Genomic DNA, 133,133 nt, shown 5'->3' on the forward strand with positions numbered 1-133,133 from the left:
TCTACAAAAATACAAAAATAGCTAGGTATGGTGGCACGCACCTGAGCCTGGGAGGTGGAGCCAACAGTGAGCTGAGATCGTGCCACTGTACTCCATCCTGGGAGACAGAATGAGACCATGTCTCAAAAAAAAAAAAAGTGGGTACAGGAGGAAGGAATGATGAAGTGTCCTGCGACTTGCAATCACAGGCAATGGTTTATCTTTTCTAATTTCATGTTTCTTCCATGTGATCTGGGACTCTTCTTTCCTCCAATACACAGGACCTTTTCAAATGGGGAGATATATTACGAGCATAAACTATCAACAATTAAGCTAAATCTCAAACACAATCTCAGTTTACTCAGCATTGCTTTGCTTTTTCATTTTTTGTTTTTATTTCTTGCTTGAGTGGTTAATATGCCTACATGGTTCAAAAATAGTATTTTTAGGCCGGGTGAGGTGGCTCACACCTGTAATCCCAGCACTTTGGGAGGCCAAGACAGGCAGATCACCTGAAGTCAGGAGTTCGAGATCAGCCTGGCCAACATAGCAAAACCCTGTCTCTGCTAAAAATACAAAAAGTAGCCAGGCGTGATGGTGTGTGCCTGCAATCCCAGCTACTCTTTAGGCTGGGGCAGGAGAATCAGTTGAACTCAGGAGGCGGAGGTTGCAGTGAGCCGAGATTATAGCACTGCACTCCAGCCTGGGCAACAGAGCAAGACTCCATCTCAAAAAAAAAAAAAGTATTTTAAAATATAACTAAATGTATTTTCATATATTATTTATATATTAATATATTACATGATTAATATTACTAATTTATTGTATTAATAATAAATAAAATATTTTTATTAATAATAAATGTTTTATTAGTAAATATAAGGTTTATAAAATAAGTACAATAAGTATAAAATATTAATAATTATATTTATGTGTATATATACATATACATACATAAAATAAGGTATACAGTCTCTATAGGTTGCTACTTGTATTAGTTCCTCATGGACCTTTCCTATGTTCATTCATGAATAAACCAATGCAAATGTGCTTACTTACTCCTCCCCCTCCCCGTTTTATAAATAAAATGTAGCGCTCTGTCTACAATACTCAGCACGTTGCTTTTGTTCATTTAACGGTATATCCTGGACAATGATAATATCCTCATTATTTTTTACTGCTGCATTATATTCCTTTTTGTGAATGGGCCATAGTTTATTTAACCAAACTCTGACGGATGAGCATTTGGGTTTTTTAGTTAAAAGTCTTTTGTTGTGTCAAGCTTGTAACCATAGCCTTTTGTATACGTGTTTGTGTATCTGAATGATTAGTACTCAGAAAAGGGGTTGCAGAGTCAAACATATTTTTAAGTTGGATTAAATACTGCATTGACAAAGTGTTCCCTATTGGGGTGGTAACATTTTACATTTTCATCAGCAACTTAGGAAAGCTCCTGTTTCTTCAATGTTTGGGTTTTTGCTGATACAATAGGTAGAAAGCAGTATTTCCGTCAAGTTTTAATGTGCCTACTTTTCTCTTACATGAGAGAGGTTGAGCATCCATTCATTGATTCCAGGGCCATTTGCATTTCTTGTCCTATAAACTGTGTCCGTTGCCCATTTTTCATTTGGATTAATCTTTTCTATTTCTAAGAACTCCTTATAAGTCAGAGAGGGCCGGACAGATTGGCTCACACCTGCAATCCCAGCACTTTGGGAGGCCAAGATGAGAGGATTGCTTGGGCCCAGGAGTTCGAGACCAGCCTGGGCAACATGGTGAAACCTTGTTTCTACAAAAAAATCTAAAAAAATAGAAATTAAAATAATAATAATAATAATAAGTTAGAATAGCCCCGTGTCTGTGGCATAGTTTCCAGTATCTTTTTCTGGTTTGTCGTTTGTTTGCTGCTTATAGGCAGGGTCTTGCTCTGTCATCCAGCAGGAGTGATGTGGCACAATCAGGGCTCATTGCACCCTTGAACTCCTGGGGTCAAGTGATCCCCTCTGCCTCAGCCTCCCAAGTAGCTGGGACTACAGGCATGCACCACGCCCAGCCATGTCATTTGTTTTTTAACTTTGCTTATGGTGATTGATTTTTATGAAGTGGGATTATTCGCTCTGTCGCCCAGAATGGAGTGTAGTAGCACGATCATAGCTCTCTGCAACCTGAAACTCCCAGGCTCACGTTATCCTCCCACCTCAGCCTTCTGAGTAGCTAGGACTACAGATGCGCATCACACCCAGTTAATTTTTTATTTTAGTAAAGACAGTTTTGCCATGTTAGCCAGGCTGGTCTCGAACTCCTGACCTTAAGTGATCCACCTGCCTCAGCATCCCAAAGTGCTGGGATAACAGGTGTGAGCCACCATGCTAGGCCAATGTCCCCACTTAAAAATGCAACATCTGTGCCTACCCAAACACTCCAAGCCCCTTACCCTGCTTTACCTTTTCCACAATGATCACTTCGTAATATAATCTTTTTTTTCTTTTTTTCTTTTCTTTTTTTTTGAGACAGAATCTCATTCTGTTGCCCAGGGTGAAGTGCAGTGGTATGATCTTGGCTCACTGCAACCTCTGCCTTTCAGATTCAAGTGATTCTCGTGCCTCAGCCTCCCAAGCAGGTGGGATTACAGGCATGCGCCACCACACCAGCTAGTTTTTAAATTTTTAATAGAGATTGGGTTTCACCATTTTGGCCAGGCTGGTCTCAAACTCCTGACTTCAACTGATCTGCCCACCTCAGCCTCCCAAAGTGCTGGGATTACAGGTATGAGCCACCATGCGTGGCCGCTTTGTAACATGATCTATTATTCACTTATTTATTTTCTTCTTTTTATTGCCTGTCTTCTTCATATGACTATAAACTTCACTGGGACAGAGTTTTTTTCTCGTTTGTTTACTGAACATCCGCAGAGCCTAAACAGAGCCTCAAATGCAGGAAGTATTCAATAAATATTTATCAAGTGGATGAATTCAATTTTTGTTTTCTTTTTCCATTGGAGTTGGAGGTTTTTTTCTTATGAATTCTTTACATATTAAAGATATTGGCCGGGCGCGGTGGCTCATGACTGTAATCCCAACACTTTAGGAGGCCAAGGCGGGCGGATTGCCTGAGGTCAGGAGTTCGAGACCAGTTTGGCTAACATGGTGAAACCCTGTCTCTATTAAATATACAAAAAAATTAGCTGGGCATGGTGGTGCCCATCTTTAATCCCAGCTACTTGGGAGGCTGAGGCAGGAGAATGGCATGAACCAAGGAAGTAGAGCTTGCAGTGAGCTGAAATCGCACCACTGCACTCCAGCCTGGGTGACAGAGCAAGACTGTTTCAAAAAAAAAGATATTAGCCCTTTTGTCAATATGTTATATTTTTCTTAGAATATGTGTCCAAAAAAAGAGAATATGTCTCCCACTTTTCCTATGCATTTTCTTACATTATGGATAATATTTTATGAGCTGTATTATAGATATTTTCCTATACTTAAAAAAAATTTGGCCTGGCACGGTGGCTCACGCCTGTAATCCCAGCACTTTGGGAGGCTGAGGCTCCCTCCTCAATCCCAGTAGGCACCATTCCCACCATTGTGTCTCTCCCAGTGGCCACCTGCATTCACAAAGCATTGCCTTTATTCCTGGCACACACAGATAATAATTGAGGTCACTGTGTGATCACTGCATGCTATGCCCCTCCAGGATCCCATTTCCACCAAGAGGAGCTTGCCACTGCCTTCCAACCCAACCACCTCAGACAGCCAACCCCAGAACCTCACTGCTTTGGCCTTAGGGTTTGTTCCCCGCCCCGCCCCCACAACCTCTGCCCCTCCCCCCTACTCCCCGTCCCCTGCCCCCTGCCAGATTCCTATGTTGAATAGTCCCCACTGTGTTGGTATTGAGAGTTGAGATCATTGGTAAATGATCAGGTCATGAGGATGGACCCCTCATGAATGTGATTAGTGTCCTTGTTTCTGTTACAGGCTGGAGTGTAGTGGTGTGATCTCTGCTCACTGCAACCTCTGCTTCCCAGGTTCAAGCGATTCTCCTGCCTTAGCCTCCCAAGTAGCTGGGATTACAAGCATGTGCCAACCACACCCAGCTAATTTCTGTATTTTTAGTAGAGATGGGGTTTCACCATGTTGGCCAGGATGGTCTCGATCTCCCGACCTCATGATCCACCCACCTTGGCCTCCCAAAGTGCTGGGATTACAGGTGTGTTGCCCAGGCTGGAATGCAATTGTGCGATCTCGGCTCACTGCAACCTCTGCCTCCTAGGTTCAAGTGATTCTTCTGCCTCAGCCTCCTGAGTAGCTGGGATTACAGGCATGTGCCACAACCCCCAGCTAATTTGTATTTTTAGTAGAGACGGGGTTCCTCCATGTTGGTCAGGCTGGTCTTGAACTCCCGACCTCAGGTGATCCGTCTGCCTCGACCTCCCAAAGTGCTGGGATTACAGGAGTGAGCCACTGCACCTGGCTCTCCCTCTGTCTCCCTCTGTCACCTGGCTGGAGTGCAGTGGCGTGATCTCAGATCACTGCAACCTCACCTCCCGGGTTGAAGCAATTCTCAGACCTCAGCCTCCCGAGTAGCTGGGATTACAGGCACCCACCACCATGCCTGGCTATTGTTTGCCCTTTTTTGCCCTTCTGCCATGTGAGGACACATAGAAGGTGCCATCTAAGAGGAACGGGCCCTCACCAGACACTGAATACCTGGCTCCTTGATCATGGACTTCCCCACCTCCAGAACTGTGAGCAAGACATTCTGTTGTATATAAATTACTCAGTCTAAGCTGTTTTGCTACAGCAGCCTGAACAGACTGAGACACCCACATTTGAGAGTTGTTTCCTGGGGCCACTTCTGGCACCAAACACGCAGTGTTCAATTGGAAAAACAAACCATTCTAGATATTTTAAGCAGAAAGGGATTTAAATTACGGAATCAGATACTGTAAAAACTGCTGGCAGGTCTAAAGGAGCAAAAATCCAGGGAAGTTTGTCAAAATAGCATGAAGAAAGATGCTAAGTAGCATGAAAAAATCCAGGAAAGTAAGGTGTTAGTTTCCAGGTTCATCATGGCAGCTGTGGGACGGGGACCTAGGAAATTGCTGCCCCCTGTTCCCTGGTCAGAAACCTCCATGATGCTCAAACGCCCATCAGGGAGGGGCAGCCTCGCAGCGGGTGCCTGGAGGTGGCTGCAAGGCCTCAGGTGTGCTGAGGTCCCCACATGCCCCCTGCTTGCGGCCTCAGCATCCCTTTGTCTTTCAAATAATGCAGGAGTACCTAAACTTGGTCCTTGGCAGAATGTAAATCCTGGAACCCTAGAGGCAAGAGGGTCTGGGAAATACAGTTCTAGGATTCCGAGGAAGGCAGTGGAGATAAACCGTGGCTGAAGATAAAAAGAGGGAGAGAAAGCTCCATAATGTCTGGCACACTCCATTAAAAACCTGGCCGGGCGCGGTGGCTCACGCCTGTAATCCCAGCACTTTGGGAGGCCGAGGCGGGAGGATCACGAGGTCAGGAGATCGAGACCACGGTGAAACCCCGTCTCTACTAAAAATACAAAAAAAAAAAAAGAAAGAAAGAAAGAAAAGAAAAATTAGCCGGGCATGGTGGCGGGCGCCTGTAGTCCCAGCTACTCGGGAGGCTGAGGCAGGAGAATGGCGTGAACCCGGGAGGCGGAGCTTGCAGTGAGCCGAGATTGCGCCACTGCACTCCAGCCTGGGCGACAGAGCAAGACTCCATCTCAAAAAAAAACAAAAACCAAACAACAACAACAATAAAAAACTTCTTTCTAATCAGGAATTCAGCTCTCTTCATTATACTCACTCTTTCTGTGAATCTCCTGACCCCCCCCCTCCCCCCTCCGACAGGCTGCTATTTCTCAGGGCCTGGTCCACAGGCTAGGTGTGCCCCATCCCAATCCTACTAAAATGTGCTCTCTGCAGGCAGCCTTTTTAGGACCACCCTTAAGTACGCTGACAACCAAAACTTTCCTTTTCTCCAAGCTGTGAAGCTAAGGTTTCTGGAGTTTCCAATGGTTGCAAAGCCCACAGAACTCGCTGAGCAACTGAGCTTGTGTCTGCTCCCCCTGTGCTGGCACTGCCCAGAGTGGCAGCTTGCGAAGTCAGGAGCAGGATGGGGCATCTGAGACGGCCCCGCCTCCTCAGTACGCTTCAGCACACTCCAGTGTGTGAGTACAAGGCAGGAAGCGCTGGCTGCTGTCATTCCCTTTGTCCTGAAGAATGACAAATAGTCCACTGTAGGGTCCCAGCGGCTTCCCTGCCATGCCCAACTCATACCCTCAGTATAAATTACAAATTTACAGTTACACACCCTACCCTCATACCTTAGCAGAGAAAAAAAATTAAGCTGAGTTACAAACTAGATGTTATTAAAAGCCTAAAGATTATGGTTACAAAGAAAAATATAACTATTACAAATTCTCAAGGCTTAATTATTTTTTCTTTGTAAAGACAGGCAGGCTGGACACAGTGGCTCATGCCTGTAATCCCAGCACTTTGAGAGGCCGAGGTGGGTGGATCACCTGAGGTCAGGAGTTCAAGACCATCCTAGACAACATGGTGAAACCCTGTCTCTACTAAAAATACAAAAATTAGCCAGGTGTGGTGGTGCGTGCCTGTAGTCCCAGCTACTCGGGAGGCTGAGTCAGGATAATCGCTTGAACCTGGGAGGCGGAGGTTGCAGTGAGCCAAGACTGAGCCACTGCACTCCAGCCTTGGCAACAAGAGCAAAACTCCGTCTCAAATAAATAAATAAAGGCAATTAAAATGTAAATTTGTAAAACAACAACAACAACAACAAAATAAAGGCTTGTGATACTACCCACCAGAATAGATCAAGCAAAAATTTGGATCCGGTAATTTTTTTTTTTTTTTTTTTTGAGATGGAGTCTTGCTCTGCCGCCCAGGCTGGAGTGCAGTGGCGCCATCTCAGCTCACTGCTAGCTCCGCCTCCCGGGTTCACACCATTCTCCTGCCTCAGCCTCCCGAGTAGCTGGGACTACAGGCGCCCGCCACCAGGCCTGGCTAATTTTTTGCATTTTTTAGTAGAGACGGGGTTTCACCATGTGAGCCAGGATGGTCTCGATCTCCTGACCTCGTGTGGATCTGGTAATTTTTAAGTCTTAAAAATTCTTTGAACTCAGAACTGTAAATAATGAAGAGATGTCCAAAGCATTGGCAGGCCTTGCACAGAAATTGCCTGGCTGCTTGAATTTCAAACCTCTCGCCTTCCCAAGTCAGTGAGCACCAAGCTTTGGGAATGATTCCCAACCCCAGGGAGCCCTCGAAACAGCTGAGGCCCTGGGCTTTCCCTGGAGATGTTGGTTTCCATTGTTTGTTGTTATTGTTGTTGTTGTTTTAAGATTCCCAGGTGCTTCTAATGTGCAGCCACAATTGAAAACCTCTGGTTTAAGGGTTAAATAAGGCGGACATCTCAACTGTTTTCATATTGATACTTCACTACTTCTACTACTCCCAGAAATAATCTAGTAACTATTTCCAGTCCCACAATGTAATGGTCTTGAACTGATGCCATTTAAAGTTGTGTTCACCTGGCCTGTAACAGCCACCTTGACTCCTTTCATAGCCTGGGGTTGTGGCTGACTTTTGTGACTTTCCCTGAGTGAAATGGTGTGTGCACTAGAGTTACTGTCTTCTGTCCTGGCTGGCCATTTTGAAACACCTTCCACATACAATACATGCCTACTTATTTGCTTTTTCTCCCTTTTCATTGATCAGGACTTAAGAGTTTTGAAAGTTGATTAAAATAAATATTCTTCAGAACTTGAATCTGGCTGTCAAGAATGTGAGTGAAGCCCCATACAGTGGCTCACACCTGTAGTCCCAGCAGTTTGGGAGGGCAAGGCAGGAGGATCACTTGAGCCCAGGAGTTCCAGACCAGCCTGGGCAACATAGTCACTCTGGTTGGGGCATGCCCTCTGCACCAGCTCTGGGAGGTGATTCTGCCTGTTTTGCTGACTGCCCAACCTCACAGAGTGGTTGTGTGTTTTTCTAAGCCTAATCGATCAGCCTTCTTGGTGGTTCTATGAGCTGCTTTTTCAGTCCATTCCTTTTCTTAAATTGGCCAGAGTCCTTCCATGTTTGCAAGAAGAATCCCAACTGCTATGACTCTTATTCTAATTAAAATAAAATTCAAACTCCTGTCATGGTCTCAGATAGGTGACCTGGCCCCTGCCCACATCTCTGGCCTTTCTGTCCTTTGTCCTCCCTGCTCCAGCCCCTGGCCTGGCTTCTTTTTTTTTTTTCTTCCTTTTTTAGACAAAGTCTCACTCTGTCCCCCAGGCTGGAGTGAAATGGCTCAATCTCGGCTCACTGCAACCTCTGCCTCTCGGGTTCAAGTGATTCTTCTGCCTCAGCCTCCTGAGTAGCTAGAATTACAGGTGCCTGCCACCACGCCTGGCTAATTTTTTTGATATTTTTAGTAGAGACAGGGTTTCACCATGTTGGCCAGGCTGGTCTCGAACTCCTGACCTCAGGTGATCTGCCCACCTCGGCCTCCCAATGTGCTGGGATTACAGGTGTGAGCCACTGCGCGTGGCTGGCCTGGCTTTCTTTCATTCTCCCTACATGCAGCCTGGGCCATCTCAGCCCCTTCCCAGAGCTCACCTTCTGCCTGCAAGCCCCATCTCTCAGATCTCCAGGCTGTCTCTTCTCATTTGGCATCACTTCAGAGCCCTGTGTGTTTCTCTTTCTCTCTCTCTTTTTTTTTTTTTTTTTTTTTTTTTTTTTTGAGACAGAGTCTTGTTCTGTCACATAGGCTGGAGCACAGTGGCACAATCATAGCTCACTGCAGCCTTGACCTCCTGGGCTCAAGTGATCCTCCTACATTAGCTTCCCAAGTAGCTGGGACCACAGGTGCACACTACCATACCCAGTTAATTTTAAAATTTTTTGTAGAGATAGGGTCTTACTATGTTGTCCAGGCTGATCTTGAAGTCCTGGGCTCAAACAATCCTTCTGACTCAGCCTCCCAAAGTGTTGGGGTTATAGGCACGAGTTTCCAGTTTATTTGGGTAAATACCAAGGAGCATGATTGCTGAATTGTGTGATAATAGTATGTTTAGTTCTGTAAGAAACTGCCAAACTATCTTTCAAAGTGGCTGTACCATTTTGCATTTCCACCAGCAATGAATGAAATTTCCTGTTGCTCTACATCCTCAGCATTTGGTATTGTCAATGTTTTTTATTTAGCTGCATAAACAATCATGTCACCTGCAAACTACAACAGTTCTTTTTTTTTTTTTTTTTTAAACTAGTTTATATAAATAGAGACAGGGTTTTGCTATGTTGCCCAGGCTAGTCTCAAACTACTGGGCTCAAGTGATCTGCCTGCCTCAGCCTCCCAAATTTCTGGGATTACAGGCATAAGCCACCATGCCCAGCCAGTACAACTGTTTTAATTCTTCCTCCCCAATCTGTCTACCTTTACTTTTCTTTTCTCGTCTTGCATTAGCTAGGACTTCTAATATAATATTAAAAAGCAGTAGTGAGACGGGACATCCTTTCCTTGTTCCTCATCTTAGGGGGAGGACTAATTTCTCACCATTAAGAATGATGTTAGCTGTAGGCTTTTTGTAGATATTCTTTATCTAGTGGAGGAAGTTCCTCTTTATTCCTAGTTTGCTGACAGTTTTTTATCATGAATGGGCGTTTGATTTTGTCAAATGCTTTTTTTTATATTATTGATATGATATTATTTTTCTTCTTTATTATCCTTATTATTTTTTTGAGATGGAGTCTTGCTCTGTTGCCCAGGCTGGAGTGCAGTGGCCCAATCTTGGCTCATTGCAACCTCCGCCTCCTGGGTTCAAGTGATTCTCCTGCCTCAGCCTCCTGAGTAGCTGGGATTACAGGCACCTGCCACCACACCCGGCTAATTTTTGTATTTTTAGTGGAGACGGGGTTTTTGTATTTTGTTTTGTATTTTTAGTAGAGACAGGGTTTCACCATGTTGGTCAGGCTGGTCTCGAACTCCGGACCTTGTGATCCGCCCACCTCGGCCTCCCAAAGTGCTGGGATTACAGGTGTGAGCCACCACGCCCGGCCACATCAGCTGATTTTTAAATATTGAGCCAGCCTTGCATACCTGGGATAAATCCCACTTGGTTATGGTTTTTTTATACAACATTGTTGGATACAATTTGCTTATATTTGTTGAGGATTTTTGCCTCTGTGTTCATGAGAGATACTGATCTTTTTTTTTTTTTTTTTTTTAAGCCAGGATCTCATCTTGTCACCCAAGCTGGAGTGCAGTGGTGCAATCCTGGCTCACAGCAGCTTCACTCTCCTAGACTTAAGTGATCCTCCCACCTAAGCCTCCCAAGGAGCGGGGACTATAGACATGCACCACCACGCCTGGCTACTTTTTCATATTTTTTATAGAGTTGGGGTTTTGCCATGTTGACCAGGCTGGTCTCGAACTCCTGACCTCAAGTGATCTGCCCACCTTGACCTCCCAAAGTGCTGGCATTACATGTGTGAGCCACTGCGTCTGGCCCTAAAATGTCTTTAACCATGTAACACATATTTTAATACCAGGTACACATTTATTTGGGAGCGGTGGCTCACTCGTGTAATCCCAGCACTTTAGGAGGCCTCTACAGCTTGCCTCTGGTAAATATGTTGCTGACACTCTGCAGACTCTTGAGGAAGTAGATGTCTGTTTGAAAACCATTTTCCATCTAATCATTCAAATGCTTAAATTAGGGATTAAAATGAGAGACATTTCAACTCTCTGAAAAGACAATGCCACCCCTTTTTCTGTTCCACTGGCTTAAAAGTAAGTGGGTTTCCAAAGCCTACACCTTAGGGTCTAATTGGTGGGAACAGCCTAGTAATTTATCCAACTGTTCATTGTTATAATTCAACAGGCATTAACTGAGCACTAGCTATGTGCTAGGTAGGCTCTGTGGACTGGGCTAGGAGCTGGGGATGCAGAGGTAAGACAGAGCCTCTGCCCTCAGGCAGTTTACATTCTATAAAGAGAGAGTGACGTAAGTCACATAAATCAGAAACGAGAGATGCTATGAGAAATAAACAAGCGATTGCTGATGGAGGAGGGAGGTAGAGAGAACTCTACATTACTAAAGCTGAGAAAGGCCTCTCTGAGATTACTTTGATAATAGAGTGAGTGAGGACTGAGGATGGGACAAGGGTGTGGGGGAAGATTGTCTCAGGCAGAGGAAGCAGCAAATGTTAACGTCCTGGTCTGGTAGGGAAGGCCCACAGGGCTGCAGAGCAGTGAATTAGGAGGATGGCGGGAGAGGAGGGCGGAGGAGTCATCAGTACCTTAGTATGGAAGTTAGCTTTTGTTCCAAAGTACAATGGATACTTTGAAGGTTTTTAATCAAGGGATTAGGACTTTTAAAACACTACCCCTCTGGCTATAGTGTGAAGAATGCCAGTAGGGGTGACACAGCAAGAACAGTTAGGAGGATCAGGCATTGCCTGTAGTGCTGATGCCAAACAAGCACTTGTGCTCATTTGTAAAAATACAGAGTTCTGGCCAGGCTGGTGGCTTATGCCTGTAATCCCAGTGAGAGGTGAAGCCAGCTGGACTTCCTGGGTGGAGTGGGGACTTGGAGAACTTTTCTGTCTTACAAGAGGATTGTAAAATGCACCAGTCAGCACTCTATAGCTAGGATTATAAAATGCACGAATTAGCGCTCTGTAGCTAGCTAGAGGTTTGTAAAATGCACCAATCAGCACTCTGTAAAAACGCACCAATGAGTGCTCTGTAGCTAGCTAGAGGTTTGTAAAATGGACCAATCAACACTCTGTAAAATGGACCAATCAGCGCTCTGGAAAATGGACCAATCAGCACTCTGGAAAATGGACCAATTGGCAGGACATGGGCAGGGACGAATAAAAGAATAAAAGCCGGCCATTTCTCCTCTTTACACCGCCCCCCGCTTCCGCCAGCAGTTGCAATCAGCTCCAGTCTCTTTCTGGGTTGTGGAGGTTTTGCTCTTTCCCTCTTCCCAATAAATTTTGCTGTTGCTCACTTTTCGAGTCCCTGCAGTCATTAAGAGCTGTAACACTCACTGTGTCATCTTTAAGAGCTGTAACACTCACTGCGAGGGTCCGTGGCTCCGTTCTTGAAGTCACGGAGACCACAAACCCACTGGACACCAGCACTTTGGGGACACCAGCACTTTGGGAACCCTTGGAGGCTGAGGCAGGTGGATCACCTGAGGTCAGGAGTTCTGAGACCAGCCTGACCAATTTGGTGACACTTTCTCTCTACTGAAAATACAAAAATTAGCTGGGTGTCGTGTTGTGAGCACATAATCCCAGCTATTTGGAAAGGGAGACAGAACAATTGCTTGAACCCAGGAGGCAGAGGGTGCAGTGAGTGGAGATCGTGCCATCGCACTCCAGTGTGGGAGACGGAGACTCCGTCCCCCCCCAAAAAATAGAGTTCTTTTTTTTTTTTGAGACGGAGTCTTGCTCTGTCACCCAGGCTGAAGTGCAGTGGCGCGATCTCAGCTCACTGCAACCTCCACCTCCTGGGTTCAAGCGATTCTCCTGCCACAGCCTCCCGAGTACCTGGGACTACAGGCGCCCGCCACCATGCCTGCCTAATTTTTTTTTTTGTATTTTTAGTAGAGACGGGGTTTCACTGTGTTAGCCAGGATGGTCTCGATCTCCTGACCTCGTGATCTGCCCGCCTCGGCCTCCCAAAGTGCTGGGATTACAGGCGTGAGCCACCAAAAAAGAGTTCTTAAGATAGCAAAAAGTAACCACCTGGGCTTGGTGGCTTATGCTTGTAATCCTAGCACTGTGAGAGGCAGAGGTAGGAGAATCACTTGAGGCCAAGAGCTCAAGACCATTCTGGGCAACCTAGCAAGACTCAATCTCTACAAAGTATTGAAAAATGAACTGGATGTGGTGGCTCATGCCTGTAGTACAAGCTGCTCATGAAGCTGAGGAGGGAGGATCCCTTGAGCCCAGGAGCTGGAGGCTGCAATGAGCTATGATCATGCCACTGCCCTCCAGCCTGGGAGACAAAGTGAGACACTTTCTTTCTTAAAATAAATAAATAAAAAGGCCAGGTGACATGGCTCACGCCTGTAATCCCAGCACATTGGGGGTGAAGGTGGCAGGATCACCTGAGGTCAGGAGTTTGAGACCAGCCTGGCCAACATGGTGAAACTCCGTCTCTACTAAAAATTATAAAAATTAGCCAGGTGTGGTGGCATGTGCCTGTAATGCCAGCTACTCGGGAGGCTGAGGCAGGAGAATCACTTGAAGTGTGGAGGCGAAGGTTGCAGTGAGCCAAGGTGGCCACTGCACTCCAGCCTGGGCAAGAGAGTGAGACTCTGTCTCAAAAACCGAAAGAGAGAAAAGAAATGGATAGTCTAAGTAGTAATTGTACTATCTGTAAGTTTAATTCTTCTAGGATTGTTATGGAAATTTATATATTTTTTCGACTCCTTTTTTGAGACAGGGTCTCACTCTGTTGTCTAAACAACAGAGTTGTACAGTTACACAATCACGGCTCACTGCAGCCTTGATCTCCTGGGCTCATACAAACCTCCCACCTCCAGCTTCCTGAGTACCTGGGACTACAGGCACGTGCCACCACAGCTAATTTTTTTTTTTTTTTAAGAGACAGGGGTCTTGATAATGTTGCTCAGGCTGGTCTTGAACTCCTGGACTGAAGCGATATTCCTGCCTCAGCCTCCCAAAGTGCTGGGATTACAGGTGTGAGCCTTTGTGCCCAGCCTTTACTCTTGGTAACAAGTAGATGCTTTACTGATACTGTTCACATACAACCCTTTGGGAAACAGAGCCCAGTAAATATTGTGCTTATAATTGCTGTATCCCGTGTCGCCTACAGATACACCTGAAGGAAAGAGTGTCATGAGAGGAATTTGAAAAGCATTAATAATCCCCTAGAGATTCAAATTTATAATCCACAACTTTTATAAACAACCAGAAAGTTCTATGAATAATACATTTCATTAAATCTTCTCCAGAAACACATTTTGTGTAGTGTTCACTTATTTCCCTGCCATTAAAAGGTCATTCTTCTTCATATTAACAGCAGAGAATGCCATGGAGTTGCAGTGATTGACCGAGGCATATTTTTTAGAACTCCTCATTACATATTTCTGATTTTAATTCGGAGAATCTGCCTTTTCCTAAATTCATAATGCTAGGACACACAAAAGAGAGAGAGTAGAAAAAGAAGAGTGGAGAGAGTCTGATGACTTATTTTTCACATACTTCAGATGTTCACTTTTTTTAATTTTTAAAATTATGATAAAATTTATGTAACATAAATGTTATTATTTTAACAATTTTTTGGTGTACAATTCAGTGACTTGAAGTATGTTCACTATGTTGTGCAACCATCCCCACCATCCATATCCAGAATTTTTTCATCATCTCATCTCAAAAAGAAACTCTGTACCCATTAAGCAATAACTTCCCAGTCCCCACGTATCCACCAGCCCCTGGCAGCCTCTCTTTTACTTTCTGCCTATGAATTTGCCTGTTCATTCTATGTGCCTCTTATAAATGAAATCACACAATGTTTGTTCTTTTGTGTCTGGCTTATTTCACTTAGCATAATGTTTTCTAGGTTCACCCACGTTGTAACGTGTCAGAATTTTATTCCTTTTGAAAGCTGAATATTCCATTCTATGTGTATCTTTCCATCTGTTGATGGACATTCAGATTGTTTCTACCTTTTGGCTACTGTGAATAATACTGCTATGAACACTAGTGCACAAATACCTGAGTCCCTGCTTTCAATTCCCTTGGGTGTATTACTTAGAAGTGTAATACTTGTCCACGTAAATTCTAAAAAGAAAGGAAAGATGCATACCCTTAAATATTACAATTTCAGGAGCAACTCAGAGCTGGTTTTACAAGTCCATGTAGGTAGAATGAGGGCTGCTGAAAAAGTATTCCAAGTATTCTAAAATATAGCTGCACTTCTACTGCCTCAAGATGTCGGAAAGTTTCATTTTGATGAGAGCTGGTTATTTGGAAAGGTCCCAAAATGAGAGCTTATATCTAAGAAATTAACCCTCCCCAGTATCACCAATAAAAGGTTGTGAAGTTCTTCATTTTCATAGTTTCAATGTTTTCCCTTTAATGGATTGATTAGAGTGCCCTCATGTGTCTGCATTATTATATTATGGAGGTTTTGAAAAAGATATAATACTAGAATCATCCTAGAATTCTTCTTTATTCAGAAAAATAAAATTTTTAAAAAAGATATACTAGAATCATAGAACTGGGGAGAAAATTTAAATATCTTTTTGAAAAAACAAACATTGCCTGCATGCAACTCTGCATGCATGCCTATTCTAGGCACAATGAAAAAATAAATTTTTTATGGCTGGGTGTGGTTAGTCACACTTGTAACCTCAGCACTTTGGGAGGCCAAGGCGGTGAATTGCTTGAGGCCAGGAATTTTTTTTTTTTTTTTTTTTTTTTTAGACCGAGTCCCACCTAAGCCTCCCGAGTAGCCGGGACTATAAGTGCCCACTATCACACCCAGCTAATTTTTTGTATTTTTAGTAGAGATGGGGTTTCACTGTGTTAGCCAAGATTGTCTCGATCTCCTGACCTCATGATCTGCCCGCCTCAGCCTCCCAAAATGCTGGGATTATAGGCGTGAGCCACCACACCCTGCCGAGCCCAGGAGTTTGAGACAAGTTAGGCAACATGGCAAAACCCCGTTTCTAGAAAACATTAGCCAGGCATGGTGGTGTGGCCTGTGGTCCCAGCCACATGGGAGGCTGAGGTGGGAGGATTGCTTGAGTCCAGGAGGCGGAGGCTGCAGTGAGCTGAGATTGAGATTATACCAATGCATTCCAGCCTGGGCAGCGGAGCCAGACCCTGTCTCAAAAGTAAGTAAGTAAATAACTGTTTTAAAAGAGTAATCTAAATCACACATACAAAAGAGTTTCTAAGATGTACAGCTACAATGTAAAGAATAAAAAACACACTCCTCCTAGTGAGAAAGAGTATATTACCAGTATCTTAGAAGCCGTGGATGCCCTTCATAAATTGCATCACCCAAGCTTACCCTCAGAGGTAACACTAAACTGAATTTAGTGTTTATTTCCCCCTGATTCTCTTTATAGTTTTACTACTCATGTTTGTTTCCCTAAACAGTATTTTTAGGTGAGGGGTTCCTATTTTCCCCCCAAATTGAATAAACTGCATAAATTGAACCCTATTGTATGTGTTCTGTGACTTGCTTCTTCTACTTTTTAAAAAAAGAAGGCTGGGCATGGTGGCTCACGCCTGTAATCCCAGCACTTTGGGGGGCTGAGGTGAGCGGATCACGAGGTCAGGAGACTGAGACCATCCTGGCCAACATGGTGACACGCCGTCTCTACTAAAGATACACAAATTAGCTGGGCATGTATCGGGGGAAAATTCAGCCAGATATCGGGCCGAAATTCACCCCCGATATTTCACGTAGGTTCTTTTCTATTTTCCCTAAGGGTTGGCTAGTCTGAGAAATAAAGGGACAGAGTACAAAACAGAGAAATTTTAAAGCTGGGCATCTGGGGGAGACATCACATGTCAGCAGCTTCCGTGATGCCCCCTGAGCCACAAAATCAGCAAGTTTTTATTAGTGATTTTCAAAAGGGGAGGGAGTGTACGAATAGGGTGTGGGTCACAGAGATCACATGCTTCCCAAGGTAATAAGATATCACAAGGCAAATGGAGGCAGGGCGAGATCACAGGACCACAGGACTGGGGCGAAATTAAACTTGCTAATGAAGTTTCAGGCACGCATTGTCATTGATAACATCTTATCAGGAGACAGGGTTTGAGAGCAGACAACCGGTCTGACCAAAATTTATTAGGTGAGAATTTCCTCCTCCTAATAAGCCTGGGAGCACTACGGGAGACTGGGGCTTATTTCATCCCTACAGCTCAACCATAAAAGACAGCCGCACCCCGAAGCAGCCATTTTAGAGGCCTACCCTCAGGGACGCATTCTCTTTCTCGGGATGTTCCTTGCTGAGAAAAAGAATTCAGTGATATTTCTCCCATTTGCTTTTGAAAGAAGAGAAATATGGCTCTGTTCCGCCCGGCTCACCTGCGGTCAGAGTTTAAGGTTATCTCTCTTGTTCCCTGAACATTGCTGTTATCCTGTTCTTTTTTCAAGGTGCCCAGATTTCATATTGTTCAAACACACATGCTCTACAAACAATTTGTGCAGTCAACGCAATCATCACAGGGTCCTCAGGTGACATACATCCTCCTCAGCTTACAAAGATGATGGGATTAAGAGATTAAAGACAGGCATAGGAAATCACAAGGGTATTGATTGGGGAAGTGATAAGTATCCATGAAATCTTCACAATTTATGTTCAGAGACTGCAGTAAAGACAGGTGTAAGAAATTATAAAAGTATTAATTTGGGGAACTAATAAATGTCCATGAAATCTTCACAATCCACGTTCTTCTGCCATGGCTTCAGCCGGTCCCTCCATTCGGGGTTCCTGACTTCCCACAACAGGCATGGTGGTGCGCGCCTGTAATCCCAGCTACTCAGGAGGCTGAGGCAGGAGAATTTCTTGAACCTGGAAGGCGGAGATTGCAGTGAGCTGAGATTGCACCACTGCACTCCAGCCTGGCGACAGAGCGAGACGCCATCTCAAAAAAATAAAAATAATAAAAAAATAAATAAAATTAAAAAAAAGAATACTGGTTCATTTATTTACTTTCAAGTCTTTATAGTATTTCATTTTATGAATATACTCTAGGTAGGCAGTTGAATTGTTTCTACTTATTATGACTAAACACATTATAATATTATTTAAACTGCTGCCTTGTGCTCATGGCCAACAGTTTTTCTGAGTTACACATAAGGCATAGAATAGCTGAGTCTTTTTTTTGTCTTGAGATGGAGTTTCGCTCTCATTGCCCAGGCTGGAGTGCAATGGTGCAATCTGGGCTCACTGCAACCTCCACCTCCCAGATTCAAGCGATTCTCCTGCCTCAGCCTCCCAAGTAGCTGGGATTACAGGCATGCACCATCATTCCTGGCTAATTTTGTATTTTTAGTAGAGATGGGGTTTCTCCATGTTGGTCAGGCTGGTCTTGAACTCCCAACCTCAGGTGATCCGCCCACCTCGGCTTCCCACAGTGTTGGGATTACAGGCGTGAGCCACCACGCCCAGCCAGAATAGCTGAGTCTTAAGGTGTACACATATTGAATCTTTCTAGGTGATGCCAATCAGTTTTCTAAAGTGGATGAGAGCAATCTGTAAGAATTCCCTTTTCTCCATATCCTTGTGAGTACTTAGTTGTCTGACTTTCACATTTTGTTTAATCTAGTAGAGTGAAATGTTATCTGTGTTTAACTTTGCATTTTTATGACTATTCTTGAGGTCGGGTATCTTCATATGTTTACCTTTATTTAATCTTCTATGAAATGTCCATTATTTTTTTGTTTCATTTTGTTTTGAGACGGTGTATAGCTCTGTTGCTAAGGCTCTCACTGCAACCTCCGCCTCCCAGGTTCAAGCGATTCTCCTGCCTCAGCCTCCAGAGTAGCTGGGATTACAGGCACCTGCCACCACGCCCAGCTAATTTTTGTATTTTTAGTAGAGAGGGTTTCGCCATGCTGGCCAGGCTGGTCTCGAACTCCTGACCTCAAGCTATCTACCCATCTCAGCCTCCCAAAGTGCTGAGATTACAGGCGTGAGCCACCGTGCCTGGCCCATCCATGTCTTTTGTCATTTTTTCTACTGAATTATGTATTTTTAAAATAGCAAGGTATAGCATTAGTACAAAGGGGTGCATAAAAAATAAATGGGGTTGAGTACAGTGGCTCGTGCCTATAATCCCAGCAGTTTGGGAGGCTGAGGAGGGTGGATAGCTTGAGGTCAGGAGTTCGAGACCAGCCTGGCCAAAATGGTGAAGTCCTATCTCTACAAAAATTAGCCCGTCATGGTGGCTTGCGCCTGTGTTCCCGGCTACACGGTCCCAGCTACCCAGGAGGCTGAGGTGGGAGGATCGCTGGAGCCGGGAAGTCAAGGCTGCAGTGAGTCATGATTGCATCACTGGACTCCAGCCTGGGTGACAGAGCAAGACCATCTCAATAATAATAACATAAATGTACTCTTTAAAGAGTAATTTTAATTCAGTCCGGGTGTGGTGGCTCATGCCTGTAATCCCAGCACTTTGGGAGGCTGAGGCGGGTGGATCACGAGGTCAGGAGTTCAATACCAGCCTGGCCAAGATGGTGAAACCCCGTCTCCACTAAAAATTCAAAAAAATTAGCTGGGCATGGTGGCGGGTGCCTGTAATCCCAGCTACTGGGGAGGCTGAGGCAGAGAACTGCTTGAACTCATGAGATGGAGGTTGCAGTGAGCCGAGATTGTGCCACTGCACTGCACTCCAGCCTGATGACAGAGCGAGACTCTGTCTCAAAAAAAAAAAGTAATTTTAATTAAAACAGCTATGTATCCACCACCTAGGTTAAAAAAAAATGGAATGCTGCCAACATTCTAGAAGTATTCCATTTGCCCCTCCCTTGTTACAATTCCCTTCTATACTCAGAGGTCATTACTACTCAGACTTTTCTGGTAATTATAATTACTTCTCCATTTTCTTTATAATTTTGTCACCTGGGAATTCTCTTGAACAATATATTTTAGTATTGCCTGCTTTTGAATGTTTTGAAAATGAATTCATACAGTAAATACAATTTTGTCTTTGGTTTCTTGTATTCACCATCATGTTTGTGAGATTCCCATTGTTTCATATGACTGTAGTTTGTAAATTTGTGTTGCTTTATAGTACTCACATTGTTTATTGGTAGTTTTATTGCTGTCTAGTACACCACAATTCACTGAACTGTCCTACTGTTGATGGACACTTGGGCTGTTTCCAGCTTTTTGTTCTCATGAACAATATAGCTAAGAACATTCTTGTAACGTCTCTGGATACACTTGAGCAATATTTTCTCTAGGGTAAGTACTACTTTCTAAAGCAGGTGTTCCAGTTTACATTCTTACCAGCAGTATATGAGAATTCTCAGTAGCCTACAAACACTTGCTACTGTCGGAGTTCCTAAATTTTTTGTTTGTTTTAAGACGGCATTTTGCAGTTTTGCTCTTGTTGCCCAGACTGGAGTACAATGGCGTGATCTTGGCTCACTGCAGCCTCCACCTCCGGGTTCAAGCGATTCTCCTGCCTCAGCCTCCCAAGTAGCTGGGATTACAGGCTTGTGACACCACGAGTGGCTAATTTTGCATTTTTAGTAGAGACGGGGCTTCACCATGTTGGTTAGGCTGGTCTCGGACTCCTGACTTCAAGTGATCCACCCGTCTTGACCTCCCAAAGTGCTGGGATTACTGGGGTAAGCCACTGTGACCGGCGGTATTTTTTTTTTTTTTTTTTTTTTTTTTTTTTTTTGAGACGGAGTCTCACTCTGTCATCTAGGTTGCTGGACTGCAGTGGCATGATCTCCACTCACTGGAACCTGTAACCTCCGCCTCCCGGATTCAGGCAATTCTCCTGCCTCTGCCTTCACAGTAGGTGGAATCACAGGCGCCTGCCACCACTCTCGGCTAATTTTTTTTTTGTATTTTTAGTGGAGACGGGGTCTCATCGTGTTGGCCAGGCTTGTCTCAAACTCCTGGCCTCAAGTCGGAAGTCAGGAGGTCAAATAATCCGCCTGCCTCCGCCTCCCAAAATGCTGAGATTACAGGCGTGAGCCACCACCACGCCCGGTCAGAGTTCCTAATTTTTGCCAATCTAGTGGGTGTGGTTTAAAAACCAATCAATTGAAACTAATCGTGGTTTTAATGTATTTCCCTGATTTGTAATGCGCTTGCGCACCTTACATGTTTGTTGACTATCTGGATTTTGTCATTGCCAAAGCACCTGTTCAGTAATTTTATCCATTTTTCGATTGGGTTGTCTGTTTAGATCCTATATATTCTGGATAATTGCCTTTGTCAATCATATGTGTAACAAATTTCTACTGTGTGGCTTCTCTCTTATGATGTATTTTTTTTCCCACTCTTCAGTCGTAAGATGGTATCACTTGTAAGTTCAGTCATATACTTGGCATTTTGGGTTCATCATGGAGTTATGTATTTTGGAGGTTATTTTTGTCGTAACCCAGTCAAATCAATTGCTTCAAGTTAGTTGTTTTTGTATCATATATTGCCACCCATAGGTCCTGAAGATATTCTAGAACGTTATTTCCTACAAGTTCTGGATTTGCTGTACTCGTTCAGGTCTCTAAGCCACCCGAACTGTGTGTGGCTGGAAGGATCGCTCCATGACCACCTACGCTGGCGGCCTGTCTTCCGGCTTACCTCAGGGGCGGGTATCGCGGGCCTGTTCTTTCATCAGAAAGATCTATATTTTGCTAATAAAGGAACGTTTTGTGTCCAATAAGGTTTTCGTCATTACGCATGAAAACGCCACCTTAAGCTTACGTCGCCTGTGAATACTCAAGGGAAAAAAACATCCTGACAACCAATTGCTAGGCGACGGACGCTAAGCACCTCCTCCCCGCGGACTCCAGCACCCGCCTTTTCCCGAAGTCGCAACACGCAGGCGCGCCCCGGCTCGCACACCACGCACGGAAGTGCGCCTGCGCCAGGAGACGCCCCGCCCAGCCCCTGGCCGACTATAAAGTGTCGAGCTTCTCCTCGCGACTTAGTGCTCATGCTCGCTGCAGGGGTCGGAGGTCAGGGCGAGCGTCTCGCAGGCCGTAGGAGGAAGATGGCGGTGGAGTCGCGCGTTACCCAGGAGGAAATTAAGAAGGAGCCAGAGAAACCGATCGACCGCGAGAAGGTGAAGGCCCCCTCCGCTTTGGGGTCCGGGAAGAGGTTGGGGATGAGCCCCGCAGGGTGCAGAGGCGCGGCCTGTGTGCGGGAGGAGATGGTGTTTTTGGTCTCGGGGCGGCTCGGAGGCCGCAACGCCTCGGGAAGAGAGATGAGCTCCGGGTTCGCAGCTGGTGTTTTTAACTTCTGCCCTTCCGTTTTCTCTCTCCCTCAGACATGCCCACTGTTGCTACGGGTCTTCACCACCAATAACGGCCGCCACCACCGAATGGACGAGTTCTCCCGGGGAAATGTACCGTCCAGCGAGTTGCAGATCTACACTTGGTGAGGAGGGCGGGGTGGCCTCAGGGACCCGGGCCGGGAACCTGGAACAACAGTTAATTGCCTTTGCCAGTGTAGAGTTACTCTCCTTGATTTCAATTTCATTTCTCCACTTGGGGCCTTCGGACTCAGCTTTCAGGAAGTTAGAAGTTTTTGTTGTTAGGTGAAAGGAGATTTGCCCGTATTGTAACGCTTTTGTGATTAATGTTGCAACTTTTGGGCGGTTAAGAATGGACAGACCCAAGATTGCTATCACTGTTATGGCTGCTAGGTACAAAAGTGATAGGTAGATAATTAAGTTGTTGTATCTACCCTAAAGGGACTCATAGTCAAATAAATTGCCCTAGGACAACATGGTAAGGGAGAGTGATGCTGTCGAGTGGTATTTGTTATTCTCAAAGAGCATTTCCACATAATATTAAGCCTTAGGTACCAAAGCACCAAAAGTGAAAAATAAACTACCAAAACCCGAGTTATTTCTTCTCTAAGGGTTAATGGAAAAGCTTTTGATATGTGTTTAGTGAAGATGGTTCCTGAATGTTTATCTCTTGGGTGTACCTCCCTACAAACTACTGCAGGCTTGTCTTTAGCGCTGCACGTAACTCCTTGGATTGACACCATAATGGCTTTTTAGTATAAGTAAAAGGTGTGTAATTGAAAAATATATGTATATACTCTCTCTATATATTTTTGAGACAGAGTCTTGCTCTGTTGCCCAGGCCGGAGTGCAGTGGTGCCATCTCGGCTCACTGCAACCTCCACCTCCTGGATTCAATTGATTCTTCTGACTCAGCCTCCCAAGTAGCTGGGATTACAGATGCCCACCACCACGCCTGGCTAATTTTTGTATTTTTAGTAGAGATGGGGTTTCACCGTATTGACCAGGCTGGTCTCGAACTCTTGACCTGAAGTGATCTGCTTGCCTCAGCCTCCCAAAGTGCTGGGATTAAGGTGTGAGCTACCGCGCCCAGCCTAAAATAAATTTTTTATTGTGATGAAAAGATATATAACAAGCCAGGCACGGTGGCTTATGCCTGTAATCCCAGCACTTTGGGAGGCTGAGGCTGGCGGATCACTTGAGGTCAGGAGTTCGAGACCAGTCTGGCCAGCGTGATGAAACCCTGTCTCTACTAAAAATGCAAAAATTAGCCAGGTGTGGTGGCGCAGAATTGTAATCCCAGCTAATTGGGAGACTGAGGCAGGAGGATCGCTTGAACCTGGGAAGTGGAAGTTGCAGTGAGCTGAGATTGAGCCACTGTACTCCAGCCTGGGCGACAGAGCGAGACTCCGTCTCAAAATATATATGTGTGTGCCTATATAACAAAATTTGCCGTGTTAACCATTTATTTTTATTTTTTGAGTCTCACTCTGTCACCCAGGCTGGAGTGCAGTGGCGCGATCTCAGCTCACTGCAACCTCTGCCTCCCGGGTTCAAGCGATTCTCACACCTCAGCCTCCTCAGTAGCTGGGATTACAGGTGCCTGCCACCACGCCTGGCTAATTTTTGTATTTTTAGTAGAGACAGGGTTTCACCATGTTGGCCAGGCTGGTCTCGAACTCCTGACCTCAAGTGATCCACCCACCTTGGCCTCCCAAAGTGGTAGGTTTACAGGCGTGAGCCACCGCACCTGGTCATTAACCATTTCTAAGTGTACAATTTGGTGGCATTAATAGCATTCAAATTGTTGTGCAACCACTGTTTCTATAAGTTTTTATCCCTCCCTCCAACAGAAACCCTGTACCCCATCCTGCCTTTTTTTAATTTTTAAAGAGACGGAGTCTTGCTCTGTTCCCCAAGCTGGATTTGAGCTCCTTGGCTCAAGCAGCTGGGACTACAGGCACACACCACCATGCCCAGTGTGCCGGTACCCTTTTAAGGACACTCTGTGCCTATTAATAATTTCCCATTCCTCCCCTGCCCCATCCCCTGGTAGCCTCTAATGTATTATCTGTCTGTATATGAATTTGCCTATTCTGCATATTTCATTTCAGTGAACTCATTACAGTATTCGTCATTTTGTGACTGGCTTATTTCATGGTGTTTTTAGGGTTAATGTTGTAGCATCCATTTAGCCTTGTCAAGGCTGAATCATATTTCATTGCATGTGTGCATCACATATGTACTCATGTATTGATGGACACTTGGGTTGTTTCACCTTTTTTGCCATTGTGAATAATGCTGCTGTGAACATTGGCATACAAATGTGTTTGTGTCGCTGCTTTCAGTTCTTTTGGGTATGTACCTAGGAGGGGATTACTGGGTCATATGTTAACTTTATTTAATTTTTGAGGAACCACCAAACTTTTTCACAGCAGCTGCACTATTTTATATTCCCCAAAAGATGTATAATTTTAAACTATTTAAGCCCTGTACACTAGAGCTAATCCCTTGAAGATTGGGACCTTACTTGTCTTATTTGGAGGTGCTTGTTAAATTTATGTAGTAGTATGATACCTGTACTTAAGCATCACTCAAGGGTAAGTGTTCTAGGAAGGTTGATTTAGCTTATATGGAAGAACTGTTGAATAATGGCTTGATGAAAATCTCTTCAGAAATTAAAGTGTATGTTTCTTCCAACAAGAGTTCCTATTTGCCAGGTGCTGTGTGTGCTTAGATCCTGAGGGTATAAAGTCAAGAAGGTACTGCTCCTCCCTGTAGTAAGTCCTTTTATCAGGGAAAGCGGATCAATAGAGTGATTTTTAGGGTTAAAATGGCAGGGTGAGGTTGTTCCACAGACCTTCCACTCTGAATCAAGAAAAAAAATTACCAAAAAAATCCTGTCCTAAATTATACCATCCATAAATTGCAACCAAACAAAGAAGGAACAACTTTAAGTTATATCTCAAAATGGTGGCCAAAGAAAAGATTCCGAAAGACTGGATGATTGGTATGGGGGTAACACAAAGGCCTGCCCTCACTCCCAGAAATAGTAATGAGGGAAAATTAGTTAACATATACTGGAAATTCTCAATTTGGAGAAGTAGACTGTGGGGTTAAATAGGCAGTCCCAAGATAAGTTATGGAAACAGGAATGGAAGTCCAGAAGAGCCCAGTAGAGGCAGGCTGTGTTCACCGAAGTCAATCAGGGCTCAGCCAGAAAAACAGAATTGGGAGAGATGTGTTAAGAGATTTATTTCTGCTGGGCGCGGTGGCTCACGCCTGTAATCCCAGCACTTTGGGAGGCCGAGGTGGGCAGGTCATGAGGTCAGGAGTTGGAGACCAGCCTGGCCAACATGGTGAAACCCCGTCTCTGCTAAAAATACAAAAATTAGCCAGGCATGGTGGCGGGTGCCTGTAATCCCAACTACTTGGGAGGCTGAGGCAGGAGAATTGCTTGAACCCAGGTGGCAGAGGTTGTAGTGAGCCGAGATCAGCACCACTGCACTCCAGCCTGGGCGACAGAGCGAGACTCCATCTCAAAAAAAAAAAAAAAAAAAAAAAAAAAAGGAGCTTTATTGCAAAGAATTTGGCTTACGTGATTGTGGGGGCTGTCTAGGCCCCTAACTGTCAAATCTGTAGGGCAGGTTCTCTGGAAGGAAAGGCTGCTCTTAGGGCCTTTCAACTAATAGAATCAGGCCTCCCCAGATTATATAGGATAGACCTCTGAATTTAAGGTCAATTGGTCGTTGACTTTAGTCACATCTATAAAATATCTCACAGCAATACCTAGGTTAGTGTTTGGTTGAATATCTGGGGACTGTAGCTTCGTCAAGCTGACACAAGTACTGAACCCCACCCTGTCCTCAAGCTTCTGACTAGTGATGAAAAAGCAACACTTGGCACTCCAATTGTTGGTCTGGAAAGACAGTCCTTAGAAGGTGGGAAGCTTGTGTAGGTTTCACACTGTCAGAACTGATAAAAGGTGTGATATAAATCCCCCAAATTAATTAAGAGCAAGACAATATTGAAAATATTTTTAGAAAGGAAAAAACTCTTTCTGGTATATATCATCATAAGTATGTACTGTGTATCAGAATATAGATTGAGCATCGCAAGTCCAAAATCTGAAATGCCACAAAATCTGAAACTTTGAGAGCTGACGTGACACCGGTGGAAAATTGCACACATAAGTTCTTGACACAAACTTCTTCCTTTTTTTTTTTTTTTTTTTTTTTGAGACAGAGTCTTGCTCTGTCATCCAGGCTGGAGTGCAGTGGCACGATCTCGGCTCACTGCAACCTCTGCCTCCCAGGTATAAGCGATTTTCCTGCCTCAGCCTCCTGAGTAGCTGGGATTACAGGCGTGCACCAAACTTCCTTTCATGCACAAAATTACTTAAAATGATGTATAAAATTATATTCCAGCTGTGTATAAGGTATGTTTGAAACATAAATGAGTTTCTTATTTAAACTTGGGTCACAACCCCAAGATATCTTACGTATATGCAAAAATTCTAAAATTTGAAAAAACCCAAAACACTTCTAGTCCCATGTATTTTGGGTAAGGGATACTAAACCTATAATTGATACAGAATAGTTAACATCAAAATATCAGGTTAAAAAAAGGTCACCTCTGAGACAGATAAACCAATGTGACCTCAGGTTTTTTTGTTTTTGAGACAGAGTCTCAGTCTGTCATCCAGGATGGAGCACAGTGGCACAGTCTTGGCTCACTGCAGCCTCCGCCTCCCAGGTCAAGCGATTCTCTTGTCTCAGCCTCTCGAGTAGCTGGGATTATAGGCTACAGATGTGTGCCACAACGCCTGGCTAATTTTTGGATTTTTAGTAGAAACGGGGTTTCACCATGTTGGCCAGGCTGCTCTCGAACTTGAGCTCCTGGCCTCAGGTGATCCACCCGCCTTGGCCTCCCAAAGTGCTGGGATTACAGGCATGAGCCACCGCACCTGGCAAAAAAATGTATACTAGGTTATTTCTAAGATGCTTACATTTTAAAATATTTTTTCAGATTGTTCTCTATTAGCTCAGGGGACTATATGAAAGTTGCATTCAAATCAATATTTGCAGGGTAAGAAACTATTGTGACAAGAGCCTGTGCTTCATCGTAAAAAAATTTTGTATATTTCATTGGCTCTAGGACTCTTATCTGTTGTAAAACTTAAGATTCTATCTAAGAAAGAAGAAACACATCTGGCTGGGCGCAGTGGCTCACGCTTGTAATCAATCCCAGCACTTTGGGAGGCTAAGATAGGTGGATCACTTGAAGTCAGGAGTTCGAGACCAGCATGGCCAACATGGTGAAACCCTGTCTCTACTAAAAATAGAAAAATTACCTGGGCGTGGTGGTGGGCGTCTGTAATCCCAGCTACTCAGGAGGCTGAGGCAGGAGAATTGCTTGAACCTGGGAGGTGGAGGTTGCAGTGAGCTGAGGTCATGCCACTGCACTCTAGCCTGGGCGACAGAGCGAGACCGTCTCAAAAACAAAACGTCAGTATGAAAATGCTTTCCTAGTACATTGATTCTAAGATACATTCCAATTTCAGAGATGCTAAAATGTGGAAGGGTACATGTCTTAGAACTAATGGGATACATCTATTTTGCATATTTGGATTTATTTGGACTAGTTACTCTTAGGTAAATCACTAGGCCATAAGGTGTTGTGTAGCAACAGAAGATAGCATATAGAATCTCTGAAGTCCCTTTTAGCACTAAGAGTCTAATTAATTGAAATTTCCAGCAGTAAGGCTGGTACATGGAGATTTTGGAGGCAAATAGTATTTTTAGCTGCTTTAAAATTAATCTCTAGTATATGACCCTGGCAGTTTCTAATGTAAATCACAACTCAGATATATGTAATTAACTCATTGTCAGTATCCCTTTTAATATTATTGCTGATTAAGCAAATGTAAATGTCTTTTTTAAAAAAAATCCAGGATGGATGCAACCTTGAAAGAACTGACAAGCTTAGTAAAAGAAGTCTACCCAGAAGCTAGAAAGAAGGGCACTCACTTCAATTTTGCAATCGTTTTTACAGATGTTAAAAGACCTGGCTATCGGTAGGTAACTTCTCATTTTTAAGTCCTGTAATCTCTTTGTTTTTAGTATGTTTTAACTCATACAGATAACTCCTTCAATGAATCTTGTTAGTGGGAGAATATGGGTTTATATTAATACGTGGTTTGGCTTAATAAAGTAGTTAAATTTTGGAACTGTGTTATAAAATGATGGAGAAAATCCAGTGCCATATTCACTTTGTAGTACATACTGGGTTTCATTGATGTGGATCCATTAACAGTTGATTTTCTGTCTTACAGAGTTAAGGAGATTGGCAGCACCATGTCTGGCAGAAAGGGGACTGATGATTCCATGACCCTGCAGTCGCAGAAGTTCCAGATAGGAGATTACTTGGACATAGCAATTACCCCTCCAAATCGGGCACCACCTCCTTCAGGGCGCATGAGACCATATTAAATTCTATTTACTATTTCTTGAATTTATTTTTCCGTCAGTTATGTAAAATAAACATACTCTTGTTCCTCCCCTGATTATTGCCATTAAGCCTTTAAATTCTAAACAAATTATAATGCATCATCTATTTAGGAATTAGATTTGGATGTGCTATTGTATGATTACTAATAGTCTGTATGTTTCAAGCCCTTCTGTAAAATATGAAGAAAAGTGCTCTTAGCATTCTGTGTAAAACTGTACTGTTAAATATATGTGTGTAATCAGCCTGAGTGTGAAAGTTAATGGAGGCCTGGGAACAGGGTTTATACTAAGTAGTGGAGGAGCGTATGGTTAAGCCCAAAGGGGCAGAACAAGAAAGCCACGGGATTGTATGAAATCAAACATGAGTTTGTGGTGTAGACTGCTGTATGCAGTTGGAAAGGACACATGAGAGTGAGCTCAAGTGGCAGCAGAGGCAGTTTGGAATCGTATAAGCTGCGGCAAGTTGAAGAAGCTGTGTTGGACGAGATTGCCCCGCCTTGATCAGGGTACCATGACATAAAAGGTTAAAGAACAGGCAACACAATGAGCACTTAAGTTTTTAACGTGGGGAATACGGCATTTTAAAGGCTGGAACCAGTTCAGAGGAAACAAGGGTTTCGGTAGAGGTAGAAAGGTTTAACCCTGGAGATCTGCAAATGGAGGGAGGGGTGAAGGAGGACTCTTAAGACCGAGGGAGAAGAGCCAAGGACAAGGTCAGGTTGAAGGAGTAGGAGGTGTTCACACATCCTCTTGTGTGCTAGGTAGTGGCGTGCATCTGATCTGAGAGGCAGTAAAGCAGTGATGAAGACTGCAGCAGAACATTGAAGTCCTGATTGCAGCAGTGACTGCAACCTTGGATAAATTATTTCAATCTTTATTTTGTAAAACGGAGATAACGGCCTATAGGATTGTTAAGACTGAATATTTTAAAAGAGCTTAGAATAGTGTCTGACAAATGAGAAACAATAAATACTGATCATTGGCCATAAAGTGGTATTAAAACGATCTCTTCCATGGCACTACTCTCATTTTGAAGTTTATGAACAGTATGACAGTGTATTGTAAATTCCCTTTAGTTTGTTACAGTAGCCAATTGAAAATGTATATCCCAAAATTAAAAAAAAAAAAAGTACTAGCAGCAATAAAATTGCACTAGTTTTATCTGGTACATACAAAAACAGTCATTTAAAATCTAATGATTCTGTGGAATTGGTGTCCCTGTTAGCAATGGCAGAGACCAGCCTGGAGCCTAGATCTGGTGCCTCTTCTGTGCTGTGGTTTACCCCAAACCTTTAGGTTGTTTATTCATTCAGATTAGATAGACTGGAGCCATAAAGTTAATTTGCACCTAGCTTTTTGGAGAATAGCCATGATTAACCTCTATTCGTGGTAGGGGTGGCGGGGAACCCTATGATTTACTATGCAGATGAAGAGGGTAGGAACTAAATAAAGGACTTTGTAAGCCAAAGTGGTTGGGCTGCTTTGTCAAATTCCACCCTTTGCTTGGTTCCAACATGGAATTTTTCCTTTAAAGATTTCAATATTCCACCAAAAGTACAGTTAGAGAATACCTAGTGAATTTATTGAATATAATGCTAAGAATCAAAAGACTTTTGTACTAGTTTACCTCTGGCTTTGGTAAGTGTGGCTTTGAGTAATAACTGAGCTGTTTCCCCACATATAAAATAGAAATAAGTAGTCATCATGACACCGTCTTGCTCAGTGCTTTAGTGTCTGCCCTGGTTGCCTTATTTGCTCCTAGGTATTTTGGAATTAACGTTTTCCCTTTGGGATATGTGTTACAGTACATGATATTGCCTATAATGTCTTTTTAGTTTTTCATGGTGTACAAAAACTGGGACAGTTATGCCCAGCTGATCACTGACTCAGGTAATGTTTTAGGTATCGGTTGTATGCATGTGAGGGGCAGGTGTGAATGTAGAAAGAAACATTATTAGGCTAGGTTTAAAATTCTCTAAAGTTGAACATAATAAGGAGCTGAACTTGATACACCTCTTTCTTGTTCAATTAAACACATTTCAGACTTGTTTTTGTGAAATAGAAGGCAACACTCTAAATCAAGTTTGTAACTATGATTTAAGTGTTTACTTGTGCCAAACACAGATGGTTCCCAAGTTAGTTATGATAGTTCAACTTTAGATTTTTCAGCTTTGCAGTGGCACATAAGCAATAAGCCATTCACTGCGGTCCTCAGCTTATTATGGGGCTACATCCCAATAAACCAGCTGCCAACTGAACATCTTATAAGTAGAAAGGGCACTTCTGACTTAGGATATTTTCAACTCATGATGAGTTTATCCAGACATGACCCCCTAAGTAAGGAACATTGATACTGTGCTGAGGAACAACTTTACCAGCATTACCTCATGTAACCACACTGAGATACAGTGACTACAGTTGCTATTTATAGGTGACAATGAGGCCCAGATTGAGGGGCTACTTTAACAGCTCAAAAATGGGGCATTGGACCTAGGTAGCCAAAAATAGAGGATTAGTTGAAACATTTCCAGAAATAATGTTCTTTCATACTCAGTTTCTTTTATCCTCAGTTTCTTATAGTCTGGCATCCACCCACACTACACTGACACACTATTCTTGTAGTGATGTTATTCCCTACAAGTAGCAATTTTTGCCTGGTTATCTAAAGTAGACCTCTTCAGTTTTTAAACTCAAAATGCCTCTCAAAAAAAAAAAAAAAATGACATGGTCATAGTTTCCACTTTGAATGTGTTAAGAGCAGCCAGATGTCTGCCTGTTCTGGTTTGTCTTCTATTACTTAAATATAGGTTGCTTTTGCAAATAACTAATTTCCTGGAGTCTGTAATGGCACAAGCTTGAAGGAAGTTATGTTTATTCTGTTAGAAAGGATTAATCATGACTAGGCAACTATTCTGTGAAGACAAAATCACGGATTCTCCCCCTTAAGAAATCCTTAGGGGAAATAAGCTAAACATAAAAGTAATTTTAATACTAAAGAGTAGTTGTAATAAGCAAAAGTCCTTAGCCTGGGAATGTTAATGCAGACTTTATTATAGGAAGGTGTAATGATATCCCTACCTCATAAAACTTGGGAGGAGTCAGTGAAATTAGGGGAGAGCCTGGTGGGCAGTGAATATTCTGTAAAGGTAAGCTATTTTAAAGAGAAAAAAGGTATTTCTAGCCTCTTCAATTTGTGCCTTCAGCTGTTTAGAATTTCCTGCCCTACCCACGGTACTATGTCAACCCAGTTACAACTAACTCATAAGAAAATTTAACCAGGATTTGGCCGGGTGCAGTGGCTCACACCTGTAATCTCAGCACTTTGGGAGGCTGAGGTTGGCAGCTGACCTGAGGAGTTCAAAACCAGCCTGGGCAACACAGTGAAACCCCATCTCTACTAAAAATACAAAAATTAGCCAGGCATGGTGGCACATGCCTGTAATCCCAGCTACTCGGGAGGCTGAGGTGGAAGAATTGCTTGAACCTGGGAGGCAGAAGTGCAGTGAGCAGAGATTGCACCACTGCACTCTAGCCTGGGCAACAGCGAGACACCGTCTCAAAAAAAAAAAAAAAAAAAAGGAAACGGAATTTGATGAAATTAGAGCAATTTAAGAATGAAGTGGGCTGGGCGCGGTGGCTCACACCTGTAATCCCAGCACTTGAGGAGGCCGAGGTGGGCAGATCACGAGGTCAGGAGTTCGAGACCAGCCTGACCAACATGGTGAAACCCCATCTCTACTAAAAATACAAAAACTAGCCAGATGTGGTGGCACGCACCTGTAATCCCAGCTACTCAGGAGGCTGAGGCAGGAGAATCGCTTGAACCTGGGAGGCAGAGGTTGCAGTGAGCCAAGATTTCACTATTGCACTCCAGCCTGGGCAACAGAGGGAGGCTCAAAAAACAAAACAAAACAGAACAAAACAAAGAATGAAGTGAACCTTCTGAGGGATATTCAAAAATCCTTGAAAATTTTAAATGAGTGCCTATTTTATGTACCAGATGCTATGAACCTGGCAATACAAAGATTTGACACAGATGCAGATCCTTCCTCAAAATCTTACAGTCTAGTAAGGAGGAAAAGGTGCAAATATTGATAAAAGGTGGACAGAAAAATGTCACAAGAAAGAACTGCTACTGAAACTGTGGTAGGATAATGAAAGGTTTTCTACAGATGGCATTTAAGCCTGTTCAACTCCTGAAAGTGGAGTGGGATCTACATTCCAATAAAGTGCACAGCATGAACAAAAGAGGAAACGATGAGCTCACAATCAGTAAAGCACTCACCTACTGACCTTTGGCAGGAGTTCCAGATAAAGAGGAGTATCAGATAATTCTAAAGAACTGTAATAATCTAGGTAAGAATCTGGGTAGTGGTAGAAAGATGTTAAAAGACGGAGCCTCTGTAGGGCTTGGCAACAAACAAGACTTGGGATGGGAAATCGGACATGGAAAGTTAATCATTAAAGCCTCAATTTCCCCATTTGAAAAATTGGATACCTACCTCAAAGAGTTAATTACACATGTTAATAAACGTATAGCATTTAGAACCATCCCTGGCATTGTAAGATCTCAACTCTTTGATGTAATCACTAATTCACACAATAAACCTTTTAAACTGCTAGGTGCTCGGGTAATGGACAAAGTAAGCAAACAAGGTCCTTGCCCTCACTGAACTTTTGTGGTCCAGTGGGGGAGACAAATATTAAATAAATGTATACCCAAATATTTTATTAAATAGAATTAAATTCTACCAAATACTATGAAGGATGAGAATAAGGTGCTGAGAAAGAACTAAGGGGGAAAGATGTCTTTTAAACCAGGAAGATAGGTAAAGTCTTTGATAAAATGATACTTAATCTGAGACATATTAGCCAGGGCTCAAAGTCTGAAGTAACAGAAAACTCCAGCTGGCTCAAGGGCAAGGAGTTTATGCATCATTTAACAGAAAAGTCCATGGTAGAGCTAGCTGACTTCAGGCCCAGCTGATCCTTGAGCTCCACCACCACCTCAACTCTGTTGCGAGGGCTCCTCCACAGGCCGGCCCTCCCTGTACCTCTCCATCGGCTCCAGCTGTACCTCTGCATCTCCAGAAGTGTGCTGCTCTTTCCCAGTACTTCCCCAGTCCCAGAATGGGCTTTCATTGACCTGACTTGACCAGTGTGGTCAAAAGTTGTGATGTTGCTTGGTTGAGCCTGGAGCTGGCCTGTAAGTTCTTATGGGCAGTAGTTGGGGGGCAGACAAAAACATCAAGTGTCCACCAATTAAGGATGAGGGAGTGTTAGCACAGTGGGTGGGAAAAAGTATTCCAGGATGAGAGCAGCCTGTGTGAGGCCCGGGGGCAGGAAGAACGGAGGAGTGGAAGAGGGTGGTGTGGCTGGAGCACAAGGGGCAGGAAGGAGAAGCAAGCTGGGGTCAAATCACGTAGGGCCATGTAAGCCAAAATAAGGATCTTGGATTTCATTTTAAGAGCAGTGGGAAGGCACACTTGAAAGATCCAAATATTTGAAGCTTGACAAGCTGGAAGCATCAGTTCTAAGAAACAGAAACTAGGATCATAGGAGGGAGGTGGTAAGGGTTAGGGAAATATGACTTGGACAAACTGAGGGGCCACCACTAAACTGGTGCTCCCTTGCAGATAATCAGAAATGCTTAACAGTCTTTATTGCCCATCGATGTGGTTTGGCTGTGTCCTCACCCAAATGTCACCTGAATTGTAGCCCCCATAATTCCCACATGTCGTGGGAGGGATGCAGTGGGAGGTAACCGAATCACGGGGTCGGGTCTTTCCTATGCTGTTCTCATAATAGTGAATAAGTCTCACGAGATCTGATGGTTTTATAAAGGGGAGTTCCCCTGCACATACCCTCTTGGCTGCCACCATGTAAGACGTGTCTTGCTTCCCCCTTTGCCTTCTGCCATGATTGTGAGGCCTCCCCAGCCATGTGGAACTGTGAGTCCATTAAACCTCTTTCCTTTATAAATTACCCAGTCTTGGGTATGTCTTTATTAGCAGCGTGAGAACAGACTAATACACTCATCTTTAAAAAACCTCTTCACTACATAACCTCTTCTAGCTACTACGCCTTCTCTCGCCTCCCTTCTTTAGCAAAGCTCCTCAAAAGAGCTGTCTAAAGCCACTGTTTTACCTCCTCAGCTGTTTTCTCTTCCATCCACTACAGACTTCTAGTACCAGCACTCCATCAAAATTAATCAATGTTGTCAATAACATCGACTTTGCCAAACCCAACAGTCAATTCTCAGTCCTCTTTTTATTTGAATTCTCAGCAATATTCACAGAATCATCACTCTCCTTGAAATACTTTCTTCCTACTTCACTGGCCTCTTCTCAGTCTCCTTTGCTAGATTACTCTGCCCCTTTCCATCCTCTAAAGTTGGGAGAACTCCAGGATTTGGTCCTTGGTACACTTTGAATATATTCCCTCCCTAAGCAGCTCATCCGGTTCTGTGGATTTATATACACACGGTACACAGTGAAAGGCTGGTATACATTTCAGAGTCAATGGCATACATAAGGCTGACTACAGCTTTACTTTGAAAAACAAAACTAAGTATCTTAACATTTTACATTATATTTAATAAAAATTATACTTACAACTACCCAGTAACTCCTAGAACAAGGACAAACTCAAGTTTTGTTTTGGTGACAGTTTTCTGACAAGATTAATAGAGCACAATGGACAGGTCCCCCATTTGACTTTCAAGGAACAATCATAAAACAGGGTAATCTTTACTGCATCAAATTCCGAAAACTACGCCTTTGAAGTAAGTTGACATAATACTTGTTGTTTCTTCTCAAATTTTTAATGGTTTTCCACAGTATGCTAGGTCCTTATTTTCTCATTGGCTGTAATTTGACAAGTTCTCCAAAAGCACTATCATGAACTTAATTAGATAATACTTTCCAGCTGTATTTAAATCAGAAGGCTCGTAGGCTTGATAAGCAGGTCAACCTGAAGCTACCAGGCAGCTCCGGAGGCTCCCGTGGCCATAGCTAACAGCGCACAGGAGGGCCCCTGGCCCAGGATGAGCCCTCAGAACCTTTTAGAGAGAGTGAAATTCAGGGTCTACTGGGTGTCCAAGCTGCAGAGTGGAGCGTGAGAGGTCAGCTGCCATGTGATAGAAAGAGCTGACATAAGAGAAAAGACCCCCACACAGTGAAAAGCTGGGAGAAAAGAGAAACAAAACTCACAACCTGACAGCAGAGTTCCTGGTTCCAACTGTTGAGACCTGTCTCCACCTCCAATGGTCACAGTATATAGTTACCCAGGCCTGGAAATCTCTCTCTTTTCCTAAGTAGTTTAACTGGTGTTCTTGTTTGCAAACAGCAACTGCATCTTCAGAAAGCACTGAGCAAGTAGAAGGTGTGGGACGGTCCTGAAAGGAGATGATGGGAAGGCAGAGCTGGCTGGCAGCAATGTCTCTCTGGCCAGAAGGTCAGGGGCGGCCTCATCTGAGTAGCAAACACCTTTATATTTTTAAAATCACTTGTCCTACTTCCTGGTACTACTTAAACCATTCTGTTGATTAAGCTGGGTAATTTAATATCAATGAAACACTAAAGAATGAATGACTGGGCTACATGTTAACAAGACTAAGGTTAAACCTTATTGAAACTTCATAAAAAGCATATTATGATGTTAATGTTCATGTTTGTCTTTAAAATGGGTCAACGTTTAAAGGGGGACAGAGGCAGGGCAATGTGAATGGTAAAATCGGTCCAGCTCGGCTTTCATCTCATTCTGTTCAGTTTCTGTATTGGATAGATCCACTGGAATTTCTGCAACAGATACAAACAACAAATATCAATTTAATAAAATTAAAAGCCATTAAGACAAATGACACAATACTGTGGCTATATATTTTACACTTATAAAATAATTGAGGATAGATTCCCACTGATATCATTAAACTGGATAATTCGGGAATCTGAGATTCAGGGATCACAAGTTCTATATCAAAAGATAGAGACAGGCTATTAACTTAAGCTGGCAAATGTCAATTAAAAACAAAATTTTTACTAATATTCAAATGTTAATTTTTTTTTTTTTTTTTTTGAGATGGAGTCTCGCTCTGTTGCCAGGCTGGAGTGCAGTGGCATGATCTCGGCTCACTGCAACCTCTACGTCCCAGATTCAAGCGATTCTCCTGCCTCAGCCTCCTGAGTAGCTGGGACTACAGGTGTGCACCACCACACCTGGCTAATTTTTGTATTTTTAGTAGAGACGAGGTTTCACCATGTTGGTCAGGATGGTCAAATGTTAATTTTTAAATGTCCTCCTCAAATAACACATGAACTTTCTTTACAAAGGTAACATACTCACCAGTTTTCTTTGTTGCTGACATCTCGGATGTTCTGTCCATGTTTAAGGAACCTTTTACTGGGTGGCACTGCTTTAATTGCTATTGGAGTAGCTAGGTTTGAGTTGTATTTTGATAAAAGCTAAAAAAAAAAAAAAGCAAATTCCTTTTTATCGAGCCATATGAATAACATAACCTAAATTTGGAAGAAGTTACAAAATGTTCAATAAAAGCTATGGGGCGGGCATGGTGGCTCACGCCTGTAGTCCCAGCACTTTGGGAGGCCAAGGCAGGTGGATCACTTGAGGTCAGGAGTTTGAGACCAGGCTGGACAACAGGTAAAACCTCGTCTCTACTAAACATACAAAAACTAGCTAGGAGTGGTGGCACACACCTGTAATCCCAGCTCCTCAGGAGGCTGAGGGTCAAGAATTACTTGAACCCCAGAGGCGGAGGTTGCAGTGAGCTGAGATCATGTCACTGCACTCCAGCCTAGGAGACAGAGCGAGACTTGGTCTAAAAAAAAAAAAAAAAAGACATGCTAACGGCAATGAAAAGATGGAGATATTAGAAATTTAACTTGGATGTGAAGGACTGATTTTTAAAGCTTAAAATGTATTCTGACTGAGGTTAGTGAAAACAAGTAGCAATATATCCCTGAGAGGAAATTAAGCCTTAACAAAGATGTTAGGGAAAATACACAAAGGAAAGATGTAAAACGAATGCTCAAAAGGAAGGTCATCAATTATAAAAATTATGAAAGGAGAACATGAAGTATCAGCTATAATTTTTTCATGCATAAAGGGGTGATATAGTAAATATAAGGCTTCCTTCCTTTTACAAAGAAATAAGGAGAGATGAAGCAACCATAGGGAAGTGGAAACTATATAATTTTCATAAAGACAGAAGATGCTCCTTCTTCATGCAATTTATTATATCTTCCAGAAAAGCAGAAAAGACAGAGAAAAAAGGATAACAAGTACTTTATTGATATCCTAGCATGAGTCAGTTCTAATGGCATCTGAGTATTTTCCTAAGTGATTTATCCTTCTCATGGGTCTCCATAAGTCAGGAAGATTTCTAGAATGGCTATTAAGAATTCCACACGTGTAAGTAATAATTGCCAAACACTGTAACTTCTATTAAGGAGGGGGACTGTCAAAGAATCAGACTGGTTATTTAGAATTGGCAGTTGTTATAAGTCATTAGTAGACTAATGGTAACTGCTGTTAAATACTACAGAATCAGATATAGTCAGGCATCACTTAACAATAGGGATACATTCTGAGAAATGCATTAGGTGATTTCATCGCTGTGTGAACATCACAGTACTTACACAAACCTAGATGGTATACCCTACCACACACCTAGGCTAAATGGTATAGCCTATTGCTCCTAGGCTACAAACCTGTACAGCATGTAACTGTCCTGAATAGTGCAGGCACTTGCTACACAGTGATAAGCACTTGTGTATCTAAACACAGAAAATGTACAGTAAAAATACAGTATCATAATCTTATGACTGCTGTGGCATATGCAGTCCATCATTGACCAAAATGTTATACAGCACATGACTATATTCTAATATACATCAATCAGTGTTTCTTAAACTGAGGTCCAAGAAGTCTCAAGTTCAAGAAACACTGGTATGTTATTCATGATACCCTGGCTCTGGGAAATTGTAGGGTAAATGACTTTTCTGACTTTGCCAGCAACACTTCTAATGGAACCATGATCGACATGGAAACCACAGTTGAACAAGTATTAGAAAATAAGGTCCTGACAGCTCAGAATTTAGAGTCTCTCATCACCAAAATTAGCACACTAGCCCAATGATAAATAAGACAGTTTATATGCAGTTTCAGGTCTTTAAATATTTCATATTGAAAAGAATATCAGCAAAAAAAAAAAAAAAAAAAAAAAAAAAAAAAATAGCCTGGAAAAATAACCTGGAGAATATCTTCTGGAATTTTAGTTACTTCTGGAGGTGTAGGTGTTCTGAGCAGATTCTCATAAGAAGAAATCGTAGGTGAAGAGGGATCTGTTAAATTCTCAAAGCATGTGTCTGAATTTAAGACCAACGAAGTACCATCTTCAACTTCCAAATCATTTGATGAACTATTTGTTTTTGATAATGGGTAATTTGTGGATACCTATTGAATAAAAATAGACCATTAGTCTAGATATGGTAATATAACATAATGTAGTAAATAAAAATAGTTAATCATTTGTTACTTCTATTGGGGTCTCTAATAGGCTCCCATATGCCCCATCTTCTCTGACCAAGTTCTAAACAAAATCAAGAACAAATGGCATACAGAGGACAAAATATCATCTTCATTACTCATAAAGGCTGAGTTAAAGCTTAATGTCAGCAAGGTGCGGTGGCTCATGCCTGTAATCCCAGCACTTTGGGAGGCCGAGGTGGGCCGATCATGAGGTCAGGAGTTTGAGACCAGCTTCGCCAACATGGTGAAACCCCGTCTCTACTAAAAATACAAAAAATTAGCCAGGTGTGGTGGCGCCTGCCTGTAATCCCAGCTACTCAGGAGACTGAGGCAGGAGAATTGCTTGAACCCAGAGGCAGAGGTTGCAGTGAGCCAAGATCGCGCCACTGCACTCCAGCCTGGGTGACAGAGACTCCGTCTCAAACAAAACAAAACAAAACAAAAACCAAAAAAACGCTTAATGTCATAACTATATAGAATGAACCAAAGATTTAGATGGATACTCCCACCCCATCTCAGGAAACAGTGAGTGTAGTCAGACGAAAATCACAGCATGAACAAATGTTACCACATGCACTCCCAAAAGGAAGAAAGCAGATCAGAGGTAAGTTTAGTATGCAGATTATTCATGCTAAATCAGCCAGTTGGGTAAGTCGCTTCATCTCTCTCAGGTCAGAGTTAACAGAGAGAGAGGATAGAGTGTCACCTCAGTAGGGTACCTTCCATGTGAACATAAGGAGTAGATTAATTGTAAATGGCAGGTACTAACAGGCAGATAACCTGATACTTCAACTGATAACACAGCCCTGTGTTCATCCACAGCTGCACTGTCCAATATAGTAGCCACAGCCACATGGGGCTCTTTAAATTAAATTTTAAGCTAATTAAAATTAAATAAAATTTAAAGAATTAAATATTAGTTCTGCAGATATACTAGCCACATTTTCAGTGCTCAATAACGTGATTAGAGGCTACCATACTGGACAGTGCAGACTACAAAACATTTCCATCATTATAGAAAATTCTATTGGATACCCTAATACAGTATTGGTTTTCTATAGCATTGGTTAAGTGACCATACTGACTAAAGAGGGATAAGGTTTTGATTTGATGAAATCTGATTAAATTTATTTGTTGGTAAAATTTAGGGAAAAAAAGCACAAAATCACCCATAATTTTATCACCCAGAGATAACTACACTTTGCTGTTTCTATCCACTCTTTTTCCTTAAAATATGTGTATATATATGTGTGTGTGTACATACACACACTACACACACATCATTTTCCATATGATTAATATTTCTTGAAAACATTCTTTTTATATGCTCTCATCTGTTTTTCAAAACATGATAGTATACGTAACACCTGATCTTATGGATATGCCTTGCTGTGTTTTAGTTCTTTGATATCATTCGATATTTATACTGTTTCCCATGTTTTCTGCTTATAAATAATGCTGTTCCTTACTCTATAACTTGTTTAAATCTTTGTCCCAATTTGCCTTAGAAAAAATTCTGAGATATGGTTTAAAGGTATGAAAAATATTTTTTAGAGCAATTGATTTATGCTGCCAAGCTACCCTCCAGAAATGCACTGTAAATACATTCCTAAAAGCTGGATTCATCCATGTCTTCTAAACAGACTCTTTGAGCCTGCAAGCAGTAGTGTATTTGAGTCTTTAGGAGAAAGATTGTGGCTTTCAATTTTATGGAAAGTTACCAAAGCTATGCTGTTCTTTGTAGATGGAATTTTCAAACCAGGAGTACAGAATGTAGGTACCAAAGGAGAGTTGGTATATTCGGCATCTAAAAGACACATAAAATGGTCATTAAAAAACTATAACTATAGTATGCTTAACTGGACAGGAAAAAAATCTCATATTTACATATGTAATTATCATTAGCACTACTAAAGTTCAGCAAGGATGCAAGAGTAATACACAATAACAAATAGTTGTGTTGTAATATATATTAAACATAAAAGCAACAAACTATTACACATATAATTTGAAAAAAGATACTTTTCACAGTAGCAAGAAAGACAAGATACCTACAAATATATCTATTAAAAATGGTGTAAAACCTTTATGAAGAAAATTATCAAACTTCTGACAAAGGAGGAGGAAGAGGGAGAACAGGTCACTTGTCTTCCAAGATGGCAGGACTTACTCCAAAGGTACAGTAGTTAAAAACAGTGTAACATTAACCAGGGATGGAAAAATTAAAGATAAGAACAAGAGAGACCCATGCATATAAAGACAAGAGAGACCCATGCATACATAGACAATTGCTATCTAGAACACATAGTATCATCGAGGCAACCTTAAAAAACAACAAAGAGAAAAGGTAAATATGTTAGAAAAACAATCTAACTGGCAAAATATCTTAAGTCTAAAAATCATCAAGTACTGGAAAAGACGGAGAAACAGGAACTCAATACCACTAGTGAGAAGATAAATCTTAACAGCTACTCTTAGCTGACTATTCAGCATTTTCTAGAATAAGTAAAAATGTGCATGCCCTTTGACCTGGCAATTCTACTCCTAGATATGAGAAACACACATATGCACAAGGGAAAATTTCCTTAAGGCACTGCCTATAATAATAAAAAATAAAAACACTACCTCCTAATCAGCAAATGAATATGGCTCATATATACAGTAGAATACTATTTATCAATTAAAAAGGATGAAGTGCTTTGGGAGGCCAAGGTGGGCAGATCGCTTGAGTCCAGGAGTTTGAGGCCAGCATTGGCAACATGGTGAAACCCCTCTACCAAAAAAATACAAAAATTAGCTGGGCATGGTGGTGTAAGCCTGTAGTCCCTGCTACGTGGGGGCTGAGGTGGGAGGACTGGTTGAGCCCAAGAGGCGGAGGTTGCAATGAGTTGTCTACAGTTGTGACCAGCCTGGGCAACATGGCGAAACCCCATCTATACAAAAAATACAAAAATTAGCTGGACGTCGTGGTGTGTGCCTATAGTCCCGGATACTTGAGAGGATTGCTTGAGCCTGGGAAGTTGAGGCTGCAGTGAGCCAAGATCGTGCCACTACACTCCAGTCTGGGCAACAGAGCGAGACCCTGTCTCAAAGAAAACAAAACAAAAAAATCATAAAACTCTAGGATTTATCTTGCTTTTTCATGAACACCAATGTTTTCATGTTTGCTGGGACAAATATGAAAACACTGTATGAAAATTTTCTTTAAGTTACTGAGCTATTTAAAAGAAACCAAAATTTAAATTGGCAGCTGATGTATTCCGTGCGTGGTTTATATAAGATAATGCACAACTCTAATCAATAGATTAAAAGAAAAAGTACTATGGCTCTACATCAAAAGATTGGTGAATATGTAAGTTTCAAATTAAAATGTTAATAACAAGCTGACAGATATTGAACATAATCAAGAGTATTAAAAAATACCAGAAAATTTTCTTTCTCTTGGACAAAATCATGCTGAATGAAATAGTACTTAATGTAATCCAATGTTAGGAATTAAACAGATGAAGAAAACTATTAGAATGTCTAAGATGATGAAATCAATTTTGTTCAAAGATAGTTTGGGAAAAATGTTCCTGAGAAGTAACTTGATTCTTATACTTACCACTTTTTTCCAACTGCTGGATAATGGGGCTGGGAGTGGCAAAAACATTATCATTGAGCCTGGATTCTGTATCTATGGCCTCCTCACTGGTGTGATTCATGGGGAAATTACAAGGTTAAAAAAGTTAACATTCAATCTCTGGGAAAAAAAATTTAACCTTACTAAATATCAAGTTTGGACAAACATTGAGTTATGCTTTATGGTATAGAAGTCCCACGAAACAAATTCTTTTCTTTTTTCTAATATATATCCATGGTACAAAAAGGTTAAGGACCATTAAGTTCAACTTATTAGTTCAAAAAGGGAACTATGTAACTCCTGGGGCTTCAAAATCCTAAAGTGGAATTTTATAACCAGTGTACACATATAGATTAAAAACTTGCCATTTTTTTAAGACTAAAATGACTGATCCTGTCATATGATTATCATTGTCCTAGCCAATTATACAGATGTCTGTAAAATAGTTATAAAGAGAATATCACTGAATACAAGATAGTTCAGGACTGATTTTCACTTACAAGTTTCCAGTTTTGAATTTAAACATAATGACCCATGCTGTCTTTAACATCTTGTGTAAACATTTTTTTTTTCTTTCTGAGACATGGTCTTGCTCTGCCGCCAGGCTGAAGTGCAGTGGTGCTATCTCGGCTCATTGCAACCTCCACCTCCCAGGTTCAAGTGATTCTCCCACCTAAGCCTCCCGAGTAGCTGGGACTACAGGCGTACACCACTGCGCCTGGCTAATGTTTATATTTTTTTGGTAGAGACAGGGTTTCACCATGTTGGCCAGGCTGGTCTCGAACTCCTGACCTCAGGTGATCCACCCACCTTGACCTCCCAAAGTGCTGGGATTACAGGTGTGGATTACAGGTGTGAGCCACTACGCCTGGTCATTGTGTAAAACATTTTTTAAAAAGTGTGTATACAGTATGGCACATATACAAAAGAATATATATGTTGTACAAAAGTTCTAAATATAAAAGGGCTGGGCATAGTGGCTTATGCCTGTTGCAGGGCCAAAGTGGGAGGATCTCTTCAGGCTATGAGTTGGAGATCAGGCTGTGCAACATAGCAAGACCCCATCTCTACAAAATATAAAAAAAATTAAAATTAGCTGGGAGTTGCGGCACATACCTGTAGCCTCAGCTACGCAGGAGGCTGAGGTGGAAGAACCACTCGAACCCAGTTCATAGCTGCAGTGAGCTATCATCCTGCCACTGCACTCTAGCCTGGGTGTTGGGAATGTTTCATGGAAAGAGTTGATTTGTAAATGTCTAAAACCTTTTACCCAGTCATTTTACCTCTAAGAAAACTCAACAAACATTTGGGCACAGTAGTATTTATCACAGCTTATTTATAATAGGGGGAAATTGGAAAGAACCAAAATATGACAGTGAGACCCTGTCTCTAAAAATAAAAAGAAAGAAAGAATACTACTAGTACCTGTGTAGTCCTCTATGGAAGCTTCCCAACTTGGTACCCATCTCTGCCCTACAGAGGGAAATTTCTGTCTAGATTTGCTTGGTACTTTAACTACTTGTGTACTCTTAATATAATTTTTGTGCTTTTGAACTTTTGAACTATAAATGAAATAATAGTGTTATATATATAACACTATATGCACACTTTGTTTTCCTTGAATTTGTTCATTTAAGTAAAATTTCATAAAGGCTTTTATATACACTGACAATTTTCCCTAAGAAAGATTCACCAGTGGCCACCAGCATTATAAAAGCATTTTCTTATGTCTTATCAACACTGAATATAACCTGTCTTTTTTGGTATTCTCTCTCTTAACATTAATAAGCCTAGTTAAAACTTGGAAATAAAAACATCTGGATATGTTTTAGCCAAATATGCATCTGGATAGTTGAAAAATGACATCTCATTTTTTTATTTGAATTTCCTTGATTACCTGCAAGGCTAAAAGTGTTCATATGCTTATTGGTCAATTGTATTTCTTCTGGGGTTTTTTGTTTTGAGATGGAGTCTCATTGTGTCACCTAAGCTGGAGTGCAGTGGCACGATCTCAGCTCACTGCAACCTCCATCTCCTGGGTTCAAACAATTCTTCTCTATGAGCCTAACGAGTAGCTGGGACTACAGGCGCCTGTCACCACGCCCGGCTTATTTGTGTATTTTTAGTAGAGCCAGGATTTCACCATGTTGGCTAGGCTGGTCTTGAACTCCTGACCTCAAGTGATCCACCCACCTTGGCCTCCCAAAGTGTTGGGATTACAGGCGTGAGCCACCGCGCCCGGCCTCTTCTTTTGTTAATTCATGTCTTTGCTTGTTTTAAAAATTGGGATGTCTGTCTTTCACTAATTACTGCATATGGGTTTTTAAAACATGTTATGTATCTATATAACATATATATGCACATATATTTATCATGTTATAACACTTTTCCTGCTTTGTCGTTGGTCAAATATTTTAAATTTTGTATGTGGTTTAAATTTTGTATGTGATTAAATCTATCCATATTCTTTAGTATGATTTCTAGCTTTGATATTATGCCATAATTTATCTACTTTCTACTGTTAGTTATTTTGGTTCTTTCCAATTCTCCCCATTTAAAATAAGGCTGTAATAAACACTACTGTGCCAAAATGTTTGTTAAGTTTTCGTAGAGGTAAAATAGTCATTTACCTAGGTAAAAGGTTTTAAACAGTTAAGAATCAACTCTTTCCATGACACATTCCTGACAATGATATATGAACACACGTTTCATTGTACTCTTCTAACAGTTAAAACAAATAGGCTTTGTACTATTTTGATAGACAAAACTGTTTTTAAAATATTTATTAGTCATATCTATTCCTGTCCATTGCCTAGGCTGCTTTTGGTGTTAGTGGTTTCTTGTTAGTATGTGTGTAATAGCCCTCAATGCAATTATTTTCTTGGTTTATTTTTTGCCCTTTATATGCTTCATGTTCCAGTCTATTTATTTTATTTTTATTTTTTTAGAGGCGGGATCTAGCTATGTTGCGCAGGCTGGTTTCAAACTCCTGGGTTCATGTGATTCTCCCAGCTCAGCCTCCCAAGCAGGTGGAACTAAGGCATGAATCACCATGCCTGACTCATGTTCCCTTCCATATTTCTGAATAGAATAAACAAATATCGTTAAGATGTCTAATCATGTCAATTAATTTACAAGTTTCTTGCAATTACAAACATATTGGTAATTGCAGTATACTCTTTCACTGTTTAAACAGATAACTTATCTATTTTTTTTATTTTTTAAATAATTTATCTAAATATTTAACTTTTTGATCTATCTATATTTTATGTTGACTTGAGGCAGAGATGACTTGATTTTTTTTCCAGTTAACTAATTGTTCCAGTATAATTTACTGAATCATCTTTACTTCAAAAATACCTTCAGGATCACTTGAGGCCAGGACTTAGAGACTAGCCTGGGCAACACAGTGAGACCCTGTCTTTACAGAAAGTTAAAAAAAAAAAAAAAATAGGCAGGCATGGTGGTCCACACCTGTAGTCCCACCTACTCCTTGGGAAGCTGAGGCAGGAGGACTGCTTGAGTCTAGGAAGTCGAAGCTGCAGTGAGCTATGATGATGCCTCTGCACTCCAGCCTGGGTGACAGACTAAGAACCTGTCTCTAAAAATAAATAAATAAATACATAAAGAAAGAAATAGTTGCCCTGTGTAACTATATAAAATATATATCTTCTATCAGCCTCTTACTTGAATTTTATTATTTCTATACGTTTTTCATGTGATTTTCTTGAGTTGCCTAGGTACAAAATGGCCTAGAAGTGCAACACAGAAATATTTCTTATTTCCTATCTCATTACACTGGCCAGAGCATCAAGAATGATGTTAGGCTGGGCGTGGTAGCTCACACCTGTAATCCCAGCACTCTGGGAGGCTGAGGCAGGTGGATTACTTGAGCCCAGGAGTTCAAGAGCAGTGTGGGCAACGTGGCAAAACCCCATCTCTACTAAAAATAGAAAAATTAGCCAGGTGTGGTGGCTCATGCCTGCAGTCCCAGCTACTCAGGTGGCTGAGGCTCCACAATCACTTAAACTGGAGGCGGAGGTTGCAGTGAGCTGAGATTGCCCCAGTGCACTCCAGCCTGGGAACAGAGCAAGACCTTGTCTCAAAACAGTAACAAGACATAACATAACATTAGAAAGGATTCATCCAGAACACCATCTATGCTCAGAGCTTTTTGGAGCTCGTTATCTAATAACTTTTTTTTTTTTGGAGAGTTTTGCTCTTGTTGTCTAGGCTGGAGTGCAGTGGCGTGATCTCAGCTTACTGCAACCTCTGCCTCCTGGGTTCAAGCAATTCTCCTGCTTCAGCCTTCCAAGTAGCTGGGATTATAGGCGTCCTCCACCAAACCCAGCTAATTTTTTATATTTTTAGTAGAGAGGGTTTCATCCTGTTGGCCAGGCTGGTCTTGAACTCCTAACGTCAAGCGATCCACTGTGCCTGGCCTGTTATCTGATAACTTTTCAGTTTTCTTCTCTGATTACTGGTCTACCCAGGTTTTCTACTTCAAGTCAATTTTTATCATTTTGTATTATTTTCCAAAACTTTAATTTATCTGAAATTTTCAAATTTCCCAATACTATACCCTACCATATTTTCTGACAGCTTAGAAAAATAAAAACATAGGCCAGGCACAGTGGCTCACGCCTGTAAACCCAGCACTTTGGGAGGCCGAGGCAGGTGGATGACTTGAGGCCAGGAGTTCAAGACCAGCCTGGCCAACATGGTGAAACCCTGTCTCTACTAAAAATACAAAAATTAGCCAAATGTAGTGGTGTGCGCCTGCAATTCCAGCTACTTAGGTGGCTGAGGCACGAGAATCACTTGAACCCAGTGGTGGAGGTTGCAGTGAGCTGAGATCGAGCCATTGCACTCCAGCCTGGGGGACAGAACAAGACCATCTGAAAAACAAAACAAAACAAACAAACAAAACACACAATATAGTGCTTAGTTCTTAATGCTCTTATTTGTATTTATGTTTAGATAAGGACCAGTTCTTAGGTTTATCAATTCTACTCTTTTAAAAATCTTTTGGATTAAAATTTTATATTTAGTGTTTTTATCCCCAGAGTTGTGGGGGTTTTTTCTTTGACATGAATGTTTATTTTCCTTCTTTAATAGTAACAGTTTTTAATGATAAGTATTTATCTATAGACATTGCTTGGCTACTTTGATAAGTGGTATTTTCATTGTAACTCTTACGGTTTTAATCACCATTTCCATGCTAATGACTCCCAAATCTAGTTTAGCACTGAATTCTTCACTGAGCTTTAAACTGCTATTAGAATGCCTAAGCATGAAGAGGCACTAACAATGTCAAAATCAACATGTAAACACATCACCTATCCTCCCATACTCCAGGTATTCTTTTCTTGTTCTAACATCATCCCAAGCAACAAAACAGAAACTTGGGGTTTATCCTAGATCATCCTCTTTTCCCATGTCTCCATAGCAAATCAATCACAAGTTCTTACTAATTTTACCCCTTTAATTTTATTCCCTCTTTTCTATCCCTACAAATATCTTTTTTTCAGGCCCTTATCACTTCTATAGTCTCTCACCTGAAGAAACTGACAGCTCACACTTTATTGATAGTATTGGTGATTCGAGAAGATCTGTAATACAAAGTATCTGAAAACCTTACCACTAAAGAACTTATTGGCCGGGCGCGGTGGCTAACGCCTGTAATCCCAGCACTTTGGGAGGCCCAGGCGGGCAGATCATGAGGTCAGGAGATCAAGACCATCCTGGCTAACATGGTGAAACCCCGTCTCTACTAAAAATACAAAAAAATTAGCCAGGCATGGTGGCTGGCGCCTGTATTCCCAGCTACTCGGGAGGCTGAGGCAGGAGAATGGCGTGAACCCAGAAGGCAGAGTTTGCAGTGAGCTGAGATCGCGCCACTGCACTCCAGCCTCGGTGACAGAGCAAGCCTCCATCTCAAAAAAAAAAAAAAAAAAAAAAAAAAGAACTTATTGATGTAACCAAACACCATCTGTTCCCCTAAAACCTATTGAAATAAAATAAATAAGTAAATATCTGAAAACTTTTTAAAGCAAAAATGTTGTCTGAAACATTATATTTCTTCTGGAAAAAAAATCAATAAATACAAAAGGTTTAGAAAGCTAGATAAAATATGCCTTTTAACAGAGCTGCTTACCTTTTATTATTCCTCACATTTTTAAGTCCCATTGTGTAATCTTCATTTAAACACATAGTATATTCAGAGATACCAAAGTGTTCTAATTTAGGAGTTACACACTCAAAATCATCCATTTTTAGTGCACATTTTGGAGTTTTTAGTACTTTTACTAGTGATTGTTTGGTAGGTGGGGTTACAATTACGGGCTCTTCCTTATAGTTGTTCACTGCCTGTGGAGGGTTTGGTAGAACTTGGGATACGATGTACCGCTCAAGTCCAAAATCTGAAAGTTGTGGACTACGTGGAGACTTCTCAGAAATACAACTGCTTGCAACAGGAGGATCAGACAGATCATCTTTCACATCAGTCTTCTGAAAATTTTCACAATTAGACAACTCTGGGTCAGAGTTAATGGCTTCTTGCTGGTGTACTAGGAGGAAAAATCAGAATATTCTGGTCAAACTCAAAATGGAAAATTTCACGTTTACGAAAACAACAGAAAACAGCTTATCTGAAATTTCCCGAATCAGCAAAAGTTCCGATTGTCTAAACATTTTATTTATTTAGTATTTATTGAGACAGGGTCTCGCTCTGCCACCCAGGCTGGAGTACAGAGGTGTGATCACAGCTCACCGCAGCCTCGACCTCCTGGGCTCAAGTGATCGTCCCATCTCAGACCCTGGGGTAGCTGGGACTACAGGTGTGCCACCATGCTCAGCTAATTTTTAAATTTTTTTTTTGTAGAGATGGGGTCTCATCATGTTGCCCAGGCTGGTGTCAAACTCCTGGGCTCAAATGATCCTCCTGCCTTGGCCCCCCAAGTGATGGGATTTCAGGCATGAGCCACCACACTCAGCTGAAATGTTATTTCAATTGTCCCTTTAATAAAGTTCTGACATGTATCTCTTGTGCACCCATATCCCATTGTGATTATACATTAGAGAAGGAAAGCAAGTTAAAGTGTTACAAGATGAAAAATTAATATTCACAAATAAAAGTCCAATTTTCTTACATCCTTCATGTGATTTACTAGTTTTTCGTAATATTTTTTCTTTCTTTTTTTTTTCTTTCTCAGACTTCAGTGAGCATCAGAATATATTTTCTGTAGCTTTGACTACTGCCCCAGGCTGGAGTGCAGTGGCACAATCACAGATAAGTAGCCAACAATGGGGGAAGGCCCCAGGTTGGGGAGAACAATGAACAACTGTTCTGAGAAAAGGCTAATCACAAACAACCTGCAGGCACAACAACTTTGTTTCTTTTTTTTTTTAATTTTTATTTTTTGAGTCAGGGTCTCACTTTGTCCCCCAGGCTGGAGTGCAGTGGCAATCTCGGCTCACTGCCGCCTCAACCTCCAAAGCTGGGACTATAGGCAAGCACCACCATGCCCAGCTAATTTTTTGTATTTTTGGTAGAGACAGGGTTTCACCATGTTGCCTAGACAGGTCTAGAACTCCTGAGCTCAAGTGATCTGCCCACCTCGGCCTCCCAACGTGCTGGGATTACCCATGTGAGCCACCATGCCTGGTCACAACAACCTTGTTCTGTACCTAGCCCGCCTCCAGCATGACCCTATAAAACTTCCCTTCAGCCTCTGCCTCTTTGCAGACAGCCCCTTCTCTGCTGTACTGCCCATTGCAACCTTGCAATGTATTTTCATACTTTCGCTAATAAATCTGCCTTTCTCTACTGTCTCGGTAAATTCCGTTACCACCTGAGACACTAGCCCCAGCTAGTCACACCCACAACACTGGGCTCAGGTGATTCTCCTACCTCAGCCTCCCAGGCAGCTGGTACTACAGACATGTGCCACCATGCTGATAATTTTTTGTACTTTTTGTAGAGATAGGGTTTCGCCATGTTGCCCAGGCTGGTCTTGAACTCCTGGGCTCAAGTGATCTGCCTGCCTCAGCCTCCCAAAGTGTTGGGATTACAGGCGTGAGCCACTGCACCTGGCCTGAAACTATATTTTAAAATTTCATGACAGTATGGAATCAACTGTGTTCCAGATTTAACACAGAGTATGATATTATTTTAGATTCGTAACTTCCAGATGCCTCAGCTAAATAGCAAAGACTGCTATATAAAGATAAGTTTGTATCCTTAGTCTGGAACACCTATATAAAACACCTAGTTGAGAAAAATAATAGGTGAGCATTTCAAAGATATACAGTTTCTCAACCATTAATAGGTTATATACTTTTTTTTTTTTTTGAGATGGAGTCTTGCTCTGTCACCCAGGCTAGAGTGTGGTGGTGCAATCTCAGCTCACGGCAACCTCCGCCTCCTGGGTTCAAACAATTCTCCTGTATGAGCCTAACGAGTAGCTGGGATCACAGGCACACGCCACCACACCCAGCTAATTTTCGTATTTTTAGTAGAGACAGGGTCTCACCATGTTGGCTAGGCTGGTCTCGAACTCCTGACCTCAGGTGATCTGCCCGCCTTGGCCTCCCAAAGTGCTGGGATTACAGGCATGAGCCACCGTGCCTGGCCGGTTATATACTTTCTTGTTTGTTTGTTTTGTTTTAAAAGCCTTGAGTTTAAATCTCTAAAGTTTTATATTTTGATTTCATAGTTTTTGTTCCTTTGAAGAGCTTCTGAGTCACTGAGTTGTTTTGGCATTATGCTTTCTGTTACTTTTGAGAACAGAAAGTTCTTGCTACAAGAGTTGCCAAAAACCTACTGATGTATTTATCACAGGGCTGTCATTTCAGAGATTAATAAATCATCATTATCACTACTCCATAGGAAGATATTATTATCCCCATCTTATAAGTGAGGAAAAAGCAACTTAGAGAAATTACCCAAGGTCACGCATGTAATAACTGGTGGAGCCCGTATTTGAATCTGTGGCTCTTTCACACCAAAGTCAACTGAATTCTATGATTCCACGTGGGGGGTGGTGGTGGTGGTATGGGTTGTTTGTATGTAGGTATGTATGTATGTATTTTATTTATTGAGACAGGGTCTTGCTCTGTCATGCAGGTTGGAATGCAGTGGCGTGATAGTAGCTCACTGCGGCCTTGAACTCGTGGGCTTAAGGGATCCCTTCTGCCTCAGCCTCCTGAATAGCTGGGACTCCAAGTGTGCACCACCATGCCCAGCTAATTTTGTAAAAGAATTTTTTGTAGAGACAGAGTCTCATTATGTAGCCCTGGCCTCAAGTGATCCTCCTACCTCAATCTCCCACACTGCTGGGATAACAGGCATGAGCCACTGTGCCCATCTCACATGGACTGTTTAACTTACCTGCCACACACATCTTCAATACATACTTGTTCAATTTAATAATAGAAATGAAGACACTGGGCCAGGCGCTGTGGCTCACGCCTGTAATCCCAGCACTTTGGGAGGCCGAGACAGGCAGATCACGAGGTCAGGAGATCGAGACCATTCTAGGTAACACAGTGAAACCCCGTCTCTAATAAAAATACAAAAAAATTAGCTGGGTGTGGTGGCGGGCCCCTGTAGTCCCAACTACTCAGGAGGCTGAGGCAGAATGGCTTGAACCCGGGAGGTGGAGCTTGCAGTGAGCCGAGATCGCGCCACTGCACGACTGAGCGAGACTCCATCTCAAAAAAAAAAAAAAGAAATGAAGACACTGAAGTTAGTCATTCAGAGGTATGGGCATAACAATAACAGTTAATAATTAATCTTGGGTGACTGACATGCTAGGAACTGCTGTAAGCAACTTTATCTTATTTAATCCTTATACAATCTCATGAGATAGATATACTAAACATTCCCACTTTACAAATGAGAAACTGAGGCACAAGGTTAAGTAACTTGACAAAGATAATAATACAGCTATTAAGTGGTGGAATACAGATTTGAACTCAGGCATTTTGGCTCCAAATTCTAAACCACTATGATAGACAGCCCTTCATTAAAATTTTAGAATCAAAAAAGGACTTCGTCAAATTTTATAGCCAATATCTCTTTCTATAGAAGAGAACACTGTGAACAAGAAAAGTGAAATAACATGCCTCGAGGTCTCTCAGCTTTTATTGGCAGGGCTACCTAGAAACCACCTATCCCAAGTTTTGAAGATTTATCTTGTAGTTTTTCATTTAAATAGGCCATCTAGCCTAAATGTGCTAAATCTAGCATTGTGCTAGCTTTCATTTGGCATTTTGGAAAGGAGAACAAGGACTGTCTTTATATTACACCCCTGATTAGCACTCCAAAAGCACACCACACAGTGAGAGTTGACTAAATATTTATCAAATAAGCGTCAGATAATGACAGAGCTAGAACTAAAAACCATAGCCAAGGCTACAGTTGTCTTAGTTAATCATGCTGCCTTGTTTCTTCAATACTAAAACAAATGCTATAAAATGAAGTTATTCAAACCTGAATTTTTCTTGACACGTGGACTATATCCATACTTCTGGAAATACTCTCTTATTTTCATAATATCCATTGAATTTTTTTCCATTAGTACTTTTGTTGCCTTTATGAAATCAATGCCTTCTTGATTTTCCAATCTTGCTTTATCAAGAAGAATATTAACATCATCCTTTTATGAATAAAGAAAGTACATTTTAATTTCTCTAACTTCTGACTAAATCTATTTAGGATAAAAAAATTACTCGCCACAGAAAAATAATAAATCAATATTGTAGGAGTGATACCTTTAGAGTCTGAACTTCTGAATGAAGGTCATATAAAATTCTCATTGGATAATCTTCAAAGTCTTCAATATGAATATTGAAAGAAAAAAAGTCCAATAAATGTAAGGAAAAGGAGGAAGAAAAAGAATAGTATACAATCATATAGCTTATAATGACATTTTGGTCAATGAAAGATCACATATGACAGTGGTACCATAAGATAATACCATATTTTTACTGTACCTTTTTTATGTTTAGATACACAAATACTTACCATAATGTTACAGTTGCTTACAGTATTCAATGCAGTCGCATGCTATACAGGTTTGTGGCCTAGGAGCGACAGGCTACACCATACAGCCTAGGTATGCAGTAGGTCATATCATCTACCTTTGTGTTACATATGCTCTATGATGTTCGCACAATAACAAAATTGCCTAACGTTGCTCAGAATGTATCCCCATTAAGTAACATGACTGTATAACATACATACTGAAAAGCATACAAATCCTAAGTATATAGTTTAATGAACTTTATAAAATGAGCATACCTGCACAACTGGCCCTCAGCTCAAGAAAAAGAAGGAGAAACAGAGCCTCAGTAGAACTCTAGAAGCCCTCTTATAGTCTCTCCCTTCCCCCCAAGGGTAAACTTTAGCCTGATTTCTTTTTCTTTTTTTGAGATGGAGTTTCGCTCTTGTTGCCCAGGCTGGAGTGCAATGGTGCGATCTTGGCTCACTGCAACCGTCACCTCCCGGATTCAAGCGATTCTCCTGTCTCAGTCTCCCAAGTAGCTGGGACTACAGGTGTGCGCCACTACATCTGGCTAGTTTTATATTTTTAATAGAGATGGGGGTTTCACCATGTTGGTGAGGCTGGTCTTGAACTCCTGACCTCAAGTGATCCACCCGCCTCGGCCTCTCAAAGTGTTGGGATTATAGGCGTGAGCCACCGCACCCAGCCACCTTACCCTGATTTCTAACGCCATGAAGTAGTTTTGTCACTTATGAACTTGATTTAATGGACTCAAATAATATGTATTCTTTTGCGACTGGCTTCTTTCACTCAACTGTTACATTCTTCCACGTTCATAATCTAATCCATGTTCATTATTGTGTAGCATTTCCACTGTGTGATACCAAATTTATTTATTCTATTGTTGAAACACTTTGGATTGTGCCTAGTTTGGAACTATTATGAATACTCTTGCTTTGAACTTCCTAGAACATGTCTTTGGTACCAATGTATTCATATTTCTGTATGTTAAGAGACTTAGAAAAAGTGCTGGATTATATGTTATGCACATGCTCAACTTCAGTAAATACTGCTAGTTTTCCAATATGATTTTTACAGTTCACACTCCCACCAGCAGTGCATAAGAAGTGCATTTGTTCCTGCTCATCATCACTGGCCATCAGAGAAATGCAAATCAAAACCACAATGAGATACCATCTCACACCAGTAGAATGGCGATCATTAAAAAGTCAGGAAACAACAGGTGCTGGAGAGGATGTGGAGAAATAGGAACACTTTTACACTGTTGGTAGGAGTGTAAACTAGTTCAACCATTGTGGAAGACAGTGTGGCGATTCCTCAAGGATCTAGAACTAAAAATACCATTTGACCCAGCCATCCCATCACTGGGTATATACCCAAAGGATTATAAATCACGCTGCTATAAAGACACATGCACACTTATGTTTATTGCCGCACTATTCACAATAGCAAAGACTTGGAACCAACCCAAATGTCCATCAATGATAGACTGGATTAAGAAAATGTGGCACATATACACCATGTGAGCCATAAAAAAGGATAAGTTCATGTCCTATGTAAGGGACATGGATGAATCTGGAAACCATCATTCTCAGCAAACTATTGCAAGGACAAAAAACCAAACACCGCATGTTCTCACTCATAGGTGGAAATTGAACAATGAGAACACTTGGACACAGGAAGGGGAACATCACACACTGGGGCCTGTCATGGGGTAGGGGAAGGGGGGAGGGCTAGCATTAGGAGATATACCTAATGTAAATGACGAGATAATGGGTGCAGCACACCAACATGGTGCATGTATACATATGTAAGAAACCTGCACGTTGTGCACATGTACCCTAGAACTTAAAAGTATAATAATAATTTTAAAAAAAGAAAAAAAAAGTGCGTACTGCTCCAACAACAACAACAACAAAAAGCGCATTTGTTTCACATCTTTCCAAACACTTGGTAATTTTCTCTTTTTCGTTTTAGCTATCCTGCTGGGTATGCAACTGTACTACACAATTTGCATTTCCTTGATGACTAATGAAATTTGCATTTCCTTGATGACTAATGAAATTGATGTCTTTTCACATTCCTAATGGCCATCTGAAGATAGTTTTTTCTTTCTTAGATGGAGTCTCACTCTGTCGCTCAGGCTGGAGTGCAGTGGCGGATCTCGGCTCACTGCAAGTTCCGCCTCCCGGGTTCACGCCATTCTCCTACCTCAGCCTCCCGAGTAGCTGGGACTACCGGCGCCCGCCACCACGCCCGGCTAATTTTTTGTATTTTTAGTAGAGACGGGGTTTCACCGTGTTAGCCAGGATGGTCTCGATCTCCTGACCTTGTGATCCGCCCGCCTCAGCCTCCCAAAGTGCTGGGATTACAGGCGTGAGCCACCGCGCCCGGCAGAAATAGGCATTTTCAAGTGACTGGAGATCATTCATTATATAATTAAAGTAAAAGTAGTCTGCAGGGTGTAATATTTTAAAGCACATTACAATTATGACATTTATGAAATAATTCCAAAATCTGAACTACTTTTTCAACAATTAAAAAAATCTCTAATAAAAAGGGGAATGGTGAATTTTGCTTTATTTATATACACATATTTTTTTAAACCCCAGCACTGTTGAGTACTAGTGTTTGTGTTGGCAACATGGTTTAGCGGGAAAAACACAGAGGTTTACTGCAACTGTGGACCACCTGAGTGAGAAAAAAGTCACTATATGTGTAAAGTATTGTGTAAAGAACGTTAAATAACTTGATTCTAAGAGAAAGTGTTTAGGTTTACATGGTATTTTACTGACAAGCACACATATTGTATGTGACGAAAGCATATCACGTATAAATTAGTATATGTATTATGAGCTCAATCTGTTAATTTAGGTTCTTATTCTTAAGTGCTGCTGTCTCTGTTTATAACGTAACAGTGCTACTTTCATTATCTCAAGAGAGCCTTGGGGTTGTACATGGGTCTAAAACGGACACGCGACAAGGGTTCCTAGGAATAAACCATAAACAGGCCCGGGAGCTACGCTAACGCCAAACGCCGAGCATTGAGACGCGCAGCACCCGCCCTGCGCCTCGGTGGCAGCCGTCCACGCCGTCAGTGCCTGGCGGTTCCCGTGGGACATACCGTCCACTCGCCACGCCCCTCCGCCCGCGGCGCACCCCACGCACCGTGCCCTGGCCGCCCGCCTCACGCACCGCTTTCCTCTCCGTCCAGCGCTCGCTGCAGCCGGGCCGTCTCGCAGTCCAGCGTGCTGGCCAGAGACCGCAGCTTCCCGCAGAAGCTCCGGATAGGGTCCATGCTGAGCACAGCGGGGAAGGACTCCAGGCGTACGCAGACCCCACCGCTCAGCTCACAGCCTCCCGCCACTAGTTTGAATCTCGGCGCCGGACGCGTCCTCGGCTCTGCGCAGGCGCAGTCCTCTCTCGCGAGAGCCGAAGTCTCTCGCCGAGGCCCCAGGAGACCCCGCGAGACGGGTGCGCTTACGCCACAGCGTCTGCCGGCGGCCGCGGAGACGCAGAGTCTTGAGCAGCGCGGCTGGTGAGTAGCTCTGCGAATTCGGTTCTCTAGGAAGCGCCTTCTTCGCCTGCTGGCCTTACCTGGGCTCCCCGCTTCTCTGGAGGGGAGGCGGTGGGGAGCTCCCGTAGGCGTGAGCTGGAGCGCGCGCCCGCTGCTCTCTCCAGGTCCGGCCGCGCCAGTTCGCCTCCTCAAAGCGCGTCCCTCTCTTCCGCAGGCACCATGTTCCTGACTGCGCTCCTCTGCCGCGGCCGCATTCCCGGCCGTCAGTGGATCGGGAAGCACCGGCGGCCGCGGTTCGTGTCGTTGCGCGCCAAGCAGAACATGATCCGCCGCCTGGAGATCGAGGCGGAGAACCATTACTGGCTGAGCATGCCCTACATGACCCGGGAGCAGGAGCGCGGCCACGCCGCGGTGCGCAGGAGGGAGGCCTTCGAGGCCATAAAGGCGGCCGCCACTTCCAAGTTCCCCCCGCATAGATTCATTGCGGACCAGCTCGACCATCTCAATGTCACCAAGAAATGGTCCTAATCCTGAGTCGTCACCCTTGGATTTTATGGATCACGGAGCTGCCCATCTTTACCTGGTCCTGGAACTGAAAAACTGTAGCTTCTGTGAAAATGAGCCTTTGGACCAGTCTTTATTAAAACAAACAAACATGAGTAGTCTGCATATAGAATATCTAGGGCTCTAAACCACCCAATACTTAAAAGTCTAATTGCTGTCCTGTGGTTTCATTAGTCTGATAGGAAGATAGGGATTTCCTCAGTCACAGATGATATTTTGAAGGAAAGCTGCAATAAAGCCACAATGATTTGAGGTCTTTGCTTAAGTATGAGATACTTGATGGGGGCTTTATCATGCAACATTAGTTTGCTTACCTTAAGAATTGCCCAAAAATGAAAGAAAATATGAGCTTTTCAGTTAAACATACTCCTAAAAACATTTTCCGGGATTTTACTACTAAAATTGGACATTTAAGCGAAGTAAAAGAGGCCGGGTGCGGTGGCTCACGCCTGTAATCCCAACACTTTGGGAGGCCAAGGCGGGCGGATCACTTGAGGTCAGGAGTTCAAGACCAGCCTGGCCAAGGTGATAAAACCCGTCTCTACTAATACAAAAAAAATTAGCTGGGTATGTTGGTGCAGGCTTGCAATCCCAGCTACTTGGGACGCTGAGGTGGGAGGATCGCCTGAACCTCAGAGGCAGAGGTTGCAATGAAGCGGAGGTTGCAGTGAGCCGAGAGCATGCCGCTGCACTCCAGCCTGGGAGACTGCATCTCAAAAAAGAAAAATAAACGAAGTAAAAGATATTTATCAGAACTGTTAAGGAAGGTGTATTTTTTAGCTATTTTGGCAGGGTGCTGTGGTGCTTGCATGTAGTCCCAGCTATTCAGGAATATTGCTTGAGTCCAGCTTGGGCAACATAGCGAGACCCTATCTAAAATAACAATAATATATGGCCAGGCGGGATGGCTCACGCCTGTAATCCCAGCACTTTGGGAGGCTGAGGCGGGCAGATCACTTGAGGCCAGGAGTTCAAGACCAGCCCAACCAACATGGTGAAACCCTGTCTCCACTGAAAATACATAAAATTAGCCGGGTGCAGTGGTGAGGCCTGTAATCCCAGCTACTCAGGAGGCTGAGGCAGGAGAATGGCTTGCACCCAGGAGGTGGAGGCTGCAGTAAGTCGAGATTGTGTCACTGCACTCCAGCCTGGGCGACAGAAAAAGAAAATTTAGGTGGGGAAAAAAATCAGAATTGTGTCTGTGGGAACAGGAATAAAGGAGAAACCAGGATTGACTGGGAAGACACACAAAGAACTTTGTCAAAGTTGTATGGCTGAGGCCCACACGGTGGCTCACTTCTGTAATCCCATCACTTTGGGAGGCTTAGGCAGAAGGATCACCTGAGATCAGGAGTTCCAGACCAGCCTGGCCAACATGGCGAAACTCCATCTCTACTAAAAATACAAAAATTAGCCGGGCGTGGTGGCTTACGCCTGTAATCCCAGCACTTTGGGAGGCCAAGGTGGGCGGATCACAAGGTCAGGAGTTCGAGACCAGCCTGGCCAATATGGTGAAACCCCATCTCTACTAAAAATATAAAAATTAGCAAAAAAAATTTAGCCAGGCTTGGTCATGCATGCCTGTAATCCTAGCTACTGGGAAGGCTGAGGAAGGAGAATTGCTTGAACCCAGGTGGTGGAGGTTGCAGTGAGCTGAGATCGTGCCACTGCTCTCCAGCCTGCATGGTGGGAGTGAGACACCATCTCAAAAAATACATATAATAATATAAATAAAAATATCTTTTTTGAAAATAATTTAATATACCATGTAATTTACCAGTTGAAGATGTTCGCTTTCAGAATATAATAAAAATAGTCAAAAACTTTGTGTTTCTAAATACATACTGTATATAGCAGTGTAATACAGTACCCTATACAATATGCATTTGGTGACACAGTATACAGCACTCTATACGGTTGGAACTATTTTATATTTGAGGAAACATTTAAGGAACTGTCCACAGTTACAGCCAGTGATGAGATGGACTTGAGATTGAATTGCTGTATAATACAGAAATCTTGGGTGAGTACGGTCAACAATAATTTATTGAACATTTAAAAATAGCTGAGGCCGGGTGTGGTGGCTCACGCCTGTAATCCCAGCACTTTGGGAGGTCTAGGCAGGCGGATCACGAGGTCAGGAGATCGGGACCATCCTGGCCAATATGGTGAAACCCCATCTCTACTAAAAAATAGAAAAATTAGCTGGGCATGGTGGCACATGCCTTTAATTCCAGCTACTCGGGAGGCTGAGGCAGGAGGAGAATCACTTGAACCAGGGAGTCAGAGATTGCAGTGAGCTGAGATTGTGCCACTGCACTCCAGCCTGGTGACAGAGCAAGACTCCATCTCAAAAAAATAAAAATAAATAGCTGAAAGATGGCCTGGCGCACTGGCTAACGCTTGCAATCCCAACACTTTGGGAAGCCTAAGAATTGGAGACCAGCTTGGCCAACATAGTGAGAACTCTTTACAAAAAATCAAAAAATTGGCCAGGCCCATGGTATGCACCTGTAGTCCTAGCTGCTTGGGAGACTGAGGCAGAAGGATGGCTTGAGCTGGGGAGGTTGAGGCTGCAGTGAGCTGTGGTTGTGCCACGACACTCCAGCCTGGGCCACAGAGTAAGACCCTGTCTCAAGAAAAAAATAGCTAAAATACTACAATTGGATTGTTTGTAACACAAAGAAAGGATAAATGCTTGCAGCGATGGATTAACCCCCGCCAAAAAAGAAATCTTGTTGACTGTTAAATATATAGAAAAAAAAATTCAATCCCATTATTCACTATTTCCCATTAATGAGATAATCTTCATTTTTTTTCTTTTAGTCTCCTTATACATACGCTTTTTGAAAATATATTGAGATATTGAGCCCAGGAGCTTGAGGCTGCAGTGAGCAATGATTGTGCCACTACATTCCTGGCTGGGGAACAGAACAATGTCTCAATTTTTTTTTTTGCTGTGTGTGGTGGCTCAGCCTGAAACCCCAGCACTTCGGGAGGCTGAGGTAGGAGGATTGCTTGATGCCAAGAGTGTGAGACCAGCCTGGGCAACATAGTGAGACCCTATCTCTAAAATGAAATGAATCAAAAATGTATTGAGATAGATAAATAGAATTTAGAGCTGAAAGCTGTAACTGTAACATTTAAATATTCTGATAACAAATGGCTTTCCAGAAAGGTAGTGCAAAATTTCAAGACTAATGTATGAGAGTGGGAGTCTTATTTGCCAGCATTAAATGTTTTTCCTCATTAACAAAAATTACTATATTTTGTTAGATGATTCACTTTTTTTTTTTTTTTTTTTTGAGACAGGGTCTTGCTCTGTTGCTCAGGCTGGATTGCAGTGGTGCCATCTTGCCTCACTGCAGCCTCAACCTCCATGCTCAATTGATTTTTGTATTTTTTTGTAGAGACAAGTTTTTGCCATGTTGCCCAGGCTGGTCCCCAATTCCTGGGCTCAAGCCATCTGCCTGCCTTGGCCTCCCAAAGTGCTGGGATTACAGGCATGAGCCACCATGCCCAGCTCCCATTCACATTTTAATATCTGCAATTTGTATAGGCTATGGTGAAGACACATTGTTTTTTTTTTTGAGATGGAGTCTCGCTGTGTCACCCAGGCTGGAGTGCAGTGGCGCCATCATGTGCCCAGCCGACACATTAGGTTTTTAAAAATGATTATTCATGCTGGGCACAATGGCTCACACCTGTTATCCCAGCACTTAGGGAAGCCGAACCAGGTGGATCACCTGAGGTCAGGCGTTCGAGACCAGCCTGGCCAACATGGCGAAACCCTGGCTCTACTAAAAATACAAAAATTAGCTGGGCATGGTGGCGTGCACCTCTAGTACTAGCTACTCTGGAGGCTGAGGCAGGAGAATTGCTTGAACCTGGGAGACGGAGGTTGCAGTGAGCAGAGATTGAGCCATTGCGCTGCAGCCTGGGTGACAGAGCAAGACTCAAAAAGAAAAAATTATTTGTTATCTTTTAACAAAGTGCCTGAAGTGTAATAAGTGTTTCACAGTTGCTTAACCAAGTTAACTATTTTATTAATGTGTCATATTCTTGTTAGTATATAAATACTTGTTGAATTCTTTTCATTGCTCACAGAAATGTCTGTGGTGCATATGGGCAATTTAATATCTCTGAACAGGCAAGGTGGCTCGCGCCTGTAAACCCAGCATTTTGAGAGACCAAGGCAGATGGATAACTTGAGGCCAGGAGTTCAAGTCCAACCTGACCAACATGGTGAAACCCCATCTCTACTAAAAGTAGAAAAGTTAGCCAGGTATAGTGGCGCACACCTGTAGTCCCAGCTACTCAGGAGGCTGAGGCAGGAGAATTGCTTGAACCCAGGAGGTGAAGGTTGCAGTGAGATAAGATTGTGCCATTGCACTCCAGCCTGGGTGACAGAGCAAGACACTGTTTCAAAAAATAAATAAATTAATAAATGATTATAATATTATCTCTGAACTTTTCATACCTGGAAATAGTGGCTGCTGATACTGTTGAGGAGAAAGGTGGAGAAAGATTGCCAGGGGGACCTGCTTAAGCATTGCTATTACTATTGCTCTAATCTATGTATGAGTCAGAAACCTTTGAATTTGGAATTTGTAAAACGGTTATGGTTAACTTGAATCTCAGAGGACATTTGAGAAGCAAAAGGATGCCAAAATAAAACTGTGAGTATGAAGAAATTGAAGGCAACAAATGAAAAGATAGGCATTGTAATGTACAATTATCTTTAAGTTTTAAAACTATCTTGTAAAATAGATATCCCCACACTACAGATGTGAAACTGAAGCTCAGAAATGTCGGCAACATTCCCATAAACAGTAAATGTATAATGTAGGACTAGGCTTACTAAAGACCATACTCATTTTAACACAGCACACTAGGTGCTACAAATAAAATACAGCCATTGGCCAAGGCAATGTTGTAGAAACATGTAACTTTTCTTTTTTTTCTTTTCTTTTCTTTTTTTTTGAGACAGAGTCTTGCTCTGTCACCCAGGCTGGAGTGCAGTGGCGTGGTCTCGGCTCACTGCAAGCTCCGCCTCTCGGATTCACACCATTCTCCTGCCTCAGCCTCCCAAGTAGCTGGAACTACAGGCACCCGCCACCACGCCTGGCTAATTTTTTGTATTTTTAGTAGAGACAGGGTTTCGCCATGTTAGCCAGGATGGTCTCGATCTCCTGACCTCGTGATCCGCCTGCCTCGGCCTCCCAAAGTGCTGGGATTATAGGCATGAGCCACCATGCCCGGCCTTGAAACATGTAACTTTTCTCTTTGAAAACCTATAACTGTTACCATCATAGTCATCATAGTTCTTGATCTTTTTTGTCAACAGAGGCTAATTGGCCACCCAGAGATGTTCATAATCACACATGTAACAAAACACATCATTGCCAACCTGGGCGTTATGCACAGTCCCTGTCTTATATCTGTAATAGATGTCCTGGGGCTCTGTTTTATCCAATTGTTGAGTGAGGGAAAGTGCCATTTCTCAACCTTGCCTGAGCGGTCAGGAAAAGCTTCATAAGAGGTGATCCTTAAGCAAATTCATAGTTTGCCTTGCCAGCAAGTGGGTGGCAGGAATTACAGGCAGAGGGAACGATCTTGTGATTGTTTAAGAAGTTGATAGTATTTTAGTATTGTTAGAGGATAGGATATTTGAGAATGGGGAAGAGAGAAAAGGCTGAAGAAGTAGGCAGGGACTAGAACACGAAAGATCTTGCACGACATTATAAGAAGTGTAGCTTTTATAAAACTGTATCAGTAATGGGGAGTCACTGAAAATTTTTAATTAGTGGAATAATGAAAAACACGATGAAGCCAAGCATAGTGGTGCACCTGTAATCCTGCCTACTTGGGAGGCCTAGGCAGGAGGATTGCTTGAGCCCAGGAGTTTGAAGCTGCAGTGAACTGTGACTGTACCATCGCACAACAGCCTGGGCAACAGAACAAGACCCCATCTCTTTAAAAAGGAAAGAAAGAAAAAAAAGAAATGCATTGGTAATGGTACCAAAACAGATGTATAGACCAATGGAACAGCACAGAGGCCTCAGAAATAACGTCACACATCTACAACCATCTGATCTTTTAACAAACCTGACAAAAGCAAACAATGGGGAAAGGATTCCCTATTTAATAAATGGCGTTGGGAAAACTGGCTAGCCATGTGCAGAAAACTGGACCCCTTCCTTACACCTTATACAAAAATTAACTCAAGATGGAGTAAAGGCCGGGCACGGTGGCTCACGCCTGTAATCCCAGCACTTTGGGAGGCCGAGGTGGGCGGATCACGAGGTCAGGAGATTGAGATCATCCTGGCTAACACAGTGAAACCCCGTCTCTACTAAAAATACAAAAACAAAATTAGCCGGGCGTGGTGGCAGGCGCCTGTAGTGCCAGCTACTCAGGAGGCTGAGGCGGGAAAATGGCATGAACTGGGAAGGCGGAGCTTGCAGCGAGCCAAGATCAAGCCACTACACTTTACACTCCAACTCCAGCCTGGGCGACAGAGTGAGACTCCGTCTCCAAAAAAAAAAAAAAAAGATGGATTAACGACTTAAATGTAAGACCTAAAACCATAAAAACCCTAGAAGAAAACCTAGGCAATACCATTCAGGACACAGGCATGGGCAAAGACTTTATGACTAAAACACCAAAAGCAATGGCAACAAAAGCCAAAATTGACAAATGGGATCCAATTAAACTAAAGAGCTTCTGCACAGCAAAAGAAACTACCATCAGAGTGAACAGGCAGCCTACAGAATGGGAGACAATTTTTGCAATCTATCCATCTGACAAAGGGCTAATATCCAGAATCTAGAAGGAACTTAAACAAATTTACAAGAAAAAATAACCCCATCAAAAAGTGAGTGAAGGATATAAACAGACACTTCTCAAAAGAAGACATTTATGCGGCTAACAAATATAAGAAAAAAAGCTATCATCACTGGTCATTAGAGAAATGCAAATCAAAACCACAATGAGATTCCATCTCAAGCCAGTTAGAATGGCGATCATTAAAAAGTCAGGAAACAACAGATGCTGGAGAGGATGTGGAGAAATAGGAACTCTTTCACACTGTGGGTGGGAGTGTAAACTAGTTCAACCATTGTGGAAGACAGTGTGGCGATTCCTCAAGGATCCAGAACCAGAAATACCATTTGACCCAGCAATCCCATTACTGGGTATATACTGAAAGAATTATAAATCATTCTACTATAAAGACACATATACACGTATGTTTATCACAGCACTATTCACAATAGCAAAGACTTGGAACCCACCCAGATGCCCATCAGTGATAGACTGGATAAAGGAGATGTGGCATATATACACCATGGAATACTATGCAACCATGTAAATGATGAGTTCATGTCCTTTGCAGGGACATGGATGAAGCTGGAAACTATCATTCTCAGCAAACTAACACAGGAGCAGAAAACCAAACACTGCATGTTCTCACCTATAAGTGGGAGTTGAACAGTGAGAACGCATGGACACAGGGAGGAGAACACACTGGGGCCTGTAGGGGCCTAGGGGAGGGATAGCATTGGGAGAAATACCTAATGTAGATAACAGGTTGATGGGTGCAGCAAACCACCATGGCACGTGTATACCTATGTAACAAACCTGCAGGTTCTGCACATGTATCCCAGAACTTTAAGTATAATAATAATAATAAAAAAGAGGGCCAGGTGCGGTGGCTCATGTCTGCAATCCTAGCACTTTGGGAGGCCGAGGCAGGCAGATCACCTGAGGTCGAGAGTTGGAGACCAGCCTGACCAACATGGAGAAACCCCATCTCTACTAAAAATACAAAAAAATTAGCCAGGCTTGGTGGCGCATGCCTGTAATCCCAGCTACTCAGGAGGCTGAGGCAGGAGAATTGCTTGAACCCGGGAGGCAGAGGTTGCGGTGAGCCGAGATCACACCATTGTACTCCAGCCTGGGCAACAAGAGCGAAACTCCGTTTCAAAAAAAAAAAAAAAAAATGCATGATGGAAGTGGCTTGGTGGAGGTAGAGATTGGGAATAGAACATACGGCTAGTGCGGTGATCCAGCTAAGTATTGAATTTGGATGGTAGAAGCATAAGGGGGTGAAAAGGTAGAATTAACATAAGTTGCGACCAATCAGATGACTTCTAATTTTCTGCCTTGGAGGGTGTTTTATGATTTATATGGGATAATGCAAATAGCTTCAGTGACTGTTTCTCCAATATATTCATTGGAAAGTTCCCTGGGATGAACTCTACCATTTGCTTTTCTTTGTTTGAAACCAAGCTTGCTGCTGGAAAAAAATCATATAAGTAGGGTTATTACTTTCTGTTAAAATTCATGATCACAATCACTCAGAACTCAACACTCCCTGGCAATCTTTATTTTTAAATTTTTTATTGAAGAAAAAAATTTTTTGAGACCAAGTCTCACTGTATTGCCCAGGCTGAAGTGCAGTGGCAATTTACAAACACAATAATAGCTTGCTATAATCTTGAACTCCTTGGCTCAAGCAATCCTCCTGCCTCAGCCTCCCAAGTAGCTGACACTACAGGCCCACCACCACGCCTGGCTAATTTTTTTAATTTTAATTTTTTTGTGGAGACAGGATCTAGTTATGTTGCCCAGGCTGGTCTCAAACTCCTGATCCTCCTGTCTTGGCCTCCCAAAGTGCTGAAAGTACCTGTGTGAACCACAGTGCCTAGCACCCCAGCAATTTTATCATGTGTATTACGTTGCTAGGGCTGTCATAACAATACCACAGTCTGGGTGGCTTAAACAACAGAAATTTATTCTTCCACAGTTCTGAAGGGTGGATTGGTTTTCTTGATCCTTTGGTAAGGATCTGTTACACACCTCTCTGCTTTCAGATGATCATCTCACTCTCTTCCCATGGTTGTCTCTGTTCATGCGCCAGCCTGGTGTCAAATCTGTATTTCCAAATTTCCTCTTAAAAGGCTAGCAGCCATATTCGATTAAGGGCCACCACAACTGTCTAATTTTAACTTAATTACCACCTTTAAGGACCTATTTCCAAAGACAGTTACATTCTGAGGTGATGGAGGTTAAGACTTCAACATACTATAGAATTTTGTAGGACACAGTTCAGCTCATAACACCATGCTGTATTGATTGAATTGTTGTAATTTATCCTATTCATTGAGATAACTCATACCTTTTCCTCCCTGCAGTAGCCTTCTGCTTTCAGGCCCTCCTCCATCATCATCCCCATCTGTGACCTAACCTCATATACCCTGATAACATGGAATCTCATCACTGTGGATCCCCTTCACCTTCACAACACCTAAGCCTCTGTCTGTCCTCATCTTCAATCCTTTGTTGATATCAAGGATATACCCTCCTTTCAAATGCCCTGCCTGGGTTCCTGTTGAAAACAATGAATTGGGCCGGTGTGGTCACTCATGCCTGTAACCCTAGCACTTTGGAAGGCTGAGGTGGGCAGATCACCAAAGGTCAGGAGCTCAAGACCAGTCTGACCAACATGGCGAAACCCCGTCTCTACTAAAAATAAAAAAATTAGCCGGGTGCAGTGATGCACGCCTGTAATCCCAGCTACTTGGGAGGCTGAGGCAGGAGAATCACTTGAACCCGGCAGGCGGAGCTTACAGTGAACCGAGATCAAGCCACTGCACTCCAGCCTGGGTGAGAGAGCAAGACTCAAAAAAAAAAAAAAAAAAAAAAAGAGAATATAGTAAAGGAGGTGGAAAAAAGATAAGTGTTCAGGAAATCCAAGGAAAGAGTGACAACAAACTTCTTGACATAAACCATGCAAGCCAACAGGGGAACATGACTTTTATTTATTTATTTATTTATTTATTTATTTATTTATTTATTTATTTTGAGACAGAGTTTCGCTCTTGTTACCCAGGCTGGAGTGCAATGGCACGATCTCGGCTCACTGCAACCTCCACCTCCTGGGTTCAAGTGATTCTCCTGCTTCAGCCTCCAGAGTAGCTGGGATTATAGGCACGTGCCACCACGACTGGCTAATTTTGTATTTTTAGTAGAGACAGGGTTTCTTCATGTTGGTCAGGCTGGTCTCGAACTCCCGACCTCAGGTGATCCACCCACCTCGGTCTCCCAAAGTGCTGGGATTACAGGTGTGAGCCACTGTGCCTGGCCAGGAACATGACTTTTAAAGTACTGAAAGTTTTTTATTTTTTAATATTTATTTATTTATTTATTTGAGATGGAATTTCACTCTTGTTGCCCAAGCTGGAGTGCAATGGTGTGATCTTGGCTCACTGCAACCTTTGCTCTTGGGTTCAAGTGATTCTCCTTCTTCAGCCTCCCAAGTAGCTGGGATTACAGGCATGCACTACCATGCCCGGCTAATTTTGTATTTTTTTTTGTTTTTAGTAGAGACGGGGTTTCTCCATGTTGTTCAGGCTGGTCTCGAGCTCCTGACCTCAGGTGATCCACCTGCCTCAGTCTCCCAAAGTGCTGGGATTACAGACGTGAGCCACCGTGCCTGGCCCGAAAGTTTTTTAAAAAGCTGTCTGCCTTAAAGTAAGGTGGGGTTGGGAGAAGCAATAAAGATCAGAGCAGAAACCAACGATACGAGAAAAGTAAAACAATAGGAAAAAAAAGGATATATTCGAACATCAATAAAATTGATAAATCTCTGGCCAGAATAATCAGGAAGAGAAAAGACATGAATTACCATGGTCAGAAATTAGTAAAATGGCATCACTAAAATGTTTACAGATTTTAAAAAATATAACAAAATATTAACGACTTTACTCCAATAAATTGGACAACTTAGATAAAATAGACAAATTCCTTGAAAAACACAAACTACCAAAGCCCACTGAAGAAACAGATAAACTAAATGGACTTATATGTTCAATAATTGGATTTGTAGTTAAAAACCTTCCCACAAGGAAGACTCCAGGCCTAGACAGTTTCATTAGTGAATTTTACCAAACATTTCTGGAATAACACCAATTCTGTATAAACTCTTAACAGAAAATTGAAGAGGAGAGAATACTGCCCAACTCAGTGTAAGAAGCCAGTATTATCCTGATATGAAAGCTTTAAGAAGACTTTACAAGAAAAATCTACAGAACAATATCCTTTATGAACAGAGATGCAAAACTTTAAAATTTTATTTGAATCCCTACAATATATAGAAACATGACAACATCATGATCAAATGGAGTTTATGCCTTGAATGCAAGGTTGGTTTAGCATTTGCAAATCACTCTAATTTACCTTATTACCACACACACACACACACACACTCATGATTATCTCATTAGATGTAGATAAAAGCATCTGACAAAATCCGACATCCAATCCTAATAAAAACTCTCAGCAAAGTAGGGCTAAAAGGAAACTTCCTTGACCTGACAAAGTACACCTATGAAAAACCAACTGCTAACATCATATTTAATAGTAAAAAACCTAATTCTTTCCTCCCTAAAATCAAGAACAAGGCTAAAATGACTGTTTTGGGTTTGTTTGGTTGTTGGTTTGAGACAGTCTCACTCTGTCGCCCAGGCTGGAGTGCAGTGGCGCTCTCATGGCAGCATCTCCAGGGCTTAAGTGACCCTCCCACCTCAGCTTCCTGAGTAGCTGGAAATACAGGTGCGTTCTACTACGACCGGCTGATTTTTGTATTTTTGGTAGAGATGGGGTTTCTCCATGTTGCCCAGGCTGGTTTCAAACTCCTGACCTCAAGTGATCCTCTTGCCTCTGCCTCCCGAAGTGCTGGAATTACAGGCGTGAGCCACTGCTCCCGGCCTGATCTATACTTTCAATGCAATCCCAGCTAAAATCCAGTAGGTGTTTTTGTGGGGGTTAGGGGGTGTAGAAATTGACTAGTTGGTTCTAAAGTTCATGTGGAAATTCAAAGGACCTTGAATTACGAAAACAACTTTGAAAAAAAAAGTTGGAAAACTTGCACTACTCAATTTCAAGACAAAACGTAAAGCTACAGTAATCAAGAGAGTGTGATGTTGGCATAAAGACGGACAAATAGCTGGGCGCGGTGGCTCACACCTGTAATCCCAGCACTTTTGGAGGCTGAGGTGGGCAAATCACTTGAGCTCAGGAGTTCAAGACCAGCCTGGGCAACACTGTGAAACCCCACCTCTACAATCTCTACTAAAAAAAAAAAAAAAAAAAAAAGAGCCGGCCATGGCGGCAGCATCTGTGGTCCCAGCTACTTGGGAGGCTGAGGTGGGAGGATTGCTTCAGCCCAGGAGGCGGAGGTTGCAATGAGTTCTGATTGCACCACTGCACTCCAGCCTGGGCGACAGAGAGAGACTTTGTCAAAAAAAAAAAAAAAAAAAAGCAACTGAATAAAACAGAGTTCAGAAGTAGGTCAATTCATATATAGGCTATTAATTTTCAACAGAGATACACAGGTAATTCAGTGGGGAAAGAATGGTCTTTTGCAAAAAAAAAAAAAAAAATTGTGCTGAAACAAATGGGTAGTCTTTTTTTTTTTTTGAGACGGAGTCTCCCTCTGTTGCCCAGGCTGCAGTGCAGGCGCATGATCTCGGCTCACTGCAACCTCCCACTTCCCGAGTTCAAGCGATCCTCCCACCTCAACCTTCCAAGTAGCTGGGACCGCAGGCATGTGCCACCACGCCTAGCTAATTAAAAAAAAAATTTTTTTTTGTAGAGATGGGGTCTTGCTATGTTGCCCAGGCTGGTCTTGAACTCCTGAGTGATCCTCCCATCCTGGTCTCCCAAAGTGCTGGGATTACAGATGTGAGCCACTGCTTCCAACCTTCTTCTGAACTTTTTTTTGTGTGTGTGATGGGATCTCACTCTGTCACCCAGGCTGGAGTGTAGTGGCGTGATCTCGGCTCACTGCAACCTCCACCTCCCGGGTTCAAGCGATTCTCCTGCCTCTGCCTCCCTAATAGCTGGGACTACAGGCACCCCCACCACACCCGGCTAATTTTTGTAATTTTAGTAAAGACAGAGTTTCACCATATTGGTCAGGGTGCTTGAACTCCTGACCTCAGGTGATCCACCCACCTTGGTCTCCCAAAGTGCTGAGATTAAAGGCGTGAGCCACCGCGCCCAGCCACAAATGGGTATTCTTTTTTTTTTTGAGACGGAGTCTCGCTCTGTCACCCAGGCTGGAGTGCAGTGGCGCGATCCCGGCTCACTACAAGCTCCGCCTCCCGAGTTCACGCCATTCTCCTGCCTCAGCCTCCCGAGTAGCTGGGACTGCAGGCACCCACCACCATGCCCGGCTTTTTTTGTATTTTTAGTAGAGACGGGGTTTCACCGTGTTAGCCAGGATGGCCTCCATCTCCTGACCTTGTGATCTGCCCGCCTGGGCCTCCCAAAGTGCTGGGATTACAGGCGTGAGCCACCACGCCCGGCACAAATGGGTATTCTTTTTTTTTTTTTTTGAGACGGAGTCTCCCTCTGTTGCCTGGGCTGGAGTGCAGTGGTGTGATCTCGGCTCACTGCAAGCTCCGCCTCCCGGGTTCACGCCATTCTCCTGCCTTAGCCTCCCGAGTAGCTGGGACTACAGGAGTCAGCCACCTCACCTGGCTAATTTTTCGTATTTTTAGTAGAGACGGGGTTTCACCACGTTAGTCAGGATGGTCTTGATCTCCTGACCTCGTGATCCACCCGCCTCGGCCTCCCAAAGTGCTGGGATTACAGGCGTGAGCCACTGCGCCCGGCCACAAATGGGTATTCTTAAACAAAATATGAACTTTGTTTTTTGTTTATTTGTTTGTTTGTTTTGAGACAGAGTTTTGCTCTTGTTGCTCAGGCTGCAGTGCAGTGGCACCATCTTAGCTCACTGCACCTTCCGCCTCCCGGGTTCAAGTGATTCTCCTGCCTCAGCCTCCCGAGTAGCAGGGATTACAGGCACGTGCCACCACACTTAGCTAATTTTTTTTTTTTGTATTTTTAGTAGAGATGGGGTTTCACCATGTTGGTCAGGTTGATCACGAACTCCTGACCTCAGGTGATCCACCCACCTCGGCCTCCCAAAGTGCTGGGGTTATAGGCATGAGCCACTGTGCCTGGCCAAAAAGTGAACTTTGATCTGTACTTCATGCTTTATATAAAAATTAACTCAAGGTGGATTGTGAACTAAATAGAAAACCTAAAACTATAAAACTTCTAGTAGAAAACATAAGGGAAAAATCTTTGTGACCTTTGGTTAAGGAAAGATTTATTAAATATGACCCAAAGTGATTAATTAAACCAACATTTGAGAAATTAGACGTCAATCAAAATTAACATCTGCTTTTTAAAAGACACTGTTAAAAGAATGGAAAAACGAGCTACACTCTGGGAGAAAAATATCTGATAAAGGACTCATATCTGGAATATATAAGTCATTCTCAAAATTCAATAATAAAAGAAAAACCAAAAACATTTAAATGGGCAAAATATTTTAACAGTCTTCAAAAAAATATGGATTGCAAAGGAAACACATGAAAACAAATTCAACACCATTAGTCATGAGGAAAATGCCAATTAAAACCACCATGATATACACATCCATTAGAAGGTCTCAAATGTAAAAGATTGACATTATCAGCCTGGCGCAGTGGCTCACGCCTGTAATGCCAGCCCTTTGGGAGGCCAAGGCAGGTGGATCACAAGGTCAAGAGATTGAGACCATCCTGGCCAACATGGTGAAACCTCGTATCTACTAAAAATACAAAAATTGGCCAGGCGAGGTGGCACACACTTGTAATCCCAGCACTTTGGTAGGCTGAGGCGGGCAGATCATGAGGTCAGGAGTTCGAGAACAGCCTGGCCAACACAGGGAAACCCCATCTCTACTAAAAATACAAAAATTAGCTGGGCGTGGTGGCGAGCACATGTAATCCCAGCTACTTGGGAGGCTGAGGTAGGAGAACCGCTTGAACCCGGGAGGCGGAGGTTGCAGTCAGCTGAGATCGCGCCACCGCACTGCAGCCTGAGCGACAGAGCGAGACTCCATCTCAAAAAAAAAAAAAAAAAAAAAAGCAAAGGAAAAAGATCTGTACTTAAATGTTCTATCAGCTCCATTATAATAGTAAAAAACTAAAAGCAAGAAGTATCATCTATCAACTGAGGAATGGATACGCAAATTGTGGTATATACACAGAATTTATCCATCATCTATTTTGGTGTTAGGTTTATGCCGTACTCATAAAATGAGTTGGAAGCTTTCCTCTTCTTTTTTTTGAGATGGAGTCTTGCTCTGCTGCACAGGCTGGAGTGCAGTGGTGCGATCTTGGCTCACTGTAGCCTCCGTCTCCCGGATTCAAGCGATTCTCCTGCCTCAGAGTAGTTGGGACCCAGGTCCACACTACCATACCTGGCTAATTTTTGTATTTTTAGTAGAGACGGGATTTCACCATGTTGGCCAGGCTAGTCTTGAACTCCTGACCTCAGGTGATCCGCCCGCCTCTGCCTCCCAAAGTGCTGGGATTACAGGTTTGAGCCACTGTGGCTGGCCTCGCTTTCCTCTTTTCTCTACTGTCTGAGAAGTTTATGTAAGATTGGTATTATTTCTTTTTTAAATGTTTAATAGACCTCACCGGTGAAACAATCTGGGCCTGGTGTTGTCTTTGTGGGGAAGTTTGTTTTTGAGTTTGTTTTAGCATTCATCATTTATTTATCCATCATAGTGAAACATCTGTCGTTTGTTTTCCAGCATACATTCTCTGCTAACATCTCTGATTTTCCTCCAGGAATCCACCCATCCTCCTTTTTCAGCCCTTTGCTTCAGGTGGGGCTTTTCCTCCGCCTCAAGAATGGAGCTCAGCCAAATAGCACATCACATTTCTGTGGCTACCGTGACTGCTTCAGGGATGGCTATGTGATCCATTCAAAGTCCTTGGTATGCAATGATGCTTTTTTGTGGCATGCTGAGATAAGGACACTTTGTGTTTCTATTGGATATGAACCTTCAAATATTAGTAACTATGGCTGTGCAGTCAGTTTTCCAATCACATGGAAAATGGAACCAACTCTAAGAAAACACCTTTTTATTTATTTATTTATTTATTTATTTATTATTTATTTATTTATTTTAGACAAGGTCTCATTCTGTTGCCCAGGCTGGAGTGCCGAGGTGCGATCACAACCTACTGCAGCTTTGAGCTCCTGGGCTCAATGAAACCTCCCACCTCACCCTCCTGAGTTGCTGGGACTACAGACGCATGCTGCCACGCCCGGCTGATTTTTGTATTTTTGGTAGAGACGGGGTTTCACCATCTTTCCCAGGCTGGTCTCGAACTCCTGGGCTCATGCGATCCTCCCACATTGGCCTCCTAGAGTGCTAGGATTATAGGCATGAGCCACTGCACCAGGCCAATTCTCCGTTTTCTTTTGTCCAAAAATGTCTTTATTTCCCCTTCATTGCTGAACAGTATTTTCATCAGATACAGGTTACACATTGGTAGTTCTATTGTTTTTTTTTTTTTGAGATGGAGTTTTGCTCTGTCGCTCAGGCTGGAGTGCAGTGGCGTGATCTCGGCTCACTGCAACCTCTGTCTCCCGGGTTCAAGTGATTTTCCTGCCTCAGCCTCCTGAGTAGCTGGGATTACAGGCACGCAGCACCACGCCCAGCTAATTTTTGTATTTTTAGTAGAGACGAGGTTTCACCATGTTGGTCAGGCTGGGCTCGAACTCCTGACCTCATGATCTGCCCGCCTCAGCCTCCCAAAGTGTTGGGATCACAGGTGTGAGCCACTGCGCCTGACCCTGGTAGTTCTATTCTTTCATCACTTGAGAAAGGTGCCACTTCCTTCTGGCCTCATGTTTTCTGATGAGAAATCCACTGTCTTTCAAATTGTTTTTGCCCTATAAGTAGGGTGTCATTTCTCTCAAACCACTTTTGATATTTTCCCCTTTGTCTTTAGTTTTCAGAAGTTTATGTTGGGTCTTGGCTTGGATTTATTTGTATTTATTTTGTCTGTGGTTCACCCAGGTTTTTAGATCTGAAGGTCTATGTCTTTCGTTAAATTTGGGGAATTTTCAGCCTTATTTCTTTTTTTTTCTTTTCTTTTTTGAGACGGAGTCTCACTCTGTCGCCCAGGCTGGAGTGCAATGGCTCTAGCTTGGCTCACTGCAACCTCTGCCTCCCTGGTTCAAGGGATTCTCCTGCCTCAGCCTCCCGAGTAGCTGGGACTACAGGCACCCACCACCACGCCCTGCTAATTTTTGTATTTTTAGTAGAGAAGGGGTTTCACCATATTGGCCAGGCTGGTCTCGAACTCCTGACCTTGTGATCTGCCCAACTCGGTCTCCCAAAGTATGAGCCACCACTTTCAACCATATTTCTTTAAATACTTCTTCAGCTCCCACTCTCTCTGCTCCTTCTCAAATTCCAGTGATGAGAATGTTAGATTTCTTGTTACAGTCCCACAGGTCCCTGAGACTGTGTTCTCCAACCTCCAACCATCCCTGGCCACAGGTCTATTTCCTGCCATTTTTTTTTCTTTTTTTTTGTGAGACAGAGTCTCGTTCTATCTCCAGGCTGGAGTGCAGTGGCGTGAGCTCAGATCAGTGCAACCTCTGCCTCCCGGGTTCAAGTGATTCTCCTGCCTCAGCCTCCCAAGTAGCTGAGGCTACCGGCGGGTGCCACCACGCCCAGCTAATTTTTGTATTTTTAGTAGAGACGGTGTTTCACCATGTTGGCCAGGATGGTCTCCATCTCTTGACCTCGTGATCCACCCACCTGTGCCTCTCAAAGTGCTGGGATTACAGGCGTGAGCCACCGCGCCTGGTCTATTTTCTGCCATTTTTAAAATTTATTTTATTTTATTTTTTCTGAGACAGAGTCTCCCTGTGTCGCCCAGGCTGGAGTGCAATGGCATGATCTCAGCTCACTGCAATCTCTGCCTCCCAAGTTCAAGTGTTTCTCCTGCCTCAGCCTCCTGAGTAGCTGGGATTACAGGCGCCCACCACTATGCCCAGCTAATTTTTATAGTTTTAGTAGAGACAGGCAGGGTTTCACCATGCTAGCCATGCTGGTCTCAAACTCCTGACCTCAGGTGATCCACCTACCTCGGCCTCCCAAAATGCTGGGATTACAGGGGTGAGCCACCCCACTCAGCCCTTTCTGTTGTTTAGACTAATTCCTATTGTTCTGTCTTCAAGTTCATTGATTCTTTCTTCTGTTCCCTTCATTCTGTTGAGCCCATCCATTAAGTGTTTTTATTTTGGTTATTGTATTTTTAAGTTCTAAAATTTCCATTTGGTTCTTATGTGTCTGATTTCTTTGCTGAGATTTTCTCTTTTTCACCTGTTTCAAGAGTGTTTGTAATTGCTTATTGTAACATTTTTATGAAGGCTGCTTTAAAATCCTTGTGAGATAATTCCAACATCTGGGTTGGTGCCTCTTGTATTTTGTCATTCAAATGGACACTTTCCAGGTTCTTGTTATGATGATTTTTTATATTTTGGAGATTTTAGGTATAATGAGATCCTGGATCTTCTTTAAACCTTCAGTTTGAGCAGCCTCCTCTGAAACTACCCCTACAAAGGAAGCAGGGTGCTTCTTCGCCTACAAAGGAGCACAGGTGTTTCTTCTCCTTCCCCATCACCCCTTTTCAAATGTTACCACCCTTCATAGCATCAGATAGATTCCATCGCATGCACCTGCACACATCCAGAGGCGCATTCACAGAGCACTGCATGGAGCTACGTGCACCGATGGCTCGGGAGGCCCCCCTGCTGGTTTTGACTTATGATGTAGTTTTTGCCCTTGGGTGGAGGACACTTTGCAAAAGACACAGCCTCCATCCGTGCACACCCAGCCACCACCACAAGGCTGGGAGGGTGGGGAACAGGGGGTCCTCATTCTTTATTCATAGCCTCATGAACTTCAGGGAGCACAGGCAGCATTAACCCCAGGGGGGTTGCCCCTTCCTTCCTTCCTTCCTTCCTTCCTTCCTTCCTTCCTTCCTTCCTTTCACAAACATATTCGGAAAGTGTATTTCATGACTAGCACTGTGCCAGACACTGGAGATAATAAAGAAAAACAGCACTGGGCCTATAACTGGGAGTCTAGATATACGATATGGAAATGCAGCTGACAATGCAAGGAGCAAGAGGACTCACACAGTGGTGCATGGCAGCTTGCTGTCATTTTCTGGGCACAGAAAGTGCGATGGAAGGGAAGGAGAAGGGGAAAAAGGAAGGATGACAGGACGGGAGGAGGGAAAGAAGGAAGAGGAAAAAAGGACAGGAGGAAGGGAGAAAGGCTTCTGCCAAAAAATTAAAATCAAATTTTTGACATTCTTTTTATTTGCCTTTTTTGAAACAAAATGACACTTGCCAGACACCAGCTTCCTGGCCCATGTCCTGGTCCTTGGTATCCAGATGACAGCAGCGTGATCCTGCTGTGAGGTCCTTCCGTGCCGTCTGATCTGAGTTCCTGAAAGCTGAGAGCCACTCAGGAACTGCTGTCTCTCAGGCCAGCTGGCTGGTGACGGGCTTTTGAAGACTCTGCCCTCTCTCTGCTGGAAGAGCTCCCCAGGGGCCACCAGGAGCCAGGTGACCGCTCTCAGCCTCTGTGAGCTACTGGAGATCACCAGACCTTCCCACACCCCGGGCAGGTGCCAGGGCCTTTAAGGAGGCTTTCTGCTCTGCAGGGATGTTCTGTGGGCTCCAGTATTCTGGTGAGCATCAGCTTATTCTTGGCTTAGTCTTCTTGCTCTATCGCTCCTGCCTCTGTTTTGCTTCTTTTTAGTGATGCCCTGTTTCCATCTTATGAAGAGGGCCTGTAAAATCCAAGCTCTGCACAAACCCCCAGGGGTTGTTAGGGGCACTGGAGAAGGGCTGTGTGTCAGCCATTTGGTTGGATTTTACATCCCTTGGACTTGAATACTTATAATTTAAATTTGAGTCTCTGTCAATGTAACTCTTACATATTTTCTTTTTTAAAATTCCTTTCCCCAAAGTCTAGGGTATATGTAAATATGTTCAGCATCATGAATCTGTTCTGAAATTCTCCTTTCTGTCAAGATTCTTACACAATTCATCTTCATAGATCAACAATAAATCCAAATTGGAGTTCTCTTTATTGCTTCCTCTTTTTGCTTTTCATTTTATAACTAATTCAATATTTATTTGGAAATATTGTGAAATATTTAAAATGTACACAAGGCATATAGAATAATTCAATGAACTACTGTGCATCCACCATCCAATGGAAAAAATAAAACATTATCAGTACATTGGAAGCCCTCTGGGTACCCAGTCCCAGGCTGCATATTGACCTCCCCACAGACAGATAAACACCACCATGAAATTAGGGTTTATAATCATCATACTTCATACCTTTAGTACATATGCTTGTATCTCTATGTAGTATGCAGTGTATTAAGTGGTTCTTGCATTGATATAAAGAGATATGTGAGACTGGATAATTTATAAGAAAAGCAGGTTAATTGGCTCATGGTTCTGCAGGCTATACAGGAAGCACAGTGTCAACATCTGCTTCTGGGGAGGCCTCGGGAAGCTTACAATCATGGCAGCAGACAAAGGGGGAGCAAGAGTAGCAGGGGAGATGCCACACTTTTTAAACAACCAGATCTCATGAGAACTCGCTCACTAGCCTGAGAACAGCATCAAACCATAAGGGATCTATCCCCATGACCAAAACACCTCCCAACAGGCCCCACCTCCAGCACTGGGGAGTACATTTCAACAAGAGATTTCAGTGGGGACAAATATCCAAACAATATCGTTCAGCCCCTGCCCCCTCCCCCCACAAATCTCATGTCCTTCTTACATTGCAAAATATAATCAGGGCTTCTCAATTGTCCCCCAAAATCTTAACTCATTCCAGCATTAACTCAAAAGTCCCAAGTCCAAAGTCTCATCTAGAATGAGTTCCTTTCACCTACAAACCTATAAAATCAAAACAAGTTATTTACGTCCAAGATAAAATGAGGGTACAGACATTGGGTAAGTACTCCCAACCCAAAAGGGAGAAATCAGACAAAAGAAAGGAGCTACAGGCCCCATGCAGGTTCAGAACCTACCAGGGCAGTCACTAAGTCTTAAATCTTCAAAATAATCTCTTTTGACTACATGTCCCACATTCTGGGCACATGGTATGCTGGGTGGTCTCCCAAGGCCTTGAGGAGCTTTGACCCTGTGGCTTTGCTGGGTTCAGGCCCTGAAGCTGCTCTCACAGCTTATTGAGTGCCTGCCACTTTTCCATGTGCAGGATGCAAGCTGCTGGTGTATCTACCATTCTGGGATCTGAAGGATGGTGATCCCCCTTCTCACAGCTCCACTAGGCAGTGCCCCAGTGGGGACTCTGTGTGGGGGCTCCAATCCCACAATTCCCCTCTGCACTGCCCTAGTAGAGTATCTCCATGAGGGCTCTGCCCCTGCAGTGGGCTTCTGCCTGAGCATTCAGGCTTTCCCATACACCCTCTGAAATCTAGGTAGAGGCTGCCAAGCCTCCTTTACTCTTGCAGTCTATGTCTGCAGGCTTAACATCACATGGAAGCTGCCAAGGCTTATGGCTTGCATTCTCCAAAGGGCAGCCCAAGCTGTACCTGGGGTCTTCTGAGCTCAGACTGAAGCTGGGGTGGCCTGAATGTGAGAAGCAGTGTACTGAGGCTGCACAGGGCAGAGGGACCCTGGACCTGGCCCACAAAGCCATTCAGTCCTCCTGGGCCTCTGGGCCTGTGATAGGGGGAGCTGCCTCAGAGACTTCTGAAAAGCCCTAGAGGCCTTTTTCCTATTGTCTTGGATATTAGCACTTGGCTCCCTTTTAGTTATGCAAATGTCTCTAGCAAGTGGTTTCTCCACAGCCTGCTTGAGTTCCTCCCCTGAAAACAGACTTTTCTTTCGTACCATACATCCAGGTGGCAAATTTTCCAAATTTTTATTCTTTGTTTCCCTAAGTTCCAACTTTAGGGCATTTCTTTGCTCCCACATCTGAGCATAGTTCTTTAGAAGCAACGAGGTCACATCTTGAATGCTTTGCTGCTTAGAAATTTCTTCTGCCACATACTCGAAATTATCACTCTTAAGTTCAAACTTCCACAGATCCCTGGGGCATGGACATAATGCAGCCAAGTTCTTTGTTAAGGCATAACACTCAGGACCTTTGCTCCAGTTCCCAATAAGTTCCTCACTTCCATCTCAGACCTCAGCAGCCTGGACTTCACTGCCTATATCACTATCAGCATTTTGGTCACAGTCATTTACCCAGTCTCTAAGAAGCTGCAAATTTTCCCTCATCTTCCTGTCTTCTTCTGAGTCCTCCAAACTCTTCCAACCTCTGCACGTTACCCAGTTCCAAAGCTACTTCCACATCATCAGGTATCTTAATAGTAATGCCCCACTCCTCAGTACCAATTTTCTGTATTAAGCCATTCTTGCATTGCTATAAATAAATACCTGAGACTGGGTAATTTATAAGAAAAGAGGTTTAATTGGCTCATGGTTCTTCAAGCTATACAGGAAGCCTAGTGCCAACATCTGCTTCTGAGGAGGGCTCAGGAAGCTTATGATCATGACAAAAAGCAAAGGGGGAACAAGAGTGGTGGGGGAGGTGCCACACTTTTAAAAAGCCATATCTCATGAGAATTCACTGACTAGCATAAGAATAGCATCAAGCCACGAGGGATCCACCCCACTGACCTAAACATCTCCCAGCAGGCCTCACCTCCAGGTTTGGGGATTACATTTGGTATTAGTCTGTTTTCATACTGCTATAAAGAACTGCCAGAGACTGGGCAAATTATAAAGGAAAGAAGTTTAACTGACTCACAGTTGAGCATGGCTGGGGAGGCCTCAGGAAACTTACAATCATGGCAGAAAGCAAAGAGGAAGCAGGGCACCTTCTTCACAAAGCAGCAGGAAGGAGAAGTGCAGAGCAAAGGGGGAGAGCCCCTTATAAAACCATTAGATCATGTGAGAACTCCCTCACTACCACAAGAAGAGCATGGGGGAAACTGTCCCCATGATTCAATTGCCTCCACCTGGTCTCTCCCTTGACACATGGGGATTATGGAGATTGAAATTCAAGATGAGATTTTGGTGGGGACACAAAGCCTGACTAGATCACATTTCAACAAGATATTTAAGTGAGTACAAATATTTAAACTATATTATGTAGTTTTTTTATGTTTTATACTCATTAGAAATAAATCTTGATATACATATTCTTCTGCAACTTTTCTTACTCAACACATTTTTGAAATTCATGCATGTTAATATATATAACACTAGCTCATGCATTTTCACTGCTGCATACTACTCTCTTATATGACTGTAACATACTTCATGTATCTATTATTCTACAGATGAACATTTAAGATGTTTCCAGTTTGCTGTTGGGATTTTGTTTTGTAATTCAAAGAATGTTGCTATAAACATTCTTTGATCGTCTTTGCATTCCTGGGAAAAGCCCAATGTGGTCATGATGTACTTTTATTTTTATAAGTTACTCTATTTGACTTGAAACTTTACACAGGGACTTGCAGTCATGGGTGGCAGGTGGCCTTTTCCAAGAGTCAGGAACCTCCCTGAAGGGCCATGTATAATTCAAGGGTGGGTAGCATGACCAGCCTGTCATGCTACCTGGCCCCCAACCCAAACCTCTCTGTGTTCCCATCCCCCTCAAAGACACCATTAACCCCTAGCCACAGAGCCCTGCTCACGTCTGGAACAGCCCTTCCCTCCCCAGGTAGGTCACTGCCTTGTGGCTGTGCCTACCTCTCCTCCTATGTCTGTGTCTCAGTCATCTGCTGTAAAGCCCATATTTACCCAGTGTCTATGTTCACATCTCCACCCTGAGGGTGGCTGGAGAACATGTCTCCTACACAGCCAAGTGCTGCTGTGCATATGCATGTGAAGTCCAGCTGCCTGGGATGCCCCCTCTTTGAAGGCTCTGCAGCGATGACTGGGCTGGGGAAGCAAATGCTTGCTGGCCACAGAGCCTCATTGCAAGTTGTTCTTGAACACCTGAACCCTTCCTGGTGCCCACTAGGCACTATGACTTCCTCACCAGAATGTGGCTTTGCCTGGGTGCAGACAGAACCAGCTTGGGATGCTCTTGGCCAAGGGTACTGGGGGCTCTCTGGCCTTTTGCAACTGATCCAAAGATACCCAGAGCCAACTTACCTCAACCTCACCCTTATAGAAGATTCTTCTGTGTGCAGGCTGTCCTCACACCCTGTCCTCACAGGAAAAGGCAGATTGAGGCTGCTGAGTCAGCCTAGTTCTATTGTTTACGCTTCTAAAATAAACAGAACTTGATCACAAAAAAAAAAAAAAAGAAGAGAGAGAGAGAGAGCTCAATTTGGGAGAGACAAGAGGTCCAACCTTATTGAGAGATGATGGGAAACCTGGATGAGAAGTACACTTCTTTAAGTGAACATAAGGATTTGCAAGAAGAATAATTTGGCAAGGTGCTATTTTAAGATATTAATATGAGAGAGAGAGAGAGAGAAGCTATGTGCTTAATACTGTAAATAGGGCCTGCAACCAAAGAAACTCACTTCTTGATTCCTTGTTTTGTAGGAAACCCTAAACACTTAGGGAAAGGGAATTCACAGAGCACCTTGAGGAAACCTAAAGGAAGAAAGAAGCATGCAGGCTTAAAAGAAATGCTCCTGCCACTTCTGCCACTGCCCCCCACCAAGCCCACGCATGCCCCTCAGAGAGGTCAATAAACTCCAGGAAGGAAATGGCCGCATGAGGGGTCCAGACAGATGGGGCCACAGGCTGATGCACAGGAATTCCTTGCCTCAGGTGTGATATGGGAGCGACAGTCACCAGGCATCCCAGCTACATCCTGTGTGTACTGCTTCTCCCTCGGGATTTTAAAATTTGCTCCTATCTGTCCAAAGACCAAATGGATGCCCCTGTGGCCAATAGTACTTTGTTAAACCCCATGATTGTAGCCCAATGCTAAGGAAAGGGGGAACCCCCCAGGAACAAACATCATTATGTTTCTTATCTGACTGAACAGAAGTTCAGAGTTAGAAAATATGAAAAGGGGCTGGGCGTGGTGGCTCATGCCTGTAATCCCGGCACTTTGGGAGGCCGAGGCAGGCGGATCACGAGGTCAGGAGATCGAGACCATCCTGGCTAACACGGTGAAACCCCGTCTCTACTAAAAATATTAAAAAAAATTAGCCAGGCGTGGTGGCGGCCGCCTGTAGTCCCAGCTACTGGGGAGGTTGAGGCAAGAGAATGGCGTGAACCCGGGAGGCGGAGCTTGCAGTGAGCCCACATTGCTCCACTGCACTCCAGCCTGGGAGACAGAGCGAGACTCCGTCTCAAAAAAAGAAAAAAAAAAAAGAAAATGTGAAAAAGTATATATTTTTGCACACCCAGTTTGCGGGCTACGTGTCACACATCATTAAGTGGTAAATTCTACTGTTCTGTCTTGTTAGCCCGAAGCTAAAGAATGCTGTTATTGCAAACTACAGACAACGCACTTGGTAGAAGGCAGCAACATCCTGAATCCTGGTCTTGCAAAGACATACCCAAGCAACAGCTGCGATCCACCCACCTCAGGACCCAGTTCTCAGCCTCTGTGTGGCTGGCTTTTAAAGCTAAGAAAAGCCAGTAGGAATGTAGAAATCCAGTGAGAAGAAAGCCATGGAGGCTTCTGAGCACTCTGTGAGTAGCTAGGAGCAACATGTTCCCAGGTCCTGAAACTTCCACAGTAATAAGTCTGGCAGCGGTGGAGTCATGCTGGGGATGGAGCATGTGAGCTTGAGATACCTTGTTCCTACTTTCTGCAAGGCAATAATAATCATCGTATTAGGTCTCAGCGCATTTCCCATAGGTGCCCCTGTGGGCTTGTGTGGCAGCGACATTTGACATAACCATTATTAATTTTTGGATGCATATGGAAGATGCTGGTGGTTCTATTTTGTTAAAGAAACATGGAAATAAATTCATCTCAGAGAAAATATCAAATCATGAAGTTACACAGAAAAAGGAATGGATCAGAATGTTCCCGTGTTGTGCTTGGTGCTGGTTCCTGAGGTTAATAGTTAAATTGTCTTTTAAAGCCATTTCCTTTCTTCTCCCTATTTTTAACTAATTCTATCCAACCATCTAGCTCAGACTCAGGACTCTTAACCTGGAAAAGAGGGGAAATGCAGAGGTCTCCTTGGTAACTATGTCTGTTCCCGGGCTGGAGCTGCTACCTCCGGTGGATCTGAGCAGAGTGCTTCTGAATCACTCTTATTGCTCAGCTCCCAGCAGCTTTGCCTGGGGACATCAAGAGAGGTTTAGAAAGATGAGCACCAAACACCCCTATGTTGAGAGGACTATCTATGCCTTGGTGACACAGCCCTGCTTCTCCCTCGGGATTTTAAAATTTGCTCCTATCTGTTGCAAATCTGCCTTTCTTTCTACTGTATCCTCAAATCTATACTTAGATCATCAGAAACATTTTTTTGAAATAAAATAGCACCCTTTAACCCAGAAATTCCCACCTGGGAATCTGGCCCAAACAAATTAATCCACAAGATAATAAAAGCTGTATGCATGAAGATGTTCATTGCAGAATTTTTTATACCTGTGACAGAGACAGGTTAAATGACAGGAAGATGATTATGTGAATTGTGGTATATCCAGGCAATATATTATTACATTCAACAAAAGTATAACTAACACTATGTGGCAACAGAGAACAACATGTTTTACAATCTTAAGTTTTAAAAGAATACACGATTGTAGCAAGTAAATGATATAGGCCGGGCGTGGTGGCTCATGCCTGTAATCCCAGAACTTTGGGAGGCCAAGGCGGGCAGATCACCTGAGGTCAGGAGTTCGAGACCAGCCTGGCCAACATGATGAATCCCCGTCTCTACTAAAAATACAAAAATCAGCTGGGCGTGGTGGCAGGAGCCTGTAATCCCAGCTACTCGGGAGGCTGAGGTAGGAGAATCGCTTGAACCCAGGAGGCAGAGGTTGCAGTGAGCCAAGATTGTGCCATTGCACTCCAGCCTGGCCAACAAAGAGCAAAACTTCATCTCAATTAAAAAAAAAGAAATATATATATATATGTATGTATCTGTATACATATATGTATCTATATGTATATGTGCACACCTATAGATACATATATGTACATGTGTATATGTACATATGTGTATATGTACATATATGTATATGCACATATATGTATGTGTATACATATATGTATATGTGTATATGTATATATACATATATGTGTATATATGTGTGTATATACATATGCGTATATATGTGTGTGTATACATATGCATATATATGCGTGTATATACACATATATACGTATATATGCGTGTATGTATACATATATACGTATATATGTGTGTATGTATACATATATACGTATATATGCGTGTATGTATACATATATACACATATATACATATATACACATATATAGATAGATATACACATATATAGATAGATACACACATATATACATATATACACATATATATACATATATACACACACATATATGTATATATACACACGAAGTGCCAGAAAGGAATGCACAAAATAACACTAGTAATGCTAGGTGAGTAGCTGTAAACATGAATTCCCTTCTGATGTATGATTAATAAAATAAATAGCACCCCTGAGCTTCTTCAAGTACAAACCAAATGTCATAATTATTTAGAAATTATTTAGGAAAATCTAACTATTCTTATGATTTCTTTTTAACTAAGCCTGTTAGGTATGGCGCCAAGTGAGTCAGAAAAGATTGAAAGTTCAGCCTTTTCAAATTCGAAGGATTTCTTTTCACCAAAGCAGTAAAATTGCTTTTTTTCTACCCTCATTTTGTTTTAGTTTCTCTGAGTTAAATGCTAATTTTTATTATCTATTTTTTTAAAATGCTGCTTTCCATGCCGACTTTAGATCTTTAGGTAACTATTTTCCAGTTAACCCTCTTATCCTCGCTGCATCAAGCTGGTCCCTCTCTCTCACCACTGTAGGCTCAGAAAATCATTGCATGTTAGCTGGGCATGATGGCCCAAACCTGTAGTCTCAGCTACTGGGTAGGCTGAGATGGGGTCATCAATTGAGCACAGGATTTCCAGGCTGTAGTGCATGATGATTGTGCCTTTGAATAACCACTGAACTACAGCCTGGGCAGCATAGCAAGACCCTGTCCCTTAAACGTTAACTAATTAATTAAAATTAAAAGAAAATCATTGCATGTTTGAACTGTGACGGATGGGGCCAGGCAAGGTGGCTCACAACTGTAATCCCAGCACTTTGGGAGGCTGAGGCGGATGGATCATCTGAGGTTAGGTGTTCGAGACCAGCCTGGTAAACATGGTGAAACCCCGTCTCTACTGAAAATACAAAAATTAGCTAGCCATGGTGGTGGGCACCAGTAATCTCAGCTACTCGGGAAGCTGAGGCAGGAGAATCGCTTGAACCCAGGAGGTGGAGGTTGCAGTGAGCCAAGATCATGCCACTGCACTCCAGCCTGGGCGACAGAGTGAGACTCCATCTCCAAAAAATAACTGTAAAAAAGAACTGTAAAGGATGCTAGAATTCTTCTGTTCAAGGTTTCTCAAACTAGGGTCAGTTGGAGGTAGGAAGGTATATGGCTTTGTTGTTACATAGTCCTTCAATTTACTTTGGATTGATAATTTTATAATAGCTATAAGCATAAGGCATTTGCAATGGACTGAATGTTTGTGTACCTCCAACATTCGTGTGTTAAAATCCTAACCCCCAAGGTGATGGTATTAGGAAGTCGGGCCTTTGGGAGGTGATTAGGTCGTGATGGCAGAGCCCTCATAATGGGATTAATGCTCTTGATGGTTGACTTTGGGTGTCAACTTGGCTGAATTGAGGAATCTCAGAAAGCTGATAAAGCATCATTTACCCTGAATGTTTCAGCAGGCACTGAGCTATTCCTCTTCTGCTGAAAGGGACACCCAACTGGTTTTACTTTGGACTAGAGTGTTTCCCAAGGAGACCGGCTTGTGGGTCAATGGACTAAGTGTGGGGAAATCTGCCTTCGATGCGGGCGACCAGCCAACTGACTGGGAGCCTGAATGGAACAAAAAGGCAGAAGAACAGCAGAGTTCTCTCCCTGTCTTTACCAGAGCTGAGATGCCCTTCTTCTCCTGCCCTTGGACATCCGTACTCCAGGTTCTCCAGTCTTTGGACTCGGGAACTCACACCAGCAAGCAATGCCAACTGGGGAGAGCCACAGGCACCCAACTCCAACCCCTGAGAGCGGCTGTGTGGGCTGAGGCCAGCAAAGCCATGGGGATGGGGCTGCCCAGGGCTGTGGGGGATCAACCCCCACCCAGTAAATTCAGATACCAACATGTAGAGTCAAAGAAGATTTAATGCCTGAAGATTTAATGTCATTTGCCCTGTTAGGTTTTGGACTTACTCGGGATCTGTTATTCCTTTCCTCTTTCCTATTTCTCCCTTTTGGAGTGGAAATGTCTGTCCTGTCCCTGTACTACCAAAGTATTTTGGAAACATATAACTTGTTTGATTTCACATGCTCACAGTGGGAGGGAGGGAAATTTGTCTTAGAATGACTCCTGCCTGGAGTCTCACCTGTATCAGATTTAGATGAGTCTGTGGACTCTAGAATTTTAAGTTGATACTGGAATGAGTTAAGAGATTTGGAGCTATTGGGATGGAATGAACATATTTTGCATGTGAGAAGGACATGAATTTGGGGTGCCAGGGTAGGAGTGGTGGAATCCTATGCTTTGAATGTGTCCCTTCCAAAATTCAGGTGTTGCCAATGTGATAATATTAAGAAGTGGGGCCTTTAAGAAGTGATTAGGCTATGAGGGTTCCTTCTTCCTGCATGGAATTAGGCACCCTTACATTAGGTTTGGTAGAGGAAGTTCATCCCTTTTGCCCTTCAGCCTTCTGCTATGTGAGGACACAGCATCCTCACCTCTGGAGTATACAGCAATAAGGCACTATCTTGGAAGCAGTGACTGGATGGTCATCAGACAGCTGAATCCACTGGCACCTTGATCTTGAACTTCCCAGCCTCCAGAATGGGAAAAATTAATTTCTGTTCTTTATAAATTACCCAGTCTCAGGTATTTTGTTTATTTAAAAAAATTTTAAACTTTAAATTTTTGTGGGTACATAGTAGGTATATATATTTCTGGGGTACATGAGATGTTTCGATATAGGTACACAATGCGTAATAATCACATCATAAAGAATGGGGTCTCCATTCCCTCAAGCATTTATCCTTTGTGTTACAAACATTCCAATTATACTCTTTTAGTTATTTTTAAATGCACAATTAAATTATTAGTCTCAGGTATTTTGTTGTAGCAGCACAAATGGACTAAGACAATGCATTTGTAAGAAGAGACATGTGAGAGATAATCTCTGTTGGCCACGTGAGGACATAGTGAGACGTTGGCTGGCTGCAACCTGGAAGCAGGCCCTCACCAGAACCCAATCATGCTGTCACCCTGATTGCAGACTTCCACCCTCTAGAATAGTAAGAAATAAATTTCTGTTGCTCATCAGCCACCTGGTGTATGGTAGTTAGTTTCAGTAGCTTGAACTAAGACAGTATTTATACTTAATTGTATAATTACATAAATTTAAGCATTACTACAAAAGAAATATTTTTATTCAGTTAACACCTGGGAGGGGCATGAGAATCTTCTTTCTTTGTAAGAGGCCAGTCCTTAGTAAGTCTCTACCTGCCTTCATGGGATAAGGACTCTGAGCCTGAGGCAGGAGAATGACTGGGCCCTGCTCCCTCTGGGGTGGGAGACTAAAACCTGTTCAGTATGTGTCTTAGTCTGTTTTGTGCTGCCATAACAGAATACCAGAGACTGGGTAATTTATAAAGAGAAAAAAATTATTTCTCAGAGTTCTGTAGGCTGGGAAATCCAATATCAAGGTGCTGGCATCTAGGGAGAGCCTTCTTGCTGTGTCATCCCATGGTTGAAGGCATCACTGGGTGGGAGAAAGGGAGAGAGAGGGAGAGAAGGGAAAAGAGCCAGACTTATCCTCTCATCAGGAACCCACTTTCTGAGATAATTAACCCACCCCCCCTTAAAATGGCATTAATCCATCCACAAAGGCAGAACTCTCATGACCTAATCAACCCTTAAAGGTCCCACCTTTCAACATCATTGCACTGGGGATTAAGTTTCCAACACATGACCTTTGGGGAACATATTCAAGCCATAGCTATGTACTTAATTTTTCCATACAGGATTTAGAAACTCTGGCTGGCATTGGCCTGTCAGACTCTACATCACAGGTCTGAGAGCTCAGTGGTGGTTGTAGCTTCCCCAAACTATCTTTACAGTCATGATCGAATTCATATTTCCCACCCAGAACTGTCCCCTGAGCTCCAGATTTACACTTTGAGGCATGTATTCAACATCTACTCTTGGACATCTCAAACTTAACACACCCAACAAGAGCCTAAGTCCTCCCCTTTCCATTTATAAGGACACCCTCTGATATGGTTTGGTTGTGTCCCCACCCAAATCCCAACTTGAACTGTATCTCTCAGAATTCCCATGTGTTGTGGGAGGGACCCAGGGGGAAGTAACTGAATCATGGGGGTCAGTCTTTCCCATGCAATTCTCATGATAGTGAATAAGTCTCATGAGATCTGATGGGTTTATCAGGGGTTTCCGCTTTTGCTTCTTCCTCATTTTCTCTTGCCAGTGCCATGTAAGAAGTACCTTTCACCTTACACCATATTTCTAAGTCCTCCCCAACCACGTAAAACTGTAAGTCAAATTAAACCTCTTTTTCTTCCCAGTCTCGGGTATATCTTTATCAGCATGAAAATGGACTAATACAGTAAACTGGTACCAGTAGAGTGTGGCACTGCTGAAAAGATAATCCTAAAATGTGGAAGTGACTTTGGATCTAGATAATAGGCAGATGGTTGGAACAGTCTGGAGGGCTCAGAAGAAGATAGGAAAATGTGGGAAAGTTTGGAACTCCAAGAGACTTGTTGAATGGCTTTGGCAAAAAAGCTGATAATAATAAGAACAATAAGGTCCAGGCTGAGGTGGTCTCAGATGGAGATGAGGAACTTGTTGGGAACTGGAGCAAAGGTGACCCTTGTTATCTTTTAGCAAAGAGACTGTCAGCATTTTGCCCCTGCCCTAGAGTTTTGTGGAACTTTGAACTTGAGAGAGATGATTTTGGGTATCTGGCAGAAGAAACTTCTAAGCAGCAAAACATTCAAAAGGTGACTTTGGTGCTGTCAAAGGCATCCTGTTTTAAAAGGGAAACAGAGCATAAAAGTTCAGAAAACTTGCAGCCTAACGATGCAATAGAAAAGAAAAACCCATTTGCTGAGGAGAAATTCAAGCTGGCTGCAGAAATTTGCATAAGTAGCAAGGAGCCTAATGTTAATCCCCAACACCATGGGGAAAATGTCTCCAGGGCATGTCAGAGACCTTCAGGGCAGGCTCTCCCATCACAGGCCTGGAGGCCCAGGAGGAAAATGTGGTTTCATGGTGTCAAAGCACAGCCTCACCCTCTTTAGGTCGAGTAGTTTCAAAGTGTGGACATATCAGACTTATTGAAGGGGACAAGGGCTGAGTGAAATCCTGGAATAGGTGAGGGGGGACACAAGCTCTGGTAGACACCAAGTGACTTGTCTAGGAAACAGGAGGTGAGGTACGGGAGCATAAAGGCACTCTCTTCTGACGGCTTCCATGTCCCAGGTAAGTTGTGAATGGGAGTCAGCTCCCCTCGAGTGAGAACAGGAGGAAGGAGCATTGGAGGCTCCAGGACAGAGGAGTATGAGCTGGAATCCAGGAAAAGGAGGAGCCAGCTGATTAACAAACTGCAGTGGGATTGGCTGGCAATAATTAGGGGCCACTGAGGTTCAGTCAGCAATGCAGAGTGACACCCATCGGCATTGGTTGGGTTTTTTTCTCCAGGCTGTTTGGATTCACACGTGTGGGTGGTGCAGAGATGCAGACACCAGGGGAGGGATTTTTCCAGGCAAGCATGAGAGTGACAGGCAGGGCAACTGAGTTGTAAATATTTGCCAGGGACTGATTAAAATGATGGAATGTGGCTTTACAGTTTCAGGTTTTATGTTTAAGTCTTTAATTCATTTTGAGAAAATATAGGGAAAAGCATCTTGGTATTGGCCTTGACAATGATTTTTTAGACATGATCCCAAAAGCACAGGCAACAAAAACAAACATAGGTGTGATTCCATCAAACTAAAAAGCTTCTGCACAGCAAAGGAAACAACAGAGTGGAGAGACAACTTGCCAAATGGAGTAAGATATGTGCAAACCATATATCCTATATGGGGCTAATGTCCAAAATATATAGGGAACTCAACTCAACAGCAAGAAAGCAAATAACTTGATCAAAAATGGACAAATAGCCTAAATGGACATTTCTCAAATGAAACATACAAATGACCAACACGTTTATGAAAAAATGCTCAACATCACTAATCACTGGGGAACTACAAATTAAAATGAGATATCACCTAACACCTTGAGAAAGGCTATTATCAAAAAGACCAAAGGCAGGTGTCGGTGAGGATGTGGAGAAAGAGGTACCCTTGTACTGTTGGTGGGAATGTAGGTTAGATCAGCCACTATGGAAAACAGTTTAGAGGTCCCTCAAAACACTAAAAATAGAACTACCACGTGATCCAGCAATCCCACTACTGGGGATATATCCAAAGGAATGAAATCAGTATCTAGAAAAAATATCTGCAAGTCCACGTTTGTTGCATCATTATTCACAGTAGCCAAGACATGCAACCAACCTCTAAGTGTCCATTGATGGATGAATGGATAAAGAAAATGTGGTATATGCACACGTGATAGGTATACTCCACATCCTCACTGACACAACAGAATACTACTCAGCCTTAAAAAAAAATTTCCAACAACATGAATGAACCTGGAGGACATTATGCTAAGTGAAATAAGCTAGACACAGAAAGACAAATACTGTATGATCTCACTTATATGTGGAGTGTAAAAAAGTTGAACTTTAAAGAGGCATAGAGTAGGAGTGGGTACCAGTATCCGGGGGTGATAAGAATGGGGAAATGCTGTCAAAGGGTATAAAGTTTCAGTTAGACAGGAGGAGTGCACTCTGGAGAGCTATTGTACATCATGGTGGGTATAGTTAATAACAATGTATTGTGTTCTTAAAACTTGCTAAGAGAGTAGATCTTAAATGTTCCTCTCACAAAACATGACAGGTATGTGAGGTGGTAGATGTGTTAATTGGCTTGATTGTGGTAATTACTTCACAATGTATATGTATATCAAAACATCATGTTGTTCACCATAAATGTAAACATTTTTTGTCAATTACACTTCAATAAAGCTGGGAAAAGAGAGTTCATTCAAATGAATGCCACATTAAATACACCCAACTATGTAATTTTTTAATGATAGAATATGGGGTCTTTTCATTATAACTTCTTTTGTGGCATTTGATTGGTTACCATGTCCATGGTTACAATTTTTTTTTTTTTTTTTTTTTTGACACAGAGTCTCCCTCTCTTGCCCAGGCTGGAGTGCAATGGCATGATCTTGGCTCACTGCAAATTGAGTAACTGGTATTTCAGGCACCCGCCACCACATCCAGCTAATTTTTGTAGTTTTAATAGAGACGGGGTTTCTCCATGTTGGCCAGGCTGGTCTCAAACACCTGACCTCAAGTGATCTTCCTACATCAGCCTCCCAAAGTGATGGGATTACAGGCGTGAGACACTGCACCTGACCATGATTGCTAATATTTTTAAGTAGAAAAAAAAGAATGTAAAGCAGATGCTGGTCAGATTAAGAATGAGCCGGTCCTAAGAGATAGTGCATGGAAGCACCCCAGAGTTCATTCTGCACCTTTGCCTCCTGGGGCAAGGGAGTCGCCCGGACACAGGGTGTGAGGAGCACCCCTAGAATCTCCAGCACCTCTGAATGGGTTTTCTGGTCAGGGTTTGCTCTCCAGGGCACAGCTTCCACCCTTCCTAAGATAGAGTCCACTCCACTCTTACATAAAATAAGAGTTAATATACCTAAGGCAGGCAGGGGGAGAGACTGTCCATCTCTTATGGGTTGGGTTGTGTCCCCCCAAATTCACTGTTGCAGTCCTGATCTTCTGAAGTCTTTACAGGGGTGGTTAAGTTAAAATGAGGCCATGAGGGTCTGTCCTAATCTAAAATCATTTGTGTGTATGCATATATTCATTGCAGCACTATTCACAATAGCAAGGACATGGAATCAACCTAAATGCTCATTAATGGTAAAGAAAATGTGGTACACATACACCATGGAATACTATGCAGCCATAAAAAGAATAAGATCATGTCTTTTGCAGGAACTTGGATGGAGCTGGAGGCCATTATCCTAAGCGAACTAACACAGGAACAGAAAACCAAATACCACATGTTCTCACTTGTAAGTGGGAGCTAAATGATGAGAACACATGGATACATAGAGGGGAATAATGCACACTGGGGCCTATCAGAGAGTGGAGGGTAGGAGGAGGGAGAGGATCAGGAAAAATAATGAATGGGCACTAGGCTTAATATACCCAGGTGATGAAATAATCTGTACAACAAACCCCCATGATACAAGTTTACCTGTGTGACGAACCTGCATTTGTACCCAGGAACTTAAAATAAACATTAAAAAAAGAGGCAGTTAGGATACAGACACGTAGAGAGGGAAGTCTGCAAGCCAAGGGGAGAGGAGGCTGCAGGAGAATCCAAACCTGTCACTTTGATCCTGGACTTCCGGGCTCCAGGACTACGCGGCAATAACCTTCTGCTGTTTATGCCCCCAGTGTGTGTAACTTCCTTATAGTAACCCCAGCAAACGCATACATCATCCAGACTAGGTAAGCGATTTTTCTAAAATATTACTAAACAATGTCAAATATTTAAACGCTGTTTTGTAAAATACAAGCTGAAGTGTTTGAACAACGTTTCCTCATTTGCACATTTATGCGCCAGTGAATTGCTGGTTGACATATTCACAGGTTTAAGCATATGGCATCTGGTTCATTTCATATATGGTTGGTTTCATCACACTGAATTCTGTTGTCACTTACATTAAGTCCCCAAAAGCCCTTTTCATGAAATGTTAAGGAGAGATCATGAAATACTGAAATCAGATAAATGAACAATTGAATCTGGTGAATCCAACCAGAATTAAAAGTTGTCATATTAGGGTCGACTTTGTACTATTTCGAGTGATAGTAACATATTATGGAATGAGACATAAACAAGATGCATTCCTAATTATATGTGTCTGTGCGTGTGTGTGTGTGTGTGTGTGTGTGTGTGTTGATGTATAAACTCTGGACAAAAAAAATGTTTTCTTAAAGAACTATTTGAAGGCAAATAGTTCTTCAGCTAAATAGTTCTTCAAATAAGAAACTAGTTGAAGTTTCTTAAAGAACTATTGGAAAGTGGATAAGAACAGGCAGAAACTGGAAGAGTGTCCGTCTGTAAGGATGAGCGTTTGCCTGGCTTTCCTCTGGGGCTGATGTGGAAAGTACAGCTTCTCTCACTGCCTGGAGGGCTCAGCGGATGGAGGAGGGATTCCTAAATGGCTGGAAAATGAAGGGGGAAACGCCAGGATGAATGGAGCAGGGAGCGCTTCCGGAGACGTTGTCTGCAGGCACTCAGAATGGTCCAGCGTTTGACATACTATCGTAGGCTTTCCTACAATACAGCCTCTAGCAAAACTAGGCTGCCACGAACCCCTGGTAATGGAATTGTTTACCTTTCACACCGAAGCACAAAGTTGTCTCAAGGAAATGTGCATCTGCGATTCAACTGTGAGCTGAACCAGCAATTCTTTTTCATGGAACGTTATTTTTACATGAAAGAAGTACTGACAGACCAGTGATGGCAGAGATAATAAATGCAGTGAGCCTGCCACTTCAAGAACTGACAGTATTTTTGGCCAATGATAAAATTCAAGCAAATTTGGAAAATTCTCAACGTTGGAAAATGTGTCTCCATATTTCCCAATACTTAAGGCATTCCTGACAGGATTGGTGATGACACTAATGAATGTGATTTTTTTTAATCTTAGATAATGAAATGTGTCAACGCTCAAAAGAGTTACATAACTCAGTGAACCAATAGTTCTAACTGAACGATGCCTGATTTCACACAATCATGCAAGAGTAAATGATCCATTCAAAATTGCAAGATAGACTAATGGATTTCAATGTAACAAGTGAAAAATTATATCAGTCATTGATATAATTTCAGATTTCACAATGCAACTAACTTTTAAAAAACTACTACTGGTCCAGTTTTGGTAGAATGTCCAAGAATGAATAGCCATGATTTTCTCCAAAGGCTATTAACACACTTTTTCTAACAAAATACCTGGGGTAACCAAAACAACTTAGAGCATCAGACTGAATACAGAAGCTGATATAAGAAGCTAGCTGTCTTCTTAGACCAGACCTGAAAAAGATCTGCAAAAACATAAATCAATGCCATTCCTTTCATAAAAATTTTTATAGTTATTTTTCATAAAATTATATTAGGTTAACATACAATGGTTTTATTATTGATATGTTTAAATAAATTAATAAAATCTTTTAAAATGTTTTACTTAAAACATTTAACCTTTTTTCTTTTTAAAGAGACAGGTTTCACTATGTCACCCAGGCTGGAGTGTAGTGGTATAATTACAGCTCACTGCAGCCTTGACCTCCTAGGCTCAACCAATCTTTTCACCTCAGCCTCATGAGTGGCTGGGACTACAGGCGTGTGCTACCATGCTCAGCTAATTAAAAAAAATTTTTTGGCCAGGCACGGTGGCTCACACCTGTAATCCCAGCACTTTGGGAGGCCGAGGCAGGTGGATCACAAGGTCAGGAGATCGAGACCATCCTGGCTAACATGGTGAAACCCCATCTCTACTAAAAAAATACAAAACAAAATTAGCCGGGCATGGTGGCGGGTGCCTGTAGTCCCAGCTATGCAGGAGGCTGAGGCAGGAGAATGATATGAACCCAGCAGGTGGAGCTTGCAGTGAGTGGAGACGCGCCACTGCACTTCAGCCTGGGCGACAGAGCAAGACTCCGTCTCAAAAAAAAAAAAAAATTTTTTTTTGTAGAGATGGGGGTCTTGCTATGTTGCCTGGGCTGGTCTTGAACTCCTAGCCTCAAGCAATCCTTCTGCCTCCACCTCCCAAAGTTCTGGGATTGTAGGCATGAGCTACTATCCCCAGCCAAAACATTTAAACATTTATATACAGTTTTAATTTTTAATTTGGTCAATATCAGTAGATATAACCCCACATAAACAAAAACTCTCTGGGGTCCTCAATAATTTTTAAGAATGTAAAGGGGATCTTGAGGCTATTTAAATTTAAAAATCTTGAGACTATTATGAATGGAAAGGGGATCTAGAAAACTAGTGGTCTGAGAATGCTTCTCTAGTGCCTAGTGCATGCTAGGTACTCACTAAATGCTGAATGAATGTTGTAAAGGCACTTTCTCTTTAATATTTGTCTGCCCTCTGAAGCTTCTGTCTTTCAAAACGTCTCCAATTAACATCTGGAAAACTGATCTGTTTGTTTTTTTTTCTTGGGAGCCATAATGCTTTAACTGTGGCTCATACATGTTCGAGTAGCGCAGCTTAGATGAAGACCTAATGACTAGAGCGTAAGCCCCAGAACTCAGAAGTTACCCTCAGAATCACTATAAATGTCTCCAACTATTTTTTATCCTTTCCTTTTTCTTAAGTGCCTACATCAAGATAAAAATTTAAAACTAGTTTGCAATGTGTTTAATGTAATTGCTTTTATATTAACTATTGGTATTGCAGCAGTGCTTTTTTTTTTTTTACTGTTGAGCATTGTGAATGCAGTGTGACCTAGCTACACTGCATACCAAACAGGAGCCTAAATACCATTTAAACAACAGTTTTTAACAGGAAAGCACACGCCAAGTTTTAAAAGTGACTCTCAAGTGTCCTTCTGGAAGACAACAGACGTTGTGGTTATAACAATTTCTGTGGTATAACAGAGAGTCCACAACGGGTTTGTGTCACACTAAACGGAAGCCACATTGGAAGCTGTCTCGTGTTTAAGCAAACACTATGCTTTACAAGATTATTTTTGAATGGGCTACAATATATAAAATCAACTACAAGCTTTCAGATGAGCTGAATGATGCTACAGAACCTGAACTTGGAACTACCTTGTCTTGGTAAGATGCACCTTCTCTCTGTTAGTGTCACATCAATGACAAATTGGTGACAGCCACAGCTCTTGGCTGGCCACATCCCCAGAACTTCTGGTAAAGTCCACATAAAGCTCATTTTTGTGTGAGGCCTCAGAGAGTTGAGGCCTCACGAGGGCATTGAGTTGTGCCCTCGCAACTGCCTTGCCTGAGTTTTCTGAAAAAAGGTCTCCTGCTTTCAAAATTCCACGTTAGCTCCTAAGTGCTATCTTTCAGCTACAGCAGGCAGCTCTTTTCTTTTCTTTTCTTTCTTCTCCCTTTTTTCTCTTTCTTTCGCTCCTTTCTTTCTCTCTCTTTCCCTCCCTCTCTTTCTTTTCTTTCTTTCTCTCTCTCTTTCTCTTTCTTTCTTTCTTCTCTTCTTTTTCTTTCTTTCTTTTTTTTTTTTAGACAGGGTCTTGCCTCACTCTGTCGCCCAGGCTGTGGTGCAGTGGTGTGATTACAGGTCACTGCAGCCTTGACCATTCAGCTCAAGAGATCCTCTCACCTCAGCCTTCCAAGTAGCTGGGACCATAGGTGTGCGCCTCCAGGCCCAGCTAATTTTTAAATTTTTTGTAGAGAGGGGATCTCACCTTGTTGTCTGGGCTGGTCTTGAACTCCTGGGCTCAAGCCATCCTCTTGCCTCAGCCTCCCAAAATGCTGGGATTATAGGCATGAGCCACTGCACCCAGTCAGGCAGCCTTTACTTCAGATGGGCAAAACTAAATCAGTAGGAGAGGAAGTGAGGTGAGTGAAGAATCTCAGATCCTGACTATGATACGAACTGTGATTTGTTCTGCGTAAGCTGCAAGCACTCAGGCTCAAAGTGGGATTAGAAACATTCCTGCCATCTTCCGTAGGAAGACTGGTGAGACACAGTGGCTCAGAAGAACCAAAGATTCAGTATTAGCAGGAAGATTCTAGACAACATTTCCCTGTTTTGCAACACACCTAACCTGAATTTAATAAACCAGGATTAAATAAAAGCATTTTATTTTCAGATCCAAAATACAAAGCCACACAGCCTTAGGCTGAGAGTCAGATTTCACAAGCTGAGCAGGAACAGGCCCCATCTTCCATTAGCTACTCAGTTAGTCAGGGAGAACTGGAGCTGCCCATTGGGAGGGAAAAGGGCCACATATTTTCTGGTTCAATTAGGTAAAAGAGGCTTTGGTTTTTTTTTTTTAAAAATGAGCTTGCATTCTGAATTGCCAGGCTTGAATTTGGTATTTCAAATGTCTCTTGTGTGTATATGTAAGTTACAGCCTGTTTCACCTGGTTTACTGTTGAACAGTGGCTCGTCTGAAAATAGAGAAGTTGTTGAAAAGCTCTCAGCAAAAATGCCACCAACACTTGTATCACAGGAAATCTTCAAAGAGGGTATACTGTAACAAGTACCTGATAGTCATTTACTTACTCAACAACTGTTAGCAAGATCCTACCATGGGCCCAGTTGGGGGTGGGTGGGCCCTGAGAACTAGCAAGATTGACCTAGTGCCTGACTTTGGGAAGTTTTCAGTCTAGTATGGAAGGGTTAAGTAAATTGTTACATAATTAATACAAAAATAAAATGGCCCTTTAATAGCTGATACTGGCTGGGTGGGGTGGTTCACACCTGTAATCCCAGCACTTTGGGAGGCTGAGGCAGGCGGATCTCTTGAGGTCAGGAGTTCAAGACCAGTCTGGCCAACATGGTGAAACCTCGTCTCTACCAAAAATCCAAAAATTAGCTGGGTGTGGTGGCACATGCCTGTAATCCCATCACTCAGGAGGCTGAGGTGTGAGAATCACTTGAACCTGGAAGATGGAGGTTGCAGTGAGCAGAGATCGTGCCACTGCACTCCAGCCTGGGTGACAGAGTGAGACTCTGTCTCAAAAAAAAAAAAAAGAAAAAATAGCCGATACCTTCTCATTTTCATGCCTTTGCAATATGAGGGAACTAGGGCATGGTAGAAGAAGCACTGTTGCATTCTTAGGAGGCATTTACTAGAGTTATGAGGAAAGCCAGCTCCCTGATGGATAATGGACTTAGGCAGTGCTCATCAATGGCTGTGGAATGTATTAGGTAAAACGCGGATGGAATTTTATAATTATGTATATTCAGTTAACAACATCTGAATCTATTGATCAATCTCAATAGCATGAAAGGAGAGACATGTGGAAGTAAGTAGAGGCACCACTCATGAAGTAGTCTTGCTGAAACCCAAACCAAATGAACTTAAATCTGATCAAGCCTCTAGATTCAGCTACTAGTTTTCAGGAAATACAGAGGATAGAAGAACATGTTAAATGACACCATGGGGATACAACTGGCAAAATTCCAAACATGGGAAACTGCACAGGGCTAACAATCCAGTTTCTTCAAAAACAACAGAATGACCAGAGAGGGGGTTGTGAGAGAGATATACATAGACACACACACACACATACACATATATATGTATGTATGTTTCTATCCACTGTTCCTGGCTCATAACTCCCATGACCTTTGTTACACTCTTTTGTTACAACTTTGGAACTTTGGGGCACTTTAGGTCTCTCTCAGAAGCAGGCCTCAGAAAACAGAATCTCTCTCTGACCTTCTCCTACCTTCTTTTCCCTGCTCCTTTTTCTCCCCAATGCAGGACTCTAATCTTCCCCCACCTTTCTCTGATCTACCTTGTCGGACTGTCGGTCATAAGTTCCCCATTTCTGAAGGGGCCCTGCCTCATCCCAGGAGGAAGGAATGCTGTACAGAGAGACCAAGAAGAATCTGAAGAGACAGGACTTGCTGGGTTCCCCACTCGGTCTGCTAGTATTAGATCACACCCTTTTTGTCCAATCACATATCTACATCATTGTCCATGCTTCAACATGCCTATCCGATGAAGTCTCCATACAAGCTTTAGGAGAACAGTGTATAGAGAGCCTCCAGATAGCTGAGCATGTGGAGGCTCCTACAGGGTTGTGCACCCAGGGATGGCATGGAAGCCCCATTCCCCCTCCCCCATATTTTTCCCTCTGCACTTCTTCATCTGTATCCTTTGTTATATCCTTCATAATAAATCGGTAGATGTTGGCACATGTTTCTGAGTTCTGTGAGCTGCTCTAGCAAATTAATCAAACCCAAGGAGGGAGTTGTGGGTTCCCTGAATTATAGCCGGCTGAGGCTTGTGAAGGCATCTTAAGTGGAAGCAGTCTGGTGAGATGGAGCCCTCAACCTGTGGGCTCTCCAGGTAGACAGTGTCAGAACTGAATTGGAGGACACCTGCTGGTGTCTGCTGCAGAACTGATTCCTTGCTTGTTGGTGAGGAGAAATCCCTGCACATCTGGCCACAGAAGTCTGCTGTGTTGATTATTGTGGAATGAGAGCAGAGGAAAGACATTTCGGGATTTGTTTTGTTTTTTTTTTTCCAGCTCAGGGGACTAGGACCACCCCCCCTCCATTCCCCTGAGCTGGAAAAAAACAAACAAGACCCCCAAGAGAGATATTAAACCAAATGTAAGTGTGGGCCTTGTTTGGTTCTAGATTAAACCAATTAATTTTTTAAAGCATGAAAGAAACATGGAAAACAAGAAAATCTGAGGACTCTAGATGTAATAATTAAAGACATTTTTAAGGCAGTGATAGCAATATTGTGGTTATGTTCTTTAAAAGTGTCTTTATCCTGTTATAGGTATACTATATGAGTATTTAGAGATGAAATCACATCCCAAATTAGTTTCAAAAGAATAGCTGGAAAAATAAGCAGATGAAAAATGCTCAATATTACTGGCCATCAGGGAAATGCAAATCAAAATTAGAATGAGGTAACACTTTGTACCCACAAGGATGGCTATAATAAAAAAGAGATAATAACAAGTGTTGGTGAGGATGTGGAGAAATTTGAACCCTCATACACTCTAGTACAAATGTACAATGCTGTGGCCACTTTGGAAAACAGTTTGGTAATTCCTTAAATCATTAAAGATAGTTATCATGTGTAACTCAGCAATTGCACTCCTAGGTGTACACCCAAGGGAAATTAAAATGAGTCTACAGAAAAGCACATATAAATGTTCATAGCAGCATTATAAATAGCCAAAATGTGAAAGCAGTCCAAATGTCCATCAAATGATGAATGGATAAGTATGGCATATTCATACAATAAACTACTATGCTGGAATAAAAATAAACAACATATTGATACATGCTATAACATAAATGAACCTTGACATCATTATGCTGAGTAGAAGAAACCAATCATAAGACACCACATATTATATGATTCCTTATATATGAATGTCCAGAATAGGTAAGTTGTAGAAACAGAAAATAGATCGGGGTTTCCTAGGGCTGTGGTGTCAGGAACAAGGAGACTGGGAGCACTGGCAGGGAAAGGGCGGTGATTGCTAAGGGGTCTTGGGTTTCTTTTGGGGGTAATGAAAATGTTTTAAAATCAGCTGTGGTGATGAATGCACAACTCTGTGACTATACTAACAGCCAGTGAATTGTATGCCTTGAAAAAAGCATGCTGGGGCAGGTGTGGCAGGGGTACAGGTGAAATATAACATGCCATGTGTTGAAAGTTTTTACATGTGTAGGCTCTATCATCAGACCCTCCAGATCAAATCCTTGCTCTCAGAATTATGAGCCATGTGACCTTGGACAAGATGTTTAACCAGTTTGAATCCTAGATCCCTCAAATGTAACATGAGGATAGTAATACAGGCATGCACACGTTAAATGAAGTTGATATATTTAATGCATATAGAACAGTGTCCTGCACATGTACGATGTCCACTGGACATCAAGTTGTTTTTATTTTTTATTTTTGAGATGAAATCTCGCTCTGTCGCCCAGGCTAGAGTGCAGTGGTGCGATCTTGGCTCACTGCAACCTCTACCTCCTGGATTCAAGCGACTCTCCCATCTCCGCCTCCCCAGCAGCTGGGATTACAGGTGCCTACCACCACACCCAGCTAATTTTTGTATTTTTAGTAGACACGGAGTTTTATCATGTTAGCCAGACTGATCTTGAACTCCTGACCTTGTGATCTGCCCGCCTCGGCCTCCCAAAGTGCTGGGATTACAGGCGTGAGCCACCATGCCCGGCCGGATGTGAAGTTTTGTTACTTTCATCTGCTTGCTTTGGGTCGGCTACTTCAGGAGTGCCCATTTCTTCAGCATCTCCCTCAGAACCACAGTCGTTAGGGACACCTAGTAGGGCTCACAAAAGTCTTCCTTTGTTGGCTCTGACCTTTTTAGTGTTTATGATGCTCCTTACCCAGGCATTATCTTCAAAAGGTTCTGTTTTTTGTGACTTAGTAAGTTTGTTTTCTCTTTGATTTTAGGCTATAGATGAAAATGTAGGAGCAGCAGCAAGAGATGGAAGGAGGAGACCAACTGAGCCACATTCATGGACTCTGTGCTAGAGGGCCTGACTCTTCCACCCCAGGGCCACACATGCGGGGACAGCAAAGGATAATAAATCCCACGGATCGTCCTTCCAGACTCTTCCCATTGGCGATGCCATTAGAAGACTGGCTCAACCTGGAGGCAGCTGCGTGCTGTTACTGACATTACCAGACCTGCCCACTCTCCCCTGGATCCCAACATCACCGTCTACCTGGGTCCTCATTCTTGTAACCCAACGATGGCCTCCTAAATTAGCAAAGTGCTTTGGCTCCTTGTCTATAACAAAGGCTCTTTTTGAACCTCATCAGTGAAACTATGACAAATATTTTATAAACGGCTCTCTGAAAGCACAGCTCGACACATGCGCACTCACACGCACACACAATGGCATGTTTAGATGCTCACGTGCGCTCTCTGCACAGGGCTGCAGCAGTTTCTCCCCTTCAAGTTTGCTCCCAAACAGATTTATTTTTTAATTTTTATTTTGTTGTACTGTATGTATCAACTGCACAAGGCAATCAGCCAAAGAGAGATTTAAACATATGGACTAAATTTCATGTCTTTGGAAAACATGGTAGAGCAAGACAGCAATATGCTCTTCCACTCTGCTCTCTGGGGCTGCCACTTGGCTGGGGAGGGGCCATGTTACACCTGGGCCAAATCATCCTGGGGCTCCCGCTCAAAGCGCCACTCTCATGTCTGCAACGGCCTGTGCAAATATGCAAAGCCCCCTTTGAAAGCTCCGCGGTGCCGCTTAGCGGTGTTCTTTGCACCTTGAACAATGCTCACTCACATGCAAGACCTGCCCATGGACATACCAGGATTAGCAAAGCAATCCGGAGTCCTGAATTTCTGTGGGTGCCTGCATTTGCTATGCTACAAGGGGAAGAGATTGTCATTTACAGTTTGAAAAATAAAGGTGGTGTTAGTTAAATCTATTTTCCTAAGTGCCGACGTCTCCAGACCTCTATTCCTTTTGTAAGGTGAGCAAGTATGTCCTACAAAAGAATGAGCCAGAAATGAACTTCATTTTACCGTTATAATATCTAGAATTCACACATTTTTAAGCATTTGCCAAAATGAGTAGTGATTTTACAATTGACTTGCATAAGCTCTTTGTATTCCTCTGGTTTGGAAATTGAAATAGAACTGTGTACTGTATTACTTTGCCCAGATACAACATTGACACTGATGTTTTACAACCAAAATGCTACCACCTCTAGGTACATAGTGTAACCTGACATACACTGTGTATAACTTGCCTTCTTTCCTGTCAAATGTATCCATTTCCAGGTCAAGTTAAAGAGAGTAAAAGTTTAAAGACAAAATCACAAATCAGCGGCTCCACCATAATGCCAAATTGCCAGAACCATTAAAGGTTTGTGATTGGACACTGGAGGCAAAGGTCAGGATAAGCTAGGGCACACACTGTACATTGTAACATAGCTCTTTCTCTTACTTTCAGAAAGCTTATCAGATGGAATGATCACAATGGCGACGGTGAAAGTTCTACAGGTATGCTTTTTGTACACTCCATTTTAGATACAGGTAGGTGCATCTACTGTGTGAGCTTCAGGACTGAGCATTAGTTACAGGTTCCTCTGTGCATGCCTGACTGTGTGTCTGTGTGACCGCAGCAGCTGCAGAGCAGTGATTTGGCAGTGTGAGTGCAGGAGCTCCCCAGGCCAAGTCGTTCAGGATTACAAAGCAAGGACAGCAAGGACTGGGACAGGTGAGCAGGGAGCTGGAAGAGAGGCAGGTGCTGCAGTAGAAAGACTGCGGGCTCTATGGTCAGGCGTGCCTTAGGTAGAAGCTTGGCTCTGCCGCTTTCCAGCTTTGTGAGTGGGGAAGTGAATTCACTTCTCCTAGTCCTACGTGTCTCACACGAGAAACAGGAACCGTCTACATTTCCGAGTTGCCGAGGAGATGGAAAGCGAACAGCAGGTGCACAGTAGGGGTAACGGTGGCTGTAAAATGTGGGTGCAGAAGCCGTGGAGGTCCATGCCACATATCCAGCCCTACCCACTCCATCATGGACACTTGCCACTCGCAAGAGACTGGGAGGCCTGGAAACCAGAAGGGTCCTGGACGGGCTGATGGCTTATCTCAAGGGATAGCTCAAGCTGAAGGCATTGAGTGGCCTGATTTATTTTTGTAATGAAGTAACTCAGGTTTTTAAATCTAAATTCATTATATTACTCTATGGCGCCACTAACATCACTTGTGATGTCAGGAATGGCTGTCATAGTGAGGATGGGAAGGAGAAGAAGGGAAAGAAGAAGGGGGAAGTAGCTACTTCGGCTGTGCTGGATATTTTGTTTTGGTCCCTTTTTAATATTTAAAATAATCTGGTAAAGTGAACTCTTTAAAAATATTTATTGCCTTTGTTTTAAATATTATGTAATTAAGTTTATATAATTACTTTTTAATAAACTTTTTATTTTAGAAGCTTTAGATTTACAGAAAAATTGTCCAAAATTTGCAATACTACAGAGTCCTCATATTCCCCCCACCCACGTTCCCCTGATATTAACATCACACATTAGCCTCGTACACGAGTATGTTAGTCACAAGGAGTGAACAGACGTCACTACATTGTTTTCACCAGTATCTACACTTTTTTCAGATTTCCTTACTTTTCCCCTGCTGTCCTCTTCCTGTCCAGGATCCCACACTGCAATTAGTTGTCATGCCTCCTCAGAATCTCTTGGCTGTGACACTTTCTCAGACTTGTCTTGTTTTGGGTGGCATTGACAAAGAGAAGTTCTCAGACTTCTCTTGTTTTGGGTGGCATTGACTACTTTGAGGCGCATTAGTCAGGAATGTTGCATGCCCTCCATTGACATGCGTCTGACTTTTTCCCCTCACGATTAGAATGGGGTTATGGGATTCTTTTCTGTGGAAGATCACAGAGGTTGAGTACCATTCTCATCACACCATATCAAGGGGACATGCTATCAGCATGGCTTCACTCTTGATGTTGGCCTTGGTCACGTGGCAGAAGTAGTGGTCGTTAGCTTCCTCCACTGTGAAGTTACTCTTTTTCCTCCCTTTCCAACCCATCCTCCGGAAGGAAGCTGCTATGTACAGCCCACACTAAAGGGTGGAGACTTATGTTCCACCTCGTTGAGGGAAGACCATGAATTACTTGGAATTCCTCTGCATGGGAGATTTCTCTATTCATTCATGCATTCATTTATTTGGGATTCATTTATATCGGTATAAACAAATGGATTTTTATTTTGTACTTTGTGTTATAATCCAACACCCCATTGTTTATTTTGCTTCTTACATGTTCCAGCTCTGGCTGTTGAAACTCTTTCAGTTGGGTCCTGTTCCCCTTTGACATCCCCCCATCCCCCAATATGGTGGCCTTTTTTGAGCACTTTCTTATTTTCTGGCATTATATTATTATTGCATTAAGTATTGGCTCATATATTTCCTGGCCAAGTCCTAGAATCAATCACTTCTCCAAGAAGACTTGTAGACTTGCTTTTTAAGCAGTTAACAGCTTTCAGACCAGGGCTGTTTGTTCACCACCATTGAAGTAATACCCTTCTGAGTATCGTACCCAAAGTTCATCCTCCCGTGGCTGCTGGGAGCACAAACTATTGCCTAATGCACATGAGCTCAGAGATTTTTCTGCCTGTCCTTTCTGGAGTTCTTTCCGCAGCTGCCATGGGAGCCCTTACGCTCACACACATGTGTCCATCAGTGCCCAGCCGAGGACCGAGGGATCCTCTCCGGAATTCCAGAGCTCGCTCTCCGGGCAGCTCTTGCCTGTCTGGCGCTCTGCCTTGAGAATTACAGCTGCTTCAGAGTCCCAGATTCCTATCTCCGTCTCATGAATTTAGAGACTCCTGGGTTTTGTGTGGGGTCCCCTCCCCATGCTGTGGCCTAGGAAGCCCCCCAGACAGTGAGCGGGGGAAGCCGCAGGGCTCACCTCCACTGCTCTCCCTCTCAGGGACCACCGTCCTGCACGACTCGATGTCCAACATCTGAAAACCCTTGTTGCATTTATTTTGCCTAGTTTTTTGTTGTTTAAGATGAGAAGGTAAATCTAGTCCTTATGACTCTATCTTGGCCTGAGTAGAACTTCTAATTGACTCCAACATTTACCAAACAAAGGGTCCCATTTAGCAATGAGATTGACTTTCCTGGGATGCTAAGTAGTCTCATCATAGTCAGTGACCCATAGTGAATCACCTGACCAAGGGAGGGACACAGCTTGGACCATGCAGCGTTGTACAGTGGCACTCATCTGTCTCTGTCACATATGAGGTTGCTGGTGGTGCAAAATGGGAATGGATTATACCGAGAGACTCTGAAAGCCAAAGGCCTTCCTACTTGCTCTACAGGACCATCAGAAGGTGGCTGCGGAGAGGGCTGCTGGGCAGGTCCAACCACTCTTCTCAGGAGACGAGGGCCTGCACTGGCCAGCAGCCACCACCACTATTTTAATGAAAATGGCCCATAGAAGTGGTATGCGTGGTGGCACAAGTAGCCTCAAGAGCCCAGGAGATCAACTGGTTTCACAGGAGTTCCCCTTATCCTGGGCAAGCTAAGAAGTGCTGTTTAATATGAGCACTCACCAAAAGCTTGAAAACCCACTTGGCTAACAAGGATGGAAGGTGGAGAACAGGGCTGAGAATGCCCCCTGGGCCTCTGCTCAGCATCTTTCCTTCAGCTCCACTACATCAGACTCACACATACACACACACCCCCCACAACCCCCCCACCCCACATGCACATTCACACACATACCCCCCCACGCCCCCCCACAACCCTCCCACCCCCCAAACTCACCCACACCCACACACACACACCCCCACAACCCCCTACATGCACACTCACACACATACCCACCCACACGCACACCCTAGAAACCCCCAAATGCACGCTCACACACATACACACCCTCCACAATACACACACACCCACATGCACACTCACACACACATACACACACACACCCCACGTGCACACTCACACACACACACACACATATCCTCTTGGAATATCAACAGGGGACCATCATTTTCTTCCTGGTCTCAATTTCATTGTCTTCAGATCTTAGAAACTTTCCTTCTAAAACAGTGAGGCAGGCTTTAAAGATTTGCAAACAACATTTTTTTTTTTAATCCAGGAATGCTATACTAAAGGAAAGAATGCTTTCCAAGGGTGAGTGCAAAGGAAATTTTCTTCAGGCAGCTCACTGTGTACATCAGAGTTCCTCCAATTGGGAGATTTACCTGTAGTTTGCAACAAGAACCACAAAGCCATCGCCAAGTGAGTTAATGAGACCACATTCTCTGTCCTTCAACTAGCTGTGAGGGCAGGTGCAGCTGGGATGGAGAAGCTGCCAATCAGTGGCACTGCCCTCCTCTGCTCGGGCCCGCCTGCCAGGCCTCAACTGTCCTGAGGGTGAGGTCCACTCTCAGCATCTATGGCCTCACCCCCATCTTTGGTCTCATTCCACACCTCCCACCAACCACACCTTCTGGCCCACCCAAAGCAAGAAAGCCCTTGGAGAAATGAAAATGTTCTCCTCATTAAAAAAGACTTCTAATTAGTGAAGCAACCATAAATGACCATGGACCTCCTTGTTTCAGACATGGAGCTTCTTCAAGACCTGTTTCCTGTCATTCACAACAAGGGAGGAAGGGTCCCATTAAGACAGATGAGGGCCAGCAACCCTGGCTTTAGAGTTAATTAGTATATTCACCTTTAAGAAGGGAAAGGGTCTCAGTGATTTGTGAAGCTGAGGCAGGATGATCACGTGAGGTTAGGATTTCAAGACCAGCCTGGGCAACATAGTCAGTCCCTGTCTCTACAAAAAATAGTTTAAAAATTAGCTGGGTGCAGTGGTACATCCCTGTAGTCCCAGCTACTCAGGAGGCTGAGTGGGAGGATGGCTTGAGTCCAGGCGGTCACAGCTACAGTGAGCTATGATAGTGCCACTGCACTCCAGTCTGAGCAACAGAGCAAAACCCTGTCTCTAAAAACCATAAAGTAGGGGAAGGGTATGTGGGGGTGTAGAAGGATTTGGGGGGATTGTCATGAGCTCAGCTTCAGTATGAAGCCTGCCTTGAGTGGTGTGACCAGAGGCTTTACAGTCAGTTGGCACTCACAGATCTGTCCTGGATGAAACTGAAGTAGTTTCCATGAGCGAACCCCCTTTTCACCTGATTTCCTTCAGGACATCCACCTGGGGCCATAGCTGTGGACTCCCACCGCCTAGGGGAGCACAGGACAAACTGGAGCTCACTGACCACATAGGACTTCCTGAGTAATGGTGTGAGCTGGCCAGTGGCAGGTCCCCTTGGATCTCACATCCTGATAAGAGAGTGGAACGAGGCCAAAACAAAGAAAAGAGAAAAATACTTCCAATGCAATATTTAGGCTCAACCCATAAGGAAATCCCATCTCTCCGGCAAATCTAAGCAATGAAAATTTCTCATAAAATTAAGCTGCTATTTTCTTCAAAAACTGGTCATTACCTCCAGGACAATGTTGGTACAAAGGTCTGCTACCCGGCCCTTCTACCACCCAGAGAGTTCACTGTTCTACAATCACACCATGACTTTGAGGCCCACATGTTTTCATTCTACCCACAACAGCCCCTGACCTGCTCCACCTGGGGGGATTCTTGCTTATTCTCCAAGGTTCAGTTCCAATGGCACCTTCCCTGTGAGGCAGTCCCTAAGATCCCATGATATTTGCCACAGCCGTAAGGAATTAGTAGCCAAGGCTTTCTTCCCTGGGCTCCTGCGGCTGCACCCCACTGCTTGTCCAACTCCTGCCTTCTGTTTTGGACTGTGAGGCCCCTGATGGCAGGGCCTGAGATTCATCCTGTCTGGGGCCCCGAGGCTACCCGGGGGCTCTGCGAGATGTGCACCAGGGGATGGACACGCGGACGGAAGGACGTGGCTGCTCTACATTGGCAGTGTAGGGCTTCAGGATTTTCAAAGTAGACTGGCATGTGCACTCTGATTTGCCCTTCCCCTCCTGGGGAGGCAGAAAAAGTATTATTCATGCTCCACTCACAAGGACATGAGTGTTGGAAAATGTGAAAGGAGAGGGAGCCCGATGCTGCCTGGAGACCTAAACTAGACCACAGACTTGGGCTCTAGTTTTGGCTTTCCTCCAGGGTATTCTGAGTGACTGTGAGCAAGTCTGTGGGCCTGGGCTGTAAGGAATTATCTACATTATCTCTGATCCAGTTGCAATCATCTATGCCTCCCCTTACGCCATGTGTTCCTAAGTGGTGACGCCTGAACTAGCATCAAGGTTTTCAGATGCTTAGCAGCTTGTGAAAGGTCCTGGTGCCACTTCATTCTCAGGTGCTGAATTTGTTTTTCAAATCCATGTAATATTGGAATAATGGCTGGTCCTCAACTGGTAATGAGAAGTTGTTTTTATGAGTGAAACCTGCATCGCCAGCACAGCTTGGGGTAGGTCCGTGCTGCTAACTCCAGACAGGGATCAACGGGAAACTGCACGGACACATTCATTCCTTTCAGCAAATATGGCAACAAGATGATGATATCCAACAGGTCTCTAATAAAGGAATGCAGGAAAAGCACATACGGAATAGAAGTGAGTGAGAACAAGCAAGTGCTTACAGGTTCTGTGCTGATCATGCCTCTGCTAAAACAAAAACAAAACATTTTGGTTCATCAAGGTGCGCTGGAGAAAGCTGAGCTGCTGCTGCTCAGACTCTATCACAGCTCCGCTGACTGTGACATGGAAACAACAGGAGCCCCATCTACAGATGGAAAGATCGTAATTTCTCAGACCGCATCAAAGTCTCAAAAAGCCTTGTCTAAATGCTGTTCTGAGTGTTTCATTGAGCAACATTTGGCAAATCTCAAGGCTGGAGATGTAGCAATAGGATTAATAGAAGGAGGAGTTGCTGAATGCATTTCTCAGTCCAAACACAAGGAGCAACAACACGGAAAGTTAAAACGTGGCCAGTGATTCGCAGCTGGCTTGCTTGGGGTAGCAGCCAAAGGCCTCCTTCAAAAGCTAAATATATTCTTCCTTGCAGATAACCCAATAGTCGATATAGTCACGAGTTTAAAAGAACCTTCCTGGGCTACTGTCAGGACTCCCAGGCAGGGTAAGTAGCACCTGCCAGCCAGGCTCGGTGAGCCTCCAATTGATCTTATACTTCATATTTCCTCTAAAATTACCAAGCTGCCAGCAGACCCACTAGTTAGTCCACAGAGACCACTAGGGACCCACTAACCTTATTTTCTACAATAATGTACTGGACCTTAAGCAACACACGGGCTGGGGCTTTTCAGCACCCAGTGGAGAGTAAGCAGACAGTCAGAAGGCACTGAACAGCACTGATTTTGTTTGGTTCTAGTTGTTAAGTTGGTGACTTCAGAATCACAACAGTGTGAAAATCTCCCATTCCTGGGGCTACCAGAGGTTCCTCATTCTTTGGAACCAAAACGTATAATCCATAAGGCTTGAGAGCTATATTTGCTTTTGACAAATGTCTGAATTTTACTTAATGAGGATAAAAAAATATTTTGTTTCCATGAAAAGTTTTGCCTATGGAAGTTTTTGAGCTTGAAAATTTCAGAACTAGTTTCACTTTGAAGCAGAAGGATCCCATAACACCGAAAAACCGATATTCATAAAACCAAAGCAGTGCCTGTGGGAGGTGCACCAAAGTCCCCTCATACGAAATTTCCTGATGTCCCTAAGGGTGAACACAGTGACATCCCAGGGGGTACAGGAAAGACAAGTCCCCCCCCAAGACCCTGTCCAGGAGCTCTCCAGCCTGGGCCTCCCCCCTCATTCTCTTAGTCCTAAACATTTGGGGACATATGAGAACATGAAAGGGAAAGGAAAACCAAAATAAAGTCTTAGTTAGCTATAAAACCCAAGTAACCAGAGTCCTTGGATGAGTTTTATTTTGCTGCCTTATTTCATTTTTAGGAAATGTGAGATGAATGTTTTTACAAAATAAAACAGAAACTCCCTAAATATGACTTAGGGACAAGTTCCAACCTAGCCTGGAGCTCTTATACCTTTTAAAGTTTACAGTAAGAACTGACGTACACTAATCCATTAAATTAGTGAATTGACTTTCCACCAAATTCTAGAAACATTACAGATTACAGACCATTAGAAAAACATTTTAATGTTTTTAGAAAAATTAAAGCTATATTTTATCTATTCTAAACAGGGCAAAAAGTACACATATCACAGAAGGATAAGAAGAATAGAAAGTAAAAGTTTAAAAAGTTCACTTTTTTAAACATTGAAGAAAAATGCTACTAGAAATCTGGTTGAGTATATGTAGTTTGCTAAAAGGAATACTGAAATACTTTGCTTTCTGGTATCCTAGTTAAAAAGCACAAAACGATCTTTAACAGGGAGAAAAATACTAAAATGTGATTTTCCCTTGCTGTTGCTCATTTGCTTACCCTGAATGAAACATTTAAAAAAGATACATATCACTGGCTGTCAAAGTCCTAGCTTTGGGGATACCTTTTATAAGCTACACCAAAATTTCAATCTGGTGGGCTGGGGGATGGGAATGTCAAGAACAGCAGTACAGTAAAACAGAAGTCAGAGAAAGGCTTGACAAAGTTTAAAAATAGCCAATATAAATTTGAAAATGGCATGAGAACACATCTGTAAGTATGCTGCTGTATTTTGTATCTGACAAGCCACCCATCATTTTCTACCTATGTTATCACTCCCAAGATCTATTTTAATATTTACTGTATGTGTTAATAAAAATGAGTAATGGAAAGCATCACAACTCAACCAGATGCCACAAGCAGCCCATTAAAGCACAAATAACTTACTAATAAAAAGTTCTTATCAGAATACAGAGAATTCCAATCAGCCTTTTTATTTACTAACATTATCTTAGAGTCGACATAAAGTTAACCGCTTCCTGCTTTTAATTTAGTTCATTCTAATGACTATTTCTCTGCATCTCTACAGTTCGTTTAAGGATGAAGATGGGGATAATGAAAAACAAAAGTCCTGCCAGCACTAACATTGTCAAGCCTTGATATCGGCACTTAAAACAACCGTTTGTGAGAGAAAACCTGGTATCTGGCTTCTGACGTTTCAGTACAATCTTCTATTGTGCATCTGGATGACATCACTGTTGTGTGTGAGTCCTTGGTCCCAATAATAGCCCAGCACAGAGGCGCCAGGGCATGCTTTCATATTCACATTCATGTGGACATAACAGGACTCCTGAACTGCATGCTTCCCCCAGTGACACACGCCCCATGCCTCCAGGCTGTGCACAGGCAATGCAGTGGCAGCCCAGAGGGAGAGGTGATTTACGGTGGCTCAGGCAGACACCACTAATACCGGCTTTTCATGTGTTTGACCAACAGCCTTTGCAGAGATGTGCATACAGGGCCCTAACTCTCCAGGAGCTGCTACGGACAGAGCCCGGTAATCCCAACGACTTAGTGGATCCTGTGCCTCCCAAGGCTGGAGCCCACGGTGACTGCACACTTGTCACAGACTGGCAGGCCATTTGTCTGCTGCAGCCCACCAAATCCCACAGATCTTTCTGGATCCTTTGCAGCAGGCTTTTCATACCTTGAGTCTTTCTTAATGCTCACATGAAAAAGCAACTGCTGTTTGCTGTGCTCGTAAAAGTCTTGCTAGAAATTAACACCTTGTGTGAATAAAAACATCAAGTAAGTATTTATCTGAGGTCTTTTGGAAAAAATAATCCCGTGGTTAAGGTTTTACAATAGGCACTGTAGTGACAGAGGAGTGCTCCCCAAAACGACGGGGCTCTGTGAACTGCCGGTGCGCGGCAGAGCGCGGCCCATCTGCGCAGCAGAGCGCGGCCCATGGGTGCAACCTCATTCCATTAGGAAAGGTAATAAAGAGGTCAAGGATCCTGATTTCTGTCTCCAAAGCCAGGTGTCTCTCAAACATGTGTCACTGATCACAAGTGGAGGTGAAGCAGTGAGAGTAATGAAAAGCAGTTGCAGCCAGGCACGGTGGCTCACGCCTATAATCCCAGCACTTTGGGAGGCAGAGGGGGGTGGATCACGAGGTCAGGAGTTCAAGATCAGTCTGGCCAACATGGTGAAACACCGTCTCTACTAAAAATACAAAAATTAGCTGGGCATGGTGGCGCGTGCCTGTAATTCCAGCTACTCGAGAGGCTGAGGCAGGAGAACCCGGGAGGTGGAGGTTGCAGTGAGCTGAGATTGCGCCATTGCACTCCAGCCTGGGCAACGGAGCAAGACTTCATCTCAAAAAACAAAAACAAAACAAAACAAAACGAAAAAAAAAAACAAAAAAAGGAAAAGCAGTTGCCACTGCTACTGCACTGTGTATGTTTTTAAAAGCTCCTCAGTTTATAACCCCCAACGTTAAATCAATGAAACAAGCATATTCTTCCAATTACCCTCATATTTTTGATGTTCAATAAGACTAAAACAAAAAAAGATATGTAGTACCATAGTAAGCTGTCATCTGGAGGAATCAGGTCTTACATTTTATTAATCAGGAAAACTAAATGCACAATTGAGTAAATTCATGTATTTATGTCTCTGTGCCTTGTGGTCATGGCATTTTCAATGATAAATTTATATGCAGTCATCCTAGACCCTCTCCAGTCATGAGAAGAAGGCATGTACAATGTCTGGTGACTTCTGGTAATAGGCTAAAGCACATTATATAAAAGCATAGGGTGTTCGGAAACTGGAGGTCAGCCTGATATAGTTAGAGTGAAAGATGGCACAGGGAAGGTTTGGGAGCCACACTATGGGTGGTTGGGAGTGTCACCTGAGTTCCCTAACTCCAGAGTTCTCAAATTCTCACCCACAACAGTCACCTGAGAGCTTTAAAAGATCTCGGTGCAAGGCCCCGTTCCAGACCTGGAAAGTGGGAATTAGCAGTTTTTAAAGCTTTCCAGATAATTCAACTGTGCTGCCAAATTTGAGACCCAATACTAGGCATACATGCTTTTCAAACTTTAATATTTGAAATCTCGACCAGCCTGGCCAGCACGTGAAACCTTGTCTCTACTAAAAATACAAAAAATTAGCCGGGCATGGTAAAGTGCACCTGTACTCTCAGCTACTCAGGAGGCTGAGGCAGGAGAATTGCTTGAACCTGGCAGGCAGGGGTTATAGTGAGCCAAGATTGCACCACTGCACTCCAGCCTGGGTGAGAGAGTGAGACTCCATCAAAAAAGAAAAGAAAACAGAAGAAAAGAAATCTCCTGTGATCCTGTTAAGATGCAGACTCTGATTCTGCAGTTCTGGGGTGGGGCCTGAGAGGCTGCATTTTAGCAAGATCCCAGCTGATGTTGATACTGCTGGTCTATGGACAAGTTTGAGTTGCAAAACTGTAGAGAATGGGAAACCTCCAAACATTTCTGTGTGAGGGAGTGATGTAACCAAAGCTGAACTCTGCAAAGAGGAATCAAGCATCCCTTAGCAGAAGTAGACTTAAAGGGGAAGGAATGAGGTGGGAGACCATTAAAAAAGTTAATGAGAAGATGGGCTTGGAGAAGTCTGAATGATTCCTGGTAGCAGGCTCCCTGTGGAGAAGTAACCCTATCACATTCAACGCCACTCTACAGGGGGCCGTTGCTATGGGGTGGGCTTGTAAAAGGCCCTACCAGGATCCCAAAGACCCTGTGAACTGTCGTCTACTTTGATATACAGTCCTTCCCAGCAGTCTGAGTTACCTGCACAGTACAGTGCCTTCCCTCTGCTTCCAGGCACATGGGCGAATTGCCTGTGCCCGCCCCTTAGCAGTTGGCAGGGCACGCAGGTGGTGTGGCTTCGTTCCCTGCAGCACAGCAGCCCCAGGAACAACCGAGAGAATAGATCCCCCACAGACCAGCTGTGTGTGAGAATGATGCAGAGGGCACCCCACCCACACATGGCCAGAGTGAGAAACACACTTCTGTTGGGTAAATTCACAGAGATTCTCAGGTGATTTGTTACTGCAACACAACAGCCTGGCTGACCCTGACTGTTACACTAATCAGCTGGACCCACACCCTGTTGGCCAGTTCCAGGAACCTGGCAGAGGTGATCTGAGGCCTGGTGAGCCTGCTGGAGGACTGCCCAGATTCCATTTATATGGGGGATATTGCATGAGGATCTTGATCCTAGTAACTCACCTAACCTCCAGGACCACTGGCGAAACTTGGCAAGACCCCACATGTTAGAAGTGTTGCCTCAGCTCCTGAAGTTTTCCTTGTGATACAGTTTGGATACTTGTCCCTGCCCAAATCTCATGCTGAATTATAATCCCCACTGCTGGAGGTGGGGCCTGGTGGGAGGTGTTTGCCTCATGGGGGTGGATCCGTCATGGCGCAGTGCTGTTTTTGGGACAGTGAGTTCTCATGAGTTCTGGTGTGTGTGGCATCTCCCTCCCCCTACTCTCTCTCACTTGCTCCTGCTTTCACCATGTGACATGCCTGCAGCCCCTCTGCCTTCCACCATGATTGTAAGCTTCCTGAGGCCTCCCTAGAAGCTAGGCATATGCCAGCATCATGCTTCCTGTACAGCCTGCAGAACTAAGAGCTAATTAAACCTCTTTCTTTATAAATTATTTAGTCTCAGGTATTTCTTTATAGCAATGCAAAAACGGCCTAATAAACCTTACGAGTAAGATATTTCCTCAATCAGTGCTGTTGACTGCGGTGCTTTACCTTTTCTTCCCATGTCCTCCCATAACACAGTGAGTGAGAATCGGACATCTTTATTTGGCTTTCACTTCTGCTGTCTGCTTCAACCCATGCTCCATTTTCTACATTGAGTTCTAACTAAAGAGCATGACACAATCTGTCATTAAGAAAATTGAAATAATATTGGATTTTTTAAATTAAAAAAACAAGTGTTGCTTTTAAGTTGAGCCTTTAGCTTGAGATTCTTTTCAGACCTCTCACTTCATGCCAAACCAAAGAGAGTTCCGAGGGCTCTAACGTCACTCATCTAAACTTCACCCTGAAATGAGTTATTTGAAGTCTGCAAATGAATGTAAAACAGGTTCTGTGTGAACAAGGTATTAAAATAATGACCTGAAACTACTTCAAAGGTGAATCATCAATTTTAGTTATATCTCATGATTTTGCCTTTGTTTGTTGAAAGCCATACTTATTCCTCAAGTGAATAATGGGCAATGTCCTACAAAAATATTCTTCTTGCATCAGACAGGATCAGGAAGTGGAAAGAGTATTGCATTGGATACTTGTTATTTTAAAATTGAATTAATGAAAAAAATAGACCCCGATTTTTCTTTGTAAAATGAAGGAGTAGGAAGACTTTCATCTCCAAAGTTTAATGCAATGATGGTTTAAGATTCCCTTCAATGGTGGATGTGACTCTATCTTGGCTGGAAATTTGAGTATTTTTCAAAAGAATTCTCAGATTCTCTTATATGTTGTCAAATTCTCCAGCCATCAGTCTGTTTCCTTTACCTCTTATATAACTCAGTTTTAAAAAGACAAAAGTCATTCTAATCCATCGTCAGTTCAGCCATCAATTTCCTCTCTATGCTTAGACATAATCTTGCAATTGTTATCTGTATTTAAATTTGTAGCCTGTTAAAAATAAAGCCCATGTGAGTTTACTGGTATTTTCCAGATTTTGACAATGAATGTGTCACTTCAGTAAATAGAAAAAAAAGGTATTAACATATACAGGGAATTGGATAAGATTTCAGAAAGTATTTTTCCAAAAAAACTATTTTCTCCTATTTCTGCTAGGCTGAAGAACTCATCTAGCTAGAGAAACTCACTCCCAAGAGGTTCTAGTTGGTTTTGCTAAAATTTTTATTATCTTTACTGCTTATTAAGTCATTGATATCTGTTCACTACGGTTAGATAAGTTCTATCTGTCAACATGGGATGATTTACTTATGCTGCTTCCCACAAATAGGGCCCTAATAAATGAATGTCCTCTACACTGTATTTTTAGAAATTAGCATTTTATTATAAAAGATGATACATGTTCATAGTAAAAAATTTAAATTGTATGCATATGAACTGCAAAGTAGACAATACCCCCAATTCCAGTCCTCAGTAGATAATAATTGTTAATGATTTCCCTTGTATCTTTGTAGATATTTCCTATGCACAAAAGTCTACATGTTTATACAAACAAAAAATGGAATAATTTATAGAATATTGTATACCTTAGTTCTTTCAATATATCTTTGTCTTCTTTACTTAATGGTGTATAGAACACTTTATAATGGCTACTTAGGGGGCATACCTATTGTGGAATATTTAATTTCATATCTCTACTTGCTACACATGAGATCCAGAGCAAAAATGAAACAAAACAAAATATATGTGCCTTGCCCTATAAAAAAAGTCTTAGCTAGGTGACACTTAATGAGACAAGCTGTATAAAGTGCTAAAATAAAAAACAAGATTCAAGTAAAAAAAATAATAATGGCTACTAGTGTTCGGTAGTATAAACATTCTACAATTTATTTAATCAGTCATCTATTGATGAAGTTTCTGGCATGGCAATGAATAGAGCAGTACCCATATCTTTGAATACCTATACTAAAATATTTGTGGAATAAATAAATGCTGAGTCAAAGAGTATGTGTATTTTCAGTTTTTATATAGAATTGTACCGATTTGCATGTCCACAGATAATGGAGATGGAGGGTACCTGTTGTCCTGCACGCTTGACGGCACTTAACATTATCCCCTTCTAAAATCCTTGTCAAACCTACAGCTGAAAATGTAATTTGCAGCAAATAATTTGTATTTCTCTAATCACGAGTGAAGCTGAGCATCCCGTCCCATGTTCACAGCAGTCTGTATGTCTCGTGCTTACTGACTGTTAAAAAGTTCTTTTTTATGTTTTAAAAATTGGCCTTTTATCACAGCTTGGCAGTCTCCTTCCCCACCCCACTAGTTTGTTATAAATCCCTGATCCAAGTTTTTGGTGCAGTTTGTTGAGCAGAAGCCTTCGATTTTTCTGTGGCTAAATTAATCACTCTTTTCCTTTATGGCTTCTGAGTTTCCCATTAGGTTTACTTTTCCAAGAAAGGAAGAGCTGCTTCTAATTTAATCTCTATAATTGGCTGAGAGTAGGTGGAGAGGCTGGGTCCATTACTCACATACGGTGTGACCTTCTACAAGTTACCCATCCTCCCAGAACTTCAATTTCCTCATCTGGAAAATTGGGATAATAAAAGCTCTTTTAAAGGATTATCATCAAGATGAAATAAAATCATGTGGTTACAACTGAGTGCACGGCACACAGGAAGTGCTCAGTAAGTGGTGGCTTTACTTCCCTGAGATTTTAAACCATCATCACTTAACAGCTCCAGCAAATGAGTCACAGACGTGAGGCAAATTCCTGTTTCTCTGGAAGGCAGAGAGAGCACTGGGAATGACAGCGTACCGCCCGTGGGCCAGTCCCTGGCTTGCTGTGGCACTGCCACAAATGCTGCTGTTGAGTAACTTCCTAGGAAGCAGGATTAATTCCTAGCATGGTTCTTAAGTCACTTTGGGATCTAAGATGTTTCAATCATTCTAGGATTTGAGCTTCTTGAAAAGGCTCAGGACAAATGGCAGTGAAGGCTACGTGGATACACAGTTTGTGGGTGATTGTATGCATATGAACTGCAAAGTAGACAATACCCCCAATTCCAGTCCTCAGTAGATAATAATTGTTAATCATTTCCCTTGTATCTTTATAGATATTTCCTATATCTATAAAATATCATCACCTTAACTTTCATGAGAATGAAAAGAAGAAATTGCTCAAGAAAAAAAAACCAGAATTGAGACAAGAAATAAAAGTGTAAATGATTACATGGCACTTATATATATACCTGTTTTTTTCTTTTAGAGATGGGGTCTTGCTCTATCACCCAGGCTGTAGTGCAATGGTGTGATCATAGCTCACTGAGGACTCGAACTCTTCCAGGGCTCAGATGATCCTCACACCTCAGCCTCCCCAGTGACCAGGACTACAGACATGTGCCACCAAGTCTGGCTAATTTTTTTTTTTTTGTAGTGGTATGTGTGTGGGGGGGCGTCTCACTATGTTGCCAGGCTGGTCTCAAACTCCCGGCCTGAAGCGATCCTGCTGCCTAGGCCTCCAAAGGGCTGGGATTATAGGCATGAGCCACCGCACCTAGCCATTACATGGCATTCCACACAGGAGTCCTCCTCTGTCAAATGAGAACTCATAAGCACTACACATTGCTGAGTCCTTTAGAACATAGAGAGAAATACATACGTACACCTGGTTGAAGGTTGTGGGGAATATTCACACTTGGTCTCTTATCTGATTCTATTTATCATGGCTAAATAGGTAAAAAAATATAAAATATAAAAATTCTTTCAAAGAACTCAATTATTTAAAAAGCTTCTTACTTTAACAGAGAATAGAATCAAATTTTAATCAATTTTTATATGAAGGAATCTACTTTTCCCATAATTTCTAATCAATGTAACCTTCTATTATTCAGGAAAAAAGGTAGCTTAGATCTAAGGTATCATGATGTAACTGATTCAGAGCGGCAGTAGCTTTTTTGGTTGAATTTCAATTTCCAAATAGCTAGAAAACACTCCTTTTGGCTACCTGTTGTTAGCTTAGCATCAAGACTACTGCTCAGGTACACTGACCTTAGCTACTACAAGAAATGCTAAGGATTAGCTACATTCCTATTAACACGTTTTCAGATGTGTTTTCACCAGAGAACTCAACTCATTTATTTCCTTCAGAAACCTCTACATAGAGCACAGCACAATCTCTCAAATACAGCAGCCATGCTATCTTCCAACCTACGTGATCTTCCAGTGCGGCTTTGACAATCCTCCCTTTGAGAGGCGCGGGCTATGTCCTCTTGCCTTGAAAATGGGTGGGCTTTTATGACTGTTCCCACCAGTAGAGGGCAGCGGAAGTGATGCTATGTGACTTCTGAGGCTAGGTGACAAAGACAGCAGAGCTTCCACCTGCCGACTCGCACACTTGCTGTAACGTAAGGAAGCTAACAATTCAGAGGCCACTGCAGTGAGGAAGGCCAGGCCGCTTGGAGAGGTCAAATGTTCTCCAGCCATCACCCCAGCACGTCCCAGCCGACAGCCAGTGTCCAGTGCCAGATGTGTAAGCAGAGACGCCTCATCGCAGCCCAGCCAAGCAGTCACTCCCAGTCTTGGAGTCTTCCCAGACAAGGCCCCAGCATCACAGAATGGAGACAAGGACACATGAGCATAATAAAATCAGTGCCTTATGTCACAAAGTTTTGAAACAGTTTGTTACATGGCAATAGCCAGAAAACACAGCCCTGCACTCTGATTGGCACAGGACTCACCCACTGTTCTCCTGTCCCCATGACTTCTCCACTGCCCTGAAATGCCATAAGAAATTCATCCCGAGCCTGAATAAAATGGAATCAAACATTTTCCTACAGGCTATTTTTTTTTCAATAACTTCCTCCCCAGATAACCCAAGGATTCAAAATGGTTTGCAGAGCCTCACCATTGTCCTCACCTGACAGGAAATATGTAGACAGCCTTTGTTCCCATGGAAAGTGTGAAGAACATGAATCTGACAAACCACACAGGAGGTAATTTCCTCTTGGCAGAGTTTTCCACAGGTGCTGAATTTCTTTAATTTATTTATTTTTGTGGAGAGGGAGGTGGAAGAGGATGGGCATAAAAAGACGAATACTGGCTCATCATTTCAGTTGGAGGGTTTCTCTGCAGCATTTTCTCTAGCTTTCTCTGCTGCACCTTCTCTTACAGGTATCACTTTGTCCCTGCACTGTGAAGATAACTGCCTGCTGGGTACGGCAGAGCACCTCTGTGTTTGGAAAGGTGCCAGCAGAGGCTGAGAGGCGGGAGGTGCAGTTCCTTCCTGGAGGAGCCATAGGGGTAACCTTCCAAGAGACACGGCTTCGCGTGAGCTGGAAAACCTTGCACGGATACGCTTGTTACTCACTCACAGTTGGCAGGATCCTGTCTGTTCTGCCCGCCCCTCCTCGCTTGTTCTGTGTGCTGCTAATGGACCAGAACCACGGCAGTTCTCAGGACGGCTTTGGTCGGCTCACCCTTTCTAGTACTGTGACAAGGAGATAAGGCAGAAAGCAGAGACGGGAGGAGGGTGAGGGCCAGAGGGAAGATTTGTGAGATGAGCAGAGAGAGGAGAAGAGCCGATCGCCTTAAGAGGCTGGGCCATGAGCAGGCTGAGACCAGACGCTGTGTGGTCTGGTGTGATGGATGGTTGGTCCCTCACGCCACCAGCTGTGACTTCGACAGGCCTGGGTACCTGCTAGGTCCTCCTTTCTGGGCTTTTCTCACTCCGGGCCTGGTGGCAGGCAAGGAGTACTGACTGTGCTGTGAATATGAAACATTTCTTTGCTAAGGGAAAGCGAGGGGAGACAAAGCAGGATATGTCAACATCAGAGACAGTGTCTGCTGTCTTCCTCATTCTTATTGGCTATCAGTTGTTTTGAAATACGGGATCTCTCCAGGTGACTAGCATATGTGCTCTCAGTTCTAAAGCAAAGGCACTAGATAAATCCAATAAACAAAGAAAGAGTCTGGGGTAGAGGCTCAGTCTATTTCAGGGTTGGCAGATTGGTGAATTTTCCACTGTAAGATGACACCACTGTTTTCAAGGGATTTAAAATATTACAAGTGATAGTAGAGGTTGTGTCTCTAAAGATTTGAACCAATCAAAGTAAATCTGGCAGGGTTGTTTTTTCTTGTTGTTGTTGTTGTTTTCTGTTTTTTTGGAGACAACGTCTCACTCTGTCACACAAGCTGGAGTACAGTGGTGTGATCACGGCTCACTACAGCCTCAACCTCCTGGGCTCAATGATTCCCTGACCTCAGCCTCCCAAGTAGCTGGGACTACAAGCATACACTACTATGCCTGGCTAATTTTTGTATTTTTTTTTTAGAGATGGAGTTTTTCCATGTTGCCCAGGCTGGTCTCAAACTCCTGAGCTCAAGCAGTCTTCCCACCTTGGCCTCCCAAAGTGCTGGGATTACAGGCGTGAGTCACCACGCCCGGCCAAATATGGCATATTTTAAAAGGCTAGAGCAGCGATATAAAAATATGAGCATCTACAAAATGTGTTATCTGCAAATACTTTGGCATCAATTGACCCATCTTAGACAGTCTTCCTTTTCTCTTCACTCATTCATTCAACAAATATTTATAGTACACTATGTGCAAAGAAACATTTATAGTACACTATGTGCAAAGGCACACAAGATTAGTAAGATACTCTTTTTCCACAAGACATTCGCAAAGTGATGGAGAAGTAAGTATGGGTTAAATACATTTAAATATTTAATTTAAACATTGGTTACACTAAGTTAAGGAATGAAGTACAAACATAGTACTATAGGAATCCAAAGCGCAATCATGATCTGTTGGGAGGATCACAGTGAGGGGCTGTGTGAATTGATGATTGTATAATGGCAGGAGTGGAACGGGAAAGGATCCTCAGGGCAAGAAGAAATGAGTCCGGCAACAATATTCCATCAGCAAACCCTAGGAGGTAAAGCTGAGTTTCCTCCAAGCTCCACATGCCATGGTATAGATGAATGAGGTTTAGTATGTCGAATGTGAAACACAACAGGTCATCTGAGTGGACATGCCAGCAGGCACCTGGATTGCCTATATCTCGAGGAGGCATTCAGGCCAGAGGCAAACCTCGTGAGAGCAGAAAAGTCACTTCTTGTGTTTCTGTGATCCTCCCCAAAGAATCCAACAGAGTGGTCACAACTGTGCTCAGAGAAGCTGATGTAAGTTGTGGAGGGGACATAAAATTTCTTCTCATATTCAATCAACTCTCAAATACAGAAAACTGACCACCTCATCTAGGACCACTTGGTTCTAGTGTTTTCCCTTGTTCCTGCTGTTTCTTGGCCTTAGTGTGACTTTCAGATACCTAAACTTCATTTAAGTATGGTATTATTTTCTCTAAGTTCCAGGAAATTAATTTATAACTTTGTCATAAAAGATGAAAAGGTAGGGTTTTCTTATCCAAGACTCAATGGCATTAACACCAAAAGAGTCCCTCACCCATTCCCAAAGGTCCAATAAACAGAAGTCTGGGTTTATTGTGAAAGTGTAATGTTGCACTTATTTTATTTATTTATTTATTTTTGAGATGGAGTCTCATTCTATCGCCCAGGCTGGAGTACAGTGGCATGATCTCGGCTCACTCCAAGCTACACCTCCCAGGTTCATGCCATTCTCCTGCCTCAGCCTCCTGAGTAGCTGGGACTACAGGCGCCTGCTACCACGCCCAGCTAATTTTTTGTATTTTTAGTAGAGATGTGGTTTCACCATGTTAGACAGGATGGTCTCGATCTCCTGATCTCGTGATCTGCCTGCCTCGGCCTCCCAAAGTACTGGGATTACAGGCGTGAGCCTTATTTTCTTAAATCTACATGTTTTTTATGTGTGATTGATATGGATAATTTACACCGTATCACCAGAATACGTTTTCACAGCTCATCTCCATGACTGCTTAGTAATTTCTCATGGTTAATCCATTTCCCAGGAATTTCACTCTAAGCTTGCAATGTGCAAAGCAATGAGCTGTTAGTAAAATAAGTAAGACATAGGTGTTCTCCAAGAGGAGTTTGAAATTTAGAGAAAGAGAAAGGCCTAGAAATGTTTATAAGACATGATAGGCCAAATGCAAAAATGGAGCAAAATATCTCTTCCCTCAAAAAATTAAAGTGCTGGCCAGCTTCATTACAATGTACAAAGCTGTCCTTCCACTGACTAATATAAAGTCTACTGGGATGAGGACTGCACATATGGGATTGAGGGGTGAAAGATGAATGTGAATAGTGCATAAGGCCTATTTCCTACTCAAATCCATATCAACAGATGCTATGTTGGAATCTTTTTCTCAGAGATGGGGATGGATCTGAATGAATGTTCAGATCCCCTGCCTGTCTCTTCTCAAACAGTGAACACCTCTGTGCTAGATGACACCAAGGAACAGCTGGTAGCTGGGACCTCAGTAACTGTGGAGCACTGTGCTGGAGCCAAAGGGCTCTCAGCCGGGCTGGGTGGGTGCCTGAGACTCTTTTCAAGTGAATCTACATCTCCAGGAATAGTACCGGGCATCAGTCTCGTCTGAAAGCTCCACAGAGAACCTGGACACATACGGAGCATGGGGAAGCACTGCTCCAGCCTCATACAATGTGTTTATCTCACTCTATAAAATGCCGCTGGTCATCTATGAATCATTCTTCACTCTCACATTTGCCTGCACTGAGATCCAGTCCAGTAACACCATCAACTTTAAATATATTATCTAACATTACTGAGCACTTACAGTATGCCAGGTGCTGAACTGAGGACCTTACATACATTTTGATATATAATCTTCAAAAACCACCTTAGGAGTTAAGTACTATACTGGTTTCCCAATTCATAGATGGAGAAACTGTAACTTGAAGTTAAGTGACTGTGCAGTCACATAGCTATGCAGAATGGAGCTGGGGATGGAAACGCTCTCGGCTCGGCATCCAAGTTTATGCTAATCACTAGGATATAGCAGCTCATTTATATGTATGGAATATTCAGGCTTTTAATGTGCTCTGCATCTATGAACAAAAAGCTAGTTGACACATAATTATCCATAAAATAGAGAAAAATATAGTATCTACTTGGAAATGATTTACCAAAAGTTTATATATTCAGCATTTATTTTCATAAAATATTTTGCCACTTATCTCTGTCCAATCTCAGCATCCAGCCTCTTAGCAGGATACCATTGGCGTTCCCAGATTCAGCAGATTGCAACGTGCTTCATCTAACACTTAAGGAATCACTGCAGTGAGCCTGCTGCATTATGGCACATCTGCAGAAGTAGCCGCACTCAGTGTACAAATCGAGCAGGCTCTGAAAAACATGACACTGCCAAGTGAAGCTACGCGGTTCTTGCTGTCTCCAAAATAAAAGATGATTCTTATATCGTTCAAGAGAAGATTACTGCCAAAGACAAACTAGTTTTCGGAGCTCTGTCCTCTGATAAGCATGTACTGCAATCCTGCCACATGAATACTAATTTTACCACTAAGGGTAGCTCTAGCTACCTGCCAAGTGCTGTCTTGGGGCTTTCTGTTAATCCTCACACCAACCCCTCATCAGAGCTGAGGAGACTGAGGCACAGCGAGGCTAAGAAACTTGCCCAGGGTTAAGTTAGGAAGCAGCCAAACTGGAGCTGGGGGACCTGGGTAGGGGGGAGCTGGCTCCAGCTACTTGGCTTTTACCACCCCCTCCCTGCAGACCAGGCTGTGTGACAGGCCTTGGGATTATAACGATATCAGAGATGCAGTTCCTTGAGAATCGGAGAAACACACCCAACACCGTGGAGCTGGGACTTGCAGGGCCAGTTGTCTGTTTAAGTCTAAAGGAGCAACATGGTAAAGACTAACCTAAAACTGTCAAGAAAGACTATCAGGAAAAGTTCCCTTTCATAGAGTATTAATTCCTGGAAAATGGTCCCAAAGGGCTGATTGCCTATGGCGATGATGTGAATATAGAGAAAGGCATAGAGAAACAGGCAGGTGTGGCCTTGGGATGAAAACAGAACTGAAGGCTGTAATGTCAGGTTGCCTGGGGATCACAGATGAGGCAGCTGGATCCCCACAGAGAATTGCACCCGGAAGAACCTAGCAAGTCTGGAGCTTGGTGGACAATCAAATAAATGGTGATTACTGGGTAGGAAACACTTGGAGAAAGAGTCCTGTGATGGAAACAGAGGCCCAGTAGTCAGAACTAATGGAACCCATTGGTTGAACAGAAGACATGGGTTTTTTTTCTTCTTAGCAAGGGGAAAGGGCAGAGGTTAGAGCAAAGCTAAAAGGTGAGCAAGCTGGCAGGGGAGGGAGAGGGGAGTGCCCAGGAGCCCATTAGCAGAGGTCCCTAGGATTTTGCTTTTATATGCAGACACTGCAAAACTGACAGCTCATGGGCCAGTGTGCTGCTTTGTGTTTTAATCTGAACAATTTGTCTACAGGAAAATCAGGAAAGTTAACATCTTCCAGATTTCTAACTTATCTGTTAAAAAATAAAAGTCAAGGCAGATTGGCCTTGGGCTTCCAGGGGGCCACAGCGTGGTCCTGTGGAGGACAGGTTGGCAATGCCCTGCTGCCCATGCCCACACCACTTCCCCCTGCCCTTCACCCTGGGCGCCTTAACATGTTTGCATCCCCTGCCTGGCCCATGTACACAATTGAATAAGTGACCCTAAGTTCAGAGACTAAGAACAGGAGGGAATACGGCTGCCTTGGGGAAGAATAAGGACCCATGCTTCACAGTAAGGGGAAACTTCACTATGAAGAGGTCCAGCTGTCACCTTCATTGGGGAGTTAAAGGCCAGCGAGGACCACTAGCCCACGAGTGCTTCCAGCCTGCTCCTACCTCCCATTCCCACCACAGTCAGGGTTTTACCTATCTTAAAATTTGTTATTTCATAATTTACATACACTATCCCATTAAACAACATGTGTTAAAAGATATATTAGCTTAGTTAACAACCTTATGAGATAAATATCATTGTTGCCCTTTTACAGATGAGAATATTGAAGTTTAGAGAGTTAAGCAATAAGCTCAAGGTCACACAATGGAGATTTGAACAAGGGCAGTCCACCTCCAGAGCTCATGAACTTGAGGTGGTATAGGATATTAGACCCAAAGAATGTTAATAGATGCTCTCTTTAAAAGGATTTTTCATGGTCAAGTAAGTTAGGGAAATATTCATTTCAGGTTTCTTTCTTAAGATTCTCAGAATCTTTAAAATACTAATGGGCTTTGTGAATCTTCAAGTAAGAAAATCTATGTCTCCAAATTGAGTCATGAAATCTTTGCCAGAAACACAGCATGGAATACACTGTGGTGGAAAGGATGACTTCTAAAGCAAGATGAATGAAAACTTGTAATTATGGGTTGAGCAATGTGGATTTTCTAAGCCAAATCAATTATTTGCAAACCTTATATTTTTGGAAATGGTACTTCAGGTATAGAAATCTATTAGCTTATGATCCCACCTTTTCCTCACTAACCTAAAATCTCAATTAAAATAAATCCTGTTGTTATGATTCCATTAATCTGAAATTCTATCAACTGTGACTCTAAAACTTCAACCACAGCAAGATAACAAAAAATAATCTCACATATGTATAGGATATTTTGACATTTACTGTTTTACATATTCCTTAATATAACCTTTATGAACTAGAAATGATTTGTTTCCATTTTATAGATGAAGAAAATTAGGCCCAAAAAGGTTAAATGAATTGACAAAGGTCAAAGAGCAACCCAGTAAGTGACAGTACATCTTTAAATGTTGCCAGATATTAATGTACTGACTAAATACTAATACAGTTTTTATAATAAAAGCATTTAGTTCTCTTATCAGGAGATGATTCATATTATTAAGTCATATAGCTTCCATTAGCCACACATTTTGATAATTCCATTCCTCAACCTTGGTAGTTTATAGAGAATATATTATAATAAGTCTTCTAAGTAATGTGGCTTGGCATATCAGGATTACAAGGACTTTAAAACTCCAAAAAGCCAATCCTAAGTGCCAATACTCTTTAAAACAGAAACATGGCTACCAAGAATTTAAGGAAGAATTAACAACAACCCTTCTCAAACTATCCCAAACATTTTAAAAGGAAGGAGCACTTCCAAACTCATTTTATGAGACAAGCATTATCTCATTCCTAAGTTAAATAAGGGTACTACAAAAAAAGAAAGAAAATTACAGACCAGTATTTTTTTCCCCCATCTTACAATATATTCTGATCATCTTTCCAGGTAATCAAATATCCTGCAACATAATTTTAATGGTTGTTTGGCATCATTAGGGCATGAATTAATTGCCAGGCATATACATAGTGCCATTCATTTCATTAGAAAGAGAAGTGTCTCTATTTTTTTTTAATTTATTATTATTATACTTTAAGTTTTAGGGTACATGTGCACAATGTGCAGGTTTGTTACATATGTATACATGTGCCATGTTGGTGTGCTGCACCCATTAACTTGTCATTTAGCATTAGGTATATCTCCTAATGCTATCCCTCCCCCCTCCCCCCACCCCACAACGGTCCCCGGAGTGTGATGTTCCCCTTCCTGTGTCCACGTGTTCTCATTGTTCAATTCCCACCTATGAATGAGAACATGCAGTGTTTGGTTTTTTTGTCCTTGCAATAGTTTGCTGAGAATGATGGTTTCCAGTTTCATCCATGTCCCTACAAAGGACATGAATTCATCATTTTTTATGGCTGCATGGTATTCCATGGTGTATATGTGCCACATTTTCTTAATCCAGTCTATCGTTGTTGGACATTTGGGTTGGTTCCAAGTCTTTGCTATTGTGAATAGTGCCACAATAAACATACCTGTTCATGTGTCTTTATAGCAGCGTGATTTATAGTCATTTGGGTATATACGCAGTAATGGGATGGCTGGGTCAAATGGTATATCTAGTTCTAGATCCCTGAGGAATTGCCACACCGACTTCCACAATGGTTGAACTAGTTTACAGTCCCACCAACAGTGTAAAAGTGTTCCTGTTTCTCCACATCCTCTCCAGCACCTGTTGTTTCCTGACTTTTTAATGATCGCCATTCTAACTGGTGTGAGATGGTATCTCATTGTGGTTTTGATTTGCATTTCTCTGATGGTCAGTGATGATGAGCATTTTTTCATGTGTCTTTTGGCTGCATAAATGTCTTCTTTTGAGAAGTGTCTGTTCATATCCTTCACCCACTTTTTGATGGGGTTGGTTTTTTCTTGTAAATTTGCTGGAGTTCATTGTAGATTCTGGATATTAGCCCTTTGTCAGATGAGTAGATTGCAAAAATTTTCTCCCATTCTTTAGGTTGCCTGTTCACTCTGATGGTTGTTTCTTTTGCGTGCAGAAGTTCTTTAGTTTCATTAGATCACATTTGTCAATTTTGCCTTTTGTTGCCATTGCTTTTGGTGTTTTAGACATGAAGTCCTTGCCCATGCCTATGTCCTGAATGGTATTGCCTAGGTTTTCTTCTAGGGTTTTTATGGTTTTAGGTCTAACATGTAAGTCTTTAATCCATCTTGAATTAATTTTTGTATAAGGTGTAAGGAAGGGATCCAGTTTCAGCTTTCTACATATGGCTAGCCAGTTTTCCCAGCACCATTTATTAAATAGGGAATCCTTTCCCCATTTCTTGTTTTTGTCAGGTTTGTCAAAGATCAGATGGTTACAGATATGCGGCATTATTTCTGAGGGCTCTGTTCTGTTCCATTGGTCTATATCTCTGTTTTGGCACCAGTACCATGCTGTTTTGGTTACTGTAGCCTTGTAGTAGAATTTGAAGTCTGGTAGTGGATGCCTCCAGCTTTGTTCTTTTGGCTTAGGATCGACTTGGCAATGCGGGCTCTTTTTTGGTTCCATATGAACTTTAAAGTAGTTTTTTCCAATTCTGTGAAGAAAGTCATTGGTAGCTTGATGGGGATGGCATTGAATCTATAAATTACCTTGGGCAGTATGGCCATTTTCACTATATTGATTCTTCCTACCCATGAGCATGGAATGTTCTTCCATTTGATTGTATCCTCTTTTATTTCATGGAGCAGTGGTTTGTAGTTCTCCTTGAAGAGGTCCTTCACGTCCCTTGTAAGTTGGATTCCTAGGTATTTTATTCTCTTTGAAGCAATTATGAATGGGAGTTCACTCATGATTTGGTTCTCTGTTTGTCTGTTATTGTTGTATAAGAATGCTTGTGATTTTTGCACATTGATTTTGTATCCTGAGACTTTGCTGAAGTTGCCTATCAGCTTAAGGAGATTTGGGGCTGAGATGATGGGGTTTTCTAGATGTACATTCATGTCATCTGCAAACAGGGACAATTTGACTTCCTCTTTTCCTAATTGAATACCCTTTATTTCCTTCTCCTGCCTAATTGCCCTGGCCAGAACTTCCAACACTATGTTGAATAGGAGTGGTGAGAGAGGGCATCCCTGACATGGGTAAGTCTTTATTGAAGGAAAATGTTTTTGTATCACGCATGTCTTGTGAAAACTTACATTGTGTTTAAAATGATGTTTCTTGGCCTCCTTAACTAATTTTCAAGCAGATCTTGCAAATGAAAACTAGTATTTTTGAGTTTTGCATACTCAAACTGCCAAAATGTCAGCTGTTTAAACAGTCAAATAACTAAGTTGTCATTAATACTTTAGTGAAGTGATGATTTATTCTTATTTTATAATTTTTATCACTATATATATAGTGATAGATTCTGATTTAGACAGACATCATTTTGGTGTACTGATACTGTGGCCATTGCAATGTTTCAATGTATTTCAATAGTTACAGTGCCATCAAACTTAGATAATTTCAGCTTTAAGCACTGATTTATACAGATCTTTTCTTCAGGAAAAATAAAGTTTCCCTAAGGCTTTTCACTCTATCTATCTATCTATCTATCTTTATATTTATGAACTTTTTGGAAGTACTGTTGAAATTATAGAAAAGTTCCAAGTTTTAATACAAGTAACTCTTTCCCCTGAAGCATGTGAGAGTAAATTGCTGACATTAGGCCAGCACTCCTGATTACTTTAGTAGGTATTCCCACAAGTCAGGACACTCTATATAACTACAATGCAACCTTGATAATCAGAAAGTTAACATCAAAGCATCATATCATCCAATCCTCAGCTTCTGTTGAGCTTTTATTAATTGTCTGCCATGTCTTTTATAGCACAAGGATCCCATTTAGATCCATGGGTTACATTTAGTTGTTGTGTCACTTACACTCCTTCTGTCTGAACAGTTCCTCAGGTTTCCTTGACTTTCATGACTTTGAATCTTTTGAAGAGTAAAGTTCAAAATAAAGAATGTCTCTCAGCTGGTTTTTTCTGATGTTTCATTATGAATAGGCTTAGATTGTATTATTTTTGGCAAGAGTATCTCAGAGGCGATCCTCTGATCTTCTCATTGCATCCTGTCATTTGACCTTGATTTTGATTTGTCTTATTACTAGTGATATTAGCATTGATCATTAATGGTGGTATCTGCTGGGTTTCTTTTCAATCTTGTAATCAGTTAGTATATTGTGGGGAGGTAGTTTAAGACTAGGTAAATATCTCTGTTCCTCTTGAAATCTTCAATTATTCATTTACTTAGATCAACATGGATGCACGGTTTATTTCATACAATGGGATATAATTTGTCAATATTTCTAAAAATTTGTTTTTCTTTTTAGACATGTTCTGTTTTGGCAATTTCAGACGTAAAGAAAAATTAAAAGAATAGGACCAAAAAGTCTTGAGTTCCATATCCCAAATTTTAATATTTTACTGCATTTGCTTTACTCTTTCTCCTTCTTTTCCTCTTCTCTTTCTAGACAAATATAAATATAGGTACATAATATAGATTTTTCTTCCTGAACCATTTGTGAGTCACAGACATGATGCCTCTTTATTTCTAAATACTTTACTATATATTTCCTAAAAAGAAGGAATTTTCTTACATAACTATGGTGATCATTATCAAAAGCAAGAAATTGAAATTGAGCCCTCTCCCTCTCCCTCTCCCCATGGTCTCCCTCTCTTTCCACGGTCTCCCTCTCATGCGGAGCCGAAGCTGGACTGTACTGCTGCCATCTCGGCTCACTGCAACCTCCCTGCCTGATTCTCCTGCCTCAGCCTGCCGAGTGCCTGCGATTGCAGGCACGCGCCGCCACGCCTGACTGGTTTTGGTGGAGATGGGGTTTCGCTGTGTTGGCCGGGCCGGTCTCCAGCCCCTAACCCCAAGTGATCTGCCAGCCTCGGCCTCCCGAGGTGCCGGGATTGCAGACGGAGTCTCGTTCACTCAGTGCTCAATGGTGCCCAGGCTGGAGTGCAGTGGCGTGATCTCGGCTGGCTACAACCTCCACCTCCCAGCCGCCTGCCTTGGCCTCCCAAAGTGCCGAGATTGCAGCCTCTGCCCGGCCGCCACCCCGTCTGGGAAGTGAGGAGTGTCTCTGCCTGGCCGCCCATTGTCTGGGATGTGAGGAGCCCCTCTGCCTGGCCGCCACCCCATCTAGGAAGTGAGGAGCGCCTCTTCCCGGCCGCCACCCCGTCTGGGAAGTGAGGAGTGTCTCTGCCTGGCCACCCATCGTCTGGGATGTGAGGAGCCCCTCTGCCTGGCTGCCCAGTCTGGAAAGTGAGGAGCGTCTCCGCCTGGCCGCCATCCCATCTAGGAAGTGAGGAGCGCCTCTTCCCGGCCGCCACCCCATCTGGGAAGTGAGGAGTGTCTCTGCCTGGCCACCCATTGTCTGGGATGTGAGGAGCCCCTCTGCCTGGCTGCCCAGTCTGGAAAGTGAGGAGCGTCTCCACCTGGCCGCCATCACATCTAGGAAGTGAGGAGCGTCTCTGCCCGGCCGCCCATCGTCTGAGATGTGGGGAGCGCCTCTGCCCCGCCGCCCCATCTGGGATGTGAGGAGCACCTCTGCCCGGCTGCGACCCCGTCTGGGAGGTGAGGAGCGTCTCTGACCAGCTGCCCCATCTGAGAAGTGAGGAGACCCTCTGCCTGGCAACCACCCCGTCTGAGAAGTGAGGAGCCCCTCCGCCCGGCAGCCGCCCCGTCTGAGAAGTGAGGAGCCTCTCCGCCCGGCAGCCACCCCATCTGGGAAGTGAGAAGCGTCTCCGCCCGGCAGCCACCCCGTCCGGGAGGTGGGGGGGTCAGCCCCCCGCCTGGCCAGCTGCCCCGTCCGGGAGGGAGGTGGGGGGGTCAGCCCCCCGCCCGGCCAGCCGCCCCGTCCGGGAGG

The 133,133-nt window shown here is 42.9% G+C and overlaps 2 protein-coding genes, 1 long non-coding RNA gene and 1 other non-coding gene across 8 annotated transcripts; 2 read left to right on the forward strand and 2 right to left on the reverse strand.

Moving 5' to 3' along the window:
* The first annotated feature begins 19,542 nt into the window (after positions 1 to 19,542).
* On the forward strand, positions 19,543 to 28,755 carry SAP18 (Sin3A associated protein 18). Of its 4 annotated transcripts, XM_055097157.2 has the most exons (6): positions 19,543 to 19,587; positions 19,824 to 19,974; positions 21,414 to 21,814; positions 22,019 to 22,128; positions 27,957 to 28,079; positions 28,338 to 28,755. In XM_055097157.2, exons 3-6 carry the CDS (start codon positions 21,686 to 21,688, stop codon positions 28,492 to 28,494), a joined length of 519 nt encoding a protein of 172 aa, XP_054953132.1. In that variant the 5' UTR covers positions 19,543 to 19,587; positions 19,824 to 19,974; positions 21,414 to 21,685; the 3' UTR covers positions 28,495 to 28,755. The 4 variants fall into 4 exon arrangements, with proteins under 4 accessions (XP_054953132.1, XP_063451758.1, XP_003833072.1 ...); XM_063595688.1 differs by having other exon boundaries at positions 19,543 to 19,974; XM_003833024.5 differs by lacking the exon at positions 19,824 to 19,974.
* LOC112436916 (small nucleolar RNA SNORD27) lies at positions 21,028 to 21,099 on the reverse strand. Its single transcript, XR_003025584.1, has one exon. It is a non-coding gene; the product is annotated as a small nucleolar RNA SNORD27 (small nucleolar RNA).
* A 5,726-nt stretch (positions 28,756 to 34,481) lies between the features above and the next one.
* On the reverse strand, positions 34,482 to 68,982 carry SKA3 (spindle and kinetochore associated complex subunit 3). 2 transcript variants are annotated; one of them, XM_003833027.6, is made up of 9 exons: positions 56,908 to 68,979; positions 53,459 to 53,520; positions 53,178 to 53,343; positions 48,840 to 49,251; positions 42,665 to 42,750; positions 40,782 to 40,867; positions 38,782 to 38,985; positions 36,856 to 36,974; positions 34,482 to 36,311 (listed from the first exon to the last, which is right to left on the reverse strand). In XM_003833027.6, coding segments are annotated over exons 1-9 (1,959 nt in total). In that variant the 5' UTR covers positions 57,731 to 68,979; the 3' UTR covers positions 34,482 to 36,310. The 2 variants fall into 2 exon arrangements, with proteins under 2 accessions (XP_003833075.2, XP_054953131.1); XM_055097156.2 differs by lacking the exon at positions 36,856 to 36,974 and having other exon boundaries at positions 56,908 to 68,982.
* A 33-nt stretch (positions 68,983 to 69,015) lies between these two features.
* LOC134728790 (uncharacterized) lies at positions 69,016 to 77,821 on the forward strand. Its single transcript, XR_010109595.1, has 3 exons — positions 69,016 to 73,640; positions 76,220 to 76,326; positions 77,088 to 77,821. It is a non-coding gene; the product is annotated as an uncharacterized LOC134728790 (long non-coding RNA).
* Positions 77,822 to 133,133: the final 55,312 nt, after the last annotated feature.

The sequence above is a fragment of the Pan paniscus genome, chromosome 14 (genome assembly GCF_029289425.2).
Source record: "Pan paniscus chromosome 14, NHGRI_mPanPan1-v2.0_pri, whole genome shotgun sequence".
Classification (NCBI taxonomy): Eukaryota; Metazoa; Chordata; class Mammalia; order Primates; family Hominidae; genus Pan; species Pan paniscus.

Bases quoted from the DNA above. Each gene is read 5' to 3' on its own strand.
- SAP18 (XM_063595688.1), top strand. From the start codon at position 21,686: ATGCTCGCTGCAGGGGTCGGAGGTCAGGGCGAGCGTCTCGCAGGCCGT. The intron at 21,815-22,018 runs GTGAAGGCCCCC...TCTCTCCCTCAG, and splicing joins AACCGATCGACCGCGAGAAG to ACATGCCCACTGTTGCTACG. The intron at 22,129-27,956 runs GTGAGGAGGGCG...AAAAAAATCCAG, and splicing joins GAGTTGCAGATCTACACTTG to GATGGATGCAACCTTGAAAG.
- SKA3 (XM_003833027.6), bottom strand. From the start codon at position 57,730: ATGGTCGAGCTGGTCCGCAATGAATCTATGCGGGGGGAACTTGGAAGT. The intron at 53,344-53,458 runs GTATCACTCCTA...TATTCATAAAAG, and splicing joins CAGAAGTTCAGACTCTAAAG to GATGATGTTAATATTCTTCT. The intron at 38,986-40,781 runs GTAACTTTCCAT...TTTATTCAATAG, and splicing joins CAAAGAACAGCATAGCTTTG to GTATCCACAAATTACCCATT.